Here is a 144,179-nt window from a genome sequence, read left to right on the forward strand (position 1 = left end):
CAGGCCTTTAGTTGATTTGATTGATATCCTATACCCTTTTAAAATGTCGGATTTTTGTGTGTGTGTGTGGGGGGGGTTATTGGGTTGTTGTTTTTATTCTGATTACGGATTTTGTGGTTTTATATTTTGATTTTATTCTGTAAGCTGCCCTGAGACCTGCGGGTATAGGGCGGTATATAAATTCAATAAATAAATAAAATGGAGGCAGTTTGTGGAGAAGTCAGGTGGTAGTTAGTTCCAGTTGAGCCGATGGGGGGGATAGAGATAGGCAAATTTGTCAGTTTTGGTTTATTTCAGTTCATTTCTCCATTCTTAAGTTTGGTTCTCGACATTTCCACATCACTTTGTGATCTATATATTTATTTTTAAAGGGTGTGAAAATTCACCAGAATTTCTGTGCAAATTTCTATTTCTATGCACAATTTCGCCTAATATACACATTTCTGCAAAGCATTTCCTTCTAATATAATGCATTTTTTGTGTCATCGTCACTAATATTTGCAGTCTGCATGAACACTTTAATGCCCACATATGAGGTTTGGCTGGAGAACTACATTGCCAAATTCAGAGAAGTGCAAATTTCAAAGGATGGCAGAGTTTCAGTTGACATGTTGTTTCAGAAAAGTGTGAATTAGATAGGTTCACCTTTAAATGTGAACTGAATCAATTGCCCCCAAGTAAAAAGCATCTGGGATAAGATTTATAATGAATTGAAGAAAGTGTTGAAAAACACGTTTGTCAAGAAACCAGAAGCTTTTCTACTTGGGATAATTAGAGAGGAATTACCAAAGAAAGATACTACTTTTTTTTGTATACCACAACAGCAGCTAGAATAGTATTAGCAAAGAATTGGAAAACTGAAGATGTACCTACGGTGGACGATTGGCAGATGCTGATAGAATTTATGGAACTGTCTGAGCTGACTGGGAGACTCCGGGACCAAGGGGAAGAATCGGTGGAAGAAGATTGGAAGAAATTTAAAGTTTATTTAGAAAAGAATGGTAAGATTAGTAGTTTTCATTAAAAGATTTGGAAGTATAAAGAGGTTGTGGAAGATTATTAGTTATTATTATATATTAAGATTTAGTTAAGTGTTGTTATTGTATTGAGTTTTAAGATTTAATTAGAACAGATTTGTATTTTGAGATAATTATAAGAGATAATAATTTAATAATAATAATTTATTATTTATAACCCGCCCATCTGGCTGGGTAAGATTGATAAGTTAGTAAGTGATATAATTTGTTTAGATAATTATTAAGAAGATTGGAATCAAGATATGGAAGTAATATAATGAAACGTAGTGGGGAGGGATTGGAGGAAGTCAACAAAGATAGTTTTTTTGATAGAAGAATGTTTTGATTTTTTTTATTGTAGTGTTTGTAATGTAAGGTAAAGGTAAAGGGACCCCTGACCATTAGGTCCAGTCATGACCGACTCTGGGGTTGCGTGTGTTTTTGTGTATATCTTGTGTGTTTCTTTTTGTGTGTGTGTTGTATGTTTTATTTTGCAAAATCAATAAATATAATTAAAATAAATAAATGTGAACTGAATCAGATTTCAACTACATCCCTCTGTCCTAGGCAGGCGGAGTGGTAGAAGATGGGATGTTTTGCAAAACTCACCATGTAACACGGCACCTTTTTTTCAACTTCAAGGCACCAAAATGCTGAGCTGATGGCATGAAAAAGCAACAACGATAACAACCCATGCAGCCATTCTTCTAAGGTGGGTGTAGGGAACCTCTGGGCTTCCAGACATTGATTTACTACAACTCCCATAATCCCTGGCCATGCTTGCTTGGGCCTGATGGGAGTTGTAGTACATCAGCATCTGGAGGGTCAAAGGTTCCCCATGCCCACTCTCAGGTAAACTCTAGTGCAGGGTGGCCAACTCCCAAGAGTCTGCGATCTACTCACAGAATTAAAAAATGGCAGTGATCTACCCCCTTTTTCAGGTCAAAGTTGTTGAGCTTCTTTGGGGGGAGCCACTGATCTACCAGTGATCTACCACAGACGACCAGTGATCTACTGTTGGACGTGCCTGCTCTATTGCACGCTATGAGACATTGCAGTTCCATCTTTTCCAGAATCACCATCAGACTAGGGTGCAGTGGGTTTTCTCTCCCCGCTCCCACTTTCTCTCCCAGAAAACAAAACAAAAAACTTGTTGCGACAGCTGGAAAACAATGTAGCTACAATCCAGCTGTGTGGAAGCAGCACCAGAAAACACCCTTTCCACATTTTCTTTTCAAAGCTTTTCTTTTTCACAGTTTGGCAAGGAGAAAGGGTGGATGAAATAACAACTGGGGCGGTGGGGTGGAATCCAAAGTAAACATGCATCTGGTGTCCATGAGTTGGGAAAAGCACATCCGTTTTCTTTAAAATTAACTCCTCACATTTCAGCCATTTGTAAATGAAGCGCAGAAAAGGACAAATGAAACATTTTCGTCATTTATTAACACTTCAAACCATCACATCCTATAGCCAGTAATTCCCCCCTGCCATTGTTCTCCGCATTTTCTTCCGGATGGTTTGCAAATAGGTACATGAGGCACTCTGTGCAAATACTGGAAAAATTATATATATAATATACACATATTATATATATATATATATAAAATACACACACACACAAATCCAATCAACCTCATGCAAAAATAAATAACAGGAAATATTGCAGAATATACACAAGCACCATTAGGAAAATCTGTGTGCTTAAAGAAGTTACAATCTGAATAAGCATATAATCATGATTAATAAGAATAGGGTTACAGTTCATGCATATATCGTAACTATGAAAAGGCTAACAAACCTCTGGCTACCAAAGGTACCAGAGCAACAGTTTATAAAAGCCCACCCTATTTCAGTCTTCGTTATGAGCAGACAGTGTTTTAAAAAATAAATAGGATTACACACAGAATAAAAACTTCCTTACTTCTAAACATAATTTTTGTTGGGGTTCCTTTCAAGGTTGGTTTAGGCAACAGGACAGAATGAAGGAATGCTGCCAAGATAAAGCAACAGTTAAGTACTCTCAAAGTCATTAATACTGACAACTTGTGGTGGTGGTGGGGAATCAGCAGGAGTGGTTACAGAAGAGGAGCATTACCGCTTGTACTTCTGTAGTTATATAATGTGCCAAATGCTGAAGAAATGGCTCGACAAAAAGCATGCTGCATTATTAAGTGTAGCAGCTTAATCGTCTCCAGTTTGGCTGAAGCAAAGATGGCCAACGGACTGTTCAGAGAGTGGGCTCTATATATAGGCCGTATGCTGCAAAACCATCATCATCATCACCATCATCATAGTAATAATAACAGTAACAATAAGGCAGAATTATGTTGTTTGAGAATCTGCTCTTTAAAAAAGTAGGATGGGAAGTAGAAAAAGAAACTTATTAAAGATGTGCAGTCAAGTGGTTAATGCTTTTAAGGGTCAAAATACATGTTTTGGTTAGGGTTGCCATATTTCAAGAAGTAAAAATCCACGGCACAAAAGCTGGTTTTTGGGAAATCAACGCACACTTCATTGTGTGACATTTTACCGATTTCCACCGGACTATAATTCCAACATTGAAATCCAGGACAAATTCCAGATGTATGGCAACCCTAGTTTTGGTGCCCTGCACAATGATTGTGTTTGGACTCACACACTGGTTCCAGAAGTGTGCATTAGCTAGTTTCTCACTAAAATGCAGACAGAAACAAATTCCCTCACCTCCCATCCCCAAGCTGCTACTCTACAGGCTATGCATTCATATAAATGCTTGCATGGAGGCCTGATTTCATCACCTTCCTTTACTTTCATGGTCTTCCGCACACTGGATGTTCTGGCCCTACAACTGCATTTCTATTGCTTTTGCAAAACTCTGTAGTATGAATCTGACTTCCACAGTTTGGTCAGTGGAATCTAAGCCCTGGAAGAAATTTAGAAGGGCAGCTCCTGATGTAATGAATCTCCAGGGAGAATTCAAGTCCAAATAGTACACCTCTGTGAGAGGCTGCGAGTGGTCATTCTAGTTAGAAGTCCAGAAAATAAGGCAAAGAAGAGGCAGAATGGGACAGGAGGACTTGGCTATCCGACAGTGACAGTCCCATTCGTACAAGTCGTTTGGGCTCGTATAACTATACATTCCCACTGAATAAAACTTACAGCAGTTAAAAGTCTATGTGTTTGACACATTGTAACATCTAGAGAGCAAACAGTAGCATTAAACCAGGCATCCCCAAACTGCGGCCCTCCAGGTGTTTTGGCCTACAACTCCCATGATCCCTAGCTAACAGGACCAGTGGTCAGGGATGATGGGAATTGTAGTCCAAAACATCTAGAGGGCCGAAGTTTGGGGATGCCTGCATTAAACCATCCCTGTCACTAAGAAAGGTAATAAGTTTTTTTTGGGGGGGGGGAGTTGAAGCCATAAAGGAAGCAGCAGAGCTAGTTTCCATTTCTATCAACTGACAGCTGACTATTAAACATACGGTATATATATTTATCTCCTCTTCCTTCGAATTAAAGTCAACTTGGTTCTGGGGACTAAACAGGAATTCATTACCCCTGAGCCATCGTTCCAACTCTACAATTCCATGATTCCATGAGTTTTCAAAGTATGCAGAGCTGATGTTGCCAGCATACCATGCATTTCGCTCTCCAAAGGCACCCTGCTGTGGGGGTGATAAACCTCCAAGATGTCCTTGGACTACTACAACTCCCATCATCCCTAGCTAGCAGGAGCAGTTGCCAGGGATGATGGGAGTTGTAGTCCAATGGCAGCTGGAGAGCCCAATTTGAGAAACACTGTTCTTATGCCTGACCTGCCCCATTGACTACCAGTGAAACGGAGGCCTCCCTCTCTGTCTGGCCTGTGGGCCTCCACTTGATACCACCCCTTGAGTGTTTTTGCCTGGCTTAGAATGTGTCCCTGGTGCCTCTGGAAAACAGTGTGTAGAAACTAGGATATAGGAAGTTTGCTTAAAAAAGGGAGAGTGGCCCACAGACTGATTAAAGGTGCTGTGCTCCCTTTTTAGTCATAAGAAACCTGGGCACAAATGAGGATAAAGTACAGCATGAGTCATCCTCTGCCACCCAGCACCTGGCAAAGAGAGGTTTTCAGGATGATGCCCACCTCACCTGAAACATGACCGCTTTGGCTCAGGTGATGAAGTCATTTACTGGTCTAAGGAAAGCCAACATGCTCTAATGAAGCAAAAGCAGGTGCTGCCAGAACACGGAGAGCAAAGCCCGTTTCAAACGAGGGCAACTTTCTTTTCTAGAAGTTTTAGAGCTTTTTAACGAAAAAAGATTCTAATTGCTTTGGGAGAGCCTGAAAAAGAAAAGAAGCTTTGTGGGGTGTGTGTGTGTGTGTGTGTGTGTGTGTGTGGAACAGAAGCAAGGCATCATCCCACTCTTGAGTTCCACTCAGTGTCAACGATTAAAGTCATTGCTGTGATTAACATTATTCAGCTGCCGTTGTTCATCCTATCAGAACAAAACCTGCAGTATCAAGCCAAGCCATCAGCAGCCTTCAGGAAATTCACTTACAGCAGCAGAAGCATGTGTGGGGCACTACTTGCATATACAGTACTGTACTCTGTGTGTGTGTATCATTTCTGTACATGCAAGTACGGACACACACACACACACACACACACACACACATTGTTTCTTGCATGCTGTATTTGGGAAATGCCCTAGGATTGAAAAAAACACATGGGCATCTATATGCTTTGAGAACTCCCTACCCAAAACCTATTTAATATACCTCTTATCATCTCTGCCAGCTGCCTTGTACCATCCAATGTCTCTTCATGGTATGGTAGCTATATTTATCAGATTCAGCCTGCCAGCATAAGATTTCTGGCTTCCTCCAGTGCTCTGCATCTCTTGATAAGGAGCAAGGCATATGTAGCTCTATTTTCCAGCCCACCTTCCTTTCAAAAGCAGGCACTAATAATTCTTAAATGCTTTCCCATCCCTCCCTTTCACTCCATCACCACTATTAGAGGGTGGATTTACTTCTTCTTTTTTTAATCCCCTCCCCCATTGTTCTAAAAATTGTTCTGCACATTCCCTTGCTCTCTCAAAGGTTCTGCAAAACACTGCATGTCAAACAGATTAACAGGATGAGACAGGAAGCCTTTTCCCCTTGGGAGGGAAAATGTCCCTGTTTACACCAGTAAGCTGTGCATTTCTAGTTTATAGACTAGTGATGGCAGGTCCCTCTAGTATATGTGACTTAATATTTCTTTCGCAAATAGACATATATGGGGGTTGGAATTTATAAGTGGCTAGGCCTCATTCAAATATATAAGAGTCTTGCCATTTAGTTTCAGTGGGAATGTGGATTGCTGCCCAAGACTCCTCAAAAGGACACCACTCTGATATTTTGCTTGAGGAGTACAGTGAACAGGGGGTGGCATTTTTAGAAGTTGAGTTGTTGAGGATTTAAATTGGGGGGGGGGAGCGGGAGCATTTTGGTGTGGAGTTCTATCAAGCAACTTCTCAAGAAATAACAACAGATTCCAAAGAAAAGAATTCGTGTTTTTCAACTAACAAGGTACTAGTTGTTCTGCATCGCATTTCCACCCTGTAACAATATCTACCTGCAAACTAACACATGCATTGAGTGTGTGTATGTAACATGGCATACACAGAGGTTATGTGTGTGTTTGTTTTTTGCTCCAAATCAAAGTTAGTGAGCATCGAGCTTAACCTAGCAGCATGGAGCAAAGTAGCTGTGAGCTGTTCCCAGACCCTACATGTTTGTGTGGTTCCAGAAAGCCAGGGATGGGGAAGCTCTGGCCAAATATGGCCTGACATTATTTTGCCTTTGAGGCCATTTCCCACAAACCAGGGCCACCTGCCCCCGCTTGATATCATACGTGGGCTAAGTAGAGACACGGCTGGATCACCCAGGTGACAGTGTTTCCCACGGCACAACCAATTCCCGAAGAAAGGAGGTTCAGCTTACTGTAAACCAGGTCAATGGATCAATCCTTAGAGTCCAAGAGACTTTATGGTGAGAGATTTCAAATACTGCAGGTTCATTAGGTAAAGGTAAAGGGACCCCTGGCCATTAGGTCCAGTCGTGACCGACTCTGGGGTTGTGGTGCTCATCTCGCGTTATAGCTTCCAGGTCATGTGGCCAGCATGACAAAGCTGCTTCTGGCGAACCAGAGCAGCACACGGAAACGCCATTTACCTTCCCACTGTAGCGGTACCTATTTATCTACTTGCACTTTGACGTGCTTTTGAACTGCTAGGTTGGCAGGAGCTGGGACCGATCAACGGGAGCTCACCCTGTCGCGGGGATTCGAACCGCCGACCTTTTGATCAGCAAGCCCTAGGTTCTGTGGTTTAACCCACAGTGCCACCCGCGTCCCTGCAGGTTCATTAGTCCTCCTTTAAAAAGCCATCCATTTGCCTCACCAATCTGCAGTACTTCTGGCAAACTGGAAACCTTCCCAGATCACAAGAGAAACCAAATCTGCTCTATTAGCAGGCCACTACAGTATTAAAGGGCAAATGACACACCTCTCTTAGAGATGTTTCTGCCCCCAAGAACACACAATGTCTCGTGTTCTTTTTAAAACAGTGTTTCAGAATACGGAACACACATTGAATCCAAGAGGCACAAGGCACACACACCGGAACAAGGCAGGATCAACCATGGGCCCCACCAGTCATCTCTCCCCCAGTGGTTTCCTATGTTAAATGACACTGGAATTAACCACAAGCAGGACTGGACAACCTTTAGATCCTGAACTCAGGGCTGTATCCAAAACAGTGCTAAATTAAAGTCACTTTAATGGTGTACTTATTCTGCTTGTGAAATGTTTCGCACCCGTGGTTGTTCAAGAGAATACTTATAATATAATAGTTTATTTCTTACACCCCGTACCATCTGATTGGGTTACCCCAGGCGCTCTGGGCAGCGTCCAACAAAATGCAGGGCTGCTTTCGGGTGTCTATGGAAAGGTATCTAGTTGTTTAACTCTTTGACATCTGACGGGAGGGTGTTCGGCAGTGCGCGGGTCCGACTACCAAGACTGACTTGGTCCCATAAGCAGGTTGCTGCTGCTAATGCTGGATGAGTTTCCACTAGTGCAATTGCCGCACGGGATTCCTGCTCCACAACATTAAGAGACCTTGTGCTACTGGACAGGGTATACTGGGTACAGCCCTTGGGTTCAAACTCTATGTTGCAATGGCAACATAGTTCACAATCCAGGCCAGCTTCAATCACATATGAAGTGGGAGGGATGTGTTTTAAGAGCAAAAGATGTGTGCGGACGAGGGGTGCCGAACGTTGCTCCCTCCTTTATAGTTTATTTAGCTCCTTTGAGATACTTGTCTTCCAGCTATGCTCATCTCTGGAATCAGAGTGCGATTAGAGGAAAATGAATTTTGGATATGGGATTGGGGGGTGGGGTGGGGAGTGTTCCGCTTGTGTTCCCTTTTGCGCTTGAAAACAAAACCAACCTATTTGATTGGGACAGAGCCAAGTTTAAACGAAACAGGTCTGCCGGCATCATGGGTTGTTTGAGCCTCAAACAGCTGTGCTTTGATTGATGGTACAGAATTTGATTGATGCAGGAATCACAGCCGAAGCATCCCTGAGAGGCCATCCAACCTCTCTTTAAAAATCTCCAACAAAGGAGGACCCCCCCACCTTCTGAGGGAGTCCGATTCACTTTCGAATAGCTCTTACTATTCTCACTAAAAGGGCAGCTGAACAGTTCCTTTAGATCAAAATCACACCTTCTTGGGAAAGCTTTTAACATAGCATGCCCCCCCCTCCACAATAATATTTTAAATGAAAAGGTTCTTGCCCACACCAGTTTCTGCATACATCAAGAAAGCCTTAAGTGCTTTACAAGTATTTAAATTAACATTATAAATCACCTCTTCAAAATGAATATGAAAACTAACACGTCACACACATCATGACAGAAGAAGCAGCCCTTTGCATCTGTGTCAAAATGACATATGGCACTTGAGAGTGGCCAGTTTTAAATACCAGAGGCAAAAAATAACTATTATATACATCTAAATCCTGATATAAATAAAGCTTTGAACATAACACATCTAAAAAAAAGTCCTCAACCACAGAAGAGTATAAAAATAATAAAATACTAAATGTTATATTCACAATGAGATGCACATAACGTGTTCAAACCAGCCCATTGTTCCGAACATGAAGCCATGGTTTGCCTATCTTAGCTGTAGTTTGTTAACCCGCCTCAGCCAACTGGCTATGGTTTGCCTGTGGGCACCAAACCAGAATATGAAACTATGGTTTGGCTTACAAACTTTGGCTTGTGCTAACCATAGTTTCTTGCTACGCCTACTATCCTGGCGTAATGCTGGATTATTTTGGTGCCCCTCCCCAGATAGGATGTGTGGCAAGAGTGGTTAGAAAATGAAATCAACATTAGGTGGAACAAGGTATGGTTAATTTGCTCACCAATGAGACTTACATTGGTTTGTTCCAACAAACCATGGATAAAACAAACCATAGCTTAACACGCCATGTGAACGTGGCCAATGTCTTTTCAAACCGGATGATAAAATATTTTGTCCACAGTACTTAATAGGCACCGGTAGGATGGAATGGTAAAACCCTGAAAAGCCATTGAATGCTGTTTCCTTATACACTCAATGGAATGGATGAGGCTCATTCAAGAGTTGTGTTTGTGAATTGGCTGCAACCCACTGAATAAAAATTGGCCTCCATGACACTAATGGTGTTTACAAGTAATGGCACCTTCCTATAGACATTTCCTGTGCTCATAGTTTGGTACGTTAGTAGGTATTATTTTCGGAAATGCATTTTTCATTTAAGTATCTAAGCTCCCTTTCTTTTGAAGCCTCGTTAGCACATTCTTGATATTCCTTAGTAATATTTTCTTTGGTATGCAATGAAGAGAAGGGGACGTCAGCTCTTATGCAAAACAATATTGTGATGTTCCAGTATCTGGTACTTTGTTTAATACTGAATCTGTCCACAGCAATTCACTCATCTTTGGTGAGGGTGTGGTAGCTTATTCACGCTTATCATTAAGTAGCATCTAAATGCAATCCCCTTTAAATGATATTTAAAATTATTCCAGTGGGTTCCAAGTATTGATCTTTAACATACAGCATGTTATTCTACCATCTCCCCAAGAGACAGGGATATGAATGGGCAGGCTTAAAACTACTTCAAAGAAGTAAATGCAAAACCACCAGACTTTTTGAGGCCTTGTGTCGGAGTTGTTTCATGGCAGACTTTAGATGGGGATTTGCACGACTGAATGCGCCTCCATTTAAAAACAAAACAAAACCCTCCACACAGAAAACTGTGTGTCAGAGACCTGGTCTGCACTCAACATTTTAAAAAAACGTTTAAAATAAACTATCATTTATTTGTGGTGTACAAGCCTTTTTTAAATTTCCCTGCTCCTGTATCATGCACCAGAGGAAACAAGTCACATGAACTGAGCCTTATGGTTCGTTTCCTCCACACAAACCATTAGCCAGTGTTGGTTCTGACTTATCGCTCATGGTTTGTTTGGAGGAGACAAACCGGGTCACATCAAGTCAAACTCTGGCTTCGTTTTCTCCTCTGCAGAGTGCAGTCCGGAAAGCACTTGTGGATGTTAAACCATGTCTTATTTCAAACTGTGGTTTGCCACTGTGATCAAATGCACCCAGAGAGAAGCAAGGTTAGAAGCCTTCACCCAGGTATATAGTTTGGCTGCATCTAAGAAGGCTGTTGGGTTTTAAAAATATTTCTTTTTCTTTTTTGCACGGAGGGGCATTCAGTTATGCATTCCCTGAACCTGCAATCTAAAATGGTACAATCCAGACACAGGTCAGAGTTATGGAAGAATCATAGACCAGACCCATTGAAACTAGGCATGACTAGTTTAGGTCCATTGATTTCTAAAGGGCCTACTCTTGAGCAGCTTAGTTGAAGACAACCCTGGGTTCTTGTATCTTGTCTGCCACACAATAGCTTTCATTTTCCAGTGGTAAAAGGATTCCCACCCCCATTTAAACTTGCTTACGTTTGGACGTTGTGCTTTAAACGCATCGGATAGTCACCCTTTCGTCTTCCATTTCAATGGTTCTTCTCGGAGGTGAAAAAGTTAAGGAGCGGGTTCCCTGCGCTGTCGTCAGCAGAGCAGCTTCTAGGGTCTCTGAGGCAGTCGGACATGATGTCTTTGGGCTCCCTTAGAAACACCACCAGGACAGTGATGTTGTCAGTGGATCCACTTTCCTTTGCGGCCGCCACCAGCCTCTCCGCAATCTTGAGGCCATCCCCTTTGTTTTGCATTAAGTGCTCTAGAACATGGTCCACCACCTCAAAAGGTTGGATGGTGTCAAAGAACCCGTCGCAAGCGAGAAGCACATAATCTTCGGCCCCGGTTAGCTCAAATGTTGCACTGTCTGCACAGCCAGAGATATAAGGCTTTTGGAGTGGGTCTCCTAAAAAGCAAGCAGGAGAGAACGAAGTAAATTACCACGAGGGGTACAAAATCCCATCTGCCCCATTCCTTTTTCAGAGCCGTCAACCTTTGCCTTTGTTTAAGGCAAAGCTCTAAATCAGGCTTTCCCAAACTTGGGTCTCCCAACTGTTGTTGGACTACAACTCCCATCAACCCTAACTAGCAGGGCCAGTGGTCAAGGATTATGGGAATTGCAGTCCAAAAACAGCTACAGACACAAGTTTGGGGAACGTTGCTCTAAACCAGGGGTGCCAAAACTTTTTTTAAAGAGGGCCAGATTTGATGAAATGAACGTGCGTGAGGGCCGACCAATGTTGTTGGCCCCCAAGACGGACTTTGGACATGCCTGCTCTAAACCAAGGGTGGGAGATCTGCATGCCAAGCCAACCTTTGTGACCTGACAAGGCCTTCCCACAGCTGAGGAGAAAACATTGCAAACTGCAGTGCATGGACAGTGATCTTGTGTATATTTATTTCATTTCAGGTATCTGTATACTACTTAATATTCAGAATTGCTGAGTGGTGTACACATAAAGTTAAAAACCACACGAAGATGAAGCACAATAAAAAGTCATCAAATAAGGAGCGAGGGGGGGGGCTTTAATTTTCCCACCCAACCCCACCCCTGCCAGCACTTCTGATCCAATGAAGACCACTTCTCTGCACTTCTCTATTTGAATGGGAAGGTAGTCAGATAGGGAGAGTCATTCCCGTGCATCTATCTCTCCATTAAAACCTTCTCCTCAGCACACCAAACAGGTAAATGGTGCTGGAAGAAGCACAATTTATCCTTGCCAGGATGGAAAGAAGTCTGCTCTGCTCTTCCCCAGCAGAGAAGGCACTTTGGAAAGCAGGGGTTTGGTTGTCGATTGCAAATGCAGCCGCTGCTTTGAAAGAGTTGTCTCTCTGTGTGTGATCAAATGTGGTGCACGAAAAAAGAGCATGTGCGCATGTGCATGCGCCACAGGCATCCACCCACAGGACTCTGGGGGAGGAAATTGTTGCTGTAAAGGTCTTTCAAAAAAATCCCATTGCAGGCAGGTGGCGAACCAGGACTACAGAGCTAGAACTGAAGGTTTTCCATGGATAAGTGACACCCACCCCCCTGAAAAATCTTGTCGATCTTCCCAAAGGGTTTTGTTTTTTTAAAAAATAAATGAAATAGCTTCCCTTGAAATCCTCAATTGTTTTGCCTAAGCAGGAACCTGCCGATTTTGCTTTGATTAACATTTGCTTTAATGTGCAACTTCTTTTAGGAGGGAAGAGAAGCATAGGAACACAGCACGGCTTGAAGGAGTTCCTGTGATGAACAACATGTCAGCCAAGATGGTGCAGCGAGAATGAGGACCAATATTTTTTGTGCTGTTTTCTTTATTTTTCTTTACTTAAAAAAAGAAAAAGAGTCTCTGGACGCCTCTGACTCCCCACTTCCAACAGCCTTCCTTGTGTCAGGCAGCAAGAGGGGATGGGAACTTCTGACCAACTCCCAAACTAACAGGAAGAGACTTTACGCCCCACCCTCCTGGTTCCCCTACCTCGCTGTCAAATGCCTTCCTATCTCCGAATTATGCGAGAGCCGAGAACCATAATTTGTGATAACAACAGCCATTGTTGAAGCTCCCAAAGATGCAAACTGTGGATTAGAATTGCTTGTCTGATTTTGTTTCCCCTCCTCTTGGCAGACTGTTTCATAAGCTCCTAAATTCTCTCTCGTCTCCATGGTGCAGCAGCTTCGAAGGCAGAGCAACAGCAGTAACTATGCATTCTTAATTCAGGAATCACGCCAAGCCAAACTTAGCACAAACCATGGTTTTCAAATCTGTGTCAAACCATAGGTTCCAATTTTGGCATTGCAAACCAGGGGTTGTCAGTTCACGTAAAGCTCCCTTAGCCGTGGTTTGGCATGGTGTCTTAAATGAGCCCCAGAATCCGGCTGCAATCCTCCAGCTCATTATTCTGTTTTCTCACTGCAGTGATATGAATTTGCAGCAAATGGTTCTTCCTCTTCACACACAGTTCTTTGCTGTAGGCAGCGTCATGTCTAATGTCTAATACTGGCAAGGGAGAAGATTTTCACCAGTGAGCTACTGATGAAACAAACACACCCACGTACATATAGAATTATTTTAAATGTTAAAACCCATTATTTTGCCTTTCTGTCCCCCAACCCCCGCAAGAAGGTTAAACACATAAAATATGCAACTACTAGTAAAAGCAGTAAAAGCAGTTAATCAAAATTAAGGGACGCTTCTATGAATTAGTTTTGGAAATGCCTCTGGTTTGTTTCCCCTTCTGGATTTTTTGTCTTTCTTGGAAGCTTTGGTACTTTGCTGCTTAGAATCATAAAAATCATAAAATTGAAGGGTTGGAAAGTACCCCCAAGGATCCAGTCCAACCCCCAGCAATGCCATCACGCCCCGTGCCACCCCATCGTAATCTTATAAAAGACACATTGTACAATTGAAGAGAAAAATAAAAAGGACTTCTGCCCTAAAGTTTAAAAAAGGTGTGTTAGCTAGATGACAAAAAAAAGGATCAGTGCAGTGTAGTTTAGTGGTTAGAGTGTCTGACTAGGAGCTGGGAGCCTAGGGTTCAAATCCCCACTCAGCTATGAAGCTGACCACAAGCCAGTTGCTGTGTCTCAACCTAAGCTACTTCACAGGGTTGCTGTGAAGGTAAAATGGGCAGGGGGAGAACCATGGTTGACACCCCCAGTTCCATGGAGGAAAATGTGGGGTATAAATGTAATAATAAAAGAATTAGAGCATGGTGGGAAGGGCTGGGTGATATGTCGCCCAAAACCATGATATCATGATATGTCCGGAAGTGCGCCCGGAAGTGCGTAGAAGTGACTTCCGGTGCCGGCACGGCACCAGAAGAACATGGCCGCCGGCAGGAGCTCCGTAATCCAGGGGAATACGGGGTATTTTGCTATTCGGGACACCTGCGGGAAACGGTAAGAAAATACGGGGAAAACGGGGTACTTGGCAGCTATGCACTCAGCATTATAATCAAGATTTCTCAAAAATTGATCTAGGATATTTATTTATTTATTTATTAAAAATTATATTATATTTGGCCCTAAAAAAGCCCCCCCCCCACACACATTTTGCAAAAAGTTATCAAGTGAAGAGGGGAAACAATCCATGACTTCTCAATAGGAAGCGCATGCTTGGGCCATTTGAGGAGGCACAACTATAATAATAAAATAGTTTTACAGATGCTTCGAGGAAAGAGCTGCAAGAGCAGTATTCTTCAGTGTGCACTGTCAGGTTTGTGTTGCTATGGCAATGTACCACATGGAACAATTATTAATGTAGGTGCAATAACGGCAGCGACTCAGTCCAAGGTTAGAAAAATGCTGCAGTGTCTGTTGGTAAGAACAAAACAAATGGCCTTGTGCAGTTAGGATATGGCTGCTTTTCTCTTGTTCGTTAAGATTTCCACAAAAGCCCTGCAGTATCAAACTATTCTCCCCTGTGTGTGTGTGTGTGTGTGTTTTTATGCAGGTTACTTGTGAAGTTTCTAGCTGTCAAGGCTGTGCTTTGAAATAACTTCCAAACTGATGCGGAATGCAAAGTTGTGAACGGTGGTAGAACAAACAACAGCCGCCCCATCACACTTACATGCTGACAATATTTCATTAGAGCTAAATATGGTAAATGAACACATTAGTGCTGTTGTTCTTCAAGAACATGGCTTACCGATAGCTCTGGAAACAGCCAGGGTTCCATTGACACGCCAGCAGTCCATGTAGATAAGGCAACCTCCTAAGGTTTCTATGCGTTGTCTCTCATCCTAAATAAACAACAACAACAGCAAAAGCTCACTAAATCTATATTGTAGTTGTAGGTGTGACAGGCACAGGAAGCACAGTACCAAACAGCCTAGGGATGTAAGGAGGCAGCAATTTCTATCCTGCCCTGTATTCATTGCAATCAGCGCTGTTTCCATTCTACTGCAGATCAACGTCCGCTAAAAGCTTATTTTAAATTTGTATGTTATTTTATTACTTATTAAATTTCTATACCGTCCTTCATCGTAGGATCACAGGCCGGCGACAATATAATAAATACCATAGTATTACAGTGGAACCTCGGTTAGTGACGAACTCGGAGAGTGACCGCCGTGGACCCGGAAGTATTTACAACCAGGTTCCACGTGAGTGGATGCGCAGAAGCAATCTGTGCAGTGCGTGCGTGCGCAGAAGCACTCTATTGATGCTTCGCGCACGTGCAGAAGTGTGCCTTCGGCGAGCGACGAACTCGGGGAGCGACTGGCTCCCCGGAACGGATCGTCATTGTAAACCGAGGTACCACTGTATAACAATAACCCAGGCTGCTTAATTCTGCATCAAGCTGAGGTTTCCGAACAGTCTTCATGGGCAGCCCCACATATAACATGTTGCAGTAATCTAACTTAGAAGTTACCACAGCATAGATGACATAAGTTAGACTATCCCTATCCAGATACGGTTGCAACTGGGTCACCAACCAAAGCTAATGGAAGGCACTCTGTGCCACATGACCCTCAAGCAACAGCAATGGATCCAGAAGTAACCCCAGGTTGCAGATCTACTTTTCCAGAGGGAGTGTAACCCCAACAAGAGCATGCAACCTTCCATCCATCCAGTCTAGGGAACCGCCCACTAACAGTACCTTAAGTCTTACCTGGAATGAGCTTCAGTTTATTGGCTGTTATCCAATTCATTATTATTAATCTCACTATTATTAATCTCTTTATTTTGGCATGGTCCCTTTTATCTTACAAAATAACTGGTATGTTTGGATTTAGAGGAAATAATATTAATAATAATAATAATAATAATAATAATAATAATACTTATATCCCGCCTATCTGGCCGGGCCTCCCCAGCTCCCAACAGAATATTATACCCCGCCCATCTGGCTGGTTTTCCCCAGCCACTCTGGGCTGCTTCCAACCAAATATTAAAAACAGTACAGCATCAAACATTAAAAACTTCCCTAAACAGAGCTGCCTTCAGATGTCTTCTAAAAGTCAGATGGTTGCTTATTTCCTTGACATCTGATGGGAGGGCGTTCCACAGGGCGGGTGCATAGCTGCCAAGTTATCCCTTTTTTAAAGGGATTTTCCCTTATGCTGAATAGGCTTCCTCGCGAGAAAAGGGAAAACTTGGCAGCTATGGGCGGGTGTCACTACCGAGAAGGCCCTCTGCCTGGTTCCCTGTAGCCTCACTTCTCGCAGTGAAATAAAAAAATTCCTTCAGTAGCACCTTAAAGACCAACTAAGTTTTTATTTTGGTATGAGCTTTCGTGTGCATGCACACTTCTTCAGATACAGTGAAATGGAAGTTTCCAGGAAGTTCTCGCAGTGAGGAAACCAACAGGAGGCCCTAGGAGCTGGACCTCAGTGTCCGGGCAGAACGATGGGGGTGGAGACGCTCCTTCAGGTATACTGGGCCGAGGCCGTTTAGGACTTTAAAGGTCGGCACCAACACTTTGAATTGTGTTCGGAAACTTATTGGGAGCCAATGTAGGTCTTTCAGGACCAGTGTTAAGAGGCCAAGAGCTTTGTGGGGGAAACCCAAAGAATTGCAGTAGTTACCTCTCTCTCTGGCTTGTGAGGTTCCATCAGGGTTATAGCTTTCCCTTGCTGGACCAGCATTACCTGTGAGTCGCCAAGCCAAGCTATATGTAACTTGCTCCCAACAATCAAGGCAGCCACACCTGTGCTACCGTTGCGCAGCTTCTGTAGAGTTTGGAGAGAGAGAGAGAGAGAGAGAGAGGGAGGGAGGGAGGGAGAGAGGGAGAGAAGGGGGGAGGGAATGTTATAAAGAGCCTTTAAAGGATGAAACGTAACTGTGTGGGGAGAATTGGTGCTCATTATTTAACCATGCATCAAAGATCATAGGAACTCTGTTAGCGATGTAAAAAGCATTACAGTGAATTCACACTAGCCTTTTGTTGCTATTGTTGTGATGACTTCTATCCGGTTGTTCAAAACATGTCAAGAAATAAAAGGCAACTTAGTTATTGTGTGCCTGGATGACATCTTCTCCCAGCAGCTTCATGTAGATGGTAACAAGCATGGCGGACGGGGGGAAGAACAGAACTCTGAGACATGCTATAGGCCGATAAATGTTTCGCTACCATCTTCTGAGATTGGTTACCCAAGAAGGAATGCAGCCACTGTTAACGCTGATCCTCAGTCCCAACCCAAACAACCAATCCAGAAGCACAGCATGGTCAACGAAATCAAAAGCTGTCAAGAGATCCAGAAAGACCCCAACATCCATCAACGTTGGCCTAAATTAAACCTTTCACCTCCTCTCATTTGTGGACGCCCACTCCTTCCCCAGTGTAAGGCACTAATCAGGGCAACCAAGGCCGTTTTTGCCCCAATTTTGAGCCTAAACCCAGACTGGAAAGGATCCAAATTATCTGTATTATCCAACACCAGGGGTCCCCAAACTTACCCGGCTTCGGTCCGGTGCCCGCAGCGCCAATCGCGCAGCAGGCCGGAGGGCGGGGGAGCACACAGGAGCATGCGCCCATACGTGTGCACACATGCTATTTTCGTCGCACTTCCAGGCTGGAGGAGCGCCAGAAATAGCTTGTGCCCATGCACATGGGCCTCCTCCGCCCCGGAAGTGCGCCAGAAATGACGCTTGTGCATGTGCACAAGCTATTTCTGGTGCTCCTCCGACCCGGAAGTGGGCAGCTGCACCATGCTGCTAAGAGCGGGCGGCGGCAGCGGGTGGAGGTTGTCGCGGGCCGGATAAAAGAGGCCTTCGGGCCGTATCCGGCCCACGGGCCGTAGTCTGGAAACCCCTGTCCAACACCACTCATGTATTCAAAAACTATTGCAACAGAAGATGCTCCTAAAGATCTTGGTTTGTTTCTATTAAATACAGTGCTGGCAGTAATACCCTTTTCGATAAGTGCTTTCAAACATCTATTACAATCAACCATCGCAGTGGTCGACGTGAGAAGGTACAATCGGATAGAGAGATAGCTTGCATTAACATAAATTATAAGCATTAAATATTAAAACAAACAAACAAACAAGAGGTTTGCAGTGTATTCTCAGAACAATGTTGTGAGCTGTATTCATCAAGTGGGGGCTGGGGTGGTGATGGCCCACTCAGGAATATACCAAGCCCCTCTCTCTGAACGATCAGGTTTAATTTAAAAAGCAAAGTCTGTCGCACTTTTCAGATGGCACAAAGTGTGCTGGCTCACTATGTAGTAAAGCTGTTCCTGTTTTCCCGAGTTCTGATCAAGGAGGGTAAAGGCAGAATTCCCAGAGTGGTTAAGCAATCGAGCCCTCTTCCAGGGAACACTTGGAATTGTAGCTCTGTAAGGCAAAGAAAGGCCTCCGAACAACTCTCAGCACCTACAGTTCCCAGATTCTTTGGGGGATGCCATGACTGCTTAAAGTGGCATGACACTGCTTTAAATGGATAGTACAGATGGGGAGAGACAGAACTGTCGTCACAGACAGAGAGAGGGAATTCTAGCCACATGGGGGCAGTAGAGGAGAATGGTTGCAGTAATTAATGAGAAGAGATTTTTGGTGGCTGAGCCTGGTATAGTTAGATGAGTGAAGATCAGGGGCAGGGATATAAACACACACACACACACACCGTGTTGTTTCCAGTGTTTTAACTTTGTAGATCTGTTTTGTGAGAACCACCCAGGGCACAATAGATGCATGTCAAAATAAACAAATAAAATATATTGGAAGGAAAGCTACTATTCTGCCTAGTAAGGTAAAAGGTAAAGGACCCCTGGACGGTTAAGTCCAGTCAAAGGTGACTATGGGGTTGCAGCGCTCATCTCCCTTTCAGGCCGAGGGAGCTGGCATTTGTCCGCAGGCAGCTTTCTGGGTCATGTGGCCAGCAGGACTAAACCGCTTCTGGCGCAACGGAACACCATGACGGAAACCAGAGTGCATGGAAACGCCATTTAACTTCCCGCCACAGCAGCATCTATTTATCTACTTGCACTGGTGTGCTTTTGAACTGCTAGGTTGGCAGGAGCTGGGACAGAGCAACCGGAGCTCACCCTGTTGCACGGATTCGAACCGCCGACCTTCCAATCAGCAAGCCCAAGAGGATTAGTGGTTTAGACCACAGTGCCACCTGCTCCCTAGCGCTAACTGCCAGTCTGGCCTCAGGAAAGTTCTGGGCATTTTGTGGTTAAATGATGGTGCTTACGGATTGTCCCTTTATGTGCATAGGGAGTGTCAAATGGTAGTTGATTAACCTACGTGAATGTCCACCTTGTTTCTAAACAGCTCAATTAGAGGTCTGGATTACGCTTCAACGTTCTAAAAAGTGCTCTATTTAGTTGCAAACCAATGTAGTTTTGATTTTTAAAGTAAACAGCTTGCATACATGCTTGTTCAGAAAATATACAAATTGCATAGCAGGAAAACAGGTTTTTAAAAGCACTTTCCCCTTGCTATTTAAATCACTTTGATTTGCAACCAGTCCATTTCAGTATTGCCGTATTTTGGAATGGCTGGCCCACCAAATCACCTTGTAATCTACATTACTATGCTTTACAAGTTTCCTTACTTACTCTCTCTCATACTTTGCTACCATTCAAACAAGAGAAACCACCCTGCCTATAGCTTAGGTTCCCAATTTACCTGAATTAGAAAGAAGGAATTGGGTACAGCAGCCTAGTCCCAGATGCTGCTTCTCCTATTTCTTGGCATATGCACTGCAGCCCATCATTCCCCGGATCCTTACATGAGTGTCAGTGAACAGAAAGTAACCTGGATGAACCTACTGGGCTTAAAAAAAAACCATGGCTACCCCTCTGGAAAGACCCCAACATCCATCAACGTTGGCCTAAATTAAACCTTTCACCTCCTCTGATTTGTGGGCAGTGATTCTTAGGCAAAAGTCTATTAAGTGAACCAATAAATTATTTACCCGGGATTCTCTGCAACGCTACAGAAAAGCCAATTACCAGGGGAGAACACATTTCTCAGCACTCAGCTTCCCCGCACCCACTCTTCCGGCGAGCTAACAATCTACAATTACTGCGGTACTTGCCTCTCCCCACTCACCTCCCTCCTGGCTTTAGCAAGGAACATTTCGTCTGTTTTCTGGAAAGATTCCCTCAAGGCCTCCACCGGGTTTTTCAGAATGTCTTTGTGATGCGCCACATTTACGTGCAAGTGAGCAGCTGCATAGTTAGCCGCATCTATTCCTCCATGACCATCAAAGACGGCAAAGTACGCTCGGTCCACATCATCCTTTCGGAGGCAAGGACATGTAAAGAGAAGGCAAAGATCATTTTCTAACCACACGTGAATTCTTCTGTGAGTGTATCAGAATGGCCCTACTGGGCTGCAGAATTTTTTTTAGTGATAATTTCATTGCTATATCTCCCCCCCCCACCATAAACTTCTTTGTGGTTTTTCTACACTCAAGCGGCATATAAAATTTTAATGAAATAAATAAATAAAAAGTAGAAAAATAACCAATACGGAGACCTAGAAGCCAAAGCATAAACAGTAACAAGACCCAGGATAAATAATCCAATACAACAGGTGTGCTACTTTGCTGTGCAACAGGTTGCTCAAATCTATTGTGAAATGAAATCAACAGCGACCTGCTTTTGCATATTCTTATGTAGCAACCTTCTGCTGGTGCAAAACATTTGGCCAGTAGAAGAGGTATACCACTAAATGACGTTCATTGAGCTGCACTACATTGGTTACGACCCACTGTCTTGCACAGGACATGTACCTAGAGCTGCCTTTTCATCTCTAAAGCAATTTTCCTGAACCCCACTCCCCAAATCACAATAGTTAGAACTAGTCCTTGCCCCGGGGGGGGGGGGGAGCAGGGATTTTCAAGACTCAGATTAATAGATTTATTACGTCAGAGGATTAACTTAGCAAATAGTTAAAGATTGGTGTGCTCAACCAATGCCTATTCTATAACAGATTGCTCAAAGAACAAGGCTCCCTTCAGATGTCTTCTAAAAGTCAGATAGTTATTCCCTTGACATCTGATGGGAGGGCGTTCCACAGGGCCCTCGGAGCTGGATCTCAGTGATGGGGGTGGAGACGCTCCTGCAGGTTATGGTGTTGTGGGGGCACCGCCCTCTTTCACAGAATCTATAGAATTGGTAGTTTTGGAAGGTACCCCAACGGTCATTGATCCAACCCCCGTGAAATGCAGGATGATAGCTGGCCATCTAACTCCTGCTTCAAAACCTCCAAGGAAGGAGAGCCTACCACCTTTCGTGGAATAGGTTTCACAAACAGAGAAGTAAACAGTGGTTGAAACGGAAGCCACAGTGGAAGGCTGCTTTTTCCAACAGACTGATCTGGAGCATTATGATGGAAGTTTAGATGGTAACATGTATTAGTTCACTTATTTCAAAATGTGTCGTGCCAGCCCTGCTGTATCCCTTTGCCCCTAGCTCATTCCTGCCGAGTGGCTCTCTCTGGACTTCTGTCCTGACGCCACCAGTGTTCTCTCACCTGAGCCCTAGAAACTTACCGTCAAGCCAAACAGCTGATTAAATTCTGGGAGGGAAACATGCCTGTCCTCCATTTTCCGGCGGGTATTACGGGTTGCATGGATGGAAATTTGGAGGTAGCGATGAAGCGGCTTCGGTGGTGGCGGCGGCTGCTTCTGCCATTTGCAGCAAACGTCCCAGAGTTTGTTAAAGAAGCAGCGCTGCAAAGGGCCTCCATCCAGCACTGCCATGAAATAATAATAATAATAATAATAATAATAATAATAATAATAATAATTTTTTATTTGTACCCCGCCCATCTGGCTGAGTCTCCCCAGCCACTCTGGGCGGCTCCCAATCGAGTGTTAAAGCAATACAGCATTAAATATTAAAAACTTCCCTAAACAGGGCTGCCTTCAGGTGTCTTTTAAAAATAGGATAGCTGCTTATTTCCTTGACATCTGATAGAAGGGTGTTCCACAGGGTGGGTGCCACTACCAAGAAGGCCCTCTGTCTGGTTCCCTATAACCTCACTTCTCACAAGAAGGCCCTCGGCACTGGATCTCAAAGAGATTTCATCTTTGGGGGCTTACATTGCATCCTTTGGCTTTCTCCTTCAACCTGCCACTGATTGAGGTTTTTCTCATCTGTTTACTTACCGTATATTCCGGCGTATAAGACGGCTGGGCGTATAAGATGACCCCTAACCTTTCCAGTTAAAATATAGAGTTTGGGATATAGTTGCTGTATAAGAAATACGACCCAGCATATAAGACGACCCCCAACTTTTGAGAAGATTTTCCCTGGGCTAAAAAGTAGTCTTATACGCAGGAATATACAGTACCTAAGACACTGCACGATTTTAATAAAACAACAGCAATGGTGTTTAAGGCTTCTCTTCTAATTAAGGACTGATTATGGTTGTGTTGCTCAGCACAGGAGACAGGGAAGGCTCCTCCTGTTTTGCTACTTGAGACAGAATGGAAATTGTCGCCTTCTGCCCCCACTCCACGGGCATTCCACAAAGCATTGTCGCTTGCCTTCTCTGCCCTAGGGTCATTCTGGTGGCGGTGGCGGAAACTGTGAGGTATGTGGAGCTCTTGCACTTCTGCCGCCTGAGGTGGGCGTTTCATCCCGACTATTCACAAAAAAATTACGATACGATTGCGTGATACGAAAGTTGTGCTTCTTGCTGTTAATTTCCCCAAGATGCTGGTTGTTTAGAATAGGGCGAGGGGTATACCACAGTATCAGAGGGAGAAAACCGACAACTGAGTTCCCTCTGCAGGACGAGACCAGCTGCCATTGGCCTCCTCCACTCCTGCACCTGCCTCCTTAAAAGTAAACATTTCACTGGACATAACTTCGTTATGTATTAATATGAACGTGCTGGTGCCAGAAATTGTTTATTTTGCTTTTCCCTTCCCATTCATTCTGCCTTATTGTATCCTGTCTCAGATCACAGGCAGAGAAAGTGTGGCCATCCACATGTTGCTGGGCTGCAACTCCTCCTCATCCCTTACCAATATTGACAATGCTGGCTGGGACTAATGAGAGCATTAGTCCAATAACACCAGGAGGGCCACAGGTTCTCGGCCTGTGATCCAAGCACTTTTTGGCTTACCACATTCAATAAGAAACCATTAACCGCTCCCCACCTCCAACCAGTGTGCACCAATTTGTCGTTTGTTTGTTTAAAAAAATAATAATGTGCATTTTTGTTTTCAGATGCTGAGCACACTTATGATAACACTGAAGCACTGGAACACTCCATAAATGCTTTTCAAAAGAAGAACTTGGAAAAATGTCAGAAAGCTATGCTGCCCCCTAAAGGAACTCCTCAGCATTTCACGAACTTTTTAAGGTATGCCCCCCCCCTCTCTCTGGTGCTTGATCCTATGTCTCCATTATGAAAGGAAAAGGTATTGCATGAGTGCCAGCTAATCCTAGTGCCAACTACTGTTTTGTTTTGTTTCCCCTGCTCCCTGAAAGGCAGGGCCGGCCCACCCATGAGGCAAGGTGAGGTGACGGCCTCTGGCGGCAGGATATGCAGGGGCAACAGCAGATCCTGCTGTAGATGTTTATTCCCTTTCCTCCTGATGCAGATCTTCACTCATCCCTTCTTTCCTGGCAGGGAGGGGCTTGCCTCAGGTGCCAAAAATGTCTTGGGCCAGCCCTGCTACCTGACAACCCAGCCTTCCTAGAAGCAGCTTGAAACCTGCCTAGCACCTTGCTAGCAGAGCCTTGTCCAATGGTCTGCAACCACATCCCGCATTCCACCTGAAGTCTGACTAAACAAAAAACGACAGGGCTTCAGCGTCTGCCAACATTACTCCTCCCTGCCAGCTTTGCTTGACATCTGATGGATTTTTTTTTTTTACTTACGGACTGATATGGTTACTTTTGATTTTGAATAGCAATGCCAATAATAATAATTATAATTATAATTATAATAATAATAATCTTTATTTACAAAAGTACAGATAGAGCACGCAACATGATGATAAAGATAAACGCACGCAGGCAGTCCCTAGTACGGATGCTGGGATCTGTCAATTTTAGTTCTCGTAGTTTCTCATTTCTCTGAAATTCAGTTCTCAACATTTCTGCAGCAATTTGCATTTTTTTTTAAAAAAATATTTTAAAACATGAAAATTCTTCAGCACTGTAGTGCAAACTTCTCCTAAGAAACGTATTTTTGTATGCAGTTTTGACCACATTTTTGCAAACAATTTGTCCTACTGTAATGCATTATGGCGTGCTATTTTCGTTAATCTATTCATTTTTATGTGCATTTCCACCTGATATATTCATTTGTATGGCCACTTTCCCCTAATATATGCATTTTTGTAAACACCGTTCTGTTGGAGGACTGCACTGCAAAATTAAGGCAGGTGTGGATGTTGAAGGATGGGTGTTTTTTTGGTCCTCAATATTGTTTCAAGAATTGCAAATTTGATAGATTTGTCTTTGAGTCACGTTTCTGTCCCACAGCATCCCGAAATCTAAACAGCTTGTACAGCAATTGCGACCCAGACTAGATGGAAGAATACTTTGCATAACAATGTGGCTAACAACTGTATCCAATGGTAAGGTAAAGGGGCCCCTGACCATCAGGTCCAGTCGTGTCCGACTCTGGGGTTGCGGCACTCATCTCGCTCTATAGGCCGAGGGAGCTGGCGTTTGTCCGCAGACAGCTTCCGGGTCATGTGGCCAGCTTGACAAAGCTGCTTCTGGCGAACCAGAGCAGCGCACGGAAACGCCGTTTACCTTCCCGCCGGAGCGGTCCCTATTTATCTACTTGCACTTTGATGTGCTTTCGAACTGCTAGGTGGGCAGGAGCTGGGACCAAGCAATGGGAGCTCATCCCGTTGCAGGGATTCGAACCGCCGACCTTCTGATCAGCAAGCCCTAGACTCTGTGGATTAACCCACAGCGCCACCTGGGTCCAGGCATAAACCACCAATAGCCAAGTTATTTCAGGTATTTCTCACAGGTTTTAATAGAAGAGAACAAAACTGTGCTTAACTTGGAGGGACTGGATTTCCATTTTACTGCATGTCACTTCGGGTGTCTTGCAGAAGTGACAGGCGGGCTTTATTAAAGTGAATTCTATTTATTACACGTTTCCTGCTGTAAAACAAATTTTGCTTCTGGAAAGGTTATTATGCGGCATAGCAAATCTGTCTCCTTTTCTGTTTAGTTATAGTGCCGTAGATCTAAGTGAGAACTACTGCTTTGTTGCACCGACTCCTAAACCAAGAGGGACTATTTCGAAGATTTATACATTAAGGCTGCCATTTTACGCACATTTACGTGAGAACAAGCCATATTGAGTTCAGCGCGGTTTACTTTGGAGAATAAATTTGCTTAGTTTGCACTATGTTAACTGTAAAGCAGGAAACATAGCAATGCCCACCTTAAATAATAAGCACATATTTAGGGATGGTAACGGGTGCTGCATTTAATGTGGTTCAGTCCTTGTGCAGGGACCATACCAATTCAGCTTCCTGCAGGAAACATTTGTGTGAAATTGAAAACCATGGACCCACAGGTCAACAAGGCGGCTTGAAAACTAGTATTTTCTTTGACAAAGCTTTAATTTTCACTGGCGGCACAAAGAAATATCTCACCACATGTAACTAAGCTGGTACATTGGAGTCTTGGTGGACCACAAACTTGACATGAGTCAGCAGTGTGATGCAGCAGCTAAAAAAGCCAATGCAATTCTGGGCTGCATCAATAGGAGTATAGCATCTAGATCAGGCATCCCCAAACTTCGGCCCTCCAGATGTTTTGGACTACAATTCCCATCATCCCTGACCACTGGTCCTGTTAGCTAGGGATCATGGGAGTTGTAGGCCAAAACATCTGGAGGGCCGCAGTTTGGGGATGCCTGATCTAGATGCTATACTCCTATTGATGCAGCCCAGAATTGCATCAATAGGAAATGCAGCCCAGAATTGCATTTTCAAGGGAAATAATAGTACCACTGTATTCTGCTCTGGTCAGACCTCACCTGGAGTACTGTGTCCAGTTCTGGGCACCACAGTTCAAGAAGGATACTGACAAGCTGGAACGTGTCCAGAGGAGGGCAACCAAAATGGTCAAAGGCCTGGAAATGATGCCTTATGAGGAACGGCTTAGGGAGCTGGGTATGTTTAGCCTGGAGAAGAGAAGGTTAAGGGGTGATATGATAGCCATGTTCAAATATATAAAAGGATGTCAGATAGAGGAGGGTGAAAGGTTGTTTTCTGCTGCTCCAGAGAAGCGGACACAGAGCAATGGATTCAAACTACAAGAAAGAAGATTCCACCTAAACATTAGGAAGAACTTCCTGACAGTAAGAGCTGTTCGGCAGTGGAATTTGCTACCAAGGAGTGTGGCGGAGTCTCCTTCTTTGGAGGTCTTTAAGCAGAGGCTTGACAGCCATCTGTCAGGAATGCTTTGATGGTGTTTCCTGCTCAGCAGGGGGTTGGACTGGATGGCCCTTGTGGTCTCTTCCAACTCTATGATTCTATCATTGGTAGGATAAGAAAAGGTACAGGGAAAATCCCTTTCTTGCTATGATATGCCATAATCTATTGATCCAACCCAAACCCCTGGTTGCCATAGCTTAGCAGGAAAGCATCTTCTATGCATGCATAAAGTCCCAGATTCAACCCCTGCCATGTCCAGAAAGAACGGGGAAATACCCTCAGTTGGAAAGGCATGAGACTCTTAATCTCAGAGTTGTGGGCTCGAGCCCCATGTCGTGCAAAAGATTCTTGCACTGCAGGGGGTAGGACCAAATGACCCTCATGGTCCCTTCAAACTCTACATTTCTATGATTCTACCCCTTTTTGAAATCCTGGAGAGATGCTATCAGCTGGTGTCAACAATACTGAACCAGATGGACCAATGGTCTGAAGCAGGCATAGGCAACCTTTGGCTCTCCAGATGTTTTGGACTACAATTCCCATCATCCCTGACCACTGGTCCTGTTAGCTAGGGATCATGGGAGTTGTATGCTATAACATCTGGAGGGCCGAAGGTTGCCTATGCCTGGTCTGAAGCAATAGGCAGCCTCCCATGTTCTAGGCCGATTGGTAAATATGCCCTGTTGGGCGACAGGCTTTGGAGGCATGGAGTTGAGAACTATTTCCAACTTTCTCTCCATGTGATCTTATCACTTGCTCGAGGATCCCCAACAGCTGTTTGCCAAATGTAAACAAGCTTCTCTTGATGTGACACCTTCCTTTATCTTTATGGCTCATTCAGCCCCCCTCCCCTTTTTTAAAAAAAAATTAGGGTTTTTAAACCAACTTCTGCTGGTAACTCATTCTATATGGAACATTACTGGGAGGAACCTTATTTTTTGCCAGTAATCAAGTTATTTCTGAATTTCAGGGGAAAGGATGGTTACATCCAACCTGACCATGGCTACCAGCTAAATATTGGCTGCTTACAAATTACTACGAGACACTGAGCCAGGCTTTGTGGCGCTGGGAGCTTGTTCCTGCCTTCTGATTTGCTGATTCTACTATGCCGGTTAAGTACTTGAAATATACTTGGAGTCGAGAGTGAATTTCATGCTCTTTATTCAGCTCGTAGTCATCAAGGAGAAGAGAAGAAGAATCCCTCTTTCCCCAAAACCATCTGCTTATATACATTATTTACACAATGGGCCTTGCGTGATTGGCTACTTCAGGGCTACACCTGTGGGCCAATCAGGTTGTGGATTGACTTCTGCCTGCGGCCTGATTGGCTGCTCCTACAGGCCAATCAGGTTGCAGATTCACTTCTGCCAGACGCCTGATTGGCTGCTCCTGCAGGCCAATTAGGTTGCGGATTCACTTCCACCTGGAGTTGGATTGGGTAGCTCCTGCGGACCAATCAGACTGCTGATTCTGAATCCTATTGTTCTAGGATTCAGCTCAGTACATAACAGTACCAATGGAGGATGTGCACTTTGTTGTTGTTTTTTAAATAAGAATCCCTGCCCAGGAAGTAAGCAAAAAGCACACAGTCAGGCAACTGTAAAATCTCAGCAGTTTTTTCTAGTTTTGTGCAAATCTGAAGGATATAAACAAATACAAGGCTACACTCTTCCATTCAGGAATTTTTCAGAAAAAGAGCAAGGCCAGAAAAGAAATGAAAGCACTGAGGGAGCTGTGGTCATGGAAGGGAAGCAGCAGAAAGCGATGCTTGATCCACTCACACCAAAACACCAAACTGTCTGTACCCAAGACAGGGGCGTCTTACCCATAGAGGCTAGTGGCACGGGGCCCCAGGGCACCAAGTTCTGGAGGGTGCCAGGGAAGAGGTGGAGGCTGGACGCAGTGACTCCCGCCATCAGCTTGCCGCCGCGCCCGGAGCCTCCATCTGCTGTGGCCGCGGCGGCACAAAGTGTCCAGCTGAGCCGGGAGGCGCCGCGTCCAGCCTCCGCCTCTTCCTCGCCGGAGGAGCCGCCCTCCAGCCGCTGCCCGCCTCTTCCAGCCCCGTCGGCAGCACCGTCCTCCCTAAAAAAACTCTGGGAAGGGGAGGCGCACCAGAGGGAGCTTTGCACCACGGCGTCGGATATGCTTAAGACGGCCCTGACCCCAGAACAGAGTGGTTTGCAGCTTCCCCCCCCCCAAGTTATTGCATTATCCTCAATTGACTGGTGTTGCTTGAGGGTAACATCATGTGGATGATGCAAATTAAAGGGTTAGCAAAACGCTGCCATCACACAGTAAACTCTGGGGTGGACAAGCCTGATGATGTTGTAGTTACTTGTTTTTTCCAAGTTGTAAGCTGTCTTCAGCATTGTTGGAACTATGAATAGGTGGCATATAAATAAAATTATGTCTGCCTGCCTGTCTGCATAATAGCAGAATTAAGTATTAATTGTAAGCTGGTCCTACAGACAGATGCTTCAAAGCTCAGCTCTGGAAGCTCACTGTGCGCAGCTGCACAGAAAGTCTAAGGTTCCTAATTCTTGCCTCAGTAGTTCCAGACACTAACCCAGGCAAAGGGTTAGTACAGGAGAGTACAGGAGAGGGAGAGAGTTATTGATTTGTTTTGGTTTAATCATGTATTTTGTATTCTCATTTTGTTATTTTTCTGTTGTGAACTGACCTGGGATCTTTGGATGAAGGGCAGTATACAAATTTAATAAATAACAATAGTATTAATAATTCTGTGGCTTGATACTAAACCCTTAGCTTAGGTAACTCTCTTAAATGTACAGGACCCTCTTATGGAGGGTCTAGGGTGGTATAGGGTTTTTTTATGACACCCTGATATATATTGTTCAATTAGTAAACTAAGAGCGTTATGCAAAATGCAATGTATGTCATTTATATTTAATTTATTGGGTCTGAAATTGTCATGCTTTCTTATATAAACCTCTTGTATGAATACTTTTATTCCTGACGAAACATGGCTCCCACGGTGGCTACTTAATAGCCTATTGTTGTTCCGAGGTTGTCTAAGTATTTTGCCTACTTTTAAGATTTGTTCTTAGGATATGCCCTGTTTAATACAATACAAAGGAAAACAGGGGATAACTATTTGTACACGTCTAGAGAAGTTTTTTTGGGTTTTTTTAAAACTCCTGACAGTTTCTAGATCTGTAGGCATAGACTTTTTGTGAGCACTAAAATAAAAAACCTGTGGCATTTTGACAGGGAAAAGTCCAGTGGCGTTTTGCAAACACACACACACACACACCAGTCTTTTTCAGGAACAGATTGTTGCCCAATACAGTAATCATGGATTTTAATACTTTAAAAAGGTAAAGGTAAAGGGACCCCTGACCATTAGGTCCAGTCGTGACTGACTCTGAGGTTGCGTGCTCATCTCGCATTATTGGCCGAGGGAGCCGGCGTATAGCTTCCAGGTCATGTGGCCAGCATGACAAAGCCGCTTCTGGCAAACCAGAGCAGCACACGGAAACGCCGTTTACCTTCCCACTGTAGCGGTTCCTATTTATCTACTTGCATTTTGACGTGCTTTCAAACTTTAGGGAGCTGCTAAAAGTCACGGTAAATAAGTTGCTCTCTATGTTGTTAAATTACATGCAGTTTTCATAATCCCCAACAGATGGAGCCAACTTATTACAGTACTTCACTTTGATTCAGAGGAAACAGTGACCCAACAAATTGCTTGAGGAGAGGAACTGAGTTGTACCTAGGATTTGGCAAGATCATTGCATTATATACTACTATTAGATCCCATCCTTCTCCAAGAAGCTCAGGGTGGAGTGCTTGCCCCCCCCCTTATTATTTTATCCTCACAACAGGCCAGTGATGTAGGCTAGTTTGAGAGATGGGGAGTCACCCCAGGGGCGTACCCAGGATCAAAACTTGGGGGAAAGGGGAAGAGAGAGGGAAGGAAGGAGGGAGGGAGGGAAGAGAGAGAAGGAAGAAAGGAAGAAAGAAAGGAAGGGGTGGGGGAGAGAGAGAAGGAAGGAAGGAAGGAAGGAAGGAAGGAAGGAAGGAAGGAAGGAAGGAAGGAAGGAAGGAAGGAAGGAAGGAAGGGGTGAGAGAGAGAGAAGGGAGGGAGGGAGAAAAAGGAAGAAAGAAAGAGGGAGGAAGAAAGGATGGAAGGAAGGAAGGAAGGAGCTCCCGTCTGTCCGTCCCCCCCAGCTCAGGCTGCTCCATGCTGGGCACCTCCATCGTTATGTACTCCCCAAAGCACTCTACATGGGGCGTCTCTCGAGCTTGGTCTGGAAACTGCAGTTAGTGCAGAATGCTGCAGAACGGTTGCTGGGTGTAGTGAGAGACCCCTAGCATATCACACCTGTGCTCAAAGATTTGCCCTGGCTGCCAGTTCAATCCCAGGCTGAACTTGAGGTATATGGAGGTATATGGAGTATATATTGGTATATAAAGCCTGCAACAACTTGGGACCACTTTTCTTAAGGGATTGCCTTGCCCCACATGTGCCGACTTGGAGCTACAGAACTTGCACTTCTGCAAGTGCCATGCAATGCCCATTCTGCATTTGCAAAGAGTTGTTCCTTTAAGGTGGCAGCACCTGTATTCTGGAACTAAACACTAGGCAGGTGCCACCGTTGTTTTTCTCTTTTAGATGCCTGCTGAAAATCTTCCTGTTTCAGTGGGCATATCTAGACACATGATTCTCTTACATGTTTCCCCAGTTTTAAAATATTTAGTGTGTGCTTTTTAAAGGTTCAGCTGGAGCCACTGCTGCATTCTTACACCTTGGCCTTGGCTCACCTCCCTACTGCTCCTGGAGCTATAAATGTCTCTCTACTTTTCTAGGAACCTCCCCAGCCTCCTTCTCCATGTTCTGGGTGCTGTCTGCCATAATTCTGGCCACCTTGCCGAACAGTACAAATCCAACCCAGCCCAAATTTGCTGTAACGGTTTTTTGCAACAACCCTGGAATGACTGCATACATTCTCAACAAACCTTCCCTGCAGGATGAAACCATAGTTCGACTCCCCACTCCATGGGTAGCCAAACTAAGGCCCGGGGGCCGGATCCCTGGTTTTGTGAAACCATAGTTCGACTCCCCACTCCACTCCATGGGTAGCCAAACTAAGGCCCGGGGGCCGGATCCAGCCCAATCGCCTTCTAAACCCAGCCCGCGGACAGTCCGGGAATCAGTGTGTTTTTACATGAGTAGAATGTGTCCTTTTATTGAAAATGCTTCTCTTTGGTTATTTGTGTGGCATAGGAATTTGTTCTTTTTTTCTTTCTTTTCCAAAATATAGTGGAGGGACAGTGGACCGGCCCCCTGCTGAAAACGTTTGCTGCCCCTGGGGCCCTACTCAGTCGGGAAGCTCAGTGGGTGACCTACGGCAATTTGCTTCCTCTCAGCCTGATCTATCTCACAGGGTTGTTCTGTCTAGAAATGGGGTGAGGAGAGGAGAGAACCACACGCATGGTCTCGAGCTCCTTGGAGGAAAGGTGGGATATAAACTCTGCATGAGTGATGTAAAACAAGAACTGGCATCCCCTTGAAAACCGAATGAACAGAGAATTATAAGAGTAGGAGGGAGGAGAGGGAGGGATCAAAGGCTTTGCGCTTGGTTTACAGAACAGAACACCATCTGTTGGTGACAGATACAAAGAGTAGATGGAGAGAGGAATGGTGAGGAGGGAAACTGAGTGGCTCAATTATTATAGAGCTGAGTAATAATAATAAGTGGCTATGATTGCTTCAAGACAGTTTAGGTACATGTGGGTTTATGTTTGCATGGCAGTCTTAGCCACATCGTTGTCAACTTCATCCACCACCACATTCTAGCGAAGAAAAGGAGGAAGGGCGTTTTTGCTTTCTCATTCACGCTTGCGTGACATAAAGCCACATCCTTCCGCAACAGTAAGCAACACTCTATTTAACTGCCCCCAAATAGGATATTGAAGCCGACTAGGAAGATCAAATCTTAGGGGCCATTACAGGAAATGTATCATTAATATGAATGGGGATAGCATTTTAGTCTGTCAGGTGATTTGCAATTTTTACTGTATGAAACCCAAACTGCTGGCTTGAATCCAAAGGTTCCCCTTCTGCTTGTGGGAGGTGTTCCCTGCTCACAGGAAGTCTGCAGTTCAATGGTGCTTTGCGTGCAAAAAAAAGTCCCAGGCTGAATCTCTGACATCTCCTGGTGGGGCTGGGGAAGACCCCTGCCTGAAACTCTGGAGAGCCCCCGCCAGTCAGTGTCAACAATACTGAGCAAGAATGAGCCTTTCTGTAAAAAAAATGATTTACTGACCAGTGATTTAAATTGTGATTTAAATCGATTTGATTTAAATGAAATCCACCCTGGTTAGCAACTCCACTGCCATCATCAAAAACTAACATGATAATTGGATTTTGGTAGTCCCCATTTTTCAAAATATTGCAGCAGGATGCCAACAATTCCTTGGGCTGGTGCAGGAAGACCAAATGTTGCTAGTTATGCTGATCAATGTTGTCTTACTATTCTCCTTTGCTTTGTTGCAACAACCTGCCGCTTTTCATCAAGGGATATCTTTGTTCTGCAGCTGTGCCGTGTCTTGTGCAATGAAATTCTCAAATGGCAGAAAACAATAAAAGCACTATTTCTAATTCTACCATCTAGCAACATCAAGCTTACATCTATTCTCTGGTAACCTCCTGGTTAGATTGCTGCACTGTGTTAGCTAACCTTTTTGGCTGTGATTATGCCATTAATGGAAGGGACATGGGTGGCGCTGTGGGTTAAACTACTGTGCCACTTGGGCTTGCCGATTGAAAGGTCGGCGGTTCGAATCCCTGTGACGGGGTGAGCTCCTGTTGTTCGGTCCCAGCTCCTGCCAACCTAGCAGTTCGAAAGCACATCAGTGCAAGTAGATAAATAGGTTCCACTCCGGCGGGGAGGTAAACGGCATTTCTGTGTGCTGCTCTGGTTTCACCAGAAGTGGCTTAGTCATGCTGGCCACATGAATCAATTTTGATGGAGAGTGGTATAAAAATGTTTTAAATTAATGAAAATAAAAGAAGTTGAGTTACATGTACTTGAATAGTAATGACCTTGAGCTCAGACTCCCATATTACTTTGGGAGACAAATATACTTACAGGGCTCCGTCTCGTGATCTCCAGCTTCCTCCCCTTCCACATTCTGCTTTTTAAACTCGTTAAGATCCATCTGCAAAATATCGTGGATGGCAGCATGAATCAAAGATGCTGCAAGGAGTGGCGGTGCATTTCTGTTATGGAAAGAAAGGAAAGAGACTTAAATGGACTGCATAGCCAAGGAAAAGCAGTTAATGGAAGTCTAAAACAAAGTATGTTTACGATTCAGACTCACACTTCTATTCTTCATGATTTGCAGGGCAGTTGGGTGGGGCAACCCAGTCAGATGGGTGGAGTATAAATAATAAAATTGTTGTTTTTGTTGTTTGTTCAGCATTAGAAAGAAGGGATGGTGCAAATGCAAGGCAACAATACTGCTCCTATTAAGTAAATACTGCCAGATTTGCATAATGAAAAGTAGTATTTTTTTGATACATTAAACTTCTTTTGGCTGTGCAAAAAAAATAAAAATGAACCAAACCCATGGTTTACCCCAGAGTAGTACAACTCATAGCAACTTATTCTGTACACCTACTGTATCTATGTACGGTACTTCATTTTAGGATTCACACATATCAGATCCAGTTTGCATTTGAAGGACTTCTGCCCATTCCATGCAAGCTTTTTTTCAGTCATTATGAGCTAATCTGAGGCACTTCCTGTTATTCTCTTTTTCTCAAAGCAACTGGATTCTGTGCTGGAAAATGATGTCAACAATAGCATCCTTCTTCCCCCCCCCCGAATTTCCTGCAGGATACAAACTGCATCTTTTGGCATGAACAATACTTTGCTTCCTGGAGAGCTAGGTGAACAACAACAAAAAAAACCCTGGCCTAGCATTAAGTCATGTTTTATTCTTAACAGGAGCAATTGTGCTAGTCGCAGTACTAGTCTGTACATGAGCGTGATAGTGATAGTACATAAGAAATGGATAGCATTGTTGCAGAAAGCTAAAGTTGCATATGCACAGGTCATTTAAAGTACATCCCCTCAAGAATCCTGGGAACTGGTAGTTTCCTCATAGAGCTACAATTCCCAGTGCCATTGACAAACTAAAGTTCCCCGGACACTTTGGGAGTGGTGCTTTAAATCTACCGTATCTTGCCACTGTGATCCATGCCATGGTCACCTCCAGGCTTGATTATTGCAATTCACTCTACGTGGGGCTGCCCCTGAAACTGACCCAGAAACTCCAGCGGTTGCAGAATGCCACGGCGAGGCTCCTTATGGGGTCCTCGCCGCGGGATCATATTCGTCCAGTACTATACCAGCTGCACTGGCTCCCGGTGGAGTACAGGATCAGGTTTAAGGTGCTGGTTTTAACCTTTAAAGCCCTATATGTACAGCCTAGGACCCTCGAACCTACGGGACCGCCTCTCCTGGTATGTCCCCCAGAGGACCTTACAGTCTGCAAATAATAACATCTTGGAGGTCCCAGGCCTCAAGGAGATTAGACTGGCCTCGACCAGAGCCAAGGCCTTTTCCGCAGGGCCTGCAAGACGGAGCTGTTCCACCATGCCTTTGGTTGGGGTCCAGTCTGACTCCCCCTCTCTCCCTATAAGAACTTGTATGAAAGTGGCCCCCCAACTTTTCTCACAGGCTCATACAAACAGTTAGGCCGGTGAGCATTTAAGGTCCCCATCCCTATCTGGGGGGGCCTTAAATCTGGGAGTTGCCATCTGATTGGATTTCACTTTGATTCTGATTTGATTTTAGGACGTATTTTAATTGATTGCCTGATTTTATGTTAATATGTTATATATTTGATGTTAGCTGCTCTGAGCCCTGCTTTGGCTGGAGAGGGCAGGTATAATCATCATCATCATCATCAACAACATCATCATAATGTTGTGTATGTCACCACTTACAGACTCGTGGTTGCCATTTCCTTTGACATAATGAGAAAGAGTGCATAGCAGTGTTGCAAAGGGAGAATGCCTAGATTTAGAAGAACCAAACAGAAATAGTGAGGCAGGAGGAATAAGAAGGGGAAAGGGTCACAAAATGGTCAACTGTTGCTTGTGGAGAGGGTAGGGAATGTGCCTGCCACACTGCACATCAGCCCCAGCCCCAAAAGGAATAATTCTGAATGGATGAGACTTTTTTTTAAAGGCTCCATTAATGGGAGAGGAGAGATTTGCAGGGGCAGCACTGAATATATCTGTGCTTCTAGAAGGCAAACTGCTATTTCCTAGTGATAAAACAGGATTCTGTTATCTCATGGTTTGCCCTTCACCCGGATAACGTAACATAAAATAACAAGCTCTAGCTGGGCAGGCGTGCATTTAAGGCAGTAGACGGGACAGCCACAGTTGAGAAGCAATTCCATGCAGGCGACTGAGCAGGTTAGCAGGTGAAGGCTGCATATGAAGGCTTTCTAAGCAAGTGACCTCTCTCAAAAGAATCCTGGGAACTGTAGTTTGTTAAGGGAGCTGGGAACTGAAACTCTGTGAGGGGTAAACTACAATGACCATGATTCTTTGGGGGAAGCCATGTGCTTTAAATGTACTTTTAACGTATGGCGTGTACACAGCTGAAGGCTGGAGTTCTCCACCCCTCTGCTGCACCTAGCAGAAAAGCAGTGGGGCTGCTTCAGGGAGAATGAAGTTCTCTGTCCCTTTTCAGCCAACCCCAAGCAGGCTAGTAAAAAAGAGGAAGGAAGGAAGGCTATTGAAGTTACTTTACAAGTCTGAGCTAGGTTCACATGGTAGGATTCCCACCTCCCAAAACAAGAGAAGGATCATTTTCAGGATTTAATTTGAGCTGGAATTATTAAACTATGGGCCCTGATCCCAAGTGTTTTGTACCCATCCATTAATTGGGTCTATCATTATCATATTTGGGTTGGCTTGACAAATAATTTATGAGCGTGTTCAGTATGCCTCTCTCTTTTGCCACCTAATAATAATATTTTTTATTTAAACCCTGCCCTTCCCGTTTTAAAAAACCGGGCTCAGGGCGGCTAACAGCAAATATAAAACACTGATTAAAATGTGACTTAAAAACAGCATAAAATGCAGCATCAATATCAATACAATTCAAAAATCCAGGGGTCATTTTGGGGGAAAACAACAACAACCCAGTCAGTAGACATCAAAGGATCACCAGGGCTAACTGGCTAAGTTGGTCCTTCTAGGGCCAGCAAGGAGACCAGGGAAGAATTTAAACCTAGTAATCCTGCCAAGCCTACAGACACCTGGAATGAGTAAACCATTGCATCATTGTGTGTATGCTTACTCAGAAGTAAGCTCTGCCAAGTTCAATGAATTATTAGGGACATGCACACAGCATTGCTAGCTAGAATCTCTCAGTCAGTATCTATCTAAGCCAGGAATGGGTAACTTGGTTGTGGTCTTCCCAGTGTTGTTGGACTACAACTCCCATCACCCCAAACCTGCGTGGCTAATGGTAAAGGAGTTGCAGACCAATATAACAGGCTGCCCATCACCAGGGTAAGCACTGGGGCAGGAGCTGCTAACAGGTTAGGAGAATACTGTACCATAAATTGGTTAGTTGCCTGTTAATTTGTTGGTTTGGGCGCAATATAAGGATGGTGGGTTTTTGGGGTGTGTGTGGGTGTGTGGGTGTGATGAGATTAATCTCCTGGCCAAAATTTTCAGTGAAAGTTCTACAGGTGAGTCCCCTTTTGTAGAACATCCCAGTGCAACAGTTCAAGCATACTTGTAAAATGCCAAAACAAATCTGGTCAAGTCATTAACAGTTGTTCTTTCAAACCCACCTCTCAGGAGCAATTTTACTCCAATTACGGTACATACCGGTACATTTCTTACCCACGGAAACAGCAAGAGTACAAGGTCTCAGAAAGCCAGGTTTTGTTGGGTGGAAGAGTTGGAGACTCCCTCCCTGAGAATTCTTGTGGCAAAAAAAGGGATAAAAATAAGTTGGGAAAGTCTTGGCCGTTTTGGAATCTTGGGGATAGAGGTAATTTTGAGCCTCACAGAGGCTCTCTAATAAGCATTAGCTCCAGGGCAGGAATGCAAAATATGCAGCTACTGTTCAGCTCCTTCTTGCATTAACATAAACAGTGTCAGGAAGAATGAAACACAGCCCAAGCTTTACAACAATGCGTTGTGCACTTTGGGGGCAGGGAGAGGTTTTAATTTATTTATTTCAAGATGTTTTCACAAGGTCCAGACATTTTAGCTGGCCTTCATGGCCAACTGAAAATGTGTGGTTCCCAGAGCCACACTCTATCACAACAGAGCAGGGTCTTGTCCCTAACCTCATGTTGCACTACCAAAGCACAGTTCAAACCCCTTCTTCCATCTCCAACTTCTGGAGGTTCACCTCCCCATATAGCTTAGAGCTGGGGACTGGGAAGAGAAGCACTGCCAACAAAAATCCCAAATCCTATTGGGAGGCATCCCTTGCCAGAGACTGTCTAAGCACTGATGAGTGATCTAGGATGAGTCATTCTGTCAGGCCATAGCAGTGGGTTTGCTCTTTTCCTCTTCCCTCCCCAATCTCTTTTCCTTTTATACTGTGTCTTTCAGACTGTAAACCTGAGGGCGAGGACCGTGTTATTGTTGGTATTTTAAGCATTTCCAAAACCTTCTCCCTCACTCCAGTTGAAGAGCAGGTAAAAAGTGCTTTATATAAAGTGTGGACCGTGTCCTATGGGAAACACATTTTTAATGCACAGTTTAGCAACATTTTGTCTACCATTGAGAAATGAGTTTATTGAAGCCAGCATACCAGCAAAAGCTGAAACACAAAATAGCTAATTCAGAACCACTGTACAGCTGCTTTTCGAGCTGCGTTGCTACAGCTTAGTTGCAACAAATACTGTATACCCAAGGTAGAACCATGTCTGCATTCAGGACAGTTCTTCAGACATAATGTGAATGAGCTATTAATAATAATAGTATTCAGAAAATTGCACACGTTCGCCTATTTGCATAGTTAAAACTTGGTAAAATTGTTATTTTAAGCAAAGTAACAATTCATCACTGGGGAGAATAATAAATATAAAATAGGAAGCATTCCTTAATAGAGAGAGGCTAAGTTGACTTTAAATTTGCTTTAGCTAGATAAATTTGAATCCAAACTACACCCGTGTTTAGTAGAATTTAACAATGAACAGCTTACCCTTAGTTGAAAAATTAACATTTTCAAAGAAACATGTCAAATCACAAACTGCCACAAATCAGCCTTAATTTTAAATGAAAACATTCTTCATCAAAGCATGTTTTGACCAAAGATAGTTTTGAATACATTAAACACAGCCACACATTTTACCATTCTTTTTCTAACCCCAGAAAGAACGGGGGTATTATTGATTTAATATTAACTTTAGAAACGAAAAGGAAAACACAGTGTTCACCACTTGCAAATATGACCCGGGCCTTTTCGGAATTGTTTTTAAATTGTTCAGCAGTTACAATTGAATTCAAGGCTCTGACTGAACTAACTAATGTGAAACATAAAAAAGGAGGCTCAAATTGTAAATTTTGTATAGCAAAAGACTACACCATGGATAGGCAAACTAAGGCCTGGGGGCCAGATCCGGTCCAATCACCTTCTAAATCCGGTCTGCAGACGGTCTGAGAATCAGCATGTTTTTCCATGAGTAGAATGTGTCCTTTTATTTAAAATGCATCTCTGGGTTATTTGTGGGGCATAGGAATTTGTTCATTTGTTTTTTTATAATATAGTCCAGCCCCCAACAAGGTCTGAGCGACAGTAGACCAGCCATCTGCTGAGAAAGTTTGCTGACCCCTGGACTACACCCTTGGAAGGGCTGAATGAACTAATATTTCAGATTGTTATGCACCTATGCACCCATACAAAACAAAAAACAAAAAAAACAGCCACCTATGATTTTTCCAGCTTTGTCCGTATAACTGCCCCTCCTCTAGGTTTACACAATGAAATTTGAACTGTGTAATTATGTGTGTTTCAGAAGAGACTCTCTGCACTGATTAAGAATAAAATGGAAGGATCTAGCCTGTTAAATCATATAGTTCCATCTCTATTTACAGAAGGTCTTGAGGTCCCTTTTCCACCACACACAGAAACCAGAATGTCGGACTTCCTATCCCCTGCATTCCCCAAAGAAATGAATTAGCTGTACGCAGCCTGTTACGGAACTGCCTCTGTTCCTTAGTGGAAGCAGAATTTATTTCCTCCCTCTCTTTTCTTCACTGATCTCTCTTCTTTGACAGCACAAAGTAAGCCTTTCATTTAGGAGAGTTTTGAAGGCTTGCGTTTAACCCAGGCTTCCTCAACCTCAGCCCTCCAGATGGCCTACAATTCCCATGATCCCTAGCTAGCAGGACCAGTGGTCAGGGATGATGGGAATTGTAGTTTCAAAACATCAGGAGGGCCGAGGTTGAGGAAGCCTGGTTTAACCCATAATAGCAGACAACAAACATTACTTTTAAAGAGCACAGGGAAACATGGTAGATAAGTTATATGTAACTGTAGAAGAGAAACAGTCCTGGCCACAAAGCGCTTATTCTCAGGAGAGCATCAAAGTTTCTATCATGTCCCATGCAAAAAAGAAAAGAAAAAAAGGATGGAAAGACATTAAAAGATTCAACCAACATCAAGCTTTAAATTTTTTTGTCCCTGAAATATTTATATCCCACTCTTCATCTGTAAAGATACCAGGAGAAGATACAGAATACAAGATAACAACCCCAATTAAAAAGCAAAGAGCAGTAAGGGAACTAGACCATCATCTAACACAAATAAAAGCAGCCAAAAACAGAAGAGCAAGCTGAAATAGCGGCAGCATAACAAAATCAAGGACTGGATAAAACTGATTTACAAAAGATCCAAAGATCCAAACTAGTCTTGCCTAGTTTCGCCCTATTTATATAGCTAATTGTACCATGCTAACTTGAGAAAATGAAATATGAGTGAACATTTTGCATCTCTTAAGTTAAAAGATGTTAGTTTGCCTTCAACAGAGACACTTTATGCTAGGAAGAGAGCAGAGGGAATTGTCACAGATCCTTTGCATCCTGGTCATCATCTGTTTGATTTACGGTACTTCCATCTGGACGTCGCTACAGGACTCTATACACAAAAACGGCTAGGCACAGGAACAGTTTTCCCCCTTGTGCCATCAAATTGTTAAATTCATAGTTGTGTAGCGGAAGGGGAGGCCAGTTATGGTCACTCAGGCCAACTGAGCTTCAGTGACAAAGATGGACCCCAAACACTGAACCTGTTCTTTCAGAGGGAGTGCAACCCCATCCAGAAGAGGCAATTGGCCAAGTTTCCAGGACGCAGGAACTACAAACTCACAGCTCCATCTCTGTGCCCAGACAATGGTCCAGCTCGTGCACAGCCTCGCCTAACTCAGATGCTATGGAGAAGCAGAGTTGTGTGTCATCAGTGTACTGATGGCACTTTGCCCCAAAATTCCTAAGGGCCGCACCCTCCTATGCATGGCAATAGAATGTAAATAATTGTGTTTTTGAACAACAGAGCTCCAAAACCACAACAGCTCCACGATGGCCAACCGGACCTCTCAAAAGCCAAAAAAATGTTGCTTTGTGGCTCTTCTAAAACAGGCACTGCTTCACATTTGCACAGTTCTGGCGATATAGGTAGGTGCTTTTTCTACCCATTCTTCCCCGGTTCTGTTCAAACCACCTACTGTTACTGCAGCAGGTATTTGCACACACACAAAGCTCTCAACATATTTTAGTACATGCGAGATAACATCTCATACCTTTGAGAGTTAAGTAGAAAAGCAATGCTTTGCTATTTTCAGAATAACATTTAAAGTCAGTAGTCCAAAAATTATTGGGTGGGGCTGGGGCACACCACTCCAAATTCCTCATGAATTTGGCTTGAGGTTCACCCAGCAGTGTGGGTTTTCTTGATTCACCCCCCCCCCAATAAATTTCCTAGGTGACGTAATCTAATTTCCCCTTTGTATCAGATAATTTCCCAACTCCCTAGAAAGTGGGCTAAAAGCTTAAAAACTGCCAAGTTTGTCTAGTCCTGTATTTGCAGTTGGTATCCATTCCTTGTTTCTAATGAACTTGCAAAACGAAAAAACTGGATGCCTAGTTCACTTCGTGCCTAGTTCACTTAACCTCCATTAAATGCAGAAGTGGTAGTTGTTAAAACTGTGTCGTGCCCTCCTTCTGCCAAAGCAGCACCCGTGAGTTACCCAGGATCCCTCCCACTGGGGCAGCAGTAGGCTCAGAACTGCTTATTTCCATAAAAACAATTACATTAGGATTTGCAGTCTATTTGTAGGCCTTGCCTTTACTGTTAGCAGGCACTGTTCAATTCCCGAGGGAGCACATTCTTTTTGAAACAGTCTTTTTGAAACATTTGCACCCACTCTTTCGTATAATCACCAATAATCCCCTCCTTCACTCTTAACCCCACAAGCACACCCTATGACTCCATCCATACATTCAAATACACCCTCCACACACATGCACTATTGATGATGCTCCACACAGACAATACATTTGCCTGGATAAGTCAGCCCTTCCTGTCTGTGCATTCACGATGCCACCTCACACATGCACTAATAATGAACCCTAGTCCTACTTTAATAACCTACAGAGCTGCTGCTATCATTAGGCAAACTACGCAACTGCCTAGGCTGCAGACTTCAGAGGGGTACAGAACTGACCTTCAGGGGGCATTAGTTTTTGTTATATACATTTCTGACATTATTTTACCTTTATGTTTTATTTAGAAGAATTTTATCACTTCCACAAGGCATCTGTTTTTGAAAACGGTAGGTTAGCAATGGGGTTTTTGTGTGTGTGTAGTTAGCTTTGCCTAGGGCACAAAATGGATTGGCACGGGGAATGTGCTACGTATTATTATTATTAAATGAATTTATATCCCCACCCTTCCTCCCCAAGGAGCCCATATGCACTCAAAACACAACCTCACTCACACTATTGACTCCACAATCCATATTCACTCATGACACTGCCTCATCCTTGCACTAGTGACCCCACAATCCATGTGCTCTCCAGACACTTTCACCCTTGCACTTGTGAGCCCACAATCCATATGCATTTGAGACACTTTCACCCTTGCACTAGTGAGCCCACAATCCATATGCATCTGAGAAACTTCCACCCTTGCACTTGTGAGCCCACAATCCATATGCATTTGAGACACTTTCACTCTTGCACTAGTGAGCCCACAATCCATATGCATCTGAGACACTTTCACCCTTGCAATAGTGAGCCCACAATCCATATGCACTCATGTTGCTGCTGCCTCACCTTTGCACTAGTAGTGACCCCACAACACACACACACACACACACACGTGTGTGCACCTCCCGCTCCCTGCCCGCTCTGCAGGACACAGCCTTAGCTTCGCTCCCCAACTCCGCGCCCCGTTTTCGCCCCGGGCGCAACTTTCCGCCGCGCCGCCTCTCGCTCCGCCACCCGCGGCTCCTCCTCAGGCTCTCCCCGGGGCCTCTCTCCCTCCGGGCCCTACCTGCTGCCCAAGAAGGTCCGGGCCAACTCGGCCAGCTCCGCCGGCGCTTCGGCTTGGCTGAGGGAGCCCAGGCGACCCAGCGCCGGGCTCCAGGGCGGCGCGTCGTCCGGGCCCAGCGGCCTCGGGAAGTCCCTCAGGAGGGTCCCCACGAAGCTCCGCGCCGCCTCCGGCCACGCCATGGCCTCCACGCGCGAGCGAGCGAGCGAGCCAGGCAGCAGCCGAGCGCTTCCCGCGAGCCGCCTGACTGGAGGGAGGGGAGGGGGAGGGAGGCGGACTCCGCCGCGCGGCCCGGCCTCCGCTCTCCCCGCCTTCTGACCCCCGAAGCCAAGCGGAGTCGCGGTCCCGGCTCCGCCTGGAAGCGGCTCCTGTCAGGCCGGGCGGCGGCGGGAAAGGGGTGCCCAGCAGGGAGAGGGGTGCGGGGCAGGGGGGACGGCGGAGGCCGTCATTATTATTATTATTATTATCATCATCATGGAACGCCCTGCCATCAGATGTCAAGGAAATAAAGAACTGCACGTTTATTATTATACATAATAAAATTATTATTATTATTTGTTGTTGTTGTTGTTATGGGTCGCCCTCCCATCAGACGTCAAGGAAATAAAGAACTACAGTACACAACTTTTAGAAGACATCTGAAGGCAGCCCTGTATTCGGGAAGTTTTTTTTTTTACTGTTTGACGTTTTACTATCTTTTTATATGTGCTGTAAGCAGCCCAGAGTGGCTGGGGAAAGCCTGCCAGATTCGAGGGGTATACATAATAAAATTATTATTATTATTATCAGTATTATTTGTTGCTGCTGATAATGTGGCGCCCTCCCATCAAATGCCAAGGAAATGAAGAACTACACAACGTTTTGAAGACATCTGAAAGGCAGCCCCTGTATTCGGGAAGTTTTTAAATGTTTGACGCTTTACTATGTTTTTATATGCGCTGTAAGCTGCCCAGCCAGATGTGTGGGTGGTCATCATCACCATCATGAAATCTGCACACCGTTTCATTTTCTTTGGTAAACACACAGAAACACACACCTCAAAGCAGTTTACAGAAGACAAAACAGTAAAATCAAGAAAAACATCACAGCAAGCAATATTTAAAATGCCAAAACAGGTTAGAATTGCCTCAGCTTTCTAAGCCGCTGGGCTGGCTTGCCAACACAGGAATGCTTTTAGCAGGCGCTGAAGAGAGTACAGTGAAAGTGCCTGCTTGATCTCAATAGGCAGGGAGTTCCAAAGTGTAGGCGCTGCCACACTAAACGGCCCGAGTTCTTGCAGATATGGAAGGGAAGCAAGGGGTTGCAACCTTCATGCTGGCGTAGGCACCTTTACTTCCCTGTTGTGGCTGGAAAATCTGTCCCTTCTGCCCACCCCACCCCATGTTTATCTGAAAACGTTTTAACAGATTTCCAGTGTCATTCATTTGTGAAGGAGTCCCACCGAATTTAAGGGGGCTTACTCCCAGGTAAGTAGGTATAGGAGCACCGACTTTATTGCAAGCAGCAGCCTTCTTGGAAGGGCAGGTGGTAAATAATAATCAACAGTGTAGGGGCTGTAAAAAACAGCCAAAAGCATCACAATAATAAAACAAATTTTAAAATTCCAAATGGAACAGACTTCTGACTCCTATTGTCCTCAGCTTCTGGAAACTTTTGTCCAAAATGTACAATTTGTTATTAGAGTGGGAAACCCAAAACGAGCTTGTTAAAGCCTCAATGACAAACTGGGCAAGAGATACAGGCCATAATACAGATTTTAACCTCTGGGGAAATCTCTCCTCTTTCCTGTTGTTACTGGTTTTTTTAGATAGTAAGCCCACAACTCATGTGCATTTAACTTGTGCACATTTAGCTTTGTGTTCAGGCAAAAAATTAAAATTAAAAAGGGGGTGGAAAGGGGGAGTTCCAGGAAAATAACTATGGCAATCCCGCCCGCCATTGCACCCAATGTGTTTTCCCGTTACGCGATTTGGGCTTTAGGCACGTGGGCTTACTGTAATAGAAAATGAAAATAAAAGCAATTATATGAAAAAAGAGAAAATGTTTTTCAGGCTGCTGAAGCGAAGCCGATTAACTTTTATGGGATTTTTTAGAAAGCCTGGGTGCAACATTGCAAACTAAGTGGGGAATGAAAGGCCTTTTATGAACATAAGCGAAGGAGCGCCTTCCCCCATACAGACCTGCCCAAATGTTAAGATCTTTGGGGAAGGTCCTCCTACGGTAGTAGTGTTAGATCTATCTGAAGCACATTACACTGCAACAAAGGGAGGGCCTTCTCATTGGCTGTACCAGCATGGGAGTCTCTCCGATATATGACTGGCGTTGATCTTGGTGAGTTTTTGGCACCCGCTGAATACACATTTGTTTGCTGGGCATTAACACTGGAGTCTATTGCCCATTGTTGGTTTTGCTGGGCACTGTGAATATTTGCATTTGTTTTACTCTGAACGTTGCATTTTAAAATTGTTCATGTACCCCACCTCTGGAACTGCCGATACAATGAAGAGCAGTTAACAAGTATTTAAAGTGAGAATAACTAAACGGGGTGTCCGGGCTGAATGGTGGGGGTGGAGACGCTCCTTCAGGTATACAGGTCCAAGGCCATTTAGGGCTTTAAAGGTCAGTACCAACACTTTGAATTGTGCTCGGAAACGTACTGGGAGCCAGTGTAGATCTCTCAGGACCGGTGTTATGTGGTCCCGGCGGACACTCCCAGTCACTAGTCTAGCTGCCGCATTCTGGATTAATTGCAGTTTCCGGGTCACCTTCAAAGGTAGCCCCACATAGAGCGCATTGCAGTAGTCCAAGCCAGAGATAACCAGAGCATGCACCACTCTGGCGAGACAGTCTGCGGGCAGGTAGGGTCTCAGCCTGCGTACCAGATGGAGCTGGTAGACAGCCGCCCTGGACACAGAATAACCTGTGCCTCCATGGACAGCTGTGAGTCCAAAATGACTCCCAGGCTGCGCACCTGGTCCTTCAGGGGCACAGTTACCCCATTCAAGACCAGGGAGTCCTCCACACCTGCCCGCCTCCTGTCCCCCCAAAACAGTACTTCTGTCTTGTCAGGATTCAACTTCAATCCATTAACCGCTATCCATCCTCCAACCGCCTCCAGGCACTCACACAGGACCTTCACCGCCTTCACTGGTTCTGATTTAAAAGAATGGTAGAGCTATGCAACAAGTTTCCGCTAGTGCAGGGACGTCCAACTCCCACGAGACTACGATATACTCATAGAATAAAAAACTGGCAGTGATCAAAGTTATCAAGCTTTTTTTTGGGGGGGGGGGTGTCACTCACCAGAAGATCGCTCAGGAAAAAATCAGCATCACAGTGATCTAGCATCACAGCGTTCTAGCGATTATGTGCGAATGGAGGACAGGGCAAGGCTGGGTGTTCTTCTTCCCCCGCAACTGAAAAAGAGCCCGCGATCGACCGCTAGCTACCGGGGATTGACCAGTCGCTTGTGGTCGACCGGTTGGACATCCCTGCGCTAGTGCAACTGTTGCACTGGATGCCCCCACCGTGCATCATTAAAACCCATCCACAAAGAACACTGGATAACATCCCATCATGACTTACACCCATTGGCATGCTATTCTGCAAATTTGTCTAACCTCCTTTTTAGAGCCATCCAAGCTACTGGCCATCACCGAATTCTGTGGCAGAGAGTTCTGTACACTGCACAACGTGTGAAGTTCAGCCTTTCGTCTGTCTTGAAATCATTTGATTACCTTTGCATTGAGGTATAAAACCTCCTCTGTCCATTTTCTCAACACCCTGCACAAATTTTATAGACCTCTTGCCATGTACCTTTGTCCCTAAATGAAAACTCCCCAGCCATTATAGTCTTTCCTGCTATAGGAGCGTCTCCACCCCCATCGTTCTGCCCGGACACTGAGGTCCAGCACCGAGGGCCTTCTGGCTATTCCCTCACTACAAATTAGAGGGAACCAGGCAGAGGGCCTTCTCGGTAGTGGCACCCGCCCTGTGGAACACCCTCCCACCAGATGTCAAAGAGAAAAACAACTACCAGACTTTTAGAAGACATCTGAAGGCAGCCCTGTTTAGGGGAGCTTTTAATGTTTAATAGATTATTGCATTTTAATGTTCTGTTGGAAGCCACCCAGAGTGGCTGGGGAGGCTCAGCCAGATGGGCGGGGTATAAATAATAAAGTATTATTATTATTATTATTATTAGTGCAACACAAAGACATGCTCTGTGGTGCTTACGAGGCTGGCAAAGTGAACTGAGACACAGACATTGTATGGCGTTTTATTGTTCAATAGGTCATTATACAAAATAAGCAGCCAGGGCGGCCATCTTGTCTTTGGGTTTCTTTGCATTCAGCCTCCCTCCAGGCCTCCTGCCTTTTCCTCTTCCCCGGCCCTGCCTTTTCCCCTGCCCTCCGCGATGCATAGGGTGCTTCATCGTCGCATGCTTCAGTTCAACCAGGTCTTGGAAGACGGGGTCGCAGAATACGCAGCCAGAGTGCTGCGTCTCATTGCCAGGGAGGGGGGACTTGGCTTTATTGAAATCCACGTCCACCAGGGCGGCATCGCATGACTCGCAGGTCTCGGCCGACACCCGCACCTTGTGGGCGTTTTCAAAGAAGTGCACGACCACGTTGCATTTGTTGCAGGCCATCTTCCACTTGGGCCCAGAGGTTGGGTCAAGCACCAGGACCCCGTTCTCACACTCCACGCACTGCCCGATTCCAAGCATGTTCAACGAGTGTTGGCATGTGGGGTGGGTGCACTCATTACAGCCCATTCCTGAAGAAAAAAGAGCGACAAAGACCATGAGGGACATTTGGAGCTCACATCCCGGCCCCTTCTGTATGAGAGAGGGAAAATAACTGCATCTGGAGTTCTGCAAAACAATTCTTTCCCAATAATTTGTGTAACCTAACCTTTCAAATGCCAAATTATGCAAGTTAGGCAGCTCTGAAAGCTTACACATGCTTTGCATCTTTATTCTCATTGTACAAGCTGGATTTCTCTCTTTCTCTCTCTCTAATAAAAACGTAAGGATGTCATCATGCAGCTCCAATAGTAGGGTTTGTAGTCAGTGGCGGAGCTTCATGCTCACCGGGGGCGGAGAACAGGCACGGCGCCCCCAGTGACGTGGCACACGTTTTGGGGGTGGGGCGCGCCGTGCGCAGTGACATGGCGCACGGTTTGGAGGCAGGGCACGTCGTGCGCAGTGATGTAGAGGCGCGTTTTGGGGCGGGGCGCGCCGTGCGCAGGGGCGGGAGCACGCATTTTGGGGCGGGGCGGGCAGCGGTGATGGCACCCCTGGGATCGCGTCACTTGGGGGCTCTGCCCCCACCGCCCCTATCTTCCTATGCCCCTGTTTGTAGTGCAACATCGTAATCCTGGATTTTGGGGTAGAGGAGCAAAAATGAAGGCAGGTTGCACAACTGCAGTGGCCGTGGCATGGGAAGAAGAAGGGAAGCCACTGAGAGGCCAAAAGTGGTGGTTTAAAATAATGGGAGAAGTTTGAGTAAAGCGCTACGGAATATTTGAGGGCTCTGCGTTCTTCGTCTCTCACGTGAGGCAGCTGAGAATGGAAGAGGGAGAACTGCAAGTATAGCAAGAAGGGAGAGATGCTAAAAGGAATAGAAGTGGATGTTTTAAACAGCTGCAGAAGTTTGAGTAAAGTGGGGGGTAGAGTAACACCGAGAGGAAGATATGACAGTTTTAAACAACAGCAGAGGTTTAAGAAAAGTAGGGATGGATGGAGTGTCTCTTGAGAGGATGGGTGGTGAGAGATGATGTCCAGATTGAGTGTGTGGACTGGATTCTGAGGACTGGGTAAATGTGCATGGAGGGCACTATTTGGCGCCTTAGTCCAAGGTTCCCCTGCATTAGAGCATATATTCTGTGGTTTGTGATGCACTTGTGACCATATAAATTCCTAAGAGCCCTGTGTATGAGATGAAGATCAACCATGGCTGGATTTAGGATTCTTCTACAGGGAGGAAAGAGTGTTTTCTTCTGCCCAGCAGGTAGAAAACAGATCACACTTTGTGGACAGCAGAGTCCATCTAAGCTTTCGTTTACTAACTGTGGGAAAACTTTTTTAAACCCCTACAGATTTCACTCATGAGAATGCTCCTAAGCAGTTAATTCCTATAAGTTAAATTGTACTCTCAGAAGCATATATACATATAGATTTGGTTGTAAGCTGCTTTGGGTTGCCCTGGGCAAGATAAAGCAACTAACAAATAATAATAATAAAATAATAATAATAATAATAATAATTATTATTATTATTATTATTATTATTATTATTACAAGTAAGAAATCTATACACCCTTGACTGACTTGTAAGTAAACATAAAGGTAAAGGTAAAGGGGCCCCTGACCATCAGGTCCAGTCGTATCCGACTCTGGGGTTGCGGCGCTCATTGTGCTCTATAGGCCGAGGGAGCCGGCGTTTGTCCGCAGACAGCTTCCGGGTCATGTGGCCAGCATGACAAAGCTGCTTCTGGCAAACCAGAGCAGCGCACGGAAACGCCGTTTACCTTCCCGCTGGAGCGGTCCCTATTTATCTACTTGCACTTTGACATGCTTTCGAACTGCTAGGTGGGCAGGAGTAAACATATGCAAACATTTGCATATAACATAAACATTTGCAAGTAAACATATGTATACACAATTCTGATACAATTTTAAGCATAGGGGTGAATTGCGGCCACACTCCCTTTAGTTAAATTCTGGTCATCAGTAGTGATCCTAAGACTCAAAATACGTTTTTTCAAGTATGTTCTCCAGTGCTGTCAGAATGACACCTGCAGCAGTTTTCCTCTTAAAACCTTGTGAGAGACTATTATTTAAAAATGTGTCACAAAAAGGACCAAGCGGATGTATCTTTCACTGCAGAAAATCTAACCTTTTTTCATGTCCCTGAAAGGGGGATTGTTGTAACAGTAAGGACACAGTGGGTAGCTCTTCCCTCTTGACCCAGAGGACCACAGCACCAGTTCAAAGTCATCCAGTGGGCATCGCAACTCTTTGTAGAGTTTGATGACACCATTCTGGGGAAGGCTGTAGGTCTCGTCGCAGTGAGAGCAATGCAGACGGCTCGGCTTCGCCTACAAAGAATTAAGGAAAACACATTAAGAAAGATGGTTTTTCCTCTCGTCATCTTACTCAAAAGACCTCTTCATTCGGCAAGGGGTAAAGCCTAAATTGAGTGTCATTGATCTTGCAGGTCTCACCTGCTGCTTACAAAATCCTGTTATCGGGTATTTTGTCTTGGGACTGTTTTTGAAAAGTGTCTGGGCAGTCCAGCTGTTCCAGAGTGCAGGGGGTAGAGTGTTGAAAGAAGCCAGCTTTTGGACCATATGGCACCATCATTACTGTACTTTCGCTGGATACTGGCCCATTTCCAGGTACAATTCAAAGTGTCAGTTATCGTTCTAAGAGACTAAAGAAAACCTAAAGGCAGAAAGTTTTAACTTTCTGGGTAAGTTAACTTACCCTTAACAGTGCTCAGCATATAAAGAAGAAGAGTTAAGGTAAAAATATTTATTTATTTTTCATTCCACTTATGAAATGTAAGAGGAAAAACAGCACTCTTACAACCTTTATAAAAGCAGAATACCCAAAGGAGTGCTTTTTAATAAGTATATGGCCGGATGCGTTTCTTCCTTCAGTGGCCCGATATTTGTACAGTGGTACCTCGGGTAAACCCGGGACGCGGGTGGCGCTGTGGGTTAAACCACAGAGCCTAGGGCTTGCCGATCTGAAGGTCGGCGGTTCGAATCCCCGCGACGGGGTGAGCTCCCATTGCTCAGTCCCAGCTCCTGCCAACCTAGCAGTTCGAATCGACAAGCCCTAGGCTCAGTGGTTTAGGCCACAGCGCCACCCGCGTCCCAACATACATACATTCAATTTAACAACATACATATGAAACACTGCCCCCCCCCACGCACAACTGTGAATCTTGAATAAACTTAAATTCTACATTACCTGAATATACTTCATAAAACGATGGCATTTTCCACAGCGGGAAAGGGGCTTGCCTGTGGCAGCAAGCGGTGAGAAGGACACTTCCATCAACTCATCCATGCCTGCCAAAAAAACAAGTCACAGAAATGTCAACTGCATGCTTTGCTTGCTTCCTGATTTAAAGACACGAGGCTAGATCGATTCGAGAGTGGGAAAACCCTTACCGGCAATTGAATCAACAAAGTAGTGAAACTTCCTTTTGAAGATATCCAGGGTGTGCTCTAGGACCTGGTGATAATTGGCTTTACCTTGGGCGATAAGGTTGAGCTGTTTCTCTACAGCACTGCGGATTGTGGGAAGAACGAGCTCTGCATCTAAGAGGGAAACCAGAGATAGAACAAATATCCAAGCGGGTGGAGAGAGGTCAATCTGCCAGGATCTTCCCTGTTATGAGCCCAACTCGAATAAACAGAATCCATGCAAAAGCATACTGTTCCCTGGGGGCAAGTCTTGTTTATTTCGCGTTTTCTTCTGCAGGAGATGTCGGTGGTCTGCACCTAATGTCTAAAAGCATTTGCTAACATTTGTATCCATGTTCAGACATGTTTCCATCTGATGGACTATACCCCCCCCCCCAGCAATGTGATTATGTAGAGAGGTTTTTTAAACGACATTTTAAAAATAAACTTCTCCTTTGGCTAGACTCTTGTCCGTATGCAGGGGCAGACCTTGGTGATATAGCACCCTGTGTGAGGCTAAAATCTGACACCCTCTCCAGCCCTTTCCCCGCCTTCCCAACGCCAGGTAAGAAGTGCTGGGCTTTGCAAAGGAGGCATGAGGGTCCTATAGTAGTAGTAGTAGTAAAGGTAAAGGCAAAGGGACCCCTGACCATTAGCTCCAGTCGTGACCGACTCTGGGGTTGCAGCGCTCATTTCGCATTATTGGCCGAGGGAGCCGGCGTACAGCTTCCAGGTCATGTGGCCAGCATGATTAAGCCGCTTCTGGCGAACCAGAGCACCACATGGAAACGCCGTTTACCTTCCCGCCGGAGCAGTACCTATTTATCTACTTGCACTTTGACGTGCTTTCAAACTGCTAGGTTGGCAGGAGCTGGGACCGAACAACGGGAGCTCACTCCGTCGCGGGGATTCGAACCGCCGACGTTCTGCTCGGCAAGCCCTAGGCTCTGTGGTTTAACTCACAACGCCACCCACGTCCCATTAGTAGTAGTAGCAATAATAACAATGTATTACTTATACCCCGCCATCTGGCTGGTCCTCCCCTGTCACTCTGGATGGCCTCCAACAGAATATTAAAAACACGATTGTCAGAGGGTCGTCGTGGCTACTCTAGAGTAACTCCTCTTGAGTCCAGTTTGTCTTTAAAGATTTTTGTTGTGCAAAGTATATGCAGTGCATAGACAGCTTAAAACATGACCTCTTATTCCGAATCAGAATCCAGCAATGGCGTATGTCTGTTTCTACGCCAGCAAAGTAGTCTAGGCATCCCAAAACGCCTCCCCCTTGACCTGCGTCGCGGTGCTCTCCTTAACTCATGCACTAGAAGGAGCAATGCCCTCTTAGCCTCCTCCTGCTCAAGGTGGTGGAAGTGCTCTCCAGCATCCTTTAGCCCTTGCCTACATCTCTCCTCCCCTGAGCTTTCCCATCGTTCCGCACACTGGCTGCTCTCTCCCTCCGAGTCTCTCCCCTCCCCCCTGGCTGCTTCAGACCCACTGCTGCTGCCTGTGCTTGGCGAGGTGGACGTTAGGATGATGGGGCTGGCTCCCTGTAGGGAGTCACCCTTACAACGATAAAATATCAAACAGTAAAAACTTCCCTAATCAGTGCTGCCTGCCTTCAAATGTCTTCTAAAAGATGTCTTCTGACATCTGATGGGAGGGTGTTCCACAGGGCAGGCGCCACTACTGCCTGGTTCCCTGCAACTTGGCTTCTCGCAACGAGGGAACTGCCAGAAGGCCCTCAGAGCTGGACCTCAGTGTCCGGGCAGAACGATGGGGGTGGAGACGCTCCTTCAGGTATACTGGGCCGAGGCCGTTTAGGGCTTTAAAGGTCAGCACCAACACTTTGCATTATGCTCAGAAACGTACTGGGAGTCAATGTAGGTCTTTCAGGACCGGTGTTATATGGTCTCGGCAGCCACTCCCAGTCACCAGTCTAGCTGCTGCATTCTGGATCCTAGAACCCCCATGCCTCTTTCTCAAAGGTGGACAAGAGCTTTGCAGATTTTGAGAAGGTGCCCTCCTTGGCTGCATACCCACGTGCGGGAAAACTGGTGGCACTGCCCTAAAACTGTCTCGGCTCTATGGAAGCTAGGATCTCCAGAGTTGTGAGAAATTGTACAGAAAAGCAGCCACAAACCAACCTATTTTATAGTAGCCGTGCACGAGAACAATGCCCAGGTTTGTAGGTTTCAGTCTGCGGCCGCTCTCTACCGTCACATAGTTGCGCTGGCAGATGTTGTTGATATGCACAGGAATGCTGGCGTCCGTTCCTGATAGCAGTGATGATAATAAAACCACTTAGCATTTGTAGTGCACTTTAAAAGAGTTCAAAGTAGCTCACGTGCATTATCAAGCTGTAACCCTGTAAGGTTAATATTCAATATTATTATCCCCCATATTGCAAGGAGACTGAGAGAGAGAGGTTTGCCTAAGACCACCTAGTGAGTTCATAGCAGAGGCAACATTCAAACCAGGGACTTGATCTGTAGCTCACAGCTTTCCTATAGATAGCCACTCTGAAGTTCTACTGAACTTCCAAGTAAAGTGTGCGAAGGATTACAGCCTCAATCTCTTTGTCCACTTTTTATCTATTGTTCTACTCCCTCAGGCTTTCCAAGTTCCAAAACAGAAGGCCGCATGCTCATCCCTTCTTTGTGTGTATACACACCACTTTTCTAAATATTTGCTCTCCTTCGGCCCACGAGTTCAAGTCTCCTGCTCCTTAAAAGAAAAAGTGGCTGTTCAGACAAAACGTAGTGGCCAAAATAAGAAGAAAAGCTTTTATGAAACAGCAACACAAACTTGACAATCTAAGAAATGGAAGTGGTCGCACATACAACGCTGGGGATTTTGAATTCAGATTTCTAGTTCCTGAATACCAAATTAGTTTTAACATAATGCATCCTAAATCCCTGGTTAAAAGCACCAAATTTAATTCCTTCTGGAGTCATCTCCCATACTTGGCCAGATTTATTTTTTAAACACACAATAAAGGAATGTGAAGGGGAAACGAAAGATTTGCTAATGTGCTCAGCTGCCCTTTGTAATGTTAGTGTGCATCAATGCCTCTATGAGGCAACTGAAATGCACTGTCTTAATTCAGTTGCAGCCAACGGATACTGGATAGGAAAAGTTGGGGTGCAGAATTTGAGGCAGGGCTGTAGCTCCAGGGCAGAACACACACACTCTGCATGTAAAATATTGTAAGTTCAGTCCCTGACTGCATCTCCAGCTTTGTTGTTGTTGTTTAATCATGTCCAACTCTTCGTGACCCCATGGACCAGAGCACGCCAGGCACTCCTGTCTTCCACTGCCTCCCGCAGTTTGGTCAAACTCATGTTCGTAGCTTCGAGAACACTGTCCAACCATCTCATCCTCTGTCGTCCCCTTCTCCTTGTGCCCTCAATCTTTCCCAGGGAGTTTTCTCTTCTCATGAGGTGGCCAAAGTATTGGAGCCTCAACTTCAGGACCTGTCCTTCCAGTGAGCACTCAGGGCTGATTTCCTTAGGAATGGATAGGTTTGATCTTCTTGCAGTCCATGGGACTCTCAAGAGTCTCCTCCAGCACTAAAATTCAAAAGCATCAATTCTTTGGCGATCAGCCTTCTTTATGGTCCAGCTCTCACTTCCATACATCACTACTGGGAAAACCATAGCTTTAACTATACGGACCTTTGTCGGCAAGGTGATGTCTCTGCTTTTTAAGATGCTGTCTAGGTTTGTCATCTCCAGCTAGGGCTGGGAAAATTTGGGAAAGGAACTGCCAGTTAAGTGTTGAAAATACTATGCTAGAGGGACATAGCTGCCAAGTTCTCCCTTTTTAAAAGGGAAATTCCCTTATGCTGAAAAGGCTTCCTCGCGAGAAAAGGGAAAACTTGGCAGCTATGTAGAGGGACCAACAGTTTGCTTTGGTGTAAAGCACCTTCCTCTTTTCTGATTCTCCTGGTAGCCTCCTGGCATAAATCTGGAAGGGGTGGTGGTGTCTGCGGCTCTCAAGACGTTGCTGGACTACAATTACCATCATCCTTGATGGAATAGGCACCGGGTTCCACCCATCTTGGGGGAGGGGGGCTCTGCAGCCGCAGGGAGGCCCAATGGGGTCTGCCACAGTGGGGGGGGGAGAGCTGCTGCAGCGAGGCCCAGCCCCTCAAGATTGGGCGGCTCAGCCCCATCCCAATATATTGGGACCTATGCTATCTGGGGCAGATGGGAGTTATTAAAATACTTTATGCCAAGGTGGCTAACCTGCGACCTCTGGAGGGCCACAGGTTAGCCACCCTGGCATGAAGTATTTTAGTCATAAGAGAGGGGAATTCCTCCACTTACAACTGTGTACTGCGCTCCAAATAGATGCCACCTACTTATCTGTAATGGTGACTGTATTTTCTGGACCGACTCCTATGCTGTATCTTATTCATCATTTGACACACCTGTATCTCATTCTCTGGACTTTACTTGTAGTGCAGCAGCTGCACCAAAAGCTTTCTACCACTGGCATTGTTTTGGTTTTCTTTTTAACTGCTTGCTCCTGCACACTTCTTTCCTTTTTTAAAGGAATCTGTTCCTTCCAGTGTGTGGAACAAACATCTGGTTTCTGCTATTCTGGATGGGGTTTGATCTCCATAATCTCCCCCTTGCTTTTGTTTCACATCTCTTAGAATTCTTAACGCTAGTCGATGGGGAAACGCACCAAATTTCATCTCTGTGAAATATTAATCATGGTGGGGAAGCAATGGAAGCTTGCAAATCTTGACTACACTTATCTTAACGTGCGTTTAAATTGCTGTAGTGGTCTTACAGTACTTTGATATTTTACTGTACAGCATTTTGTGAGCTTTGCGAAAAGGAACTTGCACGCGGCAAACATAAATAAAAAACAAATGGTAAATGTACAGCTCCCTCCCGCCGCCCCAGTGGATTTGGTTTTGCTTTGATACTGAGCTGGGGAGCAGGCAGTGACATGAGAGGTAGCAAGAGTTAGAGGCATAATGATGTATTAAGTGAGACCTACGATGGTCCTCATGCTCCTGCCCCAAAAGTGCCACAAGATAATGCCCCACAGCTTTATGGTAAGTTTGGTTTTTAATGTCTGTCATTAAGTTCATTTCAGTGGGTCTGAAAACTTGGGGCGACTACCACCCTAAGTCTGCCGCTTTGAACCACCATTTTGCACCTGACTCCAGCTGATACACCTCAGGATTTTAGCACAAAAGAACTATACATATTATGTGAGCATGATAACAGTCAAACCTCGGAACTCGAACGGCTCCGTTGCCAAACGTTTCAGTCCCCGAATGCCAAAAACCCAGAAGTGTGTGTTCTGGTTTTCAAACGTCCCTCAGAACTCGAACATCCAACACGGCCTCCGCTTGAGTCATAGCTGTCAACTCTCCTTTTTTTTTTGCGGGAAACTCCCTTATTCCAAGCCACAGCTGTCAACCTTCCCCTTTTTTGTTGGAAATTCCCTTATTCCAGCGCCATTTCCCGCTGCTATCCTGGATTGGTAGATATACTGTAGACCAGGCATGTCAAACCTGCGGCCCTCCAGATGTTTTGGCCTACAACTCCCATGATCCCTAGCTAGCAGGACCAGTGGCTGGGGAAGATGGGAATTGTAGTCCAAAACATCTGGAGGGCCGCAGGTTTGACATGCCTGCTGTAGACTGTCCCCGGGATGGGTGAGGCTGCTGATCCCTTATTTTCAAATCCGAAAGTTGACAGCTATGGCTTGAGTGCAAGAAACTCTTGCAACCAATCGGAAGCTGAGCCTCAGAACTCAAATGTTTCAGAAGTCGAACGGCCTTCCAGAACGGATTACATTTGAGTTCCGAGGTTTGACTGCATTAATATTCAAAACACAGGCATCTCCCACCCTTTCCAATCACACAGCAACATTGCCACCACCAATGGAATTTTGCCAGTATTTGAAGAAACGCCAGTTCATTATGAAATGAAATAAAGTGATCCGTTCCCTTCCGTTTCCTACCAATGCCATGTTTTTCCATCAGAGTAATGAGCTCTGCTTCAGTCAGGTAGTCAGGAGGATTGGTTTGCTTCTCCAGCAGTTTAACTTCACTGATAGGAAAGACTGTGCCTCTCTCACAGCTGGGGAGACTCTCTTCTGGCGGAATGCTCTGCCAGGGCATAATCTCAGTGAAACCTGTAGCAGAGTTAAAATTCTGATTAATCAGCATTGTTGCTTTCTAAAAAAATTCCACATCTCAACCGGCCTCTGGCTAGAGGTTAACTGGTTGGTTCCCATCCAGCTCTGACATAAGACAGACCCCCAGTTAAGCACGTTTTGAAATCCCAGTGAGATGTATTTGATGATACAGTCATACTTTGGTTTTCTAACAGCTTAGTTCCCAAACGTTTTGGCTCCCAAACGCCGCAAACCCGGAAGTGACTCTTACTGTTCCTGCAGCCAGTCATAAGCTGCGATTTGGTTTTTGAATGTTTTGGAAGTCAAATGGACTTCCAGAACGGATTCCATTTGACTTCCAAGGTACGACTGTAACCCCAATTTTGGGTAAGAAAGTATTAAATGTTATCTTCTAATACAGGGGGACAAGTATACAAAGATGGTACCTGGTGTCTGTAAAGACTCCAGTGGTGTTTGTTGATGTTGTGTTTTTTTTAAAAAAAATATTGTATACCAAAGATCCTAGAAAGTCTCACTGACTTCATTTTCCAGAAGCACGGAAACTCAATCAATCAATCAATCAATCAATCAATCATTTATTGCACTGGAATAAAAGCCATTACAAATCCATTTACAATAAATCAAATTAATGAGTTCCCTGCACAATCTACAGCGTTGTCTTTTATGCGCCTAGCACGAAGACGTTTGGTGGCTTTTGCAAATAGGACTGCTTTATACGTGACAATCAGGTCGCAGTCAGATAATAGCCAACATATTTTCACTTGAGGGTTCTGTCCCTGTAGCGGTGCCAACATCTGTTCCAAAAATCTCTTTCTGGGGTTTTGATAGAGCTGACAGTGAGTATGTAATGGGGAAGATCTTCTACTTCACCTACCCCACAAATACAGAATCTTAAAATGCCTTGGAACTTTCCTGTATCTTCCAACTAAGGCAGATGTGGGCATTGTTTGAGAGCTGTAAAAGCAGTTCTCAGGGAGGCAAAGGTAAGTGTCTGCAAATATTGGGCTCTGGTGTGGTTAGATTTCAGCAAATGGTACCAATGGGAGAATTTTGAGATATAGATTGAAGACAAGTCTTGCTCGTTAGCACAGAAACTCTACCCAACAATAACAAAGGCAGCAGAAATACTAAGTGATATATAAATTTACACACAGAGGTGATATCATCTATATACGGTATATAAAAATGTACACCGACCATGTTTGTTTGTCTCCACTTTTCACCAAAACCACTTGACCGATTGTGTTCAAATTTGCACACAATGTCACATGCGGATAAGCGAGTGACCACATACCATTTGCATAGACAGACATCACAACAGCGCCAGGTTAAACCCCCCAAACCCCATGTCTCCAAGGGCGGGGCAGAGTGCATACTGGGAAATAGAAGCCAGAAGCTGCGTCTCACAGGGTAGGGCAGATTATAAAGTCAGGAACCAATATGCTATAACCACCACAATGGCCATTCCTCCACAAAGGGCCACACCGGGATCCTGCCCCTAGCCACCCACGTCCCACCGTCAGAGACAGGCCTCACATTGCTGCCACCGCACCAAAAACCAAGCCACGCCACGCCACACTGTTCCCGTCCCCTTCTCTCTCCAAAACACCTCAACTCAGGTTTGCAGGGAGCGGAGGTGGGGACTTCCCTGCGTTGGGGGCGGGGGCAGGACGGGGTTGGGATGGGTCATGGGTCGGGACGGGTTGGGGGGGAGTCACAGGGATGAGCCACAGCAACGCGTGGCCGGGCCAGCTAGTAACTTATAAAGGTAAAACCAGTGGTTCTCAACAACCATATAGGGAAGCTAGTGTGAGATTTAGTCTTACATACTTTCTGTACACTTTGTGCGAGCAATAAACACAAATGCATAGAAGGATTTAAAAATATGACTGAATTGAGAAATATATGGAGAATGAGACATGCACATTTCTTTGCTCCTTACTTACCTGGTGAAATAACAGTCTTTCCTATACAGGTAAAACGTTCAGGACCAATGCTGCAAGCAATGGTGGTTTGGAGGTATTTGCAGTCAGCACTGACAGTGGCAATGAAATGCCTAGTAATGTATTCATATAATCTCCATCCATCACCACCTAGAAATACAGATATTTTTCACTCCAGTTTGCATACCACTTTAGAAGAACAGGAGGAAAGGCAAATTCTAAAGGCGGGCGGGGAGATACTAACTTATTCATGTACGTTTCTTAAAATCCTTATGCCTCCATACCCATTATGATTCTGCGCCAAAATAAGCTTAACAGCACAATCACAACAATATCTACTCAGAAGTAAGTCCTAAGGAATTCAGTGGGGCATACTCCCAAGTCACTGGGGTTAGGATTGCCACTTAATTTCCGCCTTTCACTAAGGAAGGCCCACTCTCATCACCAATATTTCATTGTTGTGGCTTCTCAGTTGAGATGTAAGAAACACAGGGTTGTTTTATATTGAGTCAGGCTAATGGTTCACCTAAGTGGTGTCAACGCTGACTGACAGAAGGAACTCTCAAGGGTTTTAAAGAGTCTTTCTCAGCCAAATCTGGACACGGCAGGGATTGAACTTGGAATCAGCAGCATACAAAGCTAGGTTGCTTTAGCAGGAAGGAATACAAGTGAGACCAATGATGACTGCTTAAGTTATAGAAAAAGGAGAAGATAAAGTCCCCACCAGAGAAGAATGGCAGATCAAGTTGATGGATTATGCCGAAATGGCCAAAATGACTGGAAGAATCCGAAATCAGGAAGACCAACATTTTAATAAGGAACGGGGGAAATGTATAACTTCTCTTAAAAACCATTGTAAACAGTTAAAAGCATGAGTAGGATTGGAATATCACCTGTAGTCTAATGGTGAATTTTGGACACAATGGAGAGGCAAAAGAGTTGGATTATCATAAAAGATGCAGGAGGGAATGATTAACAATAGGACCCACAAAGGGGAGGAGGGAAGTCCAAGAGATTCCTTGGAATCTTGTTTTTATGTTGTAAATTGGATGCGACTGTAAAATTTTAATTTGAAAAACCAAATAAATATAGATATATTTTAAAGTTCTAGAAAGAGGACTGCTTTGCCATTTTAAAAGGTACTATCTTAACTCTGGGGATGCGGGTGGTGCTGTGGTCTAAACCAGTGTTTCTCAACCAGTGTGCCTCCAGATGTTTTGGGACTACAACTCCCATCATTCCTGACCACTGGTCTTGCTAGCTAGGGATGATGGGAGTTGTAGTCCCAAAACATCTGGAGGCACACTGGTTGAGAAACACTGGTCTAAACCACAGAGCCTAGGGCTTGCTGATCAGAAGGCTGGCGGTTCAAATCCTCGTGACGGGGTGTGTTGCCGTTGCTCGGTCCCTGCTTCTGCCCACTTGGCAGTTCGAAAGCACACCAGCACAAGTAGATAAATAGGTACCGCTCTGGCGGGAAGGTAAATGGCATTTCCGTGCACTGCTCTGGTTCACCAGAAGCAGCTTAGTCATGCTGGCCACATGACCCGGAAGCTGTCTGCGGACCAACGCCGGCTCCCTCGGCCTATAGAGCGAGATGAACGCCGCAACCCCAGAGTTGTCTGCGACTGGACCTTACAGTCAGGAGTACCTTTACCTTAACTCTCAATGTGCAGCCCAGATAATTGAGACTAACTTAACTGGCATCATTCACGCTCCTAAACATACTAAAAAAAGTATTTGAGAGAAAATTTAAGCCTTATGAAGTTATCATAGCTGCTAAGAAAAATTCTTCCAAGTCAACTTCACTGCATTATGAGGCCACCCCCCACCCCTCCGGTAAAGAACTGCTTACAGGCCCAGTAATTTCCACGAGGTCTAAAAAAGTGCAACCAGCCTTTAGGAGTTTAGACTCCTAAATAATCAAGTCACCTAGTTCTGCTTCTGTGGCAGTTCTCATCGGTGTTATTGGGGGATGGTCACCTGCATCATGACCTTTCCTTGGTTTGTTAATACCTTCTGACAGTAACGCTTTTACCTAGGGGGGAAACCAAAAGAAAACGTATGTAAGTTAGGAATGCAGATTTTTCTTCATGACCACAATCGGTCTAAGGTTTGGTGATCTTCCACTGATTTCAGTGGGACAACATTTAAGCAAGTGCTTTAAAAAACTCTGTGAACGCAATGGTACTTAGGAGAGCTTCAACTGTGGCCGGATCATGCCCTTTATATTTCTCATTGTTTGCGTAGCAGTTTGCAAAAGGTGCCATTTTCTTCACATTGCTTTTTCAAATAAATAGCAGACCTATGTATATATATAAAACTTACTGTTTCAGCCCAGTAAGGATTATTAGCCTGCTGCCTCAAAGAGCCCTTCAGATCAAAGTTCTCTGGATAGTGGGTAGTTTCTGTTCGAGGATAACTGATATAGCCTTGTGTATAAAGCCGTTCTGCTATTTGCATGGCATGCTGCGGTCCCATTCCTAGAAATAAAATATTGACATTTTTTTTTAAAAAAAAAGCCAATTATCTTATTTAATAACCAAATGTTTAAAGTCACAAGACTTTTTCCAGATTTAATCTTTTCCACAATTCGGAATGTAGAGAGCAGATAAGATTACTTGTCCAGTTGGCCAAGTGCTGTCTGTTCCAACCAGAACTCACTCTTCAAAGTCTCTGGTTTGGCATCAGGTGCTGGGAGAGATTGAACCCGGGATTTTCTGCAGCAAAGCACTGCAGCAACGGCCCAAGTCTCTGAGCTGTGAGCTAAGCAAGACTGATGCCACTGAGCCATATACTTACCCAATGCAGAACTGGCAACTCTTAACATCTCTACAGTATTCAGTGCCAGAGGTCTCTGCTTAGCCTTCTCCTTCTTACTCACAGATTCGATCTACAACACAGAAACAAGTCCCTTGGTGAGATATCAGGGGGAAAGCAGAAGGGAAACCCAACCCATAACACAGTCCTATACATGCTGTCAGAGGTTCTTGCGGCTACTAATGAGTAACGACGCTCCATGCCTCTCTGTCTTTAAGGTGTCTTTCTTGTGCATCTTATTTACAGTGCAAAGAGTCTGGAAAACATGTCTGCTTAGTCCGAGTCAGAACCTCGCAATGGCTTCTTTCTGTTTCGCGCCCAACATAACAGCTTGGGATCCCCAAAGTGCCTCCCTCTCGCCCTACGGGGTGCCATACGCCTCAATTCAGGCGTCGGGGGGAAGGGCCGTCCTACTGACTGCTCTCCCGTGGCCAATTCCCTCATTTCCTCCCCTGCTGCTTCCTTCTCTACTTGGTGTTGAGGCTCTCTCATGCTGTCCGAGCCTCTCTCCTCCCTCTCTACTTCCTAATTGCTGTAACCTGATCCGCTACTGGATGTGCTGCTCTGCGAAGAACTCGACCTGATGGGGGGGGGGCTGTTCCCTATAAGCCCTCCCCCTTACACACGCCTACTTGAAAGTAAGTCTCATTAGGTGCAATCGGGCTTACGTTCAGGTACATTGGTAAAGAATTGTGAGCTAAATTTCTCTATCTCCAATTTAGTGTGGAGATGAGGAAGCTAGCAACATGTTTCTATTGTACAGTTGTACCTCGGAAGCCGAACAGAATCCATTCTGCAAGTCTGCTCAACTTCCAAAGCACGGCTTCTGATTGGTTGCAGGAAGTTTGAAAACCGGAACACTCACTTCTACTTTCCGATCGTTCGGGAGCTGAAACGTTCTGACTCCAGAGGCCTTCGGGAGCAAAGGTACAACTGTACGCTACTTTTAGTTCCAACACTTTCGGTACCATACAGTAACTGAAAACAGTTTGCCAGGAGTTGCCAAAGTGGTGCCTGCATATGCTAGTCTGCTACTTACATTATGGTGCGTGTCAAAGGTCTCAGTAAATGTCCACATCAAAATCCACAATGCACAGAAGAATGTTTGCTCTTCCTGATCAATTCCCTCTCCTCCATTTAACACGCCCTCTTAAACATGCCCACATTTCATTGGATGCCAGGATGGGACACCCTCCCTCCTTTCTATTCTGTGAGCGAGATCTCTGGCCTCCAGAGATTGGAGACCCCAATACACCATGAGAGAAGATGCAAGGCCTTATTTGAACTTTCAACACTGAAACAACAGGAGTTCTGAAACCAGAATTCAGCCCGTGTACAACGTTCTCATAGCCTTACCTTCGCTTCTTTCGCAACCTTCGTTATGTTTAGGAACATCTGAGCAATTTCCCTGTCAAACACCCTCACTCTGTCCCACTCGAGTGTCAGACAGCAGTCTTTTTCATGGCTAACCTGTCAGGAAGAAAATAAACAGAAAAGCTAAAGTATCTTCTGTTCTTCTCCAGCAGTAACCTATTCTTTAACAGACATAAGCCAAACTGAACCACTGAGGTGGCGTTTTCTAAGATGCTGCCCTTAGCGGCATGCTTTGACGTGCCAAACTCCCAAGACTAACAGCACACAAAACCAGTTTGTGAAGGCATACTACCAAGACAAAGATCCAGTTTTCAATTTAATTCATTCACTAGATTTGTACACTGCTTTTCTGCCAAGACAGCATACAATTTGTTCCTGGTTCATGAGACAGCCCCTTGAAGACAGACCAATGAATTTCGTTTAAGTCACAAACCCATTTGCAACCATCTCCGTCACACAGATATTTGCTTGTTATACTTCAAAATTCCAACTTTCTGCAAAATAGGAAGAATTGAGGAGACATAAGAAACTTAATTGCTACTGCAACTGAGGCAAGGAGTTGAAACTGTTTGCATTTAGTTTCCATCCCAGCCTCCAGCATTTGACTGCTTCAAGGCCGAAGTCAAATAGCCTGTTAAGAGTCCCAGTCCATGGGTTGGTACTCTGTACTGCCTCAGCTTTCCTGTGCTTTCCCACTTCTACGGTGGCTGCACTGTAACACCCTTTACTTCAGGTGGGGAGAACCTTTGGCCCTCCAGATGTAGCCTAACTACAGCTCCCATCAGCCACACCAAGCGTGGCCAATGGTCAGGGATGGTGGGGGTTGTTGTTCAGACAACCTCCTTACAGCTACTTTAGTTGAGTATCTTATATCTAACCTGAAGCATATTCCATGAAAGATGGTTCACTTTAAAAGCTTGTATCGAATCATGGATTTGTGCTAGTGAAATTCTTCTGTAGGGTGGAACACCTGGCTGTCACCAGTCCCTCAAGGTTGGGTGACCCTCTGGATTAGAGATGGCATAGAAGCCTGCAATTGGTAAAAATGGGTGGCCATGCCTTGTGATAATAGAAGCTACCACTGGATACAACTCGATACTGTGAATTTTTAACACAATTCTGAAACCTGGGCTAAGCTTTTCTTTTTTCCAATTAATATTAATAGCGTGTACAAAAGCAAATTCATATTCAGTTACTATCACACAATTAGATATTCAGGGAGGCAGGAATCTCTTTATCACGAACCTTGGCTTGCAACACCCAGTAATTCTCAGGCTTGAAAGACTGGATTTTATCATGTCGCTCCACACAAAACCCTAGAGTTGGCGTTTGACAGGGTCCGAAGGAGATTAGTGAGCTGTCTAAATTGCCGTATTTACCCTGGAAGTATTTTGTCTGAAACCTATAAGATAAAGAAATGAAGTTAAGCTATTAGTTTTCAGTGCTGATAATTACACCTATTTAACCCTAACGAACCACATATATCTAACATATGTTTCCAGGAGATATTGCTAGATCGTGACCATCTAAAATGTGTTTCAGTTATCGTGTACGCACATGCGAACTTTACTGGATGTGATTCTTACATTTTATAATTTTAAAATGTGTTGTTTTAAAACTGCTGCTTCTTCTTCTTTTTTTAAGTGGCCATCATCTGCACAATGAATGACCCAGTTCACACATAATGCTAATAATTCTTTCCTGGGGAAAGAATGGTCACTGCATCCCTCCCCTAGCCCTGCTACACTACTAAGGACTAAGCTATGGTTTGGTTTAGCATGCTCTCCAAACCCGAGTTTGTGGTATGCCTTACGCCAGGCTATGAGTCTGAGTTCAGACAACATGCTGAACCAAAACTTGGCTTAGCCCCAGGTAGGGTGATGGCAACAGGACTTGGGGAGGACTACGCAGCTGTGATCCGTTCTCCAGGAACCCACACATTCACCTGTCTGCCTTAAGTCGTGGTTTGGCTTTGTGTTAAGTGTGAACTGAGTCAATAAATGGTATTGTGTGATTCTTTTTTGAGTAATCTAGTTTGAAACAATTTTCCTTGTACATCAGGCAGGGGGAAACTGTGGCGCTCTGGGTGCTGTGTGGATACCTTGTAAATGCACAGCCAATTCTCAGATCCAGCTCCTGGCGGGCATCTACAGACAAAGCCTCATTGTGGTTAGGCTCCCCTAAGTTGTTCATGGCATTGCAAATGTCTGTGTCCGTAATAGAACTGAACTTGGCTCTGTATACGGTCCTTTCGCTGCCACGAGGTTTATTCATCACAGGAACAGTAGCATCCAGGACCTACGAGATGAAACCAGAGCATGTGCTTCTTAATTAAAGAAAAAACGCTGCAAATTAGACACATCCACTCTCAAGTGCCTATGAAGACAATAGGTACACCTTAGGAACATTTCCTCTACAAGCACCATGGAAACAAATGGGAGTTGTTCAAGATCACGACTGTGAATGTTTCATTGATTTCAATGAAGCTTGTGCAACAGAAGTTCCTGAGAGAGGTGCATCCAGAAATTTAGGTGTTTTATCACAGAAAACCAATCCGCTTTGTGGATTGTGGCTCCAATCTTCAAAATGCTGCTGTAGCATGAGAAAGGTCCTTGGAAAAATCGGGATGCCAGGTTGTAACAAGAAATGAGAGTATCTCAGTTCCCCATTTCTACACTTTCAAGTCTAGAGGGAAGTCTGGCAGTATAAACACCACCACCCTGTCACATTTACCTGTTTCAACATGGGCTTTAGCAGATTTCCGGACTGGGAAAACATTTTGCCTATTTATTTCTCTATGAGCTAATGCAGTATATTATCTGGAAAAAAACCCCAGCTACAAATCAGGAAATCCCTGGATCCAATTTCATCTGCAATGAATTCACTCAAGTAACTTTTGCCAACATAGTCTTAGCCTCCCCATCTACAGTAGGGAGATAATAATGCTGATTTATGGAGTACAATGGACCAATTTGTACGCCATAATAAACCATACTTCATGGTTTACTGTCAATGTGGAGACACTGGTGCATGCCATCGTCAGTAAAATATAAAAATAAATATTGTTTATATGAATTCACAACAGACAGGTTCCCTGCCAATTTTCTGGATTAGAAGACCTAAAGTTTTCTACAAACTATAAAAGAAACTGTTTAAATCCATAGATACCAACTAAAATGTAGCAGTTAACTAATGAATATAAATTGGTCACAGGAATCCTACCTCAAAGCAGATGTTTTCACCTTCCTTGTCACAATCCAACCACAGAACAATACAGTCACAACCTCTCCCTTCCACCTAAAATACACATGTTCCAGTTACTGTAAAGAAGGCAGGTGTGTTGCAGGGTGTCATACAACAGGATAAATAAATGTGCATGGTTCAGAGACAAATGTAATGCTTGTTTTTTTAAAAAACAAAACAAAAACAAAACCCTCAGAACAGCAAATACCTGTAAGAATTTCACCATGTTCAGTTTGGGGTTCGCTTCTTTCTTTTCTGTCGGGGCCTTACTGAAAAGTTCAGCCGGGTCCACTTTATCCCAGTTGTTGTACTTTCCTAAGAAAGGCAACAGAATGAAATACAGGTCTCATTATCTTCAAAGCCTTTTGTGGTTATCTGCCTTAGAGCAGAAGTAAGCAATTTCCAGAATTTTCTGCGAGAGATTGGTTTGGACCTCTGGCGAGCACAACTTTATCCCTCCCTGGCATCTCTCTGGACAGGGAGAAGGAAAGAGGGAAAATATGGGAATAGCTCCAAGCACCATTGACACGTGCCCCCCCCCCAACTGCTTACCCCCAAGGGAAAGTGGCCCTCAAAAGAATAAACGGTCTTAGAGGATGATGCTTATGTAGTTCAGCATTGCGTTCAGAGGTATGTGTATTTTTTATCTGACAAGTACAAAAAATCACTCTGGCAACCAGTTATATTCTCTGAAGCAGGTATATAAAAGGTGATAGCTAAGGTAACATTTTCTACTTTTGCCTTCCAATCTAAGGGTTGATTCTCACACAATACTCCAGTGCAAACATCAACACAAAACCATGGTCTGATTATTGGGGTTGTGCCTCCATCTCGCACACTCCTTCCTTCCCTTGCATATCCTCAGTTCCCTCTACCACACATTGGTTAACACTAACTATAGTGTGTTGCAACATCTGAACTGGGCAAACAGTGGTTACTGCCATCCTTATTTGCCTCCAAACAAGGTTTTTTGTTTTTGTTTTAAAAAGGAAGATTCTTGTTCATACTGTGGTTTCTAATTCTGGTCTGGAGACAAACTATGATTTATACTGCTTAAGTAGTTAATTGATTCTTGAGCGGCCTCGGTCCAGTATACCTGAAAGAGCGTTTCCACCCCCATCATTCTGCCTGGACGCTGAGGTCCAGTGCCGAGGGCATTCTGGTGGTTCCCTCGCTGCGAGAAGCCATGTTACAGGGAACCAGGCAGAGGGCCTTCTTGGTAGTGGCACCTGCCCTGTGGAATGCCCTCCCACCAGATATCAAAGAGAAAAACAACTACCAGAGTTTTAGAAGACACCTGAAGGCAGCCCTGTTTAGGGAAGCTTTTAATGTTTGACAGACTATTGTATTTTAATCTTCTGTTGGAAGCTGCCCAGAGTGGCTGGGGAAACCCAGCCAGATGGGCAGGGTATAAATAATAAATTATTATTAAATTATTATTGCACGTAGAGACCAGGGTACCAAGCGGAGGGTGTAGAAAATCAATTAAGTCATTTGCAGGCAGGCTTGCCACTCCCTGTGGGGTAATAGATTTGCCCTTGTTTGGGGTCCCCGGCTCCATTCCCCCATCTATTTGTTCTTTGTGGCACACAGGCCCAGCATCAACACAGGCAGCACCTATCCTGGTGCATAGCGGTGTACGGGTCAGATTGGCGAATACCCTTGTAAAATAGATGTACCATTTTCTTGTACGGTTTCTTAGTTTTAGAATCTTTGCAACGAGATGGGCAGATCTAAAGTTAATAACCATACGTCTCATATAAGGTCCAGAAGGCAACCATGAGATGTCCACGATATCTACGGGGCGTAGTGTGTGCCCCAACAGTTGGGTCAGGGAATTTGCGACCGAGTGTTTATCCACCCATTTGTTATAGTTCAAGGGGTGGTTTCCCACCAGTACTGCAAGCTTGCTGTTCTGGAGTTGCAGACTTGAGTTTTGTACTTGGTTGGGCAGGCATCTCACTTGTTTTTGAGCAAGGTTGGCCTGCACACTTGGGCAGGGATGAGCGGAGTTGAGAAACTGCTGAAAGTTTTTAGCACGCTGAACTTCTGATCTGGATGCGCACCCTCAACGCCAGTAGGATCCTGCCTTGTTTCAGAAAGTGTCAGGGTTCAGCTTCCTAAATGTTTCAGTCAGCTCTGCAGAAATTCTGGCCTCAAATAACAACAGAACCAAATAAAAGTGTGAAGTAGTCAACAGGTGATGCTATACCTATAAAATCCAGTGTCATCACATGGCCACAGACAGATGTCATCTTGAAACGGGCACTTTGTCCTATGAATGATCCGGTGTATTCATGCACTGAACACGCCCCATTCAGCCCTTTGCGAGAGGTCATATTTCCTACAAGAAGAAGATATGCTAATGGTAACAGTAGATATTAAGAATGTCTCATGTTGCATTTTTTTTGGACAAAGATTGTCCTGGGAATAAAGGAAGGCAAGCATCATTTAAGAAAAATAAATTACTTTTAGGAATAATAAATTACAGTTGCATTTGGGCCACTTAATCACCATAGGAGGGAGGACATATTTGGATGTAGTAAATTAGACAGTCATCCAGTATTTCATTTTCAATTTTAATCCATGGGTGATCCATGGGTGGCAACCCAAATCTAAGTATTCCTGGAGAAAGCTGATCTCCAGGATCAATTACCGTCACATTTCAGAACAGAAACTGCCTTGGAGACCCTGGTGGATTATCTAGGCCAGGATTTCCCAAACTTGGGTCTCCAGCTGTATTTGGACTATAATTCCCATCATCCCTGACCACTGGGCCTGCTAGTTAGGGATGATGGGAGTTGTAGTCCAAAATCAGCTGGAGACCCAAGTTTGGGAAACCTTCATAGGAATGGGAGGAGGACAACACCACAAGTTTTCTTACTTCCTTAGGTTGGTAGTGGGGAATATGAGGCTCTCCAGATGTTGTAGGACTCCAATTCCCAGCAGAATGGCTAATGCTTAGGGATGATGGGAGTTGTAGTCCAGCAACATTTGGAGGCCTACACATTCCCTGATCCAATACAATAACCTCCCATTTTACAAGCATTTGATGTGCAATTTCAATCATACACAGTTGAAGGTGAGCTGATTGAAAGTGTGCATGTCAAGTCCCAAGCAAGGCAAAGAGCTACACACAATTTTTGTGTATGTTCATAACCCTTGGAACTGAACTCCCAAATAAAATGAGGGATTACTCTATCTTGTTTCTATGCAGGAAGCTCACAAGCAGGACATAAAGTCTACAGCCCTGCTTGATGTTCCTCCTTTCTGATTTTCAGAGGAATACCACTTTTGAACCTGCTTTAGGTATTAGGAATTCAATGAGGATTTACTCCCAAGTTGTGTGAATGGGGTTCCGGACCAAATTGATTTAAATGCTACTACAAAAATACTGTCAAAACAACAAGCAATAGTTTTAAAGAAAAAGGATGTAGATCCTTTCTAACCTCTTGAAAGGATTTTGGCTATGGACTGAGCCAGAGAAGGCTTCTCTGCTACCATAAGAACCGTCTTCATCTTCTGCTGGTAGTCAAAAGGCTAATCAAATTTCAAGAAAATTCTGTCTTGTCAACCTAAAGAGAGAAAACAAATCCTATTTATCACTTATTTGGACTGGTGTCCTGGAGATTCAATATTTCCCCTCTCAATTTTTTTTGTTTCACAAGTACACTGAAAAGCAACTATATATCACCTAGTATTCACATCTTCTGGGACGCGGGTGGCGCTGTGGGTTATACCAGAGCCTAGGGCTTGCCGATCAGAAGGTCGGCGGCTCGAATCCCCACAACAGGGTGAGCTCCCGTTGCTCGGTCCCAGCTCCTGCCAACCTAGCAGTTTGAAAGCACGTCAAAGTGCAAGTAGATAAATAGGTACCGCTCCGGCGGGAAGGTAAACGAAGTTTCCGTGCGCTGCTCTGGTTCACCAGAAGCGGCTTAGTCATGCTGGCCACATGACCTGGAAGCTGTACGCTGGCTCCCTTGGCCAATAAAGCAAGATGAGCGCCTCAACCCCAGAGTTGGTCACAACTGGACCTAATGGTCAGGGGTCCCTTTACCCTTTACGTTTAGTCACATCTTCACAAATCCCAGTGTGTAGTACAGTGATTTTTTAAAGATCTCTTCCAGCTAAATTATGAGAGTAACAGTGCAACCCTATACCAGTCTACCAACAAGCAAGCCTCATGGAATTTAAATATGTATAGTACATTGAACATAAATGTAAAAAAAAAGGTTAATTCCATTTTATGTGAAAGTTTATTTTATGGGAATTCTATGCAGCTGTCATACTCAAAAATAAGGAAAAGTAACACCAATCCCTTTGAAAAAAAGGAAAATAGCAAAGATTATTGGTTGAGCAAACATTTTGCTAACACTCGTTTGAATAAAATATGGGAAAGATGATACTGGCTTTTTAAATGCCTGTAAAAACATGCATATTAAAGCTGAGTTCAGTCTACTGCAACTTAGTTTAGAATTAGTTGTTCTATAAATTTATTAAGACTGGATATGTGAGAAAACCAGCAAGAGAGACAGGAGCAGACTTCGCTTTGCAACTCTGAAATGATTTCAGGAATTGTCAAAATTCAGCAGCAGACCATGCAATCCACTCTCAAAAGTGGATACATGCCCATTCAAAAGTACTGAGGCCCCAAGAACCATTCGTAGTCTGATGCTGCAAAGATCACATTTCTCCTCAAGCTCATGTTTCAGGTACAGTATGTTTTAACAGTCAGTAGACTCTACGAGGAGCATTTTATGTATGCACATTTAAAAGCGTCATTATCTGCCCCAGAGTATATTCACTGGGCAAGTAAGAATTCAAACTAACACCTACCGTATATTTATTCTAATTTCTAAGCCTCCCTATCTCCAAAGGTCCAAATTAGGTAATCCTATTTTTTTAATAACATTTGTAAAACTCACAATCCGCTGTTAATAATTCCAGTAATCTACTGATTTCCGCGGAAAGGTGGCTCTCCAATGTTTGCGCGCAGGATTGCAGCCTGTTTTAAATTTCAGTCCCAATAAACCCTGCCTTTAAAGAATGAAAATAATAAACCTCCCAAGGCAATTACCGGTAATAACAATTGCTTACAATAAGTCAAAATGCACCGTTGACCCCACCCGCAAAATTCCAATATATTAACCCGGATATTTCATATTTTATTTTGCAATGCTACGCAAGCAGGGAGCAAACGCCCGCCGAATCCCGCCACGCTTCCTTCCAAGCGAGCACAAAAACTAGGCCTTCGCGAAGACAGTCGCGCTTGCGTGTGTACTCAATGCCAGATACACACGATACCCTCCTCCCCCTGCACCGAGGAAGTAAGTCGCTGCACCACCTTGCCTGCAAGGCCTCTCCTCTCCAAGTTGTTACCAGGAACTGAAAAGGCGCCGTTTCCAAATAAAAGGAATCAGCAGCTTCCACGGCGACGCCAAACGAATTTGGGGTTTTGCGTGGGCTTTTCAAAATTGTTATTATTATCATTAATAATAAATTACGTCGTTTCCCCTGCCTCTCCCCCCTCCCCAGCTAAAAGGCGACCCAACGTGGAAGCGGATTGCGGGGGGGGGGGAAAGGAAGGAGAAGCGCCCCCTGACACCCCCTTCAAAATGTCCCCCACCCCACATCTCTCGGCTCCTTCTCCCCACACAGGCGAGAGGCGGGCAGCTCTACTCACCCGGCGGGGCGGCCTCAGAAGGCTATGGCGGCGGCCATTGCCGAGGCTTCCACTGCCGGGTCACCCTCGGGCCCTCCTCCTCTTCCCAGTCGCGGATGGAGAGGCGGAGATGCTCCAGGTACCCTGCACCCCTCCAGGCGTCTCCGTTGCCATAGAAACACCCCCCCAACTTTCTTCTTCCCTTCTCCTTTCTCTGCCCCGCCGCTCGGCTGGAGATGCCTCTCTCCCTCTCTTTGTGTGCTGTTGGTTTTTAAGCTGGTGGGGGTGGGCACAAGACCCACCCACCCCGGTGGTGTGGGGACTGACTGACTCGTTTCTTTCCAAACCACGACACGGGTTTCGTTTTTGTTGTTGTTCCCTTTACAAAAATGTGATGTGCCCCACAAATAGGAAAAAAGGTAACACGGGAGAACCGAGGAAAAAGTCACAACCTGCACCCCTCCAGAGAACGTACCAAAGTCAAAATGCTGTAACCTCAGCCTAAGCAAGAAAGTTTTTTGCATTGTTGTTAATAATTATTGTTATATATATATATTCATTCATTCATGTCCTGTTTTTCCCCCTGACAGGACTCAGGACTGATTACGTATTTTAAAATGTTCATAATATTAAAAATGCATCCTTATAACTGTTATTGTTATTATTAAGACATTGTTGCATTTATTTGTTTGTTTGTTATTATTTCTAATCATAGTAATTATTTCTTGTTTCTTTTACCAATTTTTAGATTTTGCAATGATAAGCTTAAGTTTTATTATTAGTAATGTATTTTTATAATGTTCATTTATTATTTATTTTTAAATTCTATTTTGATGAAATAGAACTCAATTTTAATTTAAAATAGGATTATGAAACAGTATTGTTCAAAGATGATACCCAAGAACTATCTATTTTATGTATTATTGGTTTTCTTTTTCTTTTTTGCTGGTCTATGGCCATAATAAAGATATTATTATTATTATTATTATTATTATTATTATTATTATTATATTTTGCTGAAATGCATTACTATCAAAGTTCCATTTCTTTGTTTTTGCAATTGTATAGGGTATTAGCATTGTGTTTATTACTACTACTACTACTATTATTATTATTATTATTATTATTAACATTTTAGAATAATCATAGAATTATTATTAGTGTTATTATTATATTTTCTCTAAGGAGCTCTGAAGTGGTTTTATAGTGTTCTTTCTCATCCTCTTTTTATTATTCTTTTTTATTTTATTGCATTTCTATCCCACCAAGTATATCCCAAATAATAAATGAGATTGATTATTCACTGTTTTACTTCATTTATATCTAGGGGGGTATACAGTTCTCCACTTCCCCATTCTATCCGCACAACAGACCTGTAGGGTAGGCCCTGCTGAGAAACTGCGGCTGGTCCAAGGTTACCCACTGAGCTTTGTGGCTAAGTGTGGGATTGTAACCATTTTATATTCACAGCAACTCTGTGAGGTACAAACAGTAAGGGACCTTGGAGACCTTGTGGCATACTCTTTTGCAGACTACATTCTTCTTTATCAGATGTATGAAGTATTATCCTGATTTGCAGGTACACATGTTATGACAAAGGGACTTCAAACAGTGAGGCCAGAGGGAAATGAAATGCAGTCAGTGAAAAGTACCTAATTAATAGTGGTAATTCCCAAAACAATTCTTAACAACACAGGCATCCTGGCACTGGTAAGCCAATTAACATAAAAATGTTTAAAAAATCATTTTCAATTCACAAGTGATAGGCTAGCCAAGAGGGGGTAGGGTACTTAGGCTGTCTGAAGGACACCCAGAGAGTTTCAGGGCTAAGAGGGAGTTTACTCACAACAACCCTGTGAGGTAAGTTAGAGAAAGAGAGAGTGATGGGTCCAAGTTCATCTAGTCTGCTTTGTGGCTGAGTGAGGGATTTGAAATTTTTTCTCCCTAGTCCTAATCCCCCACACTAACTAACTCTCCTGCCTTGCTTCCTTGAATTTGTATAATCCAGGCATGGCCAAACTTGGCCTGCTAGATGTTTTGGGACTACAATTCCCATCATCCCTGACCACTGATCCTGTTAGCTAGGGATGATGGGAGTTGTAGTCCCAAAACATGGAGGGCCAAGTTTGGCCATGCCTGATATAATCCCTTTGAGGCAGGCATGCCCAACCTTCGGCCCTCCAGATGTTTTGGACTACAATTCCCACCATCCCTGCCCACTGGTCCTGTTAGCTAGGGATCATGGGAGTTGTAGGCCAAAACATCTGGAGGGCCGAAGGTTGGGCATGCCTGCTTTGAGGGAACATACCGTAGTATTTAAACACACACACACACAATTAAAACAATTAAAAACCATTTTAATCACATTTACTCTATAGTTGTAATAGCAGCATAATATCTTATGTTCAGATCATCTTTTTAAAAGCTACAAAATAATGAACTGAATTCACCAGGACTGGCCCTGCAATTTGTCAATTAATCAATGTCATTTATCATAAACGGAATTTACATTTTGTCTGCAGTCAGCCTGATGAAGAGTTTTAATTAAAACTAAAGCCTACAATAGCTTGGGCAGAGGGACAGGGAAGCAATCCTACGTATGAGCAGTTTAGGATGCTACTGGCTCAGCCTTCTGATTTGGTGTTAAATCCCCAATCCTGGCTCAGCTGAAGAAATTCTGGCTTAATTTGCTCATCCCGGTTCGGCTGAGGCTCGGCTGAGGTCGCTGTAAGTCTCCCCAAAAGGGTGCTATGGGGTTATGGTGGTGCCGTGGGACTACAGAGCGGAGACTTAATCTGGATCCTAAACCAGTTCAGCTGGGTCACATGACCTGGCAACTCACCAAAGAATACTACCGTATTTTAAATGCTTGCTTTTCCTCTGCTGGGCTTAGGCAGCGCAGCAACCCCACTCCTGAATGGAGTCTTTTCCAGGGAGTCTTCTCTTCTCATGAGGTGGCCAAAGTATTGGAGCCTCAGATTCACGATCTGTCCTTCCAGTGAGCACTCAGGGCTGATTTCCTTCAGAATGGATAGGTTTGATCTTCTTGCAGTCCATGGGACTCTCAAGAGTCTCCTCCAGCACCATAATTCAAAAGCATCAATTCTTTGGCGATCAGCCTTCTTTATGGTCCAGCTCTCACTTCCATACATCACTACTGGGAAAACCATAGCTTTAACTATACGGACCTTTGTAGGCAAGGTGATGTCTCTGCTTTTTAAGATGTTGTCTAGGTTTGTCATTGCTTTTCTCCCAAGAAGCAGGCGTCTTGCATGTGTTTAGCTTCCATTTAAAACACAATGTTTAGCTTCCATTTAAAACACAAAAATTTGGTTATCTTTTTTTTTAATTAGAGTACTGTATCTACAATTGAGCTGTTCTGCATTGATTCTAACCCAACGCACACATACAAAACACATAATACAGTGGTCCCTCGACATACGAATTTAATCCGTTCTGAATGCACATTCGTAGGTCGAAGAGTTTATAAGTCGAAAAAGCGGTTTCCCATAGGAATGCATTAGAAACGGAAAAATTCGTAAGTCGAGTAAACCGCATCTAAAATTCGCAATTCGAGAAAACCCCATCTAAACTGCAACGGTTTTCCTTTCGGATGTTGAAAAAAAAAAAGCAAGTGTGCGGCCATTTTTTTTTCATTCGTAACTCGAAATTTCATAAGTCGAGTACTTTGTAAGTCGAGGGACCACTGTATATTTAGTCCCTCTGTATTGGGTGAAACTGACATTGTCCTCTTATTTTTGGACTACAGTCATACCTCGGTTTAAGTACACTTCGGTTTGACTACTTTCAGTTTAAGTACTCCGCGGACCCAGAAGTGTTTACTTCCGGGTTCCGCCATGCTTCGTGCATGCACAGAAGCAATCTGTGCGCTTCGTGCATGCACAGAAGTGCTCTTATTGGCGCTTCGCGCACGTGCGCTATCGCCATTCGGATTAAGTACTTTTCGGGGTGCGAATTGCACCCCGGAACAAATTAAGTACTTAACCCGAGGTACCACTGTAAATGTTAATTTTTTTCATCTACAATACTGCCTTATTTATTTTATAGTACAGTAGGTTGATTATTGCCTTCATTTTATGGATCAATGGTCTTATTAGACAGTAAAATTCATGTTAAATTGCTGTTTTAGGGGGGTGTTTTTCATCATCTGGAATGGATTAATCCACTTTCCATCACTTTCAATGGGAAAGTTTGCTTCAGTTTAAGTACGCTTCAGTTTAAGTACGGACTTCCGGAACCAATTAAGTACTTAACCTGAGGTACCACTGTACAGTATAGGCTATAATGTTGGGTGCCTCAGATTCCTGAACCCATAACATTCACCTCCTGTGCTCTCAGGAAAGAGTGTAAAATTAGGTAGGGTGGGGCATCAGAACAGAATATTGTTCCTTGAAACATTAACAAACTACTGTAGTGCAAGCCAATCTTCTCATCGCCATAGATGAGCACGAAGCAAGTGAAACCATTTCATTTAATTCCATTAGAGGGCAGTGTAGTACAATATTGCAAATGTATTTACGGAGAAACTGTCAACCATTTGTTTTGCAGGACTTTTCGGGGTTAAAAGCAATGCCAAAGAGAGAAGTAGGCATTGCTAGTTTTTTCGATGCTTGTGCACCACACAGTTGCACTCAAGAGTAGAAAGAAATAAGTTTTAATCCAGAAGCCTTTCTAGCAATTTTACAAGTGTGGATCATAATGGGAAAGAGAGCACACGAAAGCCAACCCTTCCCTTGGCCTTAACCCTAAATTATTTGACTTCCAAGCAAACAACTCCAACAAATAAACAAATACAGTATGAAAGTAGAAAAGTAAGCAAGTTGGTCCTATTTATTTTCTATTCAGAAATAAATACATAAAAACTAGTGTATTGGCACAAAGGGTCGCTGTCTCGGTTGTTGTGAGCAATCCGCTCTTGGCTCTCAAAGAGCTGGTTAGTTCCTTTGAGGCCAAGGTAACTGGGATGCATTGCTCAGGATCCTAGACTGCATGCAAGGGGTTAAGGCACCGGTGGGGAAACCTTTGCCGTCCAGGGGCCGCATTCCTTTCTGGGCAGCCTAATGGGGGCCACATGCAAATGGTGGGTGGGTCCAGAGGCCAAAGTGGGTGGAGCAATTAAAATTAATTTTAGCTTTGCAAAGCAGAGGTGGTAAGAGGTATGGCCTGGGGGGGTCCCAAGGGCCAGGCAGAGAGGCCTGGAGGGCCACATTTGCCCCCCCCCCAGGCCTGAGGTTCCCCATCCCCTGAGCTGAGGGCTGCATGCGTAGAGGGAAGATCTACTGTTGCACTTCTGAATCCTGGTGAAATGTGAATGCAGGTCTTCACTGAGTCGAGTTAACTAATGCACCGAACACATTAGGCCATCTCACCCACTCTATACAAGAAGGTCGAAAAGCGTGAGAGATGCAGCACGCCTTAGAGGCTAACAGCTCGATCCTGGGCCTGTTTACTTGGAAGTAAGTCTAGCTCTTGTTCATGGGAGGACAGAATCCCAGGAATGACAGAGACTTGAAGCCCTGGGGCCAATCTGTGCTCCCAGAGTGGCATGCTGAGAATGCGCCGGGCTTTGTGCACATCCAATGTGGCCCACATTCTCCGCATGCCAATTAGGTCAAGTGAATTGGCCTTAACTGGTTTATGGTCTTAACTGGTTTATGGGTGTTATGAGCTTTGGTCACCTGTGCAGGAGGGAGAGGGAGAGGGAGGGAGGGAGGGAAGGAGGGAGAGAGGGGGGGGAGGGAGATGGCTGCAATGGAAACCATCTCTGCACCGGCTGAAATGTCACCTCACGCAAGAGGCAAACTTCCTTGGGCAAATAGTGGTGCACTAACCGGTTGTAAGAAGGCAGGCAGGTGAGGTTCGTGGGGCAGTGCCCCACTGACTCTAAAGGAACAGCCTCCACTGCTGCTTCCTGTGTGTTACCTGTTGCCCAAACTGCATGTTACGCACAAAGGTACATGTAAACCTTAACAGGTGCTTCTTAGAGGAAAAAGCTGTTTCAGGAGGGACCCTGCACACCCTCCAACATTTCTCCAATGGAAATGGGGACATCATATCCAACAACAGCAACAACAATCTTACTATTTGTACCCCGCCGATCTGGCTGGGTTACTCCAGCCATTCTGGGCAGGCTCCAAAATATATAAAAACATAACGGTAAAGGTAAAGGGACCCCTGACAGTTAAGTCCAGTCGCGAACGACTCTGGGGTTGCAGCGCTCATCTCACTTTACAGGCCAAGGGAGCCGGTGTTTGTCCGCTCCGCAGACAGTTTTTCCAGGTCATGCAGCCAGCATGACCAAGTCGCTTCTTTTTTTTTTAAAAAAATAATTTTTAAAAAACATTATCCTTATATTGTATTGCCCTGAAAGAGAATGTCTTGAAGATGATGTATAGATGGTATTTAACACCAGTAAAATTAGCTAAGATGTATAGGATGAGTAGTAAAACATGCTGGAAATGTAAAGAGAAGGATGGTGAATTTTATCATATGTGGTGGACATGTGAAAAAGTTAAAAGATTTTGGGAAATGATATATAATGAATTGAAAAAGATTTTTAAATATACTTTCCCCCCCAAAACGGAGGCTTTTTTATTGGGTCATATAGGACAAGCGATTGCAAAAGGAGATCAAGTATTATTTATGTATGCGACAACCGCGGCAAGGACTTTGTTAGCCCCAAAATGGAAAACTCAGGAGTTACCGACGATCGAAGAGTGGCAGACAAAAATGATAGATTATGCGGAATTAGCAAGACTGACTAGCAGGATCCGAAAGCAGGGGGAGGCAAAGTTCCAAAAAGACTGGAGTAAATTTGTGGACTACATGGAGAGGAACTGTAGGAGCCTAAAGACACTTGCAGGATTGAAATAAATCCTACGAAATGACTCTAAATAGAAGGAGTAAAGGAACTGCGAGATAAGAGTTGATAAGAAAACCAAATGAGGGGAGGGAGGGAAGTCAAAGCTCGGCAGAGCATTGGGAATTCGAGATAGGGGAATAGATGTTAAAAAGAGAAAAATTGTGTGTGTTGTGTTTGTTGTTGAATGTTTTGTTTTGTTTAATGTGTTTATTTGAAAAATTTAATAAATTGCTTAAAAATAAATAAAAATAAAAGTGCATTATATTTGGGGAAAGTGCTTGCAAATAAATGGGCACTAAAGTGCAGATGAATTTTGAAATTGCAGCCTAATGCAGAAATGCCCCTGCCCGCCGTGAGACTGGAAACCCAAAACTGATGAATTCATCTATCCTTGCTCATTAATAGCAGACCCTCCAAGTGTCCCTATTTTCCAGGAACAGTCCTAGATTTACAGAAGCCGTCCTGGTTTCTGATTTGATCCTGGAATGTCCCACTTGTCCGTATTTCGTTGGAGAAATGTTGGCAGGTATAGAGTTATCCGATCCCTGAACTGTCTGAAGGCAATTCTGTAAGAAGTTTCTATTTTTTTAAAAAAATTAATGTTTCATTTTGTTTTTATATATATTGGAAGCTGCCCATAGTGGCTGGCGCAACCCAGTCAGATGTGTGGGTTATAAATAGTAGAATTATCATTATGGAATGGGACGTCCCTATTTTCATCGGAGAAATGTTGGAAGGTATGTAATGGCATGATACTTTACCTTCTTGCTGCTAGTGTTGTAAGAATTTTGAGGTCATATATAAATTAAATGTTCATTGCCGTCATACCTGCCAAGTTGCTGTCGGAGAAATAAGGGACCGGGCCAGAAGTAGCAGACCGGAACTAGCACTGCCGCCATTTTGGAACTGGGCGGAGCATGCTCAGAAGTGACTTTTGATGCTGCTTTGCCCAGTTCCAAAATGGCCGCCACGCCAGAAGTCGCACTGCAGCCATTTTGGAACTGGGCAGAGCAGCATCAAAAGTCGCTTCTGAGCATGCTCCGCCCAGTTCCAAAATGGCCACCGCGCCAGAATAAACCGGGGGAAAACAAAAAAAATCATTTTTTTCCAGCTAGGAACAACTGGAAAAACGGGGATTTCCCGGGGAATACGGGAGACTTGGCAGCTATGATAGCTGTATATGTGGACCACATGTCTGGAGCAGTGCAGGAGGACAGTCCTGGAGCTCCTAAACTGACCAAATGTTTCTCTGCAAAAACAACAACACCTCCTCATTGTCTCTCTCTGTGCTCACAAATCCTGCCTTAAGGTCACATTTAAAGTGTGGATAAGGCGAGCCTGTCCTGGCTCAGGAACTACTGTATATTCCTGCGTATAAGACTACTTTTTAACCCTGGAAAATCTTCTCAAAAGTTGGGGGTTGTCTTATACGCCGGGTCGTATTTCTTATACGGCGAGTATATCCCAAACTCTATATTTTAACTGGAAAAGTTGGGGGTCGTCTTATACGCCCAGTCCTCTTATACGCCGGAATATACGATAAGTATCAATTACAAAATGACTGGCCAGATTTCCCGGTCAAAGTTTTGGTGTGTTTTTTTATAATAATTTTTATTCAATTTTCCAATTAAACAAAACACAAAACACACGTACACAAAAATAAAACTTATTAATTACATCATTTACAATTAATTACGCCTCATCTAATCTCCTTTTGCTCTGCCGAGCTGTGACTTTCCTCCCTTCCTCCATACAGCTTTATTATTTCACTCTTATATCGCAGGTTTTTTTGCAAACTCAGTCCAATTTCGTAGGATTTGTTTCAGTCCTGCAAGTGTCTTTAAACTTGTACAGTTTTTCTCCATATAGTCAATGAATTTACTCCATTCTCTCTGGAACTTTGTCTCTCCCTGGTTTCGGATCTCACAGGTCAACTTTGCCAGTTCAGCATAGTCCATCATTTTTGTCTGCCACTCCTCAATTGTCGGTATATCCTGCATTTTCCACTTTTGGGCTAGTAAAGTTCTTCCCGCGGTTGTGGCATACATAAATAGTCTCTGATCCCCCTTAGCAATCTCATCGCCCATTAGTCCCAATAAGAACGCTTTGGGTTTTTTGGTAAAAGTGTACTTAAATATCTTTTTCAACTCATTATATAAGTTTTCCCAAAATCTTTTTACTGTCTCGCATGTCCACCACATATGATAAAATTGTCCATCTTTCTCTTTACATTTCCAGCATACTTTACTACTCGTCCTATACATCTTAGCTACTTTTACTGGTGTTAAATACCATCTATTCTATACATCATTTTCATGACATTTTCTTTCAGGGCAGTAAATTTCATCGTTTCATTCCAAAGTTTCAACCACACGTCATATTCAATATGATGCCCAAAATCTTTTGCCCATTTTATCATCACCTCCTTAGTTATTTCATCTTTAGTATACCATTCTAACAGAAAATTATACATTTTTTGACAACAATTTCACTCTGCCTTCCAACAATTCTATTTGAAATTTAGATCTTTTTCTCCCGGTCAAAGTTTTGTGATTCTCTACACACTGACTTTGGAGTAAGCCCCATCAAACTCAGTGTAGCTTACTTTTGAGTAGGCATGTTCAGCTCTCTGAAAGAATTCATCTCCTGAAAGTTGTCTCTCTTTATCTGAGTTCTAATCTGGCTCCCCCACCCCACCCTCCTTGTGGTCTGATGCCCAGTCAAACCTTGCTCTGACAAGGACAGCAAAACCAGAAAGGGGTGGGGGGTGGGTAGAGGATTTTCTTTTCCTTATATTCATTTGAGCTACTTTAATGCCAATAGGATATGTAGCTTCTATCCAGTAATTGGAGCTGACAGGCGTTTGCTTGTGCCCTGTCCTTGTGGTCCCCTTGGAATTGGGCTGGAGGCAGGGTGCTCACAACCTCAGGATCTTATCTTTGGGATTCCTTTCCTGAGGACATCTGCTGGAATCCGTCTTCAAAAGATCACCTTTGACCAACACTGCTTTGTTTTAACTTCATTTATTTACATGCCAGTCTCTCTCTTTCTCTCTCTCTCTCTCTTCCTAGGACTTTAGTGTTGATTTGAGTCTGCTGTTGATTCATTCGCTCTGCCATTTCTTGACCCACTACCAACAAATAAACGGGCAAACTATTATCTGTTGTTGTTTCTTTAAATTCAACATTTTTTATGCTGCAAAGAAGGTGGCTAACATAAAATCAAAATGGTATGGAATGCAGTCAATTACTTACCGGTACATCAACCTGTTTATTGAGCAATCATCCTAATTTCATAAAATCACAGAATTGTTGAGGATGATCTAGTCCAATCCCCTGTTTGCATTACGTTTCTGTGAAGGTTAGACACAACACCAATTATTTGTTGATCTTTACTTTTTTATTTTTATTCAGTCCCCAATACAGTGGTACCTCAGGTTACAAATGCTTCAGGTTACCAACGCTTCAGGTTACAAACTCCGCTAACCCAGAAATAGTACCTCAGGTTAAGAACTTTGCTTCAGGATGAGAACAGAAATCGTGCTTCGGCGGCGCGACAGCAGCAGGAGGCTCCATTAGCTAAAGTGGTGCTTCAGGTTAAGAACAGTTTCAGGTTAAAAACGGACCTCCGGAACGAATTAAGTTCGTAACCCGAGGTACCACATTGATACATTCTCTCAACGTTTAACTATATTTCAGTGATAGAATTTTATATGTTTTAAGCACGTATTGTTTTATCTGTAAGACCTCCTTGAGTCCCATCAAGGAAAAAGGCAATGTATGTACAAACAAACAAACAAACAAACAAACAAACAAACAAACAATAGCCCTATTATTATTATTATTATTATTATTAATCCTTCTTTTCTTCCCTTGGCCCCCTTCCTTTAACATCTTCTCTCTGCACTTCTGTTTTACTTATAAACAACCCAGTGTGTGGCGCTGGCAGACATCTTCCTCCAACTTAGTCTCAGGGTTGCCCCTGCAGAACAGAGTGGGGAGGAGGATGGGGATTAAACAAGAATTGGTTGACTCCACCTGTCCTTGGCTCTGGCTCCCCCTACGGTTGGGCTCCCTGCCTTCTGCCCTAGCAGTCCCAATGGGCCCTAGCCACCACGACAGTAAACTCCAAGAGTTATGGAAAAGAAGCCATGGAAACTTAAGTGGGAGGCACAGCCAAAATCGGGATAGAGCTAGGAGGGGCAGGGTGATCCTCCTTCAGCTTGTTATTTCCGGGGTTTTGCATTGCCCAAGTCGGCCATCTGTTGCCCTCTCTGATTGGGTGCACTTTCAAACTCCCTCTCGCTTAATTTCCCTACACCCCTTGCATTGGATCTCGTTGCCCCTTCAGTTTCCCTCTTTGTCTAGGGCAGCTGCCCGTAAAACAATAAAAATGGCACTTAACCCCAGTAACCCTCTGACTGGGGTGCCGTAGAAAAAGGAAGCCACTTTCTCCTAAAGGGTCAGGTGATTTTTGGCCCCTTGTTTATATCATTTGCTTAATTTTCTAGGAACATGTCCCATCCCTTGTGATATGCCCTTTTCTCTCTATTTGCCCACAGTACCTGGAAGTTTGATAAAGCAAAGTGAAGCATGTAAACTAGGCAACAAAATACAAAACAAACCACCATATAGAGTCCCCATCCACAGGCTAATAATAATAAGTAAAGGAGACTCTATACACACCACACATTTGAAGCCACACACTCATGAATCCTGGGAAATGTAGTTTAACTTCACAGAGCTACAATTCCTGGCACCCTGAACAAACTATAGTTCTTGGATTTTTGGGGGGGTGGGGAGTGTTACGTGCTTTAAATGTGTGGCAGCACACAATTTAATTCTGGTTTTGTCCTCATCCTCCTCTGTGCTGAGTTGTAGGCTGTGTACACACCATATGGTTAAAGCACACCCCCAAGAGTCATGGGAACTGAAATTTATCCCCACACAGCTTCAATTTCTGGCACCCTTAACAAACTACAGTTCACAGGGTTCTCTGAGGCTGCAGGAATGTGTTTTAGATGTGCTTTAATGGTTGCCATACAGTGGTACCTCGGTTTATGAACACAATTGGTTCCGGAAGTCTGTTCATAAACTGAAGCATTCATAAACTGAAGCGAACTTTCCCATTGAAAGTAATGGAAAGTGAATTAATCCGTTCCAGACGGGTCCGCGGAGTACTCAACCTGAAGCATACTTAACCCGAAGCATGGGTATAATTGGTTCCGGAAGTCTGTTCATAAACTGAAGCGAACTTTCCCATTGAAAGTAATGGAAAGTGAATTAATCCGTTCCAGACGGGTGCGCGGCGTTCGTAAACCGAAAATTCATAAACCGAGGTGTTCATAAACCGAGGTTCCACTGTACAGTCTTTTGAAAAGCAAAAAAAGAGGACACCTTTGCCGACTTCTACTTTTAACTATGATGCCTCTACCCATGAAAAAGAGGACATGTCCTGGAAAAAGAGGACATATGGAAACCCCTATGTGTGCATGCAGGATTTTTGAGAACGACTGGGAACCTTCCAAAGTGTTACAGTAGAAGACCTTACAAACAACAACAGTCTGAAAATAAGGAAAAGAATAAAGAGAAAACAAACTAGTACATGGGAATGAGTGATGCGCAGGATAAATGAGGATATTCTGTTTTATAGGTGGGCTCATAGGGGCATAAATGCTTCTGTAGACCAGGGACTGTCAACGTTTTAGGGTGCATTTGGATTTTTCAGGCTGCACATTTAATGCACATGTTTCCCCCTAAAGAATCATGGAAAGCATCGTTTACAAAGCTACAACACCCCCCCCCCGGCATCCGTTCATGAACTACATCTCCTAGAGTTCTTTGCGGAAGTCATGTGTTTAAATGCATGATGTCTACCTGACATTTTGCATCCTCTGCATTGTTATAAAAGGGTTGCTTTTTTCTTTTTTAAAAAGAGGCTGTTCTAAACAAAAAAGGTTAAAAGTTGACAGGACGACTAAAAGTTCCATTTGGGTAAAAGGTAAAGGGACCCCTGACCATCAGGTCCAGTAGTGACCGACTCTGGAGTTGCGGCGCTCATCTTGCATTATTGGCCGAGGGAGCCGGCGTATAGCTTCCAGGTCATGTGGCCAGCATGACAAAGCCACTTCTGGCAAACCAGAGCAGCACATGGAAACGCCGTTTACCTTCCCGCTGCAGCAGTCCCTATTTATCTACTTGCATTTTGATGTGCTTTCGAACTGCTAGGTTGGCAGGAGCTGGGACCAAGCAACGGGAGCTCACCCCGTCACAGGGATTCAAACCGCTGACTTTCTGATCAGCAATCCATTTGGGTAGTTACAGGGAAATGAAGCCTAAAGAGAGGAAGAGGGAGAGCAAAGAAAGAAATGTAACTGATTAAGAGAATGGACATTTACAGGGCAGTCCTAACCCAAGATCTGCTGCTGGTGTATATGTGTGAGAGAGTTTGGGATAGGTGAATCTTTGACTGCTCAGACAGCTGGAATATGCTGCTTTAGCTGCCTCATCCTGGCTCAGCCAGGGCTCAACTAATGGGAATTTAGCCACCCTATGTCTTGAAAAAGCAATCTTCCAGGGATGTGGGGGGGCAGGAAAGGGCAAGGAGAGGCTACCCCAAACCTCTTTCAGCTGAGTCACATGACCAAGGAACCCTGTATCAGGAAATTTTTAATAGTCTAATGTTTTACAATTTTTTATGTGCTGTAAGCCGCCCAGAGAGGCTGGGGAAACCCAGGCAGATGGGCGGGGTATAGATAATAAAACTAATATTATTGTTATTGTTATAACTCAGCGGGACTTACACTGACAAAAGGGTGGTGTAAGACAAACTCTGTTTTGTAAATTAGCACAGGAGGTCTGGAGGGTGGCAACACAAGAACGGGCCTTTTTAGTGGTGGCTCCTCGCTTGTGGAATGCTCTCGCTGGGGAGGCTCTCTCTGGCGCCATTGTTACGTGTTTTTAGGCAAACCCCCCACCACCACCACCATTTTAAACCAGGCCTTTGGGTTTTAACAATCTGTGGCCTTTTTGTGGGGGTGGGATGTTTTAGAATAATAGAATTGTAGAGTTGTAAGGGATCCCGGGGGTTACCAGCAGCAGCTGGGACCGAACAACGGGAGCTCACCCCATCGCGAGGATTCGAACCGCCGACCTTCTGATCGGGAAGCCCTAGGCTCTGTGGTTTAGACCATAGCGCCACCCATGCCCCTTAGGTTCTTTCTTACCCCCACCTTTAACAATACCAGGAGGATCAAACATGAAAAAGTGTTTCTCACATTAATTGGGATGCGGTGCTTTTGATCCAGGTCAAAGATCAAGCACTAGCCTGGGAGTTAAGAGAGGGACGCCGGCACCAGTCAAATGAGAGATACAATGTGTATCTAGGATTGTGAAATTATTGGTGGTGTTGATGATAATTGATCTGTTATACCACTGGTGCTCGTGTATGAAATAAAAGGCCACCACAAACACAAGAAAAGTGTCCAGTTTTTGTTTCCCTTGAAGAGCGTGAGAGTTGTGTGCAATTTTCTCGGCCATGGTGAGCTTCCAGACATTTGTAGCAGCCCATGGTTGGCTCCTGCAGGTCTCCCCATGCAGTCAAACTCTCTTTTAAAGTCTTGTTTTCCCTCTGCCAGGCTCAGGTTGGCAGTAGCTCTGCTCCTGAATGGAGTTTCAAATTGGATATTGCAGCACTCCAAATTATTTGCCCACCCACACGAGGTGATTGGAGCCAGAGCAAAAACAAGGCGAGTCAGACACTGAGGACTGTCTCCTCTGGAGAAGGAGCCTGGGAAGTACCGTATTTTCCCCTGTATAACACGCCCTCGTGTTATAATTGCCACACACAAGAAGAACAAGGATATAGTTTGAGTGCCTCACTTGTAATTTTATAATGTGTCAATACGAATAGAAGTTATTGCCACACACAAGAAGAACAAGGATATAGTTTGAGTGCCTCACTTGTAATTTTATAATGTGTCAATATGAATAGAAGTTATTAATATTGCAGTTGTTGTATAAGAGATTATTATTAGTAGTATTTAGTATTTTTCCATCTGTAAGCTGGATAACATGACCCCTATTTTGGGGGACTCCAAATTAAGAAAATGGGGGGGGGGGAGAGATTGCCCAGAGTTGTTAAGCTTTTTTGACAGAGGATTGCCCAGAATTGTTGAGCTTTGGGGGGGGGGGTTTGCCGAAAATCACTCAGCTGCCTGACCAACGCTGCCAATCGCACATGTCACCAAAGCCACCAACCGTCTGCCCGCTCGCCGCGAAATGCCGCTAATCACCCGCCCAAGTACCGCAGTGGCAGCCAATCAACAGCAGGCCTTGCCACAGCCACCAATCACACGCCCAATTGCCGCTGACAATCTCCTGCTCACGTCCCCCCTCCGCACTATCTGTGTATAAGACGTCCCCCACTTTATAACATTTTTAATAATAATAATAATAATAAATCTTATACACAGAAAACTATGGTACACCAAGGAAGAATCAAAGCTAAGCATCTAGGAACAACTGAAAACACAAGGGCTTCCGTTTCAAGAGAATGGGGTGCAAGTTATGTTACGTACAATGGCAGTTCAAGGAAAACGCAACTCAAGTCGCTTTGAAAGGAGATATTGGAGCACTCAAAATCATTTGCCCATGCACATGCATGGAAAATAGAAGATCTATCTGAAAAGCTACACATGGTGATCTGCATTGATTGTTGCAATGCATGCTTCATTATTGTTGTTCTATAACTATAAGATCATTATATAATCTTAGAAGGGGCCATGGCTGTTGGGGAAGTGGCTGTGACAAGGGACCCTGCGCACCTGAATTTGCCGCTATATTACTGCCAGCCATGGTCAGGGCTGATGGGAACTGTGGTCCAACAACAACTGAGACCCAGGTCTGTGAAAGGCTGCTGCTGTACACAACCACAAGGGCTACACACATTTAAAACAACAACAACGAATGGCACGGCTTGTGTAGAAGTCTGTGCCAAGCGTTTGGCTGTCTCTCCTGCAGAGAGAGGAGCTCCAGGAATCTCACTTTCCCCTTCCCTCTTGTGGGATCCTGCACGGCTCTCCAGCAAAGGGAAGTCGGGAGGGCTTATATTTGTAACGCTTATTGAAACTTTGACAGATGGGAGCTGCAGGAGTACAAACGTATCGTTCCTTGTCATCATTAATAGCTTTCCTCCTCGGGCCAGAAGGAGCTGTTTCACTGGTGGCTCCCCACTCCAATTTACTTTTTTCCTGTTTTGTTTTCAAGCACATTTGGAAAGGCGGCAGTGAAATTAACAGCTATTGACAGCTGGGTCAGTCCAGGAGGAACACATCTGGAAGGAAGTTCAGGGGAAGGAGAGACACGGAGAAAATGCAAAACCTAGGGCATAATTGGTAGCACTTTTGGGTAGCTTCCATTCATCTCTGCGAGACTCGAGTAAGGGAAGCTCCTAGCAGAGTGTGCCTCCTCCCCATCAGAAGCAATAAAAACTCAGGGCCAAACGATGTGTTACGTTTGTGGCGATGTTTGTTATGTTAACTTGGTGGCAATGTTTGTTCTGTTAACTTTGCGGCTGTGTGTGTGCTGTTAACTTGGTTGCTGTGCTTTTCAGCTGCACATTTTTAAAAATGCAAATTTACAGCGCACAGGGTTGCCAGACTCAATAGAGGACAGGACTTCTGTGCCTTTAATTGCCCTGCTCTCTTTTGAGTCTGGAAACCTTAAAGAGAAACCAGCAGACCCTTTGCTTGGAAATTAAACAAAGGGTCTGCTGGTTTCTCTTTAAGGTTTCCAGACTCAAAAGAGAGCAGGGCAATTAAAGGCACAGAAGTCCTGTCCTCTATTGAGTCTGGCAACCCTAACAGTGCAGGGGCACCAGTCTGGATTGGGACCCTAGGATGGGGGCGGGGGATAGGGGTCTCTAGCCTTTTGGTCCCTGCTACTACGATCCTGGTGGGTCTAGTAATTTGCAGGGGGGGGGAATTACCCAATAATCCAATAAATAGGACACCCACTCTCAAATTGCATGTGTGTGGGCCCTAGGCCAGATCTGGAGGTGTACTCATTGCTACTGCTCCTCAGAGCTGACCTGTTGATGTTAATATCTCTATCTAACTTGGGTCCATTCATTTCAGCAGATCCAATTTGAGGAGAACTTAGCTGGATACAATGCCAGGACTGGAGCAATGGGGAAAGGTAAAAGCCAAAATTGGGGAGGTCTCTGCCAGCAATTTGTGCAACCCCACTCCATACACCCCACACTGGGGGAACATGTGCATAAGCATAATGCAGCTGGTAATCCTGCCCTAGGATATGAGAAATGAGCTGTTCACGGCCTTTAAGCCATGACAAAGAATCATAGAATCATAGAGTTGGAAGAGACCACAAGGGCCATCCAGTCCAACCCCCTGCCAAGCAGGAAACACCATCAAAGCATTCTTGACATATGCCTGTCAAGCCTCTGCTTAAAGACCTCCAAAGAAGGAGACTCCACCTCCAAAGAAGGAGACTCCACCAAAGGTTCCTGCCTCAATTGATTTTGATGGAAGAAAGAGTTAAGCCTTATTGAGATCAGCTGGGGAAGCTCACCTCCGTGTCCTGCTGAGGGCCGAAGTTACATCTGGCTGCGAAGGAGGGGTGCACGGACCCCACTGCCTGGGGCTCTTGCGCTCTTGTTCTGCTTGCGGGTTTCCCATAGGCATCAGGCTGACCACTGTGAGAGTAGGATGCTGGACTCGATGAGCCTTTGAGAGTTTTCTTTCCAGTTTTGGTATTTTTGTTGTGATAAATTGTGGTGCAATAAAGTTCATCTAACTGACCGAGCAGGGAGAAAACAGGGGTGAGTCCTCGGCCATGGGCAGTTTAAATAGCCTGTGCCATGCCCCCAGGCCATTCGGATTGGACGGCATAAGGATGCCGTGGCCGAGGACCATCCCATGGCACAGAGGCTATCCCACCCCGTGCGCGTGGGGTGCGCTTGCTCCCAGCCCGCAACGTCATCTCCCCGGGAACGGGAAATGGCTTTCTATAATCTTATCAATTTCAATTACCGTCTTTTTCCATGTAGGTTTTTCCCCTAAAAAATAATGTCCAAAATTTGGGGGTGTCTTATACACGGGGGCAATCTCCCCCCATTTTCTTAAATTGGAGTCCCCAAAAATAGGGGTCATGTTATCCAGCTTACAGATGGAAAAATACTAAATACTACTACAGTGGTACCTCTACTTACGAATAACTCTACATACGAATGTTTCTACTTACGAATGGAGCTCCGTCCGCCATCTTGGATGCTGTTTAGATAGGATTTTTTCTACTTATGAATTTTTAGATAGGGTTGCTTCGACTTACGAATTTTTTCTCCCAATGCATTCCTATGGGATTCGACTAACAATTTTTTTCGACTTACAAATGTGCATTCGGAACGCATTAAATTCGTAAGTAGAGGTACCACTGTACTAATAATCTCTTATACAACAACTGCAATATTAATAACTTCTATTCGTATTGACACATTATAAAATTACAAGTGAGGCACTCAAACTATATCCTTCTTCTTCTTGTGTGTGGCAATCATTCTGTCTGATGTTTCTTCCTGTCCTTGTAAAATTTTATGCCTATCTTTTCCCGGCTGTTGCTGTTCTCCTTCATGCCTTGGGCGAAGCTGATATCCCGATGTAGTTTCAGAAATGTATCCATCCCTCCGCCCCGTGCTTCGTTGTTTTGCCACTTTAGCAACAGCTGCAAAAGTCGCTCTGTCCCAATAAATAACCTGTTTTCACCACTTTCCTTCTCAGCCTGGGAAGAAGAGTCGTCTTTTGAACTGTAGGTGACTAGATGAGCCTTTGGGCGTGTTTCACTTTCTGTATTCATAAAGGGACTGGAGAAATTCATGGATGTCAAGGCTACCAGACACGATGGCTATGTTCTACCTCTGCTATCAGAAGCAACATGCCTCAGAATACCAATTGCTGGGAATTGCGGGTGTCGAAACCACAGTTGCGTTCAGGTCCCGCTTGCGGGTTTCCCATGGACATCTAGCGGGCCACTGTGAGAACAGGATACTAGACTAGATGGGTCACTGAACTGATCCAACATGAGGGTCTTCTTATGTCAAGCTGGTCTTGAACCTCCTCCTTCATGACATTCTTTCATATTGATCAGATACAGTGGTGCCTCGCTTAACGAATGCCCTGCTTAATGAAATTTCCGCTTAACGAAAGGATTTTCCGAGCGGAGGATGCCTCGCTAGACGAATTCGTTTTATGAAAAATTCGTCTAGCGAATCGCGGTTTCCCATAGGAATGCATTGAAATTCAATTAATGCGTTCCTATGGGCAAAAAAAAATTCCCCCCAAAATCAATGCATTCCTATGGGATTCGCTAGACGAATTTTTCGTTATAAGAAAAGACCCGTGGAACGAATTAAATTCGTCTAGTGAGGCACCACTGTATTCCTTTGCATTTGACTTACCCAATCAACATTGTTTCTATCGATTTCCTTGGAATGAATTTACCAACATACCTAGAAGCTCCCTCAAAGATACATTAAGGCTACTTCCATTAGTTTTTAAAAGTTCTGTTCGTTTTGATGATACGGTCGTACCTTCGTTTTCAAACAGCTTAGTTCTTGAACGTTTTGGCTCCCGAACGGCACAAACCCGGAAGTGAGTGTTCTGGTTTGCGAACTATTTTTGGAAGTTGAATGTCCGACGGGGCTTCCGCGGCTTCCAGTTGGCTGCAGGAGCTTCCTGCAGCCAATCAGAAGCCACGCTTTGGTTTCCGAATGTTTTGGAAGTCGACCGGACTTCCAGAACGGATTCCGTTCGACTTCCAAGGTACGACTGTACTTTTTAATGCTTTTTAATGTTTAATGTTTTATTGTGTTTTTATATATGTTGGAAGCCGTCAATGGGGCAACCCAGTCAGATGGGCGGGGTACAAATAAATTATCATTATTCTTATTATTATTATTTGTATGTACAGTATATATTGTAAAACTGCATTTCATCTACCATTTTATTTGTACAGCACTTAAGAGAACTCTGATTAAGCACTTTCTTCATTTTCCCAAAAAAACAAACAAACAAACAAACGAATAATCTGCTCTGAACCTGTCTCTGAATTTTTATTCCTATTCCTACTAATTTGCTTTCAGTTCATGACAGGGCCTTTTTGTGTATCATTTCCTCATTTGTGGAACGCCGTCCCCTGTGAGGTAAGTCTGTCTCCCTCATTCTTAACTTTCAGGAGGTACTTAAAAAACATTCCTTTGTTTACCCAGGCATTTATTGGATGACTGAAAGAAACTGTTTTCGACAACCTTGAAATTATTACCTGTGAGCATATGTGTCTGTTTTGCTTGTGTGTCCCCCCCCCTTAATAATTTTAGATGGTTTTTAATATGTTTTTGTTTTATTTTGAATTGTTCTGTTTAGCACTTTGGTGTTGGGGAGGGAAAGTGGGATAATGATTTAATTACCGTACTACTACTACTACTAATTTAATTTTAAAAAATGTTGTAAGTTGCAAGGAACATTTTATAAATTGAAAGGCAGGGTATACATATTATTAGTACCCAAATAAAGGTCTGCTTAACTCTTGCGTACTCAGGGAAATGAATGGGTCTTAGATATAGTTTTTAAGGCAAACATTAACTAGATCCAGCATCCTCCTTCTCTTTCTTTCTTTCTTTCTTTCTTTCTTTCTTTCTTTCTTTCTTTCTTTCTTTCTTTCTTTCTTCTCCCGAGTGGAGGAAGGGTTAACTGTGTGAGTGGAATCCAAATCCTGAAGGCATTCTACGATACCTGGGGTACCTTCAATTCCAAAGTGTTGACCTCTGGCCCCTGAGGTTTATCAGCACTGCTCACTAATCAGGGGTGTTTAATGGAAGAGCCACATGGATGCCTGGAATTCTTGAAACATTACAGCCTTGTCAGTTGGGTGAAGACTGAATGTTTTCTTGCTTTTGAACTCCCCTTTGCTTTCTCAGTGTCTTCAGAGGCTTTTGATAAATACTTGCTGGGTGCATCTTGCTGCTTCCCCAAGCCACCCTTCCAAAATAGTTCTCTTTGTGAACATTCATCACCTAACTGATATCTTTCCCTGCTGGTGTGGTGGTGAAATCCCAGTTCCCCCACTTTTAATTTTACATACTTTACATTTATGTAATCCATTTTTATAGCACTTGCCAATGAATAATCACAGGATGCCTTAAAGCAGGGGGGTGGCCAACTCCCAAGTGACTGTGATCTACTCACAGAGTTAAAAACTGGCAATGATCTACCCCCTTTTAGGAACGAAAGCCCTGTTTTTTTGGGGGGGGGGGTTCCATTTAGGTGAAAGAGTTGTTGAGCGCTTTTTTTAGGGAGGAGGAAATTTTTTTTGGGAGGGGGTTGCAGGGAGAAAATGTTGAGCTTTTTTTAGGCGAGCCAAAGTTGTTGAGCTTCTCTGTACAATTTGAAGAGGAGGAGGAGGAAGAATGGCAGAATGCTCCACAAGTGGGAGATGTGGAACAGAAAAAGGACTTGACGCGCAAGAACACCTCAAGGACGAACCAGGGTGGGCTTTTGCCCTCCTAGTGAGAGAGGGAGGACAGGGCACGCTCTGGGAAGTTAGAAAGGGAGGTACAGGCGGATGTGGGAGGAAACAGCAGAAGTGGGGTAAAAATGTCCTGTGGAAGTTATGGGAAATGGATTTCGCTGAAAACTCTTGGAGAATCTAGATCTGGGGGAAGGGGGGGGAGATATATTATTATGTTTGAAACAATATTATGATATAAGAGCTAATATTAGAATGATGAATCGTTGTTAGTAAAAACTATAGGCAGAAGGGGAAATTTTAATAGAATGAATAAAGGGGGAAAAAGAAATATTTGGTTTGAAATATTAGATTAAAGGTGATATAAATAGAATTGGGAATTATAGTTGACTATAGAAATAAAGGATTGAGAGAGCAATGTTTAAGATGTGTTAAATAACAATGAATACTGTCTAAATAATATTGTAACAGGGACCCAAGGTGGGGGGGGTGTCGAGGGAGTCCAAAGTGTTATCATCAAGGTATAAGTTAGAATTTTTGTTTTTTGTTTTTTGTATTTTGTTTTGTTTTGTATTTCTGTATGTTTTTTGTGTTTGAAAATATTCAATAAATACATTTTTTTTAAAGTTGTTGAGCTTCTATGGGGGGAGCAGTGATCTACCAGTGATCTACCACAGATCTACCAGTAGATCATGATCTACCTGTTGGCCGTGCCTGCCTTAAAGTATACAATAGACCAGGGGTGAAAAACCTCTGGTGTATGGGCAACATTTGCTCTGGCATCGGTCACAAATGGGCCCATGAAGCCATTTCCCCCAAACCACACCCACCTGCCCCACACCTGTGTAATATGTGATGTGGGGCAGATAGAGAAGCATTTCTGACAGTAAGAGCTGTTCGGCAGTGGAATTTGCTGCCAAGGAGTGTGGTGGAGTCTCCTTCTTTGGAGGTCTTTAAGCGGAGGCTTGACAGCCATCTGTCAGGAATGCTTTGATGGTGTTTCATGCTTGGCAGGGGGTTGGACTGGGTGGCCCTTGTGGTCTCTTCCAACTCTATGATTTGGATTGACTGCATGGCTGCATGGGGAACGTAAGAAACACTACATAACAGACTTTGGTAGGTGGGCCCAACTGTCAATCATATGATATTGTCATGACATTAGGTGATGGGCATGACCTGGCCTGCTGGGCCAAAAATATTTCCCAACCCGGCAATGGACCATAGAAAATATACCAACGTTTGGCAATAAGGTATTTTAGAGAAATTAACACAAAAACTAAGAGTTAACCAGGGGACAAATGATAAAGGATTCACTGAGGTCCAGCGCCGAGGACCTTCAGGCGGTTCTCTCCCTGCGAGAAGCCAAGTTACAGGGAACCAGGCAGAGGGCCTTCTCGGTAGTGGCACCCGCCCTGTGGAACGCCCTCCCATCAGATGTCAAAGAGAAAAACAATTACCAGACTTTTAGAAGACATCTGAAGGCAGCCCTGTTTAGGGAAGCTTTTAATGTTTAATAGATTATTGTATTTTAATATTCTGTTGGAAGCCGCCCAGAGTGGCTGGGGAAACCCAGCCAGATGGATGGGGTATAAATAATATATTATTATTATTACAGTGGTACCTCGACTTACAAACGACTTGACAACCGAATTTTTCAACTTACGAATGGGGCAAATTCCCGCACGCTTATGAATTTCTTGACATCCGAACGGAAACCACGGCGGTTTTAGATAGGGTTTTTTTGACTTACAAATTTTTAGATGGGGTTGCTTCGACTTACAAATTTTTCTGTTTCCAATGCATTCCTATGGGAAATCGCATTTCCAATGGCGCTTTTCGACTCACGAATTTTTCGACCTAAGAAGGTGCCTTCGGAATGGATTAAATTCGTAAGTCGAGGCACCACTGTATTATTATTATTGGAAAATATGGAAAGTGCTTATTTATTACACAAGTGTAAAGGATGAAGGGTAGTGCCTCCCCCCCCCAAGTATTCTAGATTAAGGACCTTTTGATCTATTTCTTCCCTTGACACCCTGTAAAGAAATTTTGAAGAATGTTAAGATTATCTGTATGTATAGTTATTGAGCTGTCTTAAGCCTGTTATGTCAATACTCACCCTTTGCATCTTGATTTAATTTCTATTCTCAAAAAGTACTGTAAAAGTTTGTGTGTGTGTGTGATGATAGATAGATGATAGATAGTTTGAATACATTATAAACATGCAACACCAGATGGCACTATAGAGCAGAAAACATTTCTATGCGATTTTACATAGGGGTTTTTTTCTTTTGTTATAATGATCTAATTTCTGACTTATTTATAGTTCCCCATTCACCCTGGGTCTGTAATTTTTAGGATCACTATAAAGCAAGCCAGCATTTTCCTTGTCTTCACCGCATCACATACATTAGTTTTTTTTAAATCTTTAGGGCAATTATAAAGTAAGCCAGCGTTCTCGTTATCTTCTCAGCACAAATGGGTACGCCACATGCTTAAAAGCCCCTCCAGATGTCCTTTTGATTGTGGCTTCATTATGAGTAGTATAGTAGTAGTATTTATTGAATTTGTATACTACCCTAAAGAGGTACAATAACCAAATAGATCTACAAGTAAGAATTGATATATAAGTCAAAGTAATTACAAACCGGAATAATGAATAGAATGATAACAGGTGATAATTTGTTGTTTGAGGATATGCAGCATAAAAAGGAAAAATAGGAAGCCAGGGTGGGGTGGGGTGGAAAGTCTAAAGGGAATAAATGGAGGAAAATATGTAGAATATGTATGTAGATATCGAAACTATGGAAAAAAAATAAACTTTGAAAAATGGGGGGGGGGGACAGGACACTGCCCTTCATCCGCAGATTTCAGAGCGGTTCACAACATAAAAGTGCAATATAAAAGCACAAAATACATGATAACAACTACAACAAAACCCCAAACCTAACAGAAAAACAATCATAAACAAAATCTCAACCTTGCAACAGCGGCAAGTAAAATAACATGTCCATAGACTATCCTGTGACTCAGCAGATCTCTCAGCTTAACCAAGCAAAACCTGAAGTAGGTCTAAAGAAGTATGCTTTGGGTCTTGCCTCCAGGAATAGTCTTGTCCTTGGTGTAGTGGAAAATGCGCAAGAATTAATTGAGGAGATGTAGCTTTGGCCCTTGCGCAACCAACCCTTCCTGTGAGTCCTTGCAGGAGCACTCCTGCCCAGATTAGGACCCCGAATTGCCACAGATGGCAGCCGTGAAGACATCCAGTCCTGCCTGGTTGAGGCAGGTACAAATGGCGCAGGGCAACAAAGTCAAGGAAGGTGAGGGACTAAGCACTGCTGAGGCTCCTTAACGGCTGGATCTGGTGCTGTATGTAGGTGAAGGTCTGGTGGGGGAATTGTTCCTTTGGAATTGTTCTTTAGGGGCTAATTTTCAGTATAAGAGGTTGTTTTTTTAAATGGTTGTTTAAGAAGGTTTACTGTTTGAGGTTTTTTTTAAAATAGCTGTTTAAGGAGGTTTTCCTATTCTGTCCAAATAAAAATATCTTTTCCCTCATACACTGACTACCAAAGATCCTTGAAAGAACCTTCAGCGTTAATTGGCAAAACATTCGGGAATTCTTGTCTCCAGCATTAGAGAGCCAGAGACCTCCGGGAAATCGGCCCAACGTGGTCCCAATGATCAGGATCCACCACCCACTCAAAAATTGGGCTGAAAAAAACAGAATTGGCTTCCTAGCTTGTAGAACATTGCTTGATTCCAGAAGCCCGGAATGGTTGAGTTACTATTCCTGCTTGCAACTAACAGCAACAACTAGGTGCTGGTCAATTGCCCAGTCTCCAGAAGCACCCCAAGAATCGCAGTGATGGGGGTGCCAAGAGGCTGTTCCATTGGGGCAAATGGACACTGCCCCACCGACCCCAGGCTGCCCTCAGCCAGCCCCCCACCCACCTCACTTCCTACTTACAACCAGCCCAGGGGGTGGTGCTGGCTGTCAGCTTCCACATCGTTGGTCTCAGTGTTGCCATTGCAGAACTCGGCATGGATGAGCATGGGGCAAAATTAGAATTCAACGGCTCCACCTGTCATTGGCTCAGCTTCTGCTCGTCACTGGCTCTGGCGCCACCTACTGTTGGGTCTTTCTGCCTTCTACCCCAGGCAGTTAAAATGGGTACCAGCCGCTGCTAGAGGCCCAGGGTCTCCTATGATCTCTGCTAGTTCTCTGACCAATAGCTGCGTAGGAAATCTGCAGTGTGGCTTTCGCACAAGTAATCGTGGAGTGGCTTTTCTTGCCATTTTAGCTTTCGGGGGTTTGAGTGGGGGGTGGCAGCGAAAGAATCTGCTCCACGTTAGCCCCTACCGAAAGGGAGGCTCCCTTCAACTAGCAAAATATAAATATTGATACTCCAGCTAATCCTGCTCTTACGGCTCTTCCTTGTTATAATCATAAAATTTGTCTGCTTCAAGAGGTTCTTAAAGGGATTTCAGCAATAATTCTAATGACTCCACATTATGTTATAATTACCGCAGCTCAGAGCCGAGCGGGATTCCTCTCTGATCCTTTGCATGCGTATCTTGAAATACGGGGGCCAAATGATTAAGCGAGACCAATCTGCCCTCTTTACGCCCCCTAGCAACAAGTAGCAACCTAGAGAAGCAACACAGCTGGCTATCATTGCCGTGGAAAAGCACATCCTGTGATAAACTGGATAAGGAGGATACCCCTGGCTCGATTGTACCTCTCATCCACTCCAAGAAGTGGGCTATGCAAACCGAAGTTCCCCAGGATTGGCTGGCAAAGCTCGGCACCCTTGGCAAACTATAGTGGTACCTTGGTACTTGAATGGCTTGGCTCCCCCCAAAATTGGAAAGTGTAGTGTTCCCCAAAAAAACCAGAAATAAGTGTTCTGGTTTGCAAACGTTCAGGCCCGTCCTAGCCATAGAGGCTAGTGGCGCGGAGAACCACAGCGCCGGGCGCTGGAAGGGCGCCAAGTGAGCGCAGGGTTCCGGCGATCTGGCCAGGACTACGCTCCTTCTCTGAGGACTCCGCGCTGTGCCTCCTCGTTTCCCCAGCGCTGGGTTCCGCTCAGTCGAGCTTCGCCACCAGCGCACGCACAGTGCCCAAGCAGCTCTTGCTGGTCCCGCGGTGCGCACGCTGGTGGCGAAGCTTGACTGAGCGGAACCCAGCGCTGGGGAAACGAGGAGGCAGCGCAGCGCGGAGTCCTCGGAGGTGGCCTCCCTCTGCTGCCACGGTCCACTTGGCACTCCCGGGCCCTTGGAGAGGCTCTGGAGGGGGACGCTGGAGGGACCTAGCGCCAGGGCGCTGGATGGGCTTAAGACGGCCCTGCAAATGTTTTTCAGAAGTCGTCTGATGCAGCTTCTGTGGCTTCTGATTGAGTGCAGGAAGCTGCTGCAGCCAATCGGAAGCAGTGCCTTGGTTTTGAAACGGTTTAGGGAGTCGAACAGATTCCCGGAACGGATTAAGTTCGAGAACCAACGTACCATTGTACAGTGGTACCTCGGGTTACAAACACCTTGGGCTACAAACACTTCAGTTTACAAACTCCACTAACCTGGAAGTAGTACCTCGGGTTAAGAGCTTTACGTCAGGATGAGACAGGCCCGGCTCTAGGTGTAGTCCCGGTGGCGTGGGGCGCCAGGGCGCCGGGCTGGCAGGGGGGTGCTGCACGGCAAAGCCGCGCAGAAGTCGTGCTGCGCGCTGCGAGGGTGGGGCACCAGAGCGATCTCCGCGCCTCAGCGCCAGGGTGCCCGGCCGGCTTGAGACCGCCCTGGGATGAGAACAGAAATCACGCGGCAGTGGCGGGAGGCCCCATTAGCTAAAGTGGTACCTCAGGTTAAGAACGGTTTCAGGTTAAGAACGGACCTCCGGAACGAATTAAGTTTGTAACCAGAGGTACCACTGTACAGCTATAAAGCCTTAAATGGATCAGGATCACAATATCTCAAGGGCCACTATCTCTTCATATGAACTTACTCCGACACGGCAATCATCCTCTGAGGCCCTTCTTCGTGTGCCTCCTCCATGAGAAGGGGAGGCAACATGAGAACAGGTCTTTTCTGCAGTGGCTCCCCATTTGCGGAATGCTCTCCCCGGGGAGGTTTGCCTGGTGTCTTCAATATACGCTTTTAGGCACCAGGTAAAAATGTTCCTCTTCCACCAGGCCTTTGGCTGATTGACATCCGATGCCCTTTTAAATGTATTGTGGGAGTGGGTAGGGCCGAGTTGGGGGGGGGGTTATTGTTTCGTTATTGTTTTTATTATGTATTTTGGTTTTTTTTAATTGTTTATGTTGTGAACCACCCTGAGATCTACAGATGACGGGCTGTATACAAATCTAATTAGTAATAAAAATAATTCTTTTTTACCGATATATGCATACTTTACCCTTGCATGTGCATTTCTGCTCACATTACTTGGCAGGAGAATGTGCCCTCCAACATTTCAGCGATGAAAAAAGGGGGTGTCCTAAGGAAAAGTGGGACATTCCGGGACCAAATCAGAAACCGGGGCAGCTTCTGTGAATCCGGGACTGTCCCTGGAAAATAGGGACACTTGGAGGGGTTTGGGAGAATCAACTTGCAGAATTCCTTGAGAATTTGGAAGGGTGGCTGTGTTTCAGCATGCAGATTTATTTAGGAAAGTGCGAAGATGCACATTTGCTTCTCAATGCCAACCGAATTGAATTTTTCTCCCTTCTGTGGCTAATTTAAACATTTCTTCTAACAATCGAAGCTGTCTTAGCCCCTCCTCTCTCATCCCCCTCCCTGGAAGAGAGAGAGAGAAAGAGAGAGAGAGAGAGAGAGAGAGAGAGAGAGAGAGAGAGAGAGAGAGAGAGAGAGAGAGAGAGAGCACTCCTCAAATTAGATTTAACAACTGAGCACCATGATTCCTGCATGCTGAAACTAAAAATTCAAAGCATTGAAATGATAGGGAAAGCCCAGAGGCGGATTGAGGCCCTGACTTTATTTGCTAGTGTTTAAGGTATCCAAGAACAATTGGGAGTCCTTGGAACAGACCTGACAGCCTCTTCTAGATTGCTCCGAAATACAAGGGACACATTTTGGCACCTTCTTACTGGTGAAACGGATTAGGGAGAGTTTCCATTTCCATTCATTTCACGAGATTTATATACCCATTGTCTGTAAATAGAGAAAGAAAATCAAGAAGAAAACAAGGGGTATATAAATCCCGTGAAATAAAAACAAAGAAGGAAATCAAGAAGGAAACAATACCTTTGCCCATTAAAAAAGAAGAAGCAGTTAACTATTTGAACCATTAAGAAAAATATCAAAATTATCAAAATATCAAATATCAAAAACCGTTAAGAAAAATATCAAAACAAATGATCAACGCTAAGCTAAAAACAGGATTAAAACACATGCCGTCATTCTACATGTCTGCCATGGGATGCGTTAACAACCATGTTTTTAGCAGGTGCCCGTTTCGTGTCAATTGGCAGGGAGTTCCAAAGTTTGGTGGGTATATGGCATTTATGGATGTGAATAGGTGTGCCTGGATACTGTATGTCCCCAAGGAAACCTGCACACCACAGAGCAGTGCTTAACACTAGCATGAATGCCTCTACTTCAGACCTTCCAAGTGTCTCTTGTTTTCCAGGAACAGTCCCAGATTTACAGAAGCCGTCCTGGTTTCTTTTTTCTCCTCCCCACCCCCTTTCCAAGTTTTTATTTATACTTTTCAAATTTATACAGCTCATTAGTTTTACAATCAATTTAACATTTCAAAGTTTGACTTTCTTCCCCCTCTTTCTGCGGTTTCTTACATTTATTTCTTAATACCTTCTGCATATCCACATTTAATTTGCTCATTTAATTATCTAAATATATACTCTTATGAAAGTGCAGGTTATTACAATAATCCTGCTAATGTCATTATCTGTTTGCAATGTATCTGTAAATATGCAATAAACTATTTCCATTTTTTTAAATAAAAAGTTTGTTGTCTTGATTTCTTATTCTTCTGGTAAGTTTTGCCATTTCTGCATATTCCATAAGTTTTTGTATCCATTCTTCCTTTGCTGGGACTTCTGCTTCTTTCCACTTTTGGGCGAGTATTATTCTTGCTGCTGCAGTAGCATACATAAATACATTTCTATACAATTTAGGTAGTTCTGTCCCTATAATTCCCAAAAGAAAAGCTTCTGGGTTTTTCACAAAAGTTATTTTGAACATCCTTTTCAATTCATTGTATATCATTTCCCAGTAAGTTTTAACCTTAGTACAAGATCGCCACATGTGATAAAAAGAACCTTCTTTCTCTTACATTTCCAACACTGTCCCGGTTTCTGATGTGATCCTGGAATGTCCCGCTTTTCCTTAGGATGTCCCTATTTTCATCAAAGAAATATTGGAGGGTATGGAGTTATGCAACCCCTGAGCCAAGGAGACAAGTAACGATACAACCTTTAGAAGACATCTGAAGGCAGCCCTGTGTAGGGAAGTTTTTTTTTAATGTTTAATGTTTTACAGTGATACCTTGGTTCTTGAATGCAATCCATTCTGGAAGGCCGTTTGACTTCCGAAACGGTCGAAACCCAAGGTGCAGCTTCCGATTGGCTGCAGGAGCTTCCTGCACTCAATCGGAGGCCACGGAAGCCACGTCAGACATTCGGTTTCCAAAAAATGTTCGAAAACCAGAACACTTACTTCCGGGTTTTCAGCGTTCAGGAGCCGATTTGTTCGTCCAACTAAGCTGTTCGAGAACCAGGGTTCCACTGTATTATGTTTTTGTATAGGTTGAAAGTCACCCAGTCAGAGCGTTGAGGTATAAATAATAAAATTTTGGTGGTGATAGAATAGGTAAAAGGTAAAGGGACCCCTGACCATTAGGTCCAGTTGTGACCGACTCTGGGGTTGCGCGCCCATCTCGCATTATTGGCCGAGGGAGCCGGCATATAGCTTCCAGGTCATGTGGCCAGCATGACAAAGCCGCTTCTGGCAAACCAGAGCAGCACATGGAAACACCGTTTACCTTCCCGCTGTAGCGATTCCTATTTATCTACTTGCATTTTGACGTGCATTCGAACTGCTAGGTTGGCAGGAGCTGGGACCGAGCAACGGGAGCTCACCCCGTCACAGGGATTCGAACCGCCGACCTTCTGATCAGCAAGCCCTAGGCTCAGTGGTTTAACCACAGCGCCACCTGGATGTCCCTATTTTCATTGGAGAAATGTTAGAGGGTATGCCACTTTATTTATATTTATAAACCATGCTTTCATAAAAAAAAATACCAAACTGAGTTATATATAATAAAAAAATTGCCATTAGAGCAATAAAAACATCGATAAAAACAACAGTGGAAACAGCAATAAATACTGGCTGGTAAAGAGAAATTCCAGTTGTGAAGGCCTGCCTTGAATAAGACTGTGTTAAGGAGACGTCTAAAAGAAGGCAGGAATGATTCCTGCTGGACATCTACCGGTACTGGCAGGAAGCTCCACAAGTCCTGATATGCTAAAAACTTGGATCCTAGTAAAGGCCAGTTGAACCTCAGAGGTTTGGGGAACAACCAGAAATGCCCATCAGAGGATTTCAGTGATTGAGGTGGAACATAAGGGATCAGACAGTCCAGAACGAATGAGGAAAACGGGTTCATCTCTGTCTGTTGGGTAGGACTTACTCATAGCTGCCAAGTACCCCGTTTTCCCCCGGGAAACCCCCGTTTTTACTTACCATTTCCCGGTGGTTCCCCGTATCACTTCTTCTCCCCTTTTTCTCCGTTATTTTCTCCTGCCAGTGGCCATTTTTTTCCTTTCCAATTTGCCCTTCTATGGGCACCAAAAATGGCCGCCGCTGGCTTCAAAAGTCGCATCTACGCATGTCCGGAAGTTGCATTGACGCACTTCCTGACATGCGTACAAGCGACTTTCGAAGCCAGCGGCGGCCATTTTTGGTGCCCATAGAAGGGCCAAGCGACACCGGAAGTTACGTTGACGCAACTTCCGGTGTCACACGGCTGCCGGTCCCAGATTCTGCAGTCCGGGACTTGGACGGTAGAGACTTACTCTCAGGTAAATGTGTCCAGAGCTGCAGCCTCAGGATGTGATCCTAACACCCAGGGCAGGATTAAGACCTTTAGAGGCCCTTAGCACTGAAAGGATTGTGGTGCTCCTCATACGTAATTCAAAATAAAAACAATACGGAAACAAAATTTTAAAATAAAACATTGGATTTCTTTTTTGCAACACATGGCAGGATCTGATTGTCTCATCTATGTTAGGAGGACACCCTACTGGTTTAGGTGACGGTAAGTAAGAACGCAGGTGGCGCTGTGGTCTAAACCACAGAGCCTAGGGCTTGCCGATCAGAAGGTCAGCAGTTCGAATCCCCGCGACAGGGTGAGCCCCCGTTGCTCGGTCCCTGCTCCTGCCATCCTAGCAGTTCGAAAGCATGTCAAGTGCAAGTAGATAAATAGGTACCGCTCCGGCGGGAAGGTAAACGGCGTTTCCGTGCGCTGCTCTGGTTCACCAGAAGCGGCTTAGTCATGCTGGCCACATGACCTGGAAGCTGTCTGCGGACAAACGCCGGCTTCCTCGGCCCATAGAGCGAGATGAGCGTCGCAACCCCAGAGTCAGGGGTACCTTTACCTAAGTAAGAAAAAGAGAACAGAAAAATGTGAGGGGGGGGGAGGTGTAGTAGAATATTAATGAGTCTAACAAATTCTGATTTTCCCCCCTTTGATTACTACTTTTTGAAGCTCTTTTTGAAATGTCAAATTCTTTCCAAAAAAATTCTCATTTTTGTGCCCCTGTTTTGCTGGTGTCTTGGCACATGCTTAGTCTGCCTATTGGGTAACCCAGCACTGCCAATACCTATTTACCTGGGAGTAAGTCCCACTGAATTCAATGGAACTTACTTCTGAGTAGACACAGTCAGGTTTGCTGCTGCAGGCTGGTCTTCAGGATAAAAAATGAGGTGGTTATGTGTGTGTGTGTGTGTTTGAGGGTGTCATTCTGTTCTCATCTGTGAAATATAAAATAATCTGAAAATCCATGACATGGGCTGTGTACAAAACATTCACCTAGATTAACCCAAACTTTTGTACTCTAGAGCTTTAAAGTTTTGTTGTGCTTTTTAAAAGTTTCTTCCAGCTCAGACCCAACAAGATACAAGATTTGCTGAGACACCAGGGTGTGTCCAGGAGAGGATAAATAGGTTAAAGAAGCCTGTCCAGAAAAACAAAACCTCTTTTTTCAAAGTCCAGTTAAAATAAATTTATAAAAGTTTAAAGAATCTTTTGACACCTTAAAGATCAAGGGTTGTATCCAGGTAAGTCCTCTCCTGAACAGACCCATTTAAATCAGTGGACCTAAGCTAGTCGTGTCCGTTAACTTCCATGGGTTTACTCTTGAGTAGAACTAGCATTGGCTGCAACCCTCACACATTTCTTATGGTCCCTGAATCCCACGAAAGCTGGTGCTACAATACATCTGTTCATCCTGAAAGTGCCACAAGCGTATTTGCTTGTTCTTTTGCTAACCCTGCTACCTTTCTGTATTATTATTATTATTATTATTATTATTTAAAAAAGAGTTGCCCTATAACAAGTTCAGCAATTGCCTGTCAAGAGAACTCGGCGACCAGTCATTCATTCACAAAAGGGGAATGATTTTCAAAGTGCATAGGTTTCCTTTAATTCTAAGTGGTACCTCCGAGGTCTGCTTTATGGTAAACAGACCCCTTTGCCCCTAAATTGCCATTTCCCCCTTTTCTCCCTCCCCCTCCACGACCCTGCCTGCTCTGTGGCAGGGCACCCGATAGCTGTGGAACAGAGGTATGTTAGGAAATTCAATGCAAGGAACAAGACAACAAAAATCAGAGGTATTCCTTCTGAATGGGGCTTTGTTCCAAGCATAATTCTTGTGTGTTTAAGGACAGAGTAATAGATTTGGAAGGATAAGTCATATATCTTAGGATTTTCTTCCCTGCCCCCTTTGATTGATTAATTCCAGTCTCTTCAGATCTCTGCCTGTTTCCCACAAACCTGGAATCTCAGGATTGTTTGATTAAGTCATGGTTGCCATGGCAATCAAAGTGCCTCTGGCCAGGGTGACCTTTGACTGCATTCAATTCACCAAAAAGGGAATGGACGGACTATAGAAAAGCCTTCATCTCTTGGCCGGCTATGGCTTCAAAATGGCTAAACCATGCGTGGACTGAACAACTTGAAAACACTTATAAGCCTTCAGACTCAATAAATGTGGAATCTGGTAGCCATGTTCCGGCACATTGTTTCAGGGTGGATGTCTCAGTCCATTTCGGTCCTCTCTGTTTCTCTTTCCCCCAACCTTAAATTCGGCTCTCCACATCACTGCAGAAAGTTGCAATATTTTAAAACACACTTTTAAACAGACCCACAGCATTGTAGTGCAAGTTTCTCCCAGTAAACACACTTGTGGCCTGCAGTTTTGCCTAATAGGCACATTTTTGCAAAGCGATTTCGCCTAATAATAACGTTTCTTAAGTATTGTTTCCACTAATATGCATTCTTATGCACATTTTACCCTAGTAGACACTGTGTGTGTGTGTGTGTGTGTGTGTGTGTGTGTGTGTGTGTGTACACAGTACTTGGCTGCAGAACTTCACGGAAAAATTTGGAAAGGTGCAAACTTTGAAGGGGGGCTGTGACTCAGTTTGCATATTGTTCCAGGAAGTGCGAATTAGGTAGGTTTGCCTTTGAAAGAGAACTTCAAATCAAGGCATTATGCTATCTCACTAACTGTGTGTGTGTGTGTGTGTGTGTGTGTGTGTGTGTGTGTATATATATATATATATATATATATATATATATATACACACACACATACATACAGTGGTACCTCGACTTACGAATTTAATGCGTTCTGAACGTACATTCGTAAGTCGAAAAAATTCATAAGTCGAATCCCATAGGAATGCATTGGGAGAAAAATTCGTAAGTCGAAGCAACCCTATCTAAAAATTCGTAAGTCGAAAAAATCCTATCTAAACCGCATCCAAGATGGCGGACGGAGCTCCGTTCGTAAGTCGAAACATTTGTAAGTCGAGTCATTCGTAAGTCGAGTTACCACTGTATAATCCTCTTTATCCTGTTCCATGGTAATTGTGTCACCTGCTAGATATATTTTGATGTTACTATTTTTGTATACAAACAAACAAACCCACCCACCCGATATTTAGAGACTCCTGTTTAAAATGTTGCGACCTCCAGTAATGTTTGACTTGGCTGATCATAGAGATCACTATTCCTTTTTTAAAAAAATTTTTTTTGTTGCCTATCCATGTCAGCTGAAGTTGGCGTATTCGGGCAGGAGAAGGAGGATATTAAAGGTCGAACCACCAGAGGAAGGGGAATATGGTGGGAGGGGAACCTTATTTTGAAAGTAAACCTCCTGCTATTTGTAAATGGGCTTGACAGAATAACAGTTGCTATATCAGGGGAATTGGAACACACCGTGTTCTGAGGGTCCCTGTGCAGCCTGACGCTCTGCCTTACGTCCACAAAAACCTTGCTTACCATTTCAATTCACACCAGGAAGCACACGTTGCAACCGCAAAATAGCTGCACTGAGTTCTTATTGACTTGCCTCCTTCTTAAGTTGCCTGATAGGTTCCTCTTTGGGGCTGGCACAAGATGTTTTGTCACCTGTGGTGACAAAAATGATGCAACCCACCCCACCCCGCAGCCAAGGGAGAAGGGGTGGGTGAAGATGTACCTCAAGAACAAGGGAAAAATAAATAAATATCTACATCGGGAGCAAGGTTGGGAGGGGACCAACAGCGCCTCCTATTGGCCAGGAAGCCACTGTAGAAGCTGCATTGGGGGGCACGGCTGCTGAAGAGGCTGCAGATCCAGCCTCCACAAAACGTGCCACAGCCCGGTGGCAGCAGTAGATGATGTGTTCCTTGCAGGCCAGATCTTCCGCCCCTGTGGATCTTGCCACCTGAGGCAGTCCCTTCAGCTTGCCTCATGGGTGGGCCGGCCCTGTCCCTAGCAGGAAAGGCGGAAGAAATCGATGACTGGTGGTGGGGGTTGGGGACAAGATACCCGCCTTCAAATACCTGAAGGTCAATCAAAAGCAACAGTCAACCTAGAACCACCAGATCTGGGAGTTGAGAAGCTGGTGACGAAGATGGGGAGTTTTCAAGCGCACATGATGCCATGCTGTGATCCTTTCATGGGGTCCTTTGCCTTGGGTGGGTGGCGCATGGCTTCTAAACTCTGATGCAAAGTTCCTAAGCTGCAGCTTTGAAGATGTCATTGAAATAAATGGGGTTCAAGAGATCCAGGAATGCAGGATGTCAAAGACCCTGGTATTTCTGCGTTAGAGGCCTTGTCTCCAGTGTTCTAGAGACACCCAATCAGCATGAAAGGGGGGCTTTTTAGCCACTGAGAATGAGCCTTTGTGCTGAACCCTTTGTGGAGAGAAAGGAGGTGAGAATTGGGTTCTGGGGTCACTCTGGAGAAAGGGTGAGGGAAGAACATCAAGGAGGATTTTTTTTGGGGGGGTATGGTCCAAAACTAAGCATTTAGGAACACTGAAAACAAAAGGAGCTTCAATTTCAAGAATATGGTGGGCAAGTTCTGCTACATACAATGGAAGTTCAAGCAAAACACAACTCAAATCACTCTGAAAGACAATATCGCAGCACTCCAAATCATTTGCCCATGTAAAAGGTAAAAGTAAGGTAAAGGACCCCTGGATGGTTAAGTCCAGTCAAAGGTGACTGTGGGGTTGCGGCACTCATCTTGCTTTCAGGCCGAGGGAGCCGGTGTTTGTCCACAGAGAGCTTTCCAGGTCATGTGGCCAACAGGACTAAACCGCTTCTGGTGCAACGGAACACTGTGACGGAAACCAGAGCGCACAGAAATGCCGTTTACCTTCCTGCCGCAGGGGTACCTATTTATCTACTTGCACTGGCGTGCTTTTGAACTGCTAGGTTGTCAGGAGCTGGGACAGAGCAACAGGAGCTCACCCTGTTGCACGGATTTGAACCACTGACCTTCCAATCGGCAAGCCCAAGTGGCTCAGTAGTTTTAGACCACAGTGCCACCCGTTTCCCAGGTACGTGCACAGCAGTGGCGGACCTTGGGGTCTCAAATTTCAGTGGTGCCCTGTACAGTGCAAATATTTGGCGCCCCCACCTCTCGCCTTCCATTCTACATAATAGTTGTGGCGCCCCCTGCAGCACCCCTGAGGCTCTGCTCCCAGTGTGACCCAACTGCTTGTACACTCCTAAATCTGCCTCTGTGCACTGAAAGTACAGTAGTAGATCTAGCTGAAACATATGGACATCTGCACCAATCACTGCAATGCACCCTTTATTATTATTATTATTGTATTATTATAATCTTGTATAATCTTTAGGGGCAGGAGCGATAAAAGGAATAGCTGCATATGGTAATTACTGTCAGGCTTCAGAGCATCTTAACAAGGACCTCCTTCCTCAAGGATGACAGTCTGCTAAGAAACTCCATTCCAAATACAATCATAGAATCATAGAGTTGGAAGAGACCACAAGGGCCATCCAGTCCAACCCCCTGCCGAGCAGGAAACACCATCAAAGCATTCCTGACATATGCCTGTCAAGCCTCTGCTTAAAGACCTCCAAAGAAGGAGACTCCACCACACTCCTTGGTAGCAAATTCCACTGTTGAACAGCTCTTACTGTCAGGAAGCTCTTCCTAATGTTTAGGTGGAATCTTCTTTCTTGTAGTTCGAATCCATTGCTCCGTGTCCGCTTCTCTGGAGCAGCAGAAAACAACCTTTCTCCCTCTTCTATATGACATCCAGCCTGATTGCAAGCATCAGGCTGTCCTCAACTAGGAGCAGGGCTTTTCGGTGGTGACCCCTGATATATGGGATTCCTTCTCACTGGATGTGTGGCCAGCACAGTCTGTGCATTGAAGGTGCACAGCAAATCATTGCAGAGAACTCTGCAAAGAAGAGCCTTGTACTCTGAAGTGCCAGCAATCAGGTGAATGAATGCGAAAGGTCCCCTGTTCAATTCCTGGCATCTCCAGGTAGGGCTGGCAACATCTCTAACCTGTAACATCTCTAACCTGAAATATGCTGGCCGTCTGTGTAGACATTACTGAGTGGTTTGACTCGGTACAAGGCAACTTCCTTTGTATTGATTGGGAGGAATGGCCTATGCAGTCAATAGCCTCAAATGAAGCAGAATTCTAGAGAGGAGAAAGCAAAGGTCTGGCTGGTGCCCCGAATAGGTGGGACATCTGTTCCATGGAGGAAACAGAGTCCTCTGGCCATGTCATACTGTACTTCTGTGGGCAAAGGCAATGGAGGAAAAAAATAAGGCGATTATTGGGAGTCGCCTCATAAAAATAATGGGAAGTAGATTCAGGACAGAGAAAAGAAAGTATACTTCACACAAAGCATCGGTAATCTGTGGAATTTGCTGCCACAAGAGATAAGTGACGGACGCTCATTTAGATGGCTTTAGAAGGATGCTGAACAAATTCACGGAGGACAAAGCTATCAATGGTTGTTCCATTGCGCTTGCGGTGTTATTATCACTATCATCGTCATCATTATCTGTTTCATTAGCACTGTACATAAGAGGATCACAGGCTCACAATTCCATAGACATAGCACAGGAGGGAAAAGGAGAGAAGAAAACTAAAACAGGAGCAGCTGCTCCTTCACTAGCCAACGGATGGGGTGGGTCAGTTGTTTAAAACTGCCATTTTGCTCTCTGTCCACCCACCTCTCTTTACGCAAACTTCTCCAAGTCATCTTTCCCCCTTCCAGTGTCCCTCCCTTCTTGCTGTGCTCAGACTTCTCCCTTTTCTATTCCTCAGCTGCCTGTGTGAGAGAGATAAAAGATGCAGAGCCCTCAAATATTCCATAGTCCTTCCAAATACAGTGGTACCTCGGGTTAAGAACTTAAATTCGTTCTGGAGGTCTGTTCTTAACCTGAAACTGTTCTTAACCTGAAGCACCACTTTAGCTACCATAATGGGGCCTCCCGCTGCCACCGCGCCACCAGAGCACGATTTCTGTTCTCATCCTGAAGCAAAGTTCTTAACCTGAGGTACTATTTCTGGGTTAGCGGAGTCTGTAACCTGAAGCATCTGTAACCTGAAGCGTTTGTAACCCGAGGTACCACTGTATTCCAAACCACAATTTTCCTCTCAGTTTCCTCCATGCTTGATTTACTCAGAGTTCTGAGTAATAACTACAACCTTCTGCAAATTAATTGAAACAAAGCATGTTTTCTATCTTTCTCCTAATCCTGTACTCTAAAACAAACACGAAAAGTCAGTTAATCATTATGGTGTCGGAAGCCTGCAGCCAATAGAAGGAATGATGCGCTCGCCACAATATATTGAGGTTCTACGAAAGAGAGTTATTCCAGAGCTGGAAAAGAGGTATCCTGACGGTACTGGGATATTGCAGCAGGACCTAGCCCCCTGTCACACATCGAAAGTGGTGAAGAAATTCATGACAGAGCAGCAAATGCAGGTACTTGATTCGCCAGGGAATTCCCCGTACGTATATCCCATTGAGAATTTTTGGGCTATATGCAAAAGTCACCTCCGTGCTGTAGACTGTACGACTATGGAGAAGCTCATTTAGACGCTGATTCAAGGGATCCAAAAATCAACAGTGACAGTTCGAAACTAGTAGATTCCATGCCAAACCGTGTTCAAATGCTGCTTAAAAATAGCAGAGGTCATATCTGTTACTAATGTACGTATATGTGAGTTTTGTACATGTATATGTGAGTTTTGTGCAATAAACCACATTGATTGTTTCAATTAATTTGCACAAGTGTACTTTCCCCCTCTCAGTTTCTCTCCCTTCTTGCGCCCATGCCATGCCTTCGCTTTTGCTCCCCGACTCCACCCTGACTTCACGCAAGTCTAGGATTGTGACGGCGTGGCACCAAAAATCCTCCAATGAGGGCTGCGCGATGAACGTCCTTACGTTTTTATTATATAAGAGACAAATGAAAACCAGTCAATAGATCCAGAAGGCACACACACACACACACACTCACACTCCCTCTTCTGGCGCACCAGGTCTTGTCTTGAAGAACAGATTAAGTCGTCTCCTCTCATGGATTGGAAAACAGACTCTGGACTGGCACACCTTCCATCTTCCTAGCTCCCCGAATAGACATCACTGACATATGAGATCATAAGCATGTTTACTCTCATAGCAGAGAGACTGGGAAACATTATTAGTATAGAATGAGAGAACCCCCACCATCTCCATCTTTTGCCTTTCCCCCTCCTTCCTTTTCATGCCGTTGAGTGTTTCCAGTTGCATTCCTACAATCTGTAGACTCTTGCCGGATTTTTGTTTTGTTTTTGCATTTCATTTTAGTCTTTCTTCTCCTTCTGCTGCTGCTGCTAAGATTTGTCTAGCCTATTAGCCCAGAATGTCGGTGTTTATTAAATCCAGATACCTATTTATCTGTTGCTCTGCCTTGATGCAATACCTATAAGTGTGCATCAACAGAAGCGAGGCCTCAAGTATAATGTTCCATTAGAGTGAAAAGTTTACGTGAAGGAAACCAAGGAGTTTAGCTATTATAAACCTGGAGACTGTCAGTTCAGTTACCAGGCTGTCATACCGTGTTTCTCCAAAAATAAGACACTGTCTTATATTTATTTTTCCTAAAAAACAACAACACAGTAGCTTATTTTCAGGGGATGTCTTATTTTTTTTTAATTAAGTATGGTACAGTTTAACTGCCTATCACTATGGCTTAATTTCGGGGTATGGCCTATTTTCGGGGTATGGCTTATTTTTTGGTATGCAGGGTATGATAAACTGTTCACTGAGTCCTGAGTCTGCATGGTCTTAGCATCTACACCAGTGGCCAAAATTGTGGAAACCTTTTGGAAAAAAAAGTGTATTTCTGAGGTTTGGTGGCTCATAACACCACTTTTTTTGGAGCAATACCATACAATTATATCTCAATGGAAAGATAATTTAATGAAGAATGTAATGCAACAAAGTTCAATTATCTGTACTGTATTCTATCAAAAGTTATAGCCAAATAACCAGAAAAAGGAAAAATTAAAAAAAAAATCCTTCCAGTAGCACCTTAGAGACCAACTAAGTTTTTCATTGGTATGAGCTTTCGTGTGCATGCACACTTCTCCAGATACACTGAAACAGAAGTCACCAGACCCTTATGTATAGTCAGAGGGTGGGGAGGGGTATTACTCAGAAGGGTGGTGGGAATGGGTGATTGGCTGATTGGAGTGGTAAACCTGTTGACGACTGTTAATGACTGTTAACGACTGCAATTGGTCTTGCAGGAAAAAGCAAGGGGTGAGATGGCTAAAGATAGCTTTATCATGTATAATGAGATAAGAATCCAATGTCCTTATTCAGACCAGGTCTCTCCATGGTTTTAAGCTTGGTAATGAGTTGCAATTCAGCGACTTCTCTTTCCAGTCTGTTTCTGAAAATTTTCTGTAATAAGACAGCTACTTTGAGATCTTGTATAGAATGTCCTGGGAGACTGAAGTGTTCTCTTACTGGCTTCTCTGTCTTGCGATTCCTGATGTCAGATTTATGTCCATTTATCCTTTGGCGTAGGGATTGGCCTGTTTGTCCAATATAGAGAGCTGAAGGGCACTGTTGGCATTTGACTACGTCAGACCAACACGGCTACCTACCTGTAACCAGAAAAAAGGAAGCACAACTTGCTTAGGCTGATATGCAGTAGCTTTCCTTCATTTGAATGTAGCCAATGAGCATGGGTGTTTAGAGAGCCAATCAGCTGTTATGAGCCATCAAACCTCGGAATTCCTCCCTAAGATGTCACACATAGCCTGTACCAGAGACTGGCTGGGCCCACGCACTGGTTCCTTAGTGACTTACCAGATTTCTGACAGGCTGGGTTTGAGAGAAGAACTGCAAGAAGGATTACTTTTATCTAGAAAGCGAATGAGATTTTATCCCTCTTTGTACCCTATGAGGTACATTAGGCTGAGAGATATGTTAAAAGCAGTATTGTACCACTTTGAAAAGTCAGGATTTTCCTCAAAGAATCCTGGGAATGGTAGCTTGTTAAAGGCGCTGAAAGTTGTTAGGAGAGCCCTGTTGACCTCGCAGAGCTGCAATTTCAAGAGCGGTATCAGTATAAGAGGTTGCTTTTGTTTCATTTTAGACCCAGGGGCGGAAAGCTGCATGCAATCCCAATTAATTGTTTTTCTATGCTCTGTTCTTTAAACCAGTTGCTAAACTTAGAGTACCGACAGATGCAATGTTATTCTTTTAACATATATTTTAATTAAGTATTTCAATGAAGGCTTTTAGTTATCGCAGGTGTGGAGAACCTTCGGCCCTCCAGAGGTTGCTAAACTACAACCCCCATCAGCCCCGTCAAGCATGGCCAATGGTAAGAGATGATGGGGGTTGTAGTTCAGCACATATGGAGGGCTGGAGGGTCCCCAAGCAAATGCTTGTAAGCACAGCACCATGATCTCATAACTAAATTCCAAGGGAAGCGCCAGTTTTCATTTTTTCTAAAGTTGTGTAAAATATTCAAGAGTTTGAATCTACAGCCTAAAACAACAATTGTTGTTGTTGTTTAGACATTTAGTCATGTCCGACTCTTCGTGACCCCATGGACCAGAGCACGCCAGGCACTCCTGTCTTCCACTGCCTCCCGCAGTTTGGTCAAACTCATGTTCGTAGCTTCGAGAACACTGTCCGACCATCTTATCCTCTGTCGTCCCCTTCTCCTAGTGCCCTCAATCTTTCCCAGCATCAGGGTCTTTTCCAGGGAGTCTTCCCTTCTCATGAGGTGGCCAAAGTATTGGAGCCTCAGCTTCAGGATCTGTCCTTCCAGTGAGCACTCAGGGCTGATTTCCTTCAGAATGGATAGGTTTGATCTTCTTGCAGTCCATGGGACTCTCAAGAGTCTCCTCCAGCACCATAATTCAAAAGCATCAATGCTTCAGCGATCAGCCTTCTTTATGGTCCAGCTCTCACTTCCATACATCACTACTGGGACAACCATAGCTTTAACTATACTCTGGGGAATTGGGGGTGCTATCCCAGACTCCTTAACAGCCACCTGCTACAAGCCTGTTGAAAAAGTTCATTTTTAACTCACCCTACTCTAGCACCTTAAAAAAAAAAGTTAAGAGTTACTTTCTCCTTCTTGGGGTGATATCAGGAAATCAGGAATCACGTTGAAAACATGATGGTGTGACTACATGAGAACATCATCTGAGGGCAAAGAAAGCCAACTGAGAAGGAGGACAATGGAATTATTTGTAAAGTTGCTTCCTTTGCTTTAGTATTTTCAGTAAATACTCTCACTGCTTTGAGCACAAATGCACGTAACTGTGCCTTGAACTCAGTGCTCCTGAGAAGTCTGCTCAATTACTGTAATCTTGCAAAATTTCATTATGGGGTTGTTGGGTTTTTTTTGTTTTGCTTTTTGGAGGGGACAGGTAATTTAACTGACAGCAGCTTCTTGTCCAGCCATGCCGCTGGGTTTCACTAGTTATGCAACTGTTAGTTGTGCCCCACTAAAACTTTCACACCGCCCCATTCTAGAATGACACAAAGAACGTTTCAGTGCCTTGGAAGGACCCAAGATCGTAACAGCCAACTCCTTTTTCCAGGTGTGAATACTTAACACAGGCAAAACAGCACACATGATGGAGGGATGAGCAGGCTCAGGAGAACCCCAAGGTTGGCAGAAGTAGGGGGAAACAGGGGGAGGGGCCAAAACCACCCAGCGAGGACCGAGTATGTTCGGTGGGCATGGAACAAATGATATGGGGAAGCACCATAGTTCTGTGTTAAAGCATCTGCTTTGCACACAGAAGGTCCCAGGTTCAACCTTCAGGTGTAGTCTGAAATTCTGGAGAACTGCGGCCAGTCAATAGTGACAGTACTGAGTTAGATGGACCTGGCCTGGTATAAGGCAGCTTCCTAGGTTCTTAAATGCTGCCTGTTGGGGGGAAACCAGTGAGGGGCAGGAATAGACCGGCCCTGAAAGACCTACATTGGCTCCCAGTATGTTTCCGAGCACAATTCAAAGTGTTGGTGCTGACCTTTAAAGCCCTAAATGGCCTCGGTCCAGTATACCTGAAGGAGCATCTCCACCCCCATCGTTCAGCCCGGACACGGAGGTCCAGCTCTGAGGGCCTTCTGTGGTTCCCTCACTGCGAGAAGCAAAGGGAACCAGGGAGGGCCTTCTTGGTAGTGGTGCCACCCTTTGGAACGCCCTCCCATCAGATGTCAAGGAAATAAACAACCATCTGACTTTTAGAAGACATCTGAAGATAGCCCTGTTTAGGGAAGTTTTTAACGTTTGGTGTTTTATCGTGTTTTTAATATTCTGTTGGGAGCTGCCTAGAGTGGCTTCCCCAGCCAAATGGGTGAGGTATAAATGAATTATTATTATTATTATTATTATTATTATTATTATTATTATTATTATTGGCTGAAATGTTTTCATGCTTTATGATGCAATGTTTTGTTGCAGATCCCACTTGTAGTCTAGTATTTCTGTTGCAGCTTCGACGGAATCGTAGGCAAGGATACATCAAACCAACGTCAAACTGTGTGGTTTCTGAGAAGAGCATTTCTGATGGGTTTTGGTCGTGTTTCTGAAGCCTCGCCAGGTCTCAAAGGTTGGTGGCTACAGGAGAGACCTAGCATAAGTAGCACAGCAGTGGAAGAGCCATCGCTCAGTGGGAGAGCATCTGCTTTGCAGTCAGAAGGTCCCAGGTTCAACCCTCAGCATCTCCAGGGAGTAGTGCTGGGAATATTCCCTGCCCGAAACCCTGAAGAACTGCTGCCAGTCGGTGTAGACAATACTGAGCTCAATGAACCAATGGCTTGGCTCAGTAGAAGGACGTTGGCTGTGCTTCTCGGGATCATGGGTGCTTGTTGGTCTGACTTGACCACAGGATGACAAGCCACGATGGATACCTTTGCAAAGCAAGTCCCTTTGACAATAACAGGACTTCCTTCAGAGTAGACACACCAGTTCACTGTTAGATGATCAGGTATCAGGTAGCCTAGAGTTCCAGGACCTTGGATAGTTCCAAGCAGACAACTTACTCCAAAAAAGGTTTGGAGCTCCATTCACTCTTGGGGCAGACCATTCCTTCCAGGATCCTCCCCTCTTCCCAAAGAACGTAAAGCCACTGGCCCAGAACAGAAACGGGCAGCCATCAGGCTTGTGGGATATTCTTTGTTTTTTACTGGAATCTTGAAGACCACCCACCAGAGCACAATTGTGGCTAATCCATGTGGACATAGGTTGTATTATTATTATTTTATTATTTATACCCCGCCCATCTGGCTGGGTTTCCCCCGCCACTCTGGGCGGCTTCCAACAAGTAACAAAATACATTAAAATATCACAGATTAAAAACTTCCCTAAACAGGGCTGCCTTCAGGTGTTTTCTAATTGTCAGGTAGTTTTTTATCTCCTTGACCTCTGATGGGAGTGCGTTCCACAGGGCGGGCGCCACTACCGAGAAGGCCCTCTGCCTGGTTCCCTGTAGCTTGGCTTCTCGCAGTGAGGGAACCGCCAGAAGGCCCTCGGCATTGGATCTCAGTGTCCGGGCTGAACAATGGGGGTGGAGACGCTCCTTCAGGTATACCGGACCGAGGCCATTTAGGGCTTGAAAGGTCAGCACCAACACTTTGAATTGTGCTCAGAAACGTACTGGGAGCCAATGTAGGTCTCTTAGGACCGGTGTTATGTGGTCTCGGCGGCCGCTCCCAGTCACCAGTCAAGCTGCTGCATTCTGGATTAATTGCAGTTTCCGGGTCACCTTCAAAGGTAGCCCCACGTAGAGCGCATTGCAGTAGTCCAAGCAGGAGATAACTAGAGCATGCACCACTCTGGTGAGACAGTCTGCGGGTAGGTAGGGTCTCAGCCTGCGTACCAGATGGAGCTGGTAGACAGCCGCCCTGGACACAGAATTAACCTGTGGCTCCATGGACAGCTGTGATTCCAAAATGACTCCCAAGCTGCGCACCTGGTCCTTCAAGGGCACAGTTATCCCATTCAGGACCAGGGAGTCCCCCACACCCGCCCACCCCCTGTCCCCCAAAAACAGTACTTCTGTCTTGTCAGGATTCAACCTCAATCTGTTAGCTGCCAGAATGAAGGGCAGGGTGACTTCTGAGCACATACACAGTCCGGAAATATTAGATTAGTACCAGAACTCCCATCAGATGTCAAACTATACGACTTTTTGAAGACATCTTAAGGCAGCCCTGTTTAGGGAAGCTTTTAATGTTTGATGGATTTCTGTATTTTAATATCTTGTTGGAAGCCGCCCAGAGTGGCTGGGGGAACCCGGCCAGATGGGCGGGGTATAAATAAATTATTATTATTATTATTATTATTATTATTATTATTATTATTATTATTACTGAAGCTTTTAATGTTTAATAGTATTTTAATATTTTGCTGGAAACCACCCATAGTGAGTGGAGCAGAAAAAAATGTTGTTGTTATTAAGCTTGTAAATCTTTCCACACAAAAATTCACTCCCAAAAATTTCTTTTATATATAAATATATTTTTTATTAAATTTTCTGTTTTAGAATTAAAAAAACTCATTTAAATATTCTTGAAATATCAGTGACTCCCCTTCTTCTCTTTCCATGGTTCATTTTGCATATCATAAATCCCTGCATATTTTACACAAACTAAACCATTCAGTATTCCATTATTACATCCATCAAAATTAATTTACACTGTTGAATTTATCTTAATGCTGCCAATGTTTTCAAGTGTACACAATTTCCCCCCCTTGTATTCAATAAACGTTTTCAAATCTTCTCTAAATGTATGTTCTTCTTGTTCTCTTATTCTATATGTTAAGTCTGCAAGCTGCGCTTATTCTGTCAACTTAAGTTGCCATTCTTCTTTAGTTGAAACATCACTCATTTTCCATTTTTGGGCTAACAAAACACAGGCTGCAGTTAATTCCATCTGAATTATCCCCAACAAAAAGGACTCTGTTTTTTTTTTTGAAAGGTACTTTTAAACATTTTTTTCAATTCATTATGGATTATTTCCCAATACTCTTTTACCCTTTTGCAAGTCCACTCCCCAAAAATTATCAACCCCCTGCCAGTGTTCTTTTTCAGCCACCTAATTTAGGAGAATAAAGCATTTTAGTCATTGATGTTCTTAAGACAACTAGGAATCAGAAACCCTTTCCAGTCAATTTGCACATCATCCAGAGATCTGGCAGTAGATCTTATCTCTCTTCTCCTCACCCTTGCTCTAGAGCAGGAGCGGGGAACCTCAATTTGGGAGGCCAAATCAGGCCCTCCATGCCTCTCTGCCTGGCCCTCAGAATGTTTCTTAGGCCACACCCACTCTCCCACTTACCTTCCAAGTTCCGGACTGCAGAATCCGGGACCGGCAGCCATTTGACACCCAAAATGGGCACCCAAAATGGCTGCCGCCGGCTTCGAAAATCGCTTGTGCGCATGTCAGGAAGTGCTCTGACGCAACTTCCGGTGACGCTCCGCCCATCTATGGGCACCAAAATGGCCGCCGCCAACACCGGAAGTGACGTCTATGCACTTCCGGACATGCGTACATGCGGCTTTTGAAGCTGGCGACGGCCATTTTTGGTGCCCATAGAAGGGCAAATCGGAAAGAAAAAAATGCCCGCCGGCAGGAGAAAATAACGGAGAAAAACGGGAGACGAAGTGATACAGGGGACCACCGGGAAAAGGTAAGTAAAAAAGGGGTTTTCCCGAGGAAAACGGGAGACTTGGCAGCTATGCTCTCCCAAAGGCCACACCCTTCACTGGCCCTGTTACGAACTGGAAGTGTTTTTGCCCTTCTTCTTCTTCTTCTTCTTCTTCTTCTTCTTCTTCTTCTTCTTCTTCTTCTTCTTCTTCTTCTTCTTCTTCTTCTTCTTCCCCTTCTCCTCCTCCTCCTCCTTCTCCTCCTCCTCCTCCTTCTCCTTCTAATAATAATTTTTATTAGAACGGAATGCATCTCTTGGGTTGCAAAGGGTTTCCTATCCAAGCACTCTTAGCACCTTGTGTGTTCCCTGCATTGATGAGCAGGTGCTGGGGTGTGTGAGGTCCCTGGTGTACGCAAGGCCCATCCTCCAGGCCCAAGGGGTCTTGCCTCTGTGTTTGAGGATCTCCAAGTCAAGGGACTCCAGATCAGTGTTAGAGATCAGGCTCAGTCCAGCACGTCAGGTGCTTATGTTCCTCCTACGCCAGCTGGCCAGCCCCTCCTCTGTTTCACAATCCCAGTAAATCAGGGCCATGGCACCTGTAGACCCATAGGACTGGAGGGGAAGGACAATAGCTCAGGTGGTAGAGCATTTGCCTTGCCTACAAAAGCTCCCAGTTTCAATCCCTGGCATCTCCAGGTATAGCTGGGGATAACTCCTGCCTGAAACCTTAGGGAGCTGTTGCCAGCCAGTGTTGACATTACTGAGCTCCCAGTCTCTCTGTCTGGTCCTCAGGACTCTCCTCAACCCATGCCCCTCACTGGCCCTGCACTGCACCCTCGTCCTCAAGGACTTTTCCCTGGCTGGAAAATGTCCTTAGAAACACTTCTGGTGCCTCCTGCTTGCCTGGAGGGAGGATGGGGAGAACTGGAGCATGTATGTCTCCATACTGGATTTCTGGATTTCTACAGCTGGAACACAGCCTACCAAGCAAAGTTGTACTTCAGCAACATCTGGAAGGCCAAAGTTTCTCCACAACTGCACCACCCATCTGTGGCATGTGGTCCTTGAAAGGTTGCCTGAGAGGGAATTTGGTCCTCAAGCTGGAGAAGTTTCTCCACCATCGACCTAACGGTAGGGTTGGCAACCTGTCCCTCAATGTAGAAATGCAATGAGCAGCTGGTGGAGGGCCAGAGCTTCCTGTGCGCTGCCTGCCAGCTCCCAGCAGATGAGCTGCTTTCCGGCTGGCTAGTAGTATCTGTGTGCTTATTTACAAGGGAGGACTAGATATATCTGGCGTCTGTCTTTGTAGACGGCAGCTTCCTAGGTTTCTAAATGAGAAACATTGGGGTGAAAGTCCTGCTAATGTTACCTCCGGTCCTCGTGGGGAAGGGATGGTGTGACAGATTGGGCTGGCTTGAATAGAACTCCAGGGTGTTAAGTGTTAAACCCAGCCTCTTAGTTGATTGACGCATTCCATTCCATGAGGGGCGGGACAGCCACTGGTTTAAAGGGGATGGGTAGCCGTTAATTCAGTTGAGAGGGTTTTGGGAGCGGGAGTGTGTGGGTGGTAGTGGAAGAGTAGAGTGTTTGAGAGGTTTGCAGGAGTTGTATTAACTACAGTGGAACCTCGGTTTATGAACACCTCGGTTTATGAATTTTCGGTTTATGAACGCCGCGGACCCATCTGGAACGGATTAATTCACTTTCCATTACTTTCAATGGGAAAGTTTGCTTCAGTTTATGAACGCTTCAGTTTATGAACAGACTTCCGGAACCAATTACACCCATGCTTCAGTTTATGAACGCTTCAGTTTAAGTACTCCGCGGACCCGTCTGGAACGGATTAATCCACTTTACATTACTTTCAATGGGAAAGTTTGCTTCAGTTTATGAACGCTTACTCCGCGGACCGTCTGGAACGGATTAATTCACTTTCCATTACTTTCAATGGGAAAGTTCGCTTCAGTTTATGAACGCTTCAGTTTATGAACAGACTTCCGGAACCAATTGTGTTCATAAACCGAGGTACCACTGTAGTCTGAGTTATATGAAAAGAAGATGATGGACTAAGAGTTTATACAAATGAAACCATAAAGAATTATACATGTTCTTCAGTTAAATAAAGCTTTCTTCTATGTTGTGTTAAATCGGATGTTCCTCCTTATTCCAGCAACATATCTAAACTCAAAAGGGTGGTGACTGAAGAGGGGAGATGAAACTAAGCCCGAGGAGCAGGTGGATAGTTTACATCCCAAAGTCACGCACAGGGGAGGCAAGTGGAGGGAAAGGGTGCCACAAAGTAGCTAAAGTGTTGAGGCAAACAGCTGCTGAGGTGAGAGGGAAACCTTACTGAGCGCACAAGATTGTTCCTGTAACATTTGCCTGGAGTTATTAAGGATACTGAGCCACGTTATTTGGAAAGCTGGAACTGTACTCTATGTACTAGTAAACCCATATAAAAACAGGGAGTTTATGTGGGAGAAAGAAGGAATCGTGGGTTGTTTGTACAATAACTGAATTCCTTCGGCACACTGCTAGTAATAGAGAAGGGAGGTATGTCGCAGATGGTACCACCTCTGCCCTGCCTCCTGAAGGTCCTAGGTTCAATCCCCATCATGTCCCAGTAAAGCTGGGAGAGACTCCCTGCCTGAAAGCCTGGAGAGATGCTTCCAGGCAGCATAGGCAGTGCTGAGCTAGACGGCCAAATGGCCTGATCTGGTATAATGCAGCTTCTAACTGCAAGAAGGGCCATAGCTCAGTGGTACAGCATCTGCCCTGCATGTGGAAGGTCTCAGGCTCAATCCCCAGGAAGAAGAGTTTGGATTTGATATCCCGCTTTATCACTACCCTGAGGAGTCCCACCACAAACACTCAGTGAGGTGAGTGAAGCTGAGAGACTTCAGAGAAATGGAACTAGCCCAAGGTCACCCAGCAGCTGCATGTGGAGGAGCAGGGAAGCGAACCCAGTTCACCAGATTACGAGTCTACCGCTCTCAACCACTACACCACACCATAGCTGCCAAGTCTCCCATTTTTTTGGCGGGAAACCCCCGTATTTTGTTTATATAGCCCGTAAATTGATTATATCCTGTAAATATCCCGTAAAGCTCCTGCTGGCGGCCATATCCCGGCTCCCGGCTGTCTGCGCATATCTGGACATGCGTAGAAGCGACTTCCGGTGCCGCTCTGCCCATGTCTGGGCACCGGAAATTGGGTGGCACCGGCACCGGAAGTCGCTTCTACGCATGTCTGGACATGCATAGAAGCGACTTCCGGTGCTGCGCCGCTGCTGATCTCAGATTTTTGAATCCGGGACTTGGAGGGTATGCACCACACTGGCTCTGTCTAAAACCCTGCTGCCAATCCGTGTGGGCACAGGACCCAAGAAGATGGAGCCATCAGCTTGACTCGGTGCAAGGCAACTTCTTACATCCTTGGGGAGATGGAATTGCAAAGGAGGACCTTGACAGAGTAGGCCCTGAAGTGGTGTGAAAATGTGAAAGCGAAGCAACGGAAGTAATGAGACACATTGCCACTAATTGAGAAGCCCAAGTATAAAATCTCTGCGGACATGTGGAAATGGTTGCCCGGGACCTTTGAGGCCTGACCAGCGCATACTTCAAGATGGTAGACTTGGCATGCTTAACTAAAGCTTTTAAACATCCGCCTGCCCCCTTTGTCATTGGACTCTAGCTGGACTCCTGTCATTATCAACTAAAGTTCAGGGTCCCCCCCCCTCTTTTTCTTTCTTTCATTCCCCTTAAAGATTACAACCTGGGCAAGTTTGCTGTTGCCCCTAAACATTGTTTCCCATCTCCAATTACAAGCTACGCTGACAATTATAGTGATTTAAAACCAAACTAATTGCAAAGTACTTTGATCATGCTTAGCACAACTTGCGGTCTGTAGGCTGCAACTAGTTGAAAGGAACCGTTAGAATCGCAATTTCCCTTTAATATAAATTTTAAGTTGATATATAAGACAGGATTCCCATCTCAAAATTAAAACCTTGGAATTTCTCCCCTAACCCACTTCTTTTAAAATATATGTCTTTGTATGGCCAGGGGTGGTTTGATCATCCCTCCCTTAAATTAAAATTTCCTGCGGCACGGGTACTTGAGCTGAAATTGACTTTCCTTGCATTTGTATTTAACTGGGAGAAGAATTTTTAAATTATTGAGTTGCTGTTTTTGAGGAGGGAAGAGGAAGTTCAGTACTGCCAATAGTTTTTAAAAAAGCAACCAGATTGATATTGTTTTAGCAAGAGAGGACTTTATAAGTCCTTACAGAGGAGGCTGTCAAAGCTGGCTGTGTTGTGGACTGAATTTGTGTTGCACTGATGTGGAATTAAAACATTTTATTTGCACAACAAAGCCTCAGAACTCGATTTCTCATCCTTTGCTCTCTTCCTTTCCAGTGAAATGTTTCTTAATGGGTTTTGTGTTTTGCGCTTTAGAAACGTAATAATTACAAGGATACTAATTTAACTTAGGATCTGGGGGAGATTTGTTGTGTGTGTGTGTGTGTGTGTGTGTGTGTGTGTGTGTGTGTGTGTGTGGCGGTGAAATGGAATGGAATAGAATGGAATGCTTAGGAGTTCTTCAAAAATGAAATGCCTATAGTAGCTCCGGGCTTAGAGACTGGACTCCTACACTCAACTGGGAACAGGGATATCAGTTTTTGTTTCTCCTTGGCTCAGTTCTTCACATTTCCACATCTGTTCACTATTTTTTTAAAAAAATCCTCATGAAAATTAATTTAGTTCTCCCAAAACACACATTTGTCTACACAATTTTGCCTAATATACCCATTTTTGCAAACCAATTCCCCCGAACACAGTGCCTTTTTGTATGCTGTTTTTCACAAATGTATGCTCACTTCCCCCTAGTACATGCATTTTCCTACACATTACTTGGCTGGAGAAAATGCAAAATTCAGAGAAGGGCAATTTTCAAATGATTGCTATGTTTCAGTTTGCGTATTGCTTTGGAAAATGGAAATTAGACGAGTTCCTTTTAAAATGCAAACTGAACTGAATTTCCCCTCCATCCCTACCTACTTCAGAGCCAACCCCATTAAACACAAACGGAATTTTCTTCTGAGTAAGAATGTGTAAGGCTTGGAATGTAAAGCAGACTTGCTAGCCATTATACTCTTTTCCCCTAGGGATGGGGAAGAAACTCCTGCACTCCACTTGAATGCAAACCAAGCTACATTGTTCAGACCTGCACAATGTTGCAATGCAGTTTTCCGACCCCCCCCCCAAAAAAAGAGCTGTACAAAAATATGTATATTAGGGAGCAAATTGCAACTGTTAGTGAAAATTACATTCAAACATGAATTGACGTTTGGTGAAACTGCTTGCAAAAGTGCATATGTGAAGCAAAATTGTGTACACTGTATATGCACGTAAGGCAAAATGCACACAAAAATGCATATGGATTTTCATGCAGGTTTCCCCCCTCCCAAATAATAATCATAAACTGATGCAAGAATGTGGAAAACTTAAGATTGGAAAAATTAGAAGCTGAGAGATGCCCAAATGGCCAGATTTGTGTATCCAGCCCCAGACTCCACCTAGGGATGGGCGAATCTTTTGATTTGGGGTTTCTCATTTTTTCCCCAGCCACAAGTTCTCCACAACTGCACCAGTTTGCAAATCCTTTTTTAAAAGCCCTCGCGAAAATTCGCCATCGTTCCCGTGTGAATTTCTTGCATGCAGTTGTGAGCTTCATAGGGACACTTCTGCAGGCAAACTCCAGGAGCAAAATGCCTCTTCTTTCCTCCCCCTCCCCATTAGCACACCCCCCCCCCGGGCACAGTTTCCCTTAACCTATCCATTCTTGGGCACATCATTTGGTCGCAGAACTGCATCATGAAACCTGGAGCGAAGAGCGAATTTTCAGGGAGACAGCCGAGGTTCAAGCTTGCATATGATTTTGGAAAAGGCGGATTAGCTAGGCCTGCGTTAAAAATCCAAATTCCACCATATCCACACATTCCTAGAGCCAGCCCGCCATCTCCTCTGTCTCAGTCATTCCCTGTTCCTTCCTGCCTTGGGAGGCGGCGTGCTTATTTTAAGTTTCGCTTCAGGTATGAGTGGCTAGTTCAAAGGGAGGTGTACACGCTGGCCCCATCCAAGTGCAGGCGCCTCTGTGCCTGGGAAACCTGAGCATTTCTGTCCTTGCTTATGAACCATGACATCTGTGCATTCCATGGGTGCTGACCCAGGGGGTCAGAGGTCACGCCAAGGTCAAGCAGTTTCCTCTTTCACCACCAATAGAGACCTTGACTAGGAGTAAATTATGTTGCCGTTTAAGGAAATAATTTGAAACACTCTTGTAATTATAATAAATTTTGCTGTTTACATTTTAATCTTCAACCCTTTCGCCCTCCGCTCTCTTTCCGTTTTGGGGTGGGGTGGGGGAGAAAAAGTATTTGTGTGTGTGTGTGCATGGAGGGAGGGGGCGAATTATATCTTGAACTGCAAAAAAGAAAAGGAAAAAAAAAGCTCCCCACACAATGGCCAGGCTAATGAAGACCACCACTATTCCTGTTGTAGGTCTTAGCTCTGTGGGAGTGTGATTTTTATAAATGGAAAGTCAACTTCAAGGGTTGTCAAATGTTATCCTTGTGAGACTCCTGCAAGAACAAGTTAAGCAGAGTGGAGGGTGGGGGTGGGGTGGGGGGGATAAGGTTGTGTGCTTTAAAAAAAATAAAAAATAAAAAAGCTACCCAAGGCTAACAAACAGCCTGATCCAGGAGCAAAAAAACATGGGCTTCTGTTGCACAGCTCCTGTTTGTTCCAATGGGACTTGCACAAAAAGAATTCTGCCTTCCAAAATCTGGACCTCAGTTCTTGGTTAGTCAATTTCTCTCTGATCCCCAGGCTAAACACAGGAGTTCATGTTTGGGTGCTCAGTTTAGCGGCCTAGTCCAGAAACTCCATAGGTACACAGGATTCTCGTGAGCAGGAAGGAAACGACCCCCAAGCGCTCCCCTGCAAACACTCATGCGAATAGGTTGCACAACGGCGCATAGGAAGCTGCCTCATAGCGAGTCGGGTCACTCCAGCTCCATATTGCTTACACTGGCTGGCAACACCTCTCCAGAATTTCAGACAACGGTCTCTCTCAGTCGTACCGCTGGAGATGCTGGGGATTGAACCTGGGAGCTCCTGCTTGCGAAACACATGCTCTCCCACTGAGCCACGGAAAGAAGCAGGTTCCCTGTTGCACCTTTTGTGCTTCTTGTTACCCAAGGGATTACACAAGCTCTAGGGCAAGGGTTGTTAACATGGCATTGACGGGCACTACAACCTCTGGCACCCATGAAAGGTCTCCATAAATACCCCCCCCCCAAAAAAAATCCACAATGCAGGAGAGGTTGTTTGTGCTTCCTGCTCTGTTCCTGTCTCAGCCTCTCCTGCGTCGGACACCTCATTGGATGCCAAGATTAGACCCCCTTTTCCCATCCCTTTTGTTCTGGAGGGATAAAAAGAGTTTATTTCTGTGAGTGCATCTGGTAGTGGTTGACGTAGGCGTCTTTCCCCTCACTGGGGGTGGAGGTCGTGAGTGGAGGGTCCTGTCTCTATTCTGACTCTTTCGGATGTGGCGGCCATTTTGTGCTTTGCCCCCACCCCTCAGGCACACCCGAGTCAGCCATTTTGTGAATATCTGCAGCACTTCCTCAGAATTCCACATGTTAGGCTTGCCATATTTCAAAAAGTGAAAAAGCGGACACAAAAGTTATTGAGTTTTCAAAGGCAGAATCGCAGCAAAAGAGAGAGGTTTTTGAGCTGTTTTAAAGGGAAATCGCCAAAAACGACACTGCCGACATGGGTTGCCCTACGTCTGGATTTTCACGGGCATTTTTAGCCATTTGCGTCTGGACACTGCTTCCGACTGCAGTGTTCTGGCTGTGTCCAGGAAATCCTGGACGTATGGGCAACCCTACCATATGGGTCCAATAGCTCCAAAAATCCATTCTTAAGGAAATCAGCCCTGAGTGCTCACTGGAAGAACAGATCCTGAAGCTGAGGCTCCAATACTTTGGCCACCTCATGAGAAGAGAAGAATTCTTGGAAAAGACCCTGATGTTGGGAAAGATTGAGGGCACTAGGACAGTGTTCTCGAAGCTACGAACATAAGTTTGATCAAACTGCGGGAGGCAATGGAAGACAGGAGTGCCTGGCGTGCTCTGGTCCATGGGGTCACGAAGAGTCGGACACGACTAAACGACTAAACAACAACAAGCTCCAAAAAGTTGGCAATCCCTGCTCTAGGACATGTTAAAGAACTTATTGTACATCACATTACATGTTGACTGGAGACTTGCTGCATGGTGTTATTGACAAATAGAACAAACAAACGAATAGACGTTTGAACGTAGTGCTGATTTTCTTATGCTATCCTCAATCCGCCCCAAACCCATGACACTGTCATGGGCACAACAAAATATCCATTTCGCAGAAGAGAAAGTGACAGAACGCAGCCCCCCAAGCAAGCGATCTTCAAGTGTTGAGAGAATCGAGGATTTCCTGCGTTTGCTCTGGGTTTTGTCTTCCTTGGAATGAAAGGCGATGAAGACTGTAGTGTCTTTAGGATATATGGTTTTGTCCACACGTATATACAACCTGAGCATGGGATGGAGGCGCTCATAGCATTAACACTCCAACATATCATTCCTCCTCATTAGCTTCCCAGAGACATCTCCCAAGCCACAGGTTTGGCTCCAGCACAGAGCAAGACAAGCTTCTGTTTCTCCCCAAAAAAAATTCACATACAGCCCCCTATTCCTACTGTTATCCATCCTGGGTGTCCAGCCATGTGAGCTTGGAAAAGGCCCAGGTGTTCGTCTCTACGGCAACTGTCAGGAGTATGGGCAGGAGTCAGGCTCTGGGGCCTGTAGTGCTTTGCAGGAATGGGGCCTGCCTTAGCTTGTGCTGGAGAAGCAAGGAGTGGTCACTCAGGTGAGGCCACTTGATACCTCACTGCACCTGGTGGCAGGAGCTGGGAGGGATAAAAGCTCAGCATTTCCCTTCAGCTCTTTGCCACAGCAACGCTACCCCTGCCTGGTTGCCTCTGGCCTCTTGCTCCTTGGACCCTTGCCTTGCCGATGCCTTGATCCTCGATCCTTGGACCCTTGCCTTGCTGCCGCCTTGTTCCTTGGACCCCTGCCTCGCCGCCGCCTTGCTCCGTGGACCCTCGCCTTGCCGACACCTTGATCCTCGACCCTTGGACCTTCGCCTTGCCGACACCTTGCTCCTTGACTCCCAGACCTTCGCCTCTGCCTAGCTCCTTGACCCTGCCACTGCCTGCTGCTGGACCCTCAGCCCTGCACCTGTTCCTGCTTCTACACCACCATCTTGCCTCTGGTCCTAACGTCGCCAGCCAGGGCTTCAACCGCCCGCCGACCGGACCGTGACAGCAACAGGGCAACTCCTTTGGATATGTAAACAGCAGCCCTTAGCTGGCCAGCTGAGGCCATTATCTTACAAAAGAAACAGGCCTGCCTATTTCAGCAGGTTTTTCTCCTACAAATTCTAACCTCATATGCATGAGGCCACCCAGAGTATCATCTGACCCTGCAAACCTATAGCATGATAAAGCCCTGAAAAACCTGGGACCCGCTTACCTGAAAGACTGCCTGCCTTTGTAAGATCTACTTGTGGCGCTTTCCCCTGCAGAATATCCCAGGGTGGTAACCCCCCCAAAATTGGGCATTTTCTGCTGTTGCCCTTTTAGTATGGAATGTCTTTCCCTCTGCCATATATGAAGCAGAAACAATCAAGTTGCTTTAGATGCCTTGCGAAGACTTTATCTTATTTGCCCAGCTTTCCCCTGACCCATAACGGTCGACTTTGCTTTCCAAATTTGGGTCCTCTGAATTTCTGTTTGATACACCTTTATAAATCCATTCAGTGGATTTGTAACTGGCTGGCTGACCGAACCCAAAGGGTGCTCATCAATGGCTCTTCTTCATCCTGGAGAGAAGTGACTAGTGGGGTGCCACAGGGTTCTGTCTTGGGCCCAGTCTTATTCAACATCTTTACCAATGACTTGGATGATGGGCTTGAGGGCATCCTGAGCAAGTTTGCAGATGACACCAAATTGGGAGGGGTGGTTAATACCCCAGAGGACAGGATCACACTTCAAAATGACCTGAACAGATTAGACAACTGGGCCAAAGCAAACAAGATGTATTTTAACAAGGAGAAATGTAAAGTACTACACTTGGGCAAAAAAAATGAAAGGCACAAATACAGGATGGGAGACATCTGGCTTGAGAGCAGTACATGTGAAAAGGATCTAGGAGTCTTGGTAGACCACAAACTTGACATGAGTCAACAGTGTGATGCAGCAGCTAAAAAAGCCAATGCAATTCTGGGCTGCATCAATAGGAGTATAGCATCTAGAACAAGCAAAGTAATAGTACCACTGTATTCTGCCCTGGTCAGACCTCACCTGGAGTACTGTGTCCAGTTCTGGGCACCACAGTTCAAGAAGGATACTGACAAGCTGGAACGTGTCCAGAAGAGGGCAACCAAAATGGGCAAAGGCCTGGAAACGATGCCTTATGAGGAACGGCTTAGGGAGCTGGGTATGTTTCGCCTGGAGAAGAGAAGGTTAAGGGGTGATATGATAGCCATGTTCAATATATAAAAGGATGTCATATAGAGTAGGGAGAAAGGTTGTTTTCTGCTGCTCCAGAGAAGCGGACACGGAGCAATGGATTCAAACTACAGTACAAGAAAGAAAATTCCACCTAAACATTAGGAAGAACTTCCTGAGAGTAAGAGCTGTTCAGCAGTGGAATTTGCTACCAAGGAGTGTGGTGGAGTCGCCTTCTTTGGAGGTCTTTAAGCAGAGGCTTGACAGCCATATGTCAAGAATGCTTTGGTGGTGTTTCCTGCTTGGCAGGGGGTTGGACTGGATGGCCCTTGTGGTCTCTTCCAACTCTATAATTCTATTATATGCTTTTACATCTTTCTTTTTATTTTGCTGTTTTATTGAGTTTCGGCTGCATTTCTGTTTTCATGCTTTAATGATATTTCGCTTGCTTGCCTACCCTGTCCACCACTTAAGGATTTTTGAAATATTAAGTGGTTGATGATGATGATGATTCTATAAATGATGGTTGGCGTTTTTACAGTAACCTCACAGCACATGTTGCAAGTGGCAACAAGAAGTTAAAAATCTTGTTCTGAGCACTGGTACAAAATGAGTCGCCAGCAGTACAAGCAGAGTCAAAATAACAAGGTTTCAAGTATGATATATTGAACATCATATTATGCCCATGACCAGAAATGCCCAGGAATGACTTCAGACCATACCTGCCAAGTTGCTGTCAGAGAAATAAGGGACAGGGCCGGAAATAGCAGACCGGAAGTAGCGCTGCCGCCATTTTGGAACTGGGCGGAGCATGCTCACAAGTGACTTTTGATGCTGCTTTGCCCAGTACCAAAATGGCCGCCACGCCAGAAGTCGCACTGCAGCCATTTTGGAACTGGGCAGAGCAGCATCAAAAGTCGCTTCTGAGCATGGTCCGGCTAGTTCCAAAATGGCCGCCGCACCAGAATAAACCAGGAAAAAACAAAAAAATCCGTTTTTTCAGCTAGGAACAGCTGGGAAAACGGGGATTTCCCGGGGAAAACAGGAGACTCGGCAGCTATGCTTCAGACCGCATGGAGCACTGTGAGATGGGCAGAAGACTAGCACCCTTCCGGCCAGTGACAAATGTTGTAAAGGGGAACCTGGTGTCTGAGAAGGATTTTTAAAATTCTTACACCTCCGGGTTGTCTGTTACGTTCTGTTACATTAAACGCTATATACATGCGTCTAAATAAATGAATAAAACACAAATATAACACAGAGGGAGGAAAGAGCAATATGTCCCCCAAACAGGAATCCTACCAAATCATACAATGCAACCCTCTGTGTTGTTGTTGTTGTTATATCATTATCACAGTGGGAAGAGTGGGGTCCTTGATGGATGTGGGGGTGGGCTGTCCATGGACATTGTGGTGCCCATATGTGCCTTGTTGTGGGGTCCCACCCATAGAGGAGTAATAATAATAATAATAATAATAATAATAATTTATTATTTATACCCTGCACAACAGAATATTAAAAATGGGTTGCCTTCAGATGTCTTCTAAAAGTCATATAGTTGTTTATTTCCTTGGCATCTGATGGGAAGGCGTTCCACGGGGTGGGTGACACCACCGAGAAGGCTCTCTGCCTAGTTCCCTGTAACCTCATTTCTCACAGTGAGGGAACTGCCAGAAGGCCCTCGGAGCTCTATGGCTAAGACGCCCCTGCACACACACACACACACACACGAAAACAAATTTCACTACCGCCAGCCACACCCTAGGCCAACCCCAACCTCTCTCACCACCAAGGGAATACAAGCGAATAGTAAAGAGAACCCACACAAGGGACGCTGACACAAAACCTCACACATACACTAAGTAGAATGGAAGCATTGCCATCTGACCCCACCCCACTCACCATTTCCCCCCTCCACCTCTTTCCCTTTTCTTCCTAATGTAACACTAATGTCTCAAAAAATGAAACTGATCTGTAGAAAATGTAACCTGAAAAGAGAGACAATGCACGTGCTTTTGTTTTTTGTTTTTTTAAATATATTTAAATCACCAACAACCAAACACAAACAGTGAAACCCCCCAGGCGGCCGATACATTAGGTGTACATAAACAATGAAAAAACATATTTAAATCAATCATATGTACAATTCTATATATCAGGGGTGGCCAACTCCCAAGAAACTGCGATCTACTCACAGAGTTAAAAACTGGCAGTGATCTACCCCCTTTTTGGGGGTTCGGGTCAAAGTTGTTGAGTTTTTTTCAGGGAGGAGGTAAAATATTGAGCTTTTTTAAGGGGAGTCACAGTTGTTCAGCTTCTTTGGGGGGAGCCAATGATCTACCAGTGATCTACCGCAGACGTCCAGTGATCTACTGGTAGATCACGATCTATTTGTTGGACATGCCTGCTATATATATTAAGTCCCACACTCCACAAGGTTTATTTAACTTTTAACATTTTAAGGTAAAGGTAAAGGTACCCCTGACCATCAGGTCCAGTCGTGTCCGACTCTAGGGTTGCGGCACTCATCTCGCTCTATAGGCCAAGGGAGCCAGCGTTTGTCCACAGACAGCTTCCAGGTCATGTGACCAGCATGACAAAGCTGCTTCTGGCGAACCAGAGCAGCACACGGAAATGCCGTTTACCTTCCCGCTGGAGCGGTTCCTATTTATCTACTTGCACTTTGATGTGCTTTCGAACTGCTAGGTGGGCAGGAGCTGGGACCGAGCAACAGGAGCTCACCCCTTCGCAGGGATTCGAACCGCCGACCTTCTGATCAGCAAGCCCTAGACTCTGTGGTTTAACCCAAATTGTTCAAACCTACCCAAATAATTCAATATCTTTTCAAACCAATCCTCCTCTTTCTCATTGACCTCAAACCCTTTCATTTTATGCATCTTCACAGGTACTCTAAAATTATAATATTATTCAATTTTCCCCTCCATTTGTTCACCCCTAGCACTTCTGCATTTTTCCAGTTGCTCGCTATAACCTGTCTAGCCGCAATTGCCATCAATTTTACCCATTTACATTCCTCTTTTGTTTTTAATCCAGTGCTACCCAGACTAATAAAGGTAAAGGTAAAGGGACCCCTGACCATTAGGTCCAGTCGTGACCGACTCTGGGGTTGCACGCTCATCTCGCATTATTGGCCGAGGGAGCCGGCGTACAGCTTCCAGGTCATGTGGCCAGCATGACAAAGCCGCTTCTGGCAAACCAGAGCAGCACATGGAAACGCCGTTTACCTTCCCGCTGTAGCGGTTCCTATTTATCTACTTGCATTTTGACATGCTTTCGAACTAATAAGAACCATTAATTTGGATATTTCCACACTTCTACCCACAATTCTTGATATTTCTATACCAATCTGCACATACACTTTTGTAAACCAAGAAATCATTCATAAACACACACACACACACACACACACACAGAGAGAGAGAGAGAGAGAGAGCTTTTTTCTGGGGGGACGCATACCCCTAAACACTTAGTGAATCTTTGTACTTTTGTCCATTTACTGTATTTATTTATCCTGATTTGAACTATAAAACGGTTATTTTCTTGAGTCAAAAATGAGAGTGCCCCTACCTAAACATTTTTTATAGGAAAAAAAGCACTGTGTATTTATATGATCGAAAATTACATCTAGTCTGCATTGTGTTTCACATTCCCCAGCATGAGGACTCTAGGACGGAAGATAAAAGCATGGAACTCTGATGTCTTCTCCATGGCTGACTGGGGATATTTGATACCTGGAACATAGGTATATTCATCTAGCTCAGGGGTCCCCCAAACTAAGGCCTGGGGGCCGGATGCGGCCCAATCACCTTCTAAATCCGGCCCGTGGACGGTCCGAGAATCAGCATGTTTTTACATGAGTAGAATGTGTCCTTTTATTTAAAATGCATCTCTGGGTTATTTGTGGGGCCTGCCTGGTGTTTTTACATGAGTAGAATGTGTCCTTTTATTTAAAATGCATCTCTGGGTTATTTGTGGGGCCTGCCTGGTGTTTTTACATGAGTAGAATGTTTCCTTTTATTTAAAATGCATCTCTGGGTTATTTGTGGGGCCTGCCTGGTGTTTTTACATGAGTAGAATGTGTCCTTTTATTTAAAAGACATCTCTGGGTTATTTGTGGGGCCTGCCTGGTGTTTTTATATGAGTAGAATGTGTCCTTTTATTTAAAATGCATCTCTGGGTTATTTGTGGGGCCTGCCTGGTGTTTTTACATGAGTAGAATGTTTCCTTTTATTTAAAAGACATCTCTGGGTTATTTGTGGGGCCTGCCTGGTGTTTTTACATGAGTAGAATGTGTCCTTTTATTTAAAATGCATCTCTGGGTTATTTGTGGGGCATAGGAATTCGTTCATATTCTTTTCCAAAATATAGTCCGGCCCGCCACCACAAGGTCTGAGGGACAGTGGACCGGCCCCCTGCTGAAAAAGTTTGCTGACCCCTGATCTAGCTCGATATTGGTCCCACTAGCTCAGCATTGTCAACACTGACTGGCAGTGCCTCTCCGGGGTTTCAGGCAGGGGGGAATTCCCACACCCACTGGGAGATGCCAGGGATTGAACCTGGGGACCTTCTGCATGCAAAGCAGATGCTTTGCCTCCGAGTTACAGCTCTCCGGCTTCCCCTGAACGCATTACTAAACAAGGCTTTGACCTGTTGCTGACATATGTGTTTCAAGGAGGGGAAAGTAATGCATTAATGATGATCACAGTGTATCCCCCCCCCCATTCCTCTCCTTTGGTTTCCATCCGGGGAAAATCAATGCTTGGATTACGCTTGCTAATGTTTGGAAGAGCTGCAGCGAGCGGCTGCAAGAACAGCAGCCTGGCTTTTGCGGAACCAGTCAATAAATGTGCAACACATTAAGGGAGGTTGCCTGAGGGCCAAGTAGAAGCCCCTGTGATTTTACATGGATATTATCCAATAAGAAACAAGCCTTGGATTCCAAGCTTTCTTTTCCTCCCCGCTTTGCTGCCACACAGTTAAGAGAGTTCCCCCTACCACGGCCGGGTTTGCACATAGTAGGAAGTGTCTGAGGAGTGTTTACACCACCTTGAGCTCCTTGTAGAAAGGGTGGGATATAAATTCAATAGTACCGGTAAGTATAAGAATAAGGAATGACTTTTTGAGCCATACTGTGGATGAATTGCAAGGACACAGCTGACCACCTGCCCACTTCACTCTTTCCTTCATGTGAGCAGCAGAGAAAACCATGGAAGATTTAGCTCAGCGGACCCAGGTGGCGCTGTGGGTTAAACCACTGAGCCTAGGGCTTGCCGATCAGAAGGTCGGCAGTTCGAATCCCCACGACGGGGTGAGCTCCCGTTGCTTGGTCCCAGCTCCTGCCCACCTAGCAGTTTGAAAGCACGTCAAAATGCAAGTAGATAAATAGGGACCGCTACAGCGGGAAGGTAAACGGCGTTTCCATGTGCTGCTCTGGTTTGCCAGAAGTGGCTTTGTCATGCTGGCCACATGACCTGGAAGCTATACGCCGGCTCCCTCGGCCAATAATGCGAGATGAGCGCGCAACCCCAGAGTCGGTCACGACTGGACCTAATGGTCAGGGGTCCCTTTACCTTTACCTTACCTTAACCAGGACCATGGTTTGTTTCACCTTAGCAAACCACAATCGCCAAAGCGACAACAAGCCATGGTTTAAGGCCCATGGCTGAAGGAGGTTTCCTCCCCTCTTCCCTCCTCTTGCTTTTTCCTCACGTGACATGTCTTTTTTTGATTGTGAGCCTCAGGGCAGGGACTGTCTTAGAACTGATTTATTCCCAGAGCCTTTTAGGCTAAAGGGCAGGGTATAAACACTGCAGGTGAATGAATCAAATGAAAAGAGTGGGTTAGAAATCAATGATTTGCCAGGGTGAAACAAATCATATTCTTGGGTTTAGTCATTTGTTTGCCATTTGTGTAAAGGGCAGGACAAAGCGAGAGTGCTCAGGAAAATGATTCCTAAATGCAACAAAATAAATACAGTGGTACCTCTGGTTACGTACTTAATTCGTTCCAGAGGTCCGTTCTTAACATGAAACCATTCTGAATCTGAGGTAACATTTCAGCTAATGGGGCCTCCCGTGGCCGCTGCGCTGCCGATTTCTGTTCTCATCCTGGGGCAAAGGTCTTAACCCAAGGTACTACTTCCGGGTTAGTGGAGTCTGTAACCCGAAGTGTTTGTAACCTGAGGTACCACTGTAGTAAATAATGCAAGTTTTCTCAGTGACAAGTCTGCATTTCCCTGTAGACACAACAGCAACACAAAACCACTAAATATGGATGCTGAAGGTAGGTTTTCACACCATCCTTCCAGCCAGATCTCAACAACAGAAGGCTCCTCGTCTGGTTCCCTAAAATGAATCAGTGACTCTCAGCTGCAGCATCTGTCATGGATGAGTCATTTATCTCACACACACCCCCAAACATAGCGAAGGAAACAAAGCTAAGTAGCTACCTAATTTGTAGACTACTTGCCTCTCTGCCCCAGTAGTGTCTACTCTGAGCGCTCACTCGCTGGATCATCACCTTGTCATGGTGAGTGGTCTTGCACGTTCCTATGGCCCTTGTGAGCAAAGCCTTCGGGAGTCTCGTACTCCCAACAGGATCATCCAAGGCGGTATGGTCAAAGGGGAGGAATGATCCAAGAAGTTCTCAGCGGCAGAGCAGGCGGAAGATAACAAGTGGTACGTTACAACAGCTGTGAAGGGCTTTTACCAAAGGTGTCGTGGGCTTTGAAGATGCTTGAACTCAGGACGCAAGGGAGAAACGTGCTAAGAGGAAGGCATGCTTGGCAAACCCTCACCATGATCAACTCCCACCCGGAAACCTACGTCCCCATTGTGGAATTGGTCTCCACACAGTTACTTACAGACTCACTGTTAAGACTGTGTTCATGTAAGACAATCCTACTTGGCTACGAGGGATCGAGAAAGAAAGAAAGAAAGAAAGAAAGAAAGAAAGAAAGAAAGAAAGAAAGAAAGAAAGAAAGAAAGAAAGAAAGAAAGAAAGAAGACGAAGACCGAATGACAGTGGTTGTTAGGGGTGGAACTCTGTGCCATGGCCAGCTCTCAGATCCTTTAATTTGGAGATGCCAGGGAATGAACCCGGGACAGTCTGCAGCCAACACATGTGCTCTACCACTGAGTTACGTTACCTTCCCAAGATTTGCTTGTTTGGTCCAATTATAGGTCATGTATTTCAGGACTGTTAACCCAGGATTGCTATCCTTGGGTAACATATCCATCTGGACCCGGGGTGGAGGACCTGATCTGGCCAGGTTTACCCATCTGTCAACCACCTGACGTCACAATGACATCACTCCAGGGTCGCTGGGACTTTAAAGCAACACTCAGGCGTTGCAAAGAGCTCTGTGCAGCGCTTTTAAGCAGCACCAATCACATAGCTGCCAAGTCTCCCATTTCCCCCGGGAAATCCCCGTTTTTCCAGCTGTTCCTAGCTGAAAAAACGGATTTTTTTTGGTTTTGTTTTCCCCCAATTTATTCTGGCGCGGCAGCCATTTTGGAACTGGGCGGAGCATGCTCAGAAGTGACTTTTGATGCTGCTCTGCCCAGTTCCAAAATGGCTGCAGTGCGACTTCTGGCGCGACGGCCATTTTGGAACTGGGCAAAGCAGCATCAAAAGTCACTTCTGAGCATGCTCCGCCCAGTTCCAAAATGGCGGCAGCGCTACTTCCGGTCTGCTATTTCCGGCCCGGTCCCTTATTTCTCTGACAGCAACTTGGCAAGTATGACCAATCAGTCAATTGAAGTTGCCATCTATCAGCCAATAGGTGGTGACTTCATCCCTGCCCTCTGCAGCGATTGGCTGTACGGTTGAGTTACCCATGGTAGAGATGGGACAGACCCATGTTTGGAACCCTGGAGAACCGCTGCCAGAGTAGACAAGACTGAGCTATAGAACACAAGAGGAACCTCTTGGATCAGGCCAGTGGCCCATCTAGTCCCGCATGCTGGTCTCACAGTGGCCAATCCAATGCCTATGGGGAAGCCTGTAAGCCGGACATGAGTTCAACAGCACTCTCCCCACCTGCAATTCTCAGAAACTGCCGTAAACATATAACATAACTGTGAGGGGCAAGGGATATCGCGAAGCCCCTCCCCTCCTGAGTTCCAGCCCAGCCCCGAGCGAGGCTGAAAAGAGGGAAAGCTCCAGCTCAAGTGGGGAAACAGGAAGTGGTGTCCAAGGCTCTGGCAGGGTAGAAGAGCCATCGTCCCAGGTGGGACAGGAAGGGGGAAGGAAGGGGGGCAGGCCAGTCCCCCCAACTCCGGAACTTCGCAGAAAGCGTCGGGGGAAGAGGATGGGTCTCCCCAAGTTGTTATGCTGGCGCAAGACGCGCCAAAAGCCACTTGGAGGTTCTGATTCAAGCTGAACAGATGTGTCTTTGTAAATAGCACTGCCATTAGCACTGTAAATACTCAGCACCAATAAAAGACAAAATGCAGAGCTGTGTAGAGTCGTTACTCTGAAGTAGCCTTCTCCGGCCACCGTGACAATAACCATCATGGCTAGGAGCTGCTGGCAGCAGCCTTGCCCTCCATGAATTGGTCTAATCCTCTTTTAAAGCCATCCAAGTTGGTGGCCCTCACTGCCTCCTTTGGGAGAGAGTGCCATAGATTAACTATGCGTTCATGATGTATCTTTTATACATATAATCATTGAATACAGGTTGCTTTTACTCTTGCTTTTATGCATGCTTTTAATATTGTCTTCTGTAACTCACTTTGAGTTCACCTTTGGTGGGGGGAAGTAAAATGATAATCGTAGTAATAGTAATAATAATAATAATAATAATAATAGCAACAAACATGTCATAGGCTCCTCACTTTTGGATTAGATTGTCAGGGTAAAGCAAGGAACAACAAACAACAACAACAACAACAACAACAACAACAACAACAACAACAACAACTTTATCATTCGTTGCCCGAGCTCCTCTGGGTGGCTTCCAGCATATATAAAAACATGGGAAGACCCGGTTTCCAATTCATGATACTCAGTTTGCATATACCCTATACATTCAAAGCGCATTCAAAGCATTTGGCTTCCCCCAAGGAATCCTGGAAACTGTGGTTTGTTAAGAGTGCTAGGGGTTGTAGTTCTGTGAGGGCTAAACTTTCTTCTTTCTTTGGCGATCCCTCGTAGCCGAGTAAAATCGTCTTCCATGAACACGATCTTAACAGTGAGTCTGTAAGTGACTGTGGAGGCCAATTCTGGATCCATACGTCCTTCCAGAGTCAGTGGAGACATAAGTTTCTGGGACTTGATCATGGTGAGGGTTTGCCAAGCGTGCCTTCCTCTTAGCACGTTTCTCCCTTTCATCCTGACTTTGAGCATCTTCAAAGCCCATGACACCTTTGGTAAAGGCTGTTCTCCAACTGGCTCACAGGCCAGAGTTTCCCTGTTGTCAGTGTTTATACTATTTTTTTTAGATTTGCATTGAGAGAGTCTTTATACCTCTTTTGTTGACCACCAGCACTACGCTTTCCATTTTTAAGTTTGGAATAGAGTACAGTAGTTGCTTTGGAGGACAATTATCAGGCATCCGAACAACAGGACCAGTCCAACAACGTTGATGTTGAAGAATCATCGCTTCGACACTGGTGATCTTTGCTTCTTCCAGTACACTGATATTAGTCTGCCTATCTAATCTGCCTATCTGTAAAAATATTTGGAGACACCATTGATGGACTCTTTCCATGAGTTGGAGAAGGTGTTTATAAGTCTAAACTACACTTCCGAGGATTCCTTGGGGAAAGTAATGTGCTTTCAATGTATGCTCTGAACGTGACTGAAGTGGGTGAGCTTCACAGCCTAAAACCCATCTCCCCAAGCTGCCGTGAGGATAGAAAGAGCCTGCTCCTTGAAGGAAGGCACAGGATAAAGAAATAAAACAAACAAAGGACCGTCAACCCCAGAAAGAGCAACTTTGTGCTCACAAGCCTCCTGGTTTAGCTTTGCCTCGGCCCGTCAGGAGGCGCCCATCACATAACAGCAAAATAATTCTCCGCGATTTAGGGTTCCGATCCCGATTTTTGCAGGAATGGTTTTGAACAGGAGATGTTTGAGTGGCAGGGAGAACTTTTCCGAAGCACAATGAAATAGGAATCGACTCCCCAAGGCTTCTGTTTATTTTTGCAAAGGTCCTGCAGCCAACGAATGAAACAATCTTTGTTACCATCTGCTCTACTGAAGGGCACATTTCACGTGTCGGTCAGTTTCAGAAAGTTAATGGGCAAATGCACATTACTAACATAGCCGTGGAAGGCATTTATAAACACTGCCTCCATCAAAGACGGTTTGAAGCAGCGAAGGCTGTTTTCTTTCACCTTGCGAGTTCCATGTCTGCAAATGACTAATTGTTCCAGGTTTTTATCTCCAGAAGGTGCTGGGTGGCAGAAGATATTTACAAGAAAGAAAAGCAGGAAATAATTCATCTTGCGGCAGGGGCGGGTAGGGGGGAGGCTGAATTGAATCTGTGGTGTTTGGGAATTTCGAGGGTCTTTAAAGATGACTCCATTTCCTCTGCTGACAAAGGGCCTTCGTTCTTAATATTTACACAACAACCCCTTTAACCACTGGTGACACAAGCACGGTTGGATTGTGGCCCACTTAAGGGGGGGAAGGTAACAGCACACTATAGATGCCTTCTCGGAAATAAATCCCACCAAGTTCAGTGTACAGAAAGGCAGACTACATTGGCCTGAACCAAATAAAAGCAGGCTCAAATAAACCAAACAAACAAACAAACAAACAAACAAGAAACAATCCAAGGGAAAGTGTGTCAAAATGCTTTCTAATCACTCCCCCCCCCCCAAAAAAATGTTTGTTTGTTTTTCTCAGCCCACAAAACAGACTGAACTCTTGAATTGTACCTGAACAAATTGGAGGGGGATAGACTAGATAACGGGACGCGGGTGGCGCTGTGGTCTAAACCACAGAGCCTAGGGCTTGCTGATCGGAAGGTCGGCGGTTCAAATCCCCACGACGGGGTGAGCTCCCGTTGCTTGGCTCCAGCTCCTGCCAACCTAGCAGTTTGAAAGCACATCAAAATGCAAGTAGATAAATAGGAACCGCTACAGCGGGAAGGTAAACGGCGTTTCCATGTGCTGCTCTGGTTCGCCAGAAGCGGCTTAGTCATGCTGGCCACATGAGCTGGAAGCTGTCTGCGGACAAACGCCGACTCCCTCGGCCTATAGAGCAATATAAGCACCGCAACCCCAGAGTCGTCCGTGACTGGACTTAACGGTCAGGGGTCCCTTTAGCTTTTAGACTAGATGAAGCCTGGGGTCCCTCCTTCCAACTCTACAATCCTACAATTCTATGAAATTTGTACGCTTTCCCTCATTAGGCTATGAAAACAACAACAGGCCCAAACATCATTGTATAATATTAAACAATGGCAGACCCTTCAAGTGTCCCTAATTTCCAGGGACAGTCTTGGGTTTGCATCCCAGTTTCTGGTTTGATCCCAAACTGCCAGTTTTAACTCTGTGAGTAGATCGCAGTCTCTTGGAATTTGGCCACCTCTGGTCTAGAGCACTTGGGAGTAATCCAATCTTTGCCTAACCAGCAGGGAAAAGAAGACCAGGATTGTGCCCCAGTGAAGCATTAGGGCACAACTATAATTATTAAGAAATAATAATAAATGAATAGCCTCTGTTTTATGCAGACATGACCCCTTGGCTTGAGTCTCCTGTTTGCTGCGTTGGTGTAATTGGGTTATTTAATTACATTTTCTAATGATAGATGGCATATATTGTAATGTTTCAACGGGATTGCTTTATTGTGTGTTTTAATTAAATAGGTTTATATTTTAATACTAAGGACGTGTGGATCCAGAATTAACCTCCACAGTCATTTATGGACCCACTGTTAAAACCATAGCTGCCAAGTCTCCCGTATTTCACGGGAAACCCCCGTATTTTAAACCATTTCCCGCTGGCAGCCCGGATCGGAAAAAAATCCTGTAAATCCCCCGGATTTCCTACCTGCCAGGGAGGCTCCATTTTGGGCCCTGGCGCCGCCCAATTTCCGGTGCCCATACATGGGTAGCGCGGCACCGGAAGTCGCTTCTACGCATGTCCGGACATGCGTAGAAGCGACTTCCGGTGCTGCGCCGCTGCTGATCCCGCATTTTTCAGCGGGAGACTTGGCAGCTATGGTTAAAACCATGTTTATGGAAGACAATCTTACTCGACTACGAGTGATCGCCAAAGAAGAAAGAAAAGACGAAGAAGGTGGGGGCAGTGCCCCCATTTGCCCTGCTGGGGATGCTGTTGCCTGGGATAGTGGTTGGTGGGGTCAGAAGCAAAAATGGGCAGAGCAATAAATGCAAATTTTAACTAGTTTCTGTGCACACTGTGTTGTCTGTGCATAGGCTGGTTTCTGTGCACACTGACAACACCCTCTCTATTCTCCCTCTAGGCAAGGAAGAGGCATTTCGTGGCACTCGAGGTGTCACACATAGACAGTGAGGGTGGAGCCAGGAAGAGTTCCAGGGGCCTGATAGAGAGTCATGGAGGGCCACATTGAACTCTTCCCCTCGGATTGAGGTCTCCAATCTCTGGATTAGATGGTCAAGTCTCCAGCAAATCTATCGACACATTAGACAGTCAAGTCTTCCGCTTCGGGAAACACAGACTTCCTTAAGTCAAACGAAGCTCATCAGGAAAGGTTCCCCAGGGTTCGGCTCCTGAAAACTATTAGTTAATTGGGCTTTCATAGACTCATGAAGGCATTATAAGTAATAGAAAACACTGCCTAGTTCCTTGGAACCAAAGAGGGATAATTTAGTGTCAGGAATGATAAATTTCGCTTACTTACCTGTTACACCCTTGCCATTACAGAATTCCAAATGCTACTCACAAATTAAATATTTTACAACCATTTTGCTCCTAATTGGTTGCAGATCATTTATTTCCTTTAAACATAATGGCTTTTAAAAGTGATTAAGTTAGTGGTGGTAGTTTTTTTTTAACTCTTTGATATATAGTTTTTATTATTTTAAACATTTTTGGTCCATTTCAGTTCAAGGTGTGCAAAGGGAGATGATATTTCTGAAAATGTGATACCTTATTTATATATTGAGGAATCATTCCTCCAATTTATTGCCCTCAACATGGCCACAATTGGGGCAGGGTGTGTGTGTTCAAGGTTTGGCTGAGCCAGCATGAAAACAAGGATCACACCCACACCATGAATTTAGGGCAGTCTGAAACCACTTCAAAACTCTTCCCCAAAGAATTCTGGGAACTGTAGTTTGTTAAACGTGCAGAGAGTTGCTAGGGGACCCTTAATGAACTATAGTTCCCAGGATTCTCTGAGTGACGCCATGACGCCTAATGTGATATTAGAGTGCTTTAAATGCATGGTGTGAGTGGAATACCCGAAGCATAACCCCCAGTGAAATACTTTAAAAAACAGCCCAAGTTTACTAGAAAACACATTCAAATCTAACCTTCAGACACCAAAATGCCTTAGACCAGCCCTGTGGGAGCATTCACTAACGGTAAAGGTAAAGGTAAAGGGACCCCTGACCATTAGGTCCAGTTGTGAC

General features: G+C 44.7%; 2 protein-coding genes across 7 annotated transcripts; both read right to left on the reverse strand.

Annotated features, from left to right (window-relative positions):
* Window positions 1-2,440: 2,440 nt before the first annotated feature.
* Window positions 2,441-43,710, reverse strand: PPM1F (protein phosphatase, Mg2+/Mn2+ dependent 1F). 2 transcript variants are annotated; one of them, XM_035098330.2, is made up of 7 exons: window positions 43,451-43,710; window positions 33,995-34,125; window positions 22,002-22,204; window positions 20,555-20,743; window positions 17,078-17,221; window positions 15,196-15,289; window positions 2,441-11,471 (listed from the first exon to the last, which is right to left on the reverse strand). In XM_035098330.2, the coding sequence occupies exons 1-7, from the start codon at window positions 43,627-43,629 to the stop codon at window positions 11,104-11,106; spliced, it is 1,308 nt and encodes a 435-aa protein (XP_034954221.2). In that variant the 5' UTR covers window positions 43,630-43,710; the 3' UTR covers window positions 2,441-11,103. The 2 variants fall into 2 exon arrangements, with proteins under 2 accessions (XP_034954221.2, XP_060125770.1); XM_060269787.1 differs by lacking the exon at window positions 43,451-43,710 and adding an exon at window positions 40,381-43,438 and having other exon boundaries at window positions 33,995-40,240.
* Window positions 43,711-47,710: 4,000 nt separating this feature from the next.
* TOP3B (DNA topoisomerase III beta) lies at window positions 47,711-72,964 on the reverse strand. 5 transcript variants are annotated; one of them, XM_035098607.2, is made up of 18 exons: window positions 72,876-72,964; window positions 70,642-70,767; window positions 69,405-69,536; window positions 67,401-67,507; window positions 67,172-67,246; window positions 66,051-66,247; window positions 65,195-65,351; window positions 63,932-64,045; window positions 62,558-62,648; window positions 62,084-62,238; window positions 61,688-61,793; window positions 59,759-59,905; window positions 57,636-57,809; window positions 53,792-53,920; window positions 51,634-51,783; window positions 51,431-51,531; window positions 50,349-50,550; window positions 47,711-48,226 (listed from the first exon to the last, which is right to left on the reverse strand). In XM_035098607.2, exons 2-18 carry the CDS (start codon window positions 70,709-70,711, stop codon window positions 47,745-47,747), a joined length of 2,589 nt encoding a protein of 862 aa, XP_034954498.1. In that variant the 5' UTR covers window positions 70,712-70,767; window positions 72,876-72,964; the 3' UTR covers window positions 47,711-47,744. The 5 variants fall into 5 exon arrangements, with proteins under 5 accessions (XP_034954498.1, XP_034954499.1, XP_034954500.1 ...); XM_035098608.2 differs by lacking the exon at window positions 72,876-72,964 and adding an exon at window positions 72,542-72,799; XM_035098609.2 differs by lacking the exon at window positions 72,876-72,964 and adding an exon at window positions 72,537-72,799.
* Between the last annotated feature and the right edge of the window lie 71,215 nt (window positions 72,965-144,179).

This window comes from Zootoca vivipara, chromosome 17, assembly GCF_963506605.1.
Source record: "Zootoca vivipara chromosome 17, rZooViv1.1, whole genome shotgun sequence".
Taxonomy (NCBI): Eukaryota; Metazoa; Chordata; class Lepidosauria; order Squamata; family Lacertidae; genus Zootoca; species Zootoca vivipara.

What these genes read in the sequence shown, in the direction of transcription:
- PPM1F (XM_035098330.2), bottom strand. Translation starts at nt 43,629, where the DNA reads ATGGCGTGGCCGGAGGCGGCGCGGAGCTTCGTGGGGACCCTCCTGAGG. An exon ending in AGATCACGAGACGGAGCCCT is followed by an intron (nt 22,205 to 33,994) that starts GTAAGTATATTT and finishes ATTTCATGGCAG; the next exon opens with TGCTGGATGGAGGCCCTTTG. An exon ending in CTCACAAGCCAGAGAGAGAG is followed by an intron (nt 15,290 to 17,077) that starts GTAACTACTGCA and finishes TTGTTTATTTAG; the next exon opens with GATGAGAGACAACGCATAGA.
- TOP3B (XM_035098607.2), bottom strand. Translation starts at nt 70,711, where the DNA reads ATGAAGACGGTTCTTATGGTAGCAGAGAAGCCTTCTCTGGCTCAGTCC. An exon ending in AGTTGCCAGTTCTGCATTGG is followed by an intron (nt 62,239 to 62,557) that starts GTAAGTATATGG and finishes TTTTATTTCTAG; the next exon opens with GAATGGGACCGCAGCATGCC. An exon ending in GATGGAAAAACATGGCATTG is followed by an intron (nt 53,921 to 57,635) that starts GTAGGAAACGGA and finishes CACTGCTATCAG; the next exon opens with GAACGGACGCCAGCATTCCT.